Here is a 144,179-nt window from a genome sequence, read left to right as displayed (position 1 = left end):
TAGGGACCATTCTAGCATAAATTATGAAACAACAGTAGATGCCAAGTCTATAGTGACTGGTAATCGCCAATGTGAAGGGTCTTACTTCTGTCACACTTCATTAAGATTTTAAAAAGTTATATTCTTTATAAAAATCGTACAGGATAGTTTATTTCAGCACGCAGAATTTTCAATGAATGAATGGCAATGAATGAATGATGATGATTGCAATTACAGATGATTTATGAACTGTGAGGGCGCTCAAGGCCTGATGACTGTGGAGGGCACTCAGGGTCTGAATGAAAGATACATTTTTCTGGGGGCCTCATCCGTGGGTGCCTGACGGCTATCTGCACGAGGCCGGCTGGAAAAACATGAACAGTTACATGCATCCCAGTGCCGCAGATAGGAAGTGGCTATGGGCCACCTCCCCCCAAAAAGACAAGACCGCCAAACCATGAATGGAAAATAATAATAAATAATTAACGCACCCCACAGTGGCGCCCTGCCAGCTGAGACACGGCCCGTCCCCCAGAGCATGACTGCACCATGGGAGAGAGCCCAGCCTCTCCAACCCGACCATTCACCCTGCAGAAGTAAATACGAATCGCTCAGCACTCAGGTAAGGAAAAACCCCCTACTCACATATTTTACATTTATTAGGGTGACATTTTTTAAGCGGTCAACCCTCGTTTCGGCTTCCCAGCGCTTGACTGAGCAGCCGAAACAAAAAGAAGCTACATGAAAAAATAACACACAGAACTTTAATGCACTTGCTGATGACGTATTGGTTAGGGATGGATTCTCCTTTGCAGAAAAGCAACCAAGTTTACAATTTTCATCTTGTTAGTTCTATTTTATTTATGCTTATGTTACCAGTTTTGAAACCTCTGATTTGTATTCCAATAATAAAACAGAAACAGACACAGTCTTGAAATAATGCTGTCTGGTTATCTTAGTTGGAATTGGCGCTTAAGTTCTCTAGGAACAGTGTGTCTAAAAGAGCTTTTATTTTGAACAGCAATAAGAAATGAAGTGCTAGTGTTTGCATGGTTATGTTCTGTTTGTGTTTTTGGTTTGTTAGTTTGTTTGATTCAATACTGCCTTTACTTTTTATTTTTGTACTACAGTGTCATGTTTGTGTGTGAGGCAAAGCGCCTGGGAAGTGGAGTTCTGAACTCTAATGCTGCTGTGTGTGTGTATCTGTCTATGTCCCTTACATAGTGTTTCTACAGCCTTGTATAGCTTGCATTTCTGGGACTACACTCATTATGGGAAAAGTCGGAAAAGCACATGAACTATTATTCTTGGATTCGGTTTGGGTCGAGTTGGGTAAAATGATAACGGTTTTGGATCAGATCAGGTTTGTTATTTTGGACCCGTGAAGACTATTACTATTGGAAAACTAATTAAGTTATTTTTTATTAGAAGTCTTTATTATGCTTAATGGATTTACATAAATGTATCTTGTTAGAATGTATTTTGACTAGTATCCTTGCTGAACTGATCTATCTAGACTGATGATAAATTCTCCTTTTGTAACTAAGTCTTGCTTGTTTAAACTTGTTGTATCTTCATTCCTGGACTGACATTTCTAATTAACCTATTAAGGTGTCTAAATGCACTGTTTTTAAAAAAGTTCTAAGTAGGAGATATAAAGTCCTACTTAGCAGAATAGAATAGAAGATGTTAATAGAGAAAAACATGAAGGTATGAACCAAAATTTAAACTGAAGATGAATCCATGATACACACTGTTGCCCTGTATTCTTTTGATATACATATGTTTGGACCATTTGCCAAAATCAAGCAGTTGCCGTAATGCCTGGGCAATTGGCGAAGTGCCCAGCTGCAGCGGGCAGATGCTGAATTAGCTTTGAATTTTATGTCATTTCGGCATCTGCCTGGGCAGTTTGTCAAATGCCCACAGCCACCCGGGCTGATGGTGAAGTGTGGCGGAGTGTCCCGCCCCTTTATGTTTATCAGTGTTTTATGTTGTATGTAGTGTGTTAATGTTGGTGTTTATACATGGGATATAAATATGGGTTACAAGCACAAGTGTTTAAAATGCATATTTGTATTTAGGCACGAGGATTGCACAGCACTTTACGTGCAGGTAAAATAATATCTGAGCACGGGGAATTGCACTTTTATTAATTCACGTACAGTTGTACCAAGACTACAACTGAATGATTGATTAGCAATCGAGTCTCAGTACAGCTGCATAAAAACTGCATGTTTTCACGCACGGGGTTGTGTGTTCGTTAGTTAGCTCCCACCTCCGTCGCCATGAGACTACACGCTGCTCCCACCTCCATCACCAGGAGACAACACGTGGCCTCTGCCTCCGCCACCACCATGGGAGGACTGCTTGCAGCTCCCACCTCCACCAGCAGAGGATGAATTGCTGCTGGTTCCGCATCTACCACCGTGGGAGGACTGCTTGGCAGCTCATGTGCCTCTATTAGTGGTACAGTCATTATTGTAGATGTTTGGTAGTTAAGTTAACGGTTTTTGTATTTGTTATATACAGTTGGAAAGTTTAGTTGAGTAATGTTGTTTTGCGGTCTTTCGTTGACCACCTCCACCAGCAGAGGGTGAATTCCTTCATCACTTGATTCTGATTGCAGAAAAATATTTATTCATGTGTTGGTTTTGTTCACATTAGCATCTTGTACACGTAGATATCACCTGTACAGTAATAAACATCTACAAACAATCAATTCAATTGCACAAAACATAAACAATATTGTAAACAACTTTCAAATACAAACTCATTAACAAACAAAACTCCAGAAAGCAACTGAGTAGGAAAAACATACAAAAAAAAAAACACACATCAGAAAGCAACTGCATAAGAAATACATACAAACAAAACACACAGCGAAAACAAACGTGTAGAAAAACACACACAAATAAAACACACACACACAACGTTAAATGCCTGTAAGAAAAAAAATACTACTACTAAAATAATAATTATATATACTGTATATGCGCACCAGGGTTTTGCGCGTGTATTAATTATTTCACAATCGGACTCTTACCTTTGTTTTCGGTAGCAGTCTCCCTGTTTTCGCTTCTTTTTATAGGTCTGGAACATAAGCTGTGATTTGTCGATAGCTGCTGTTTTGTGCCTTCCTACTTTTGTTTCCCAAACAAGCAATATCTGTCTTCGCCCCTTTTGCGGATTGGAAATGGCTATTTTTGGTTTTGGGATAAAGAAAATGCGATATGGAAACTAGCGATATTATTGCATAAACATTCTTTCGCAAGAGCGATCTGGGTTCGATTTGGTCCGGACCTTAATTGTATTCAAAGAATTATCACAGGAATAAGTCCGAGGGCTAAAGGGAAGTTTTGGGATTGGATGGATTCTTCCCTGCAGTCTTACTTGTGGAGATAGAGGCACAGTATCACAGGGTCATGCACCCTAGGGGGCTTCTGTGATTGTTTATTACAAATGTGAGTGTTGTGATTGTAGAAATAAATAATAGTGGGATTGATTTTTAATGGGAAACCTGAAGCTGTGTGTGTAGCAGTCTGTCTGCTGTGTTTACTTGTGGGAACGAGCAGCGTATGTGAGTTTACCAGCTGCAAGTTCCTAATCAGCAGGTGGGCTTGGTGCAGCAGAGCGCCAGGAATAAAAGTCCTGAATGTACAGATCATGGCTGCTGCAAACCATAGGGGTCAGAGTCCTGCTCCTGCCAAAATATCGGTCAGTCTGTGTTGCTGAATAACTGGGTTCAGGAAATGAAGCGACCACCTCTAACAGAGATCGAGCATATATCCAAGGTTGGAGTTGAGTGAACTGCCCGAAAAACAGGGAGATAGTAGATCCCTCCCAGTATAGCAGACAGGTGTGGAAGTGGGACTCCATTTTGTTAGTGGAGTAACGCACACCGTTTCTCATGGAAACTTTATTTTCATAGTTTTTTACATTGTTTGTTTTGGCTTTTGTATGCTGGGCCTTATGTCCTACGTGAGCTACCATTGCTGGTAGCGCCACGTGGGGTGTGTGTGCAAATAAATCTGCATGCCTGCAGGGCGTGTCAATCCCAATCTTCTGTCTTCATCTCCTGTCAACACGCATGCATGTCATCCAGAGAATTCACTCAGTCATTAATTTACAAGTACTCCTGGCATCACGGATAGTAAGACTCATGTTACACACTGTCACCACTGGTTTCGCTATTTCAGTATGGTATATTGGGGGTTTGGTAATGGCTAAAGTGTATTTGTATTTTTTCTACAGTGGAAACAATATCATTTTGTTCTTGTATTATTATTAATAAAGAGTAATGTGTGTTATGCTGCCTAAATGCTATTTTTAACTTCTGATAAAAAATTGTACATAATGCTAAAAGTTGTTCTTTCTTTTTTTTTTTTGGTTTCGTTTTTACATTGGATAACAAGATGTATACAACACAAGAGTTATTACCTCAGCAGAGGTCTGCTGTTATGAGTGGAATTATCAGTATTATACTGTAGGTCTGAAATATTACCAAGGTTGTTAATTCATGGTAGACTATAGCACTATTCAGAATATGGGCATACCGTTTTGTACGTTATCAGACAAGAAACTTTACTGGGAATCATTAAGCAGAAATCAGTTTTATTAAAATGTCTCTAAAAGTGGAATGGAGTTGCTGCTACCATAGATGCTGTGTCTATAGTCTATGCTTATGTTAATGTATCTTACAGATGTCCTTCAAAATAATGTATTACACAGTCAGGTCACATTACTGTACTTTCAGTGTTGAGGTCCCTAGCTGCCAGTTGCAATTATCTATAAAATAACATGCTGTTCCCAGTGGCACACCACAGAGAATCGTTGCACACACCCAAGCATAGCACACAGACATAACCTTGTAAGAGGTGCATTAGATGTATTTACTTTGGGTGCGACAATTCCAAAAAGTATTTAATGGAGATCATGTAGTGTTTGATATGTGGGGAAAATGGCAGCCATAGCAATTGTTTTGCTGCTTTAGAAAATAATTTCTACTAAAAACCTAGCAATCAGGTGAAGTTCTGCTCTGTACTACTGTGGAAGGATGAAACCTTATTTGGAGATGATGATTTGAAAAGTACCTGGAAAAGAAGGTATGATTTTGAATATAGGAATAAAGGCTGATGTGTGATTGTCACAAAGACGGCCGGAGTTGGTGGAGTTTGATGGAGCTGAGCGAATGCTTTCGCTCAGCATTTAATAAATAAACAGAACAGAAAATAAAAAGGTTGTAACAAACAAAAATACAGGACATGGCACATTCGCTAAAACAAAAGAGACAAACAAAACGGACTATACAGACAAACATGGTGAGAAGATATTTAACTTAATACTATTATAATTATCACCTCCGTCTCCTATCCCGTTCTCCACTCACCGAACACACAACCCTGAGTAAGTGAAAAAATGCTGCTTTTATGCAGCTGTACCGAGACTCGACTGCTAATCAATCATTCAATTGGAGTCTCAGTACAACTGCTTGTGAATTAATAAAGTGCCTCCTGCTCACATATTACATTTTACTTGCACGTGAAGTGCTGTGCAATCCTCGTGCCTAAATACAAATATACATTTTAAACACTTGTGTTACACAGACCCGTTTATATCCCTTGTACCAATGACTATACACCAACATTTAACACACCACACGCAACATATAACAGAAAACATACACAGGGGCAGGCACTTCGTCACAGTGATACTCAAGAGTTCAATTAACCAAGCCTTGCGAGATGGTCCAGCAACGTGAGCACCTAGAGTTGAGAAAAAAATATACTCTTTTAAAGGTGACAATGTGCAGAAATAACCAATCATCTGACAAAATAAGCATTAAAACATGGAAAAAGTATTTATTCAACAAATAGAGAAGTAGCAGTTTTGCTGTGGGACTCGATATACTACTAGGTGTATTGCACTGATTAGAATAGGTTTCATTAATACAAATAAAAATTAACACTTTTCAGTATACAGTCTACTGTATTCTGTACATGTACACACTCCGCTGTTCTGTATGCAGTTTTTTATCTGTACTTTATATCTGGAACAATACTGTAAGCAAGTTACTTGCATCTATTGACATGCTTCTTTTTTTTCCCAGAGTGATATTAGGTGGGTAAGAAATCAGTTGTGTGATTGGTGAATATGATTGTTAAGCAAATCAATTATATTATCAGGAGCTCGTCCCCATTGACTCCCATCATATTCCGCCGGGGACATTAAACGGGTTTAACTGTGTGTATATATAGAGGGAAAATGAGATAAACTAATGCATACAGTAGATTGAAAGGCAGATACATGAAATAGATGCATCTAGATAATATCATGCTAAACAAATAAAGTATCTATGTGAACAGAGGTAGAGAATGAATGGCATGAAATTATTAGTTACCTAAACAAGCTCTACCATTTGGTCCTAATGACTGTGGTATTGCTAACAGTGTTGCCTGTGGTGAACAGCAATCTGTGTCTTGTTACATATATTTACTGTGTTTCGTTAACAATTTAATTGCAGTGCATAGCAAATAACTACATAAAAGTACAGATGCAGTCACGTTTCAAAATCTCTGTGACAATGTTTAGCCTTTGGAATAGTGGGGTTGGATGGTTTTAACAAAACAGTTGATATGTTGTGGGTATAAAGGATTGCAGAGAACGAACAAGCCGGCATTGAAAAGTATTGTCTGTGGAATAGGTGTGTAAAACAAAACTATTGTAGCATGGCTGTACAATTTGACGAAGAATGTGTTATGCTCACTAAATGGAAGACTCTATGGCATAAAATTGTTTTTTAACAACTATTCTTTACAATAAGGGTAAACTGCTCCCTGACCTAAATATAACTGGCCCATGGCAACCAGTTAAGACACTCAATGCTGTGCTGCAGTACATTACAAGTGACAAGGAGCCTGCATTTTTCTGAATAAAAAAAGATTTATATGTACTGGATACTCCTGGGTTCATTGCCCTTGTCAATAAAAAAAAACAAAAAAACAGCTGGTGACAGGAGAAGTGATGAGGGAAGTATTCTGTATTGCTGATACAGAGCGACATTGACAGGCAAGGTCAAATGAAAAGCTCTAAATGATGCACTAGACTGCAGGTTTAAAGACTGCTGTGGAACAATCTGTGTATGTAGAGACACTGACCTTGCTTGTCAATACTGCCTGTATCCTGCATTACAGCTATACAATAATCTTTAATCTCCCAGCACATTACTATTATCTTTTCAATTAGACATGGAAGTATTACTAGCAAAGGAGCTGAATAACTCCTAACTGGCGTACTTAGACACAACTAATAGATCAAAGGACATAAACAGATTTGCAGTGTATTACCTATATTTATTTATTACCTAATAAATCAATCTGTGGTTAGTGATCCATGCTTAATACATACCTAATACTAGATCCTAATGATGTTTATTTTGGTGTATAGTTGGATTTTCATGTTAACTTGTAGTCTTTCTGTGTAGTCAAAGTTTACATTGAGTTTTGAAGTGGCCCTACAACGAATGACAGCTGTAATGGTCTCTTGCCTTAGTATTGACTGTGTGTTAAAATAATGAAAGCGTTGTATGCCTAACTTAAGCTAGATGATTCATCAGTTAATTTTAAAAGTGCTATTTTAATTAATCCTGTACAACAAACTCTACCACTTTATTCTGGCATGCATATCTTGCTTTTATCTTTTTTTATTTTTATTTTTTTTTATGTTCTATATGGGGCATTTTAATTAAGTAATTTTGGGGTTTACATTCAGGTAAAATGGTTATTAATGTTATGTATCTATTTGATTTATAGATACTCTACCTGGAATTATATTTTATAGTTTATTCACCTACTATAGAAGCCACTGTTTTTGATAATCATCATATTTGTTAAATATATTTATCAGGTTTCCATGTGTCTGGGAAGGTGATGCAAACAATGTTTCTCTCCATTGTTTATAAGCTAAACTGTGGCAGATCCTCTTATAAAAGTTTATGGTAGAGTACATTTAAAAACATGGTTACAGGTAAGGTTAGGGTAAGAATGGGTAAACATTATAAAGGCTAGAATACCACCATTTTGCTCCTTCACAGACATCTTTCCACTGTGTTTCATTACAAACTGTAACATTAGTATGACAGTCAAATAATCATGAGGAAAAATACACTAGAGGAATTAATAAAGTAGAGGTATTTAGTTCCGGCACATTTGTGATTATTAGACCCCAACATGTTTTGTCCTTAAATGTCAGATGTTGAAGGTACTAGAGGCTAAGTTTATAAGATTTTCAACTAATGCTTGATTAATTCAAGAGCAAATGTCCCTAACGGGTGCAATTAATGATGAACTCATTAGACGTGACGGTGCCCAAGAGGTTTGATTGTAATCCTAGTGTTGCAGTTGCTTGTGCATCTGTCAGTTCCAGTGATTCTATAATTCCAAAAATACAGACACCAAGTTTGGTGAAAAACTGCACCATAATACTGGTTTGTTTATTTAAAACGACCAACATTATTTTTACCCAAACATAATATCTTATAACATTTTGTTACTAGAGAAACAGGTTGTAATAAAACTGTACATTAATAGTTTCCTTTTAAGACCTGGCCTATATATGTGCTTTCAAAGAGTTGTTTTAATTGAGCTGATGGAAACAGGTTTATTTAAAGTTGGATGTGAGAGTGAAAAGATCGTGTCCTCCACCCTTTAGCTATGCCAAAATAATTTGCATTGCTTAAAATCAACAACCAGATTAACAGCATAATTGAGATCCATAAAGCATCTCCAATTAGAAGAGTAAGCCTCTAAGGTCTGAGTGCCACTGCTACACATGTGCCTGTTTACTCATTCCTAACAGAAAAGTTCAATAAACACTATTGGGATATCCTCATAAAAATAGTGTTTGTTTTTTTTTTCTTAAACTAGCTTAACCATTTACAGACCACAGGAAAGGTGGTGTAAGTACAAAAATATGGTACTATTTTAATGGCTGTCCTTGTATCACCATTTCCCCCACAGGACAGAATCATTTCAGTGCCACTGTGATACCACTGAAGATCATGTGGTTAAAGATACAGTATAATTCCAATGTGGGCATTCAATAATTGGATAATATATATTTGTTATAACAAGTTGCGTTGTTTACATGTTTCTCTGCTTCATGAAAAATATGTGTAACAGGTGGTCACGAGAGAAGAGACGCCGTAGCAGATACGTTCCAGCAAAACTACTCTAACAAACCCCCCCACTAATAAATCTACTAGACTATGCCACCCCCAATTATATAGGTGATGGAACCTACAAAACAACAAATGAAGTGCTTGTAATAACCTTGTTAATGATATGGGCTGGCACAGGTTAATTTATTAATGCAAGGGACTTAAGTCAGAGTTAATACAGTGGCAGGAAGCAGTCATAAAACTTATAAAAATATCTTTATTCCCAAGATACATAAATTTATTAAAATATATTGCACTTCCCATTCACTATTAGTGTCTCTTGGACCAATCAAGTTTAGTCATAGAGTACAATTCAATAGATTCACCCACAGTTAATAATAAAATACCACTGAATTGAATTAACCAGCCACAATATGTAAACATCAATTGTTACAAATTAAGCCAATATATGATTACAATCATTAATAAGGAAGTCCAAATTAATCTGATTGGGACACATAAAGCTGGAGGCTGAAGAATGCATGTGATAGAACTGCAATACTATAACATGGACATTAATAATAAATTACCTTGCACAGAAAGAAATAAACAATCAATAACACCTTTACATATCAAAATAGTACATTCAATAAATATATATGTGGAAAGTCAAACAACTACCTCTCCCTATTTCTAATTCAACTTTCTTCCCAATACCCTGAAACAGGATATAAGTGACCAAACATCACTTTAACTAACAAGACTACATTTTCCAATATATAAAACTGCAATTAGATATATAATACCAGCCGACAAGTACTCCCGACAGCATCTGGTGACCAGATAGCTTTTATCCAAATAGGCGGTGAAAATCCAGAGTCCTAATGAGCGCACATACACAAAATGATTACCATTGGACTCAAACAGTCACAAGGACAACCTACAGCCCAAGCAAAATAGAGAAAAATGTTGCTTCACTCCAACAACCGCAAGGACAAAACCACAGTCCAAGCGGAAATACTTAATACAGCTAATTGCTCACTTTAGCCATCCCACGCAACACGAAACAAACAAAAGAAACGTTAGGTTACTTACCGTAACCCTGGTTCCCTGAAAGAGAAGACGACCACCAACCAATACATTTGGGATATGCCTGCCTTAGGTAGGTATTTGCTGAGCATTTTATGTCAGAGCTGTCGATAAGCCCCTCCGTGGAGTGACGTCCTCAGTCCCGCCTGCCGAGGGAATAAGTAGTCCTTCCACAGAGCTCACTTCCTCTTTTGCATCGAACCCACGAATGCGAGTGAGGCGACCTCGCAAAGTTTGGTGGTCTTCTTCTCTTTCAAGGAACCAGGGTTATAGTAAGTGACCTAACGTTCCCTTTCAATTCAAAGATGACCAACAACCAATACTTTTGGGGAAGTATACCGGAGCCGTCGCAAGGGTGCTTGAGTGGACAGCATATGAGGGACGTCTCACTACCGCCAACTAGTGTTGGTGGTGTGCGTGTACAACCTCAAGGACCCTTGTGCTTAATGAAGGCTTAGAGAGAGATCTACCACAGTAAGATGGTAGAACCTGGTGAATGTATTCGGCGTAGCCCAGCTAGCCGCAGCACAAATGCCAGTCAATGAGGCTCCTCTAAGAGAGCCCATAACACAGCCACACCTCTGGTAGAGTGTGCAGCCATCCTCCCAGGTGGGGGTAGGCCAGCATTATTGTATGCAGTCAATACTGTTTCCACAATCCAGTGGGCCAGTCGTTGCTTTGAGAGGGCCTGACCCAGGGTCCTTTCACCATAGCAAACAAAGAGCTGGTCAGACTGAATGCCATAATCACCTTAGGTAGGAATGCAGGGTTCGTGAACAACAATAGCCTTTTTCTATTATCCCAAACGTGCATACAGGAACTGCACACAGACAGAGCCTGTAGCTCACTGACCCGTTTAGCGGAGGTGATGGCCAATAAAAAGGTTGTTTTCATAGAGATTCCGAAATGTTTTTCCAATATTACAACAGCAAGAGAACATTCAAAGAGGAGATTAAATGTCTAAGAAATACAAATGGCAAAATCATAGACAAAGAAAAAAAAAGCAAATATATTAAATGATTACTTTTCACAAGTTTTTACAAAGGAGGATGCCCCACGTGTCAACCTGTTCCTATCCAGTTTTAAAGAACTTTAGCATAACTGAGGCAGAAGTGTTAAAGGGACTAGGAGATCTTAAAATAAACAAATCCCCTGGGTCGGATGAGATCCTCCCAATAGTACTCAAAGAAATGAAAGAAATTATTTACAAACCTCTAACCAAGATCATGCAACTGTCTCTTGACACAATGGTTGTACCGACAGACTGGAAAATTGCAAACGTAATACTGATCCACAAAAAGGGAAACAAAACTGAACCAGGTAACTACAGACCAATAAGCCTGACTTCTATTATATGCAAACTTATGAAAAATATAATAAGATCAAAAATGGAAAATTACCTGCATGGTAACAGTATCCTGATTTTTTTGAGGATGCAACATCGATAATGGATAATTACAAAGCATATGACATGGTTTATTTAAATTTCCAAAAAGCTTTTGACAAAGTCCCGCCTAAAAGATTAATTCTCAAACTGAACGCAGTAGGGATTCAAGGAAACACATGTACATGGATTAGGGAGTGGTTAACATGTAGAAAACAGAAAGTACTGATTAGAGGAGGAACCACAGAATGGAGTGAGGTAACCAGTGGTGTATAACAGGGATCAGTATTAGTTCCTCTGCTATTTCTAATCTATATTAATGATTTAGATTCTGGTATAGTGTGCAAACTTGTTAAATTCGCAGACGACACAAAAATAGGAGGAGTGACAAACACTTTTGCAGCAGGAAAGGTCATTCAAATGATCTAGACAAGATTCAGAACTGGGCAGACACATGGCAAATGACATTTAATAGAGAAAAGTGTAAGGTACTGCACGCAGGAAATAAAAATGTGCATTATAAATATCATAAGGGAGATACTGAAATTAAAGAAGGAATCTATGAAAAAGACTTATGAATTTTTGTTGACTCAGAAATGTCTTCATCTAGACAATGTGGGGAAGCTATAAAAAAGGCCAACAAGATGCTCAGATACATTGCGAAAAGTGTTGAATTTAAATCAAGGGAAGTAATGTTAAAACTGTACAATGCATTAGTAAGACCTCATCTTGAATACTGTGTTCAGTTCTGTTCACCTCGCTACAAAAAGGATATTTTTGCTCTAGAAAGAGTGCAAAGATGAGCGACCAGAATTATTCCAGGTTTAAAAGGCATGTCATATGAAGACAGGCTAAAAGAATTGAATCTATTCAGTCTTGAACAAAGAAGACTACATGGCGACCTAATTCAAGCATTCAAAATTCTAAAAGGTATTGACAATGTCGACCCAAGGGACTTTTTGACCTGAAAAAAGAAACAAGGACCAGGGGTCACAAATGGAGATTAGACAAAGGGGCATTCAGAACAGAAAATAGGAGGCATTTTTTTACACAGAGAATCGTGAGGGTCTAGAATCAACTCCCCAGTAATGTTATTGAAGCTGACACCCTGGGATCCTTCAAGAAGCTGCTTGATGAGATTCTGAGATCAATAAGCTACTAACAACCAAACGTGCAAGATGGGCCGAATGGCCTCCTCTCGTTTGTAAACGTTCTTATGTCCTTATGTTCTTAATAACCCTAGTTTGATGGCTGATGAAGCTGTGACCATTAGACCAGTGCTTGAAACGGGCAGTACTGAGCGGCAAATATTTGAGTACCGCCACTTCTGAATTTAAAACATTTGAGTAGCACTTGGGTGCTTATCACTGACTATCTGCCTGTTTTCTTTTTAAAACTGTCAGCTGCAATTATGTGGCTTTCTAGTTGTTACTTTGTTGTCCCAGCAGCAGCTGCAAGATTTACGTCACAGCAGAGCACAGACTGCAACTCCCAGAGTGCATTACAAAACAACTCCCACTCACAGAATGTATTGCAAACCAAACAGGGAGAGAGAGAAAGAGAGACAGCTGGACAGGATGCCTGAGTAAGAGCTGGATAGGGAGACACACCTTTTCACACTTGCACACCCGAGCCGAGCCAAGCCAAGCCGGAAACAAGCCTAGAAGTTTGTTGTACAGATTTATTAGACGTATTGTACATCATATACAAAGTAGTAGTACATGTAGAAAAAAGAATTAAAGGCAACCGCAGGACAAAAAAAAAAACTTTTGTCTTGTTATGATTTTGCATTTAAATGGTTAAAAAAAATATAAAAGGCATTCAGAGGACATCCAGTAGGACAACACTGATTTAAAAAAAAAAATACACACCCCAACACGAACATTAGTTTCCACAGTCTGCACTATTATCAGCAATGTGTATGCAACAAAGCCTCTGGTAGATTACAAAAGCGATTAATTAAATTTAGGTTAAGTAATTGTTATCTTAGTATTTTATTGTATTTTTATTCTGTATTAATTAAATTATATTCTTTGAAAAAGGCAAGAGAGAACCAGTTCGTTATTATTTTTTATTGTTTTGGTTTAATATAATGTAGCAAGCTAATGATCCTATTGAAATAGGCTACAATATTTTTTTTCATTAACAAGTTTTTGTTGTTCTTTGTTGAAATGAATGTTCAGCTTTCATATGTTTTTGTGTACTACTCAAAAGAACCAGCGCTGTAAGTTTAGAAAAGCAGAATTCAATCACAAAGTGATGTAGGCTGCTGAAAGAAAAAGATTAAACATAGCGCAGTTGTGCAGCGTTTATAGCTGAATTTTCAGAAGTCACACAAACGGGGCAGCACATAGCTACAGTGGAGTGCAGTACCATCAACAGGCAGAGGGCATCGAGGCACCGAGGGCACTGAGCCCCATGCCGCGTGCACCGAGCACCAAGAGCACCAATGCACCGAAGGAACAAAGGCTGAGCTTGCACTGAGGTACTGAAGCACCGGGGGCAACTAATGCAGCAGTGCCTACCCAACCACGTGTAATCAGCCACCTGGTCATCGTACAGCATGTACCAGGGGATACACACAGGCCGAAGCAGCTCTGACATAAAATGCTCAGCGAATACCTACCTAAGGCAGACATATCCCAAAAGTGCTGGTTGGTGGTCGTCTTCGAATTGAAAGGGAATTTCAGGCTGTGCTCCTCCATAAGTTGTGGCTGTGACCTGCTTGCCTGTTTCTGCACATTCCCTCTTCAGCGCAGTTCTTATACGCTGTCAACGCTGTCAGGCTTGATTGAGAGGCGTCACTAAAAGGGAGGGAATGAGAACACACCCAGTAAGCATACGGCAAAACTGTAAACAACCACTATAATAAGTAACATGTGCCAAGTGTTACCTATGCAACTTTAGCAAGTGTGTGTTTTTCACAGCATGAAAATGTGACATTTGTCAAATTAGTGTTTTCAGCAGCGGGAATGTCATTTTATACTTATAATAGACTTTGAAACATGTTCACAGAAAAAAAGAATACCAGTTTTACTGCAGGTTGTATGGGTGCCAATTTCAAATACCATTTACAGCCGATGACATGCTGATGATGATGACAATAGTAATTTACAGCGCCAGAGTCTGTTGATTGTACAGAAGATGGCCAAAGACATTTCAAATAACATCCAAGAGTAGGTTAGGAGAAGTAAAATTCTTTTTTTTTTCTTTTTTGTCAAGGTAGTTAACCAGGTTCCAGAAAGTGGGATGCTATATGTGACAGTGTAGAGACACAGCCCAGGCTGGTTACCAGCAGGAATTAGACCCAGAGACAGAAAACTGCAGTTTTAAAGCGCTGTTGCACACTTTATTAAACAAAACAAACAGGAACAAACAAAACACGGCACAAGGGCCAAAATAAAAGGTTTAAACAAAATACACAAACGTGGGCTTGGCATTCACTACTAAGTTTTGGTGTTCACAAAACACCAATTATGTTGGATACTGAATTGCATATAATAACGTATATATATAATATATATATATTGCCCTATATATATATATATATATATATATATATATATATATATATATATATATATATATATACTCATGTGAAAGTGTCCACTGTTCACACATGTCCAGTACAGTATGTGGAGGGGCACTATATACCCTATGTAGCATAAATATATTGAAAACATACTGTTTTCAAATACAGTCAGTGTTTTTGGCTTTACTCTCCATATTCTGAAATAACACCAATGTAGTTTTGTACCTTTTAAAACCTAGACTATGTATAGTATTTTTAGTTCACTTCTTATAAATACTAATGGAAAAAGGAAAAAGAAAAACATTAGTCCTATAAACCTCAGACTCTTAGCTTAGGTTGACCAATTTTTCTAAGAAGAGATGACAATACTAGGTTATTAAAATGTAGCCGTTTTCTCTCCTCACTAGTAGTTTTACTGATATTTAAATCTGTCCTTCAGAGTCAACTGTGATTGAATCAGCCAGTTTACACATAACTGTAGATAGATGGTGCAAAGTATTCTGTTACGCTTTTAAATGCTGTACGGCTAAATTAGGATGAACTACGTGGAAAAGAGATACAAATCCCTCGAGTTGCTTTTTCAATCTTAACATTTAAGAAAACAAACATGTACTAAATAGCTCATTTCATGCCTTTCTTTACATAAACTGCAGCAATGTAAAATATTATGTTTACTTTTCTGATGTGAAAGGGCTTCAGATTATTATAGGTGAAGGAGTGACAGAGCGACACTGTGCTAAAACTAATAATAATCAGGGGATTTGATTGTTATTCCCTAGCCCTTAATAATTGATGACTCCACTATTTACTCTATTACCTGTATGTTGTAAACATTCATTATACTGATTTTTTTTTTAGATAGGTGAACAGCAGGAAAGTAGTGGAAACTAGTCCTGGAGGGAAATACTGTCAGAATGACTAATGATGGAAATGAATAAAATCTTATAATTACTTTAGAAAAATTACATTCCCACCTTTATCATTCCAATCTGCACTTTAAAAGTTTTTTTTGGTTTTTTTGGGTTTTTTTTTCTAGGTTTATTAAATTCAGCCTTCTGGCTTGTAATACATTCCAAATAAATTCCAGAATTTTTTTAAAATACAAAAGTGTGAACTATTATAAACAAAAACTAAAAATAGGTTTTGTGTTACATTCATGCAAACATTGAAATGTGCTTGCCAACATTCCAGGTAGCTGGAACATCTTTCTAATGATAATTGTCAAAAGTATTTTTTTTTACTCAATATAATTTATAGCATACAGTACAGGGGTTGGACAGCAAATTATAAACACATGTGTTATGCCTTATGTGTTTCTAATTATTTCTTCTGTTGTTTGCAGGACTAATTGTTTAGTTATGCAAACGATATGCTGTATATTTCGTAATATAACAAGCTCACATCTCCCTGTTGCAAGTAAGTTGCTGTGAGGAAACAATCGCTGATTCAAAGCTTCAGTTACAGCCCATGTGATCCAACTATGGATGGCTGAGTAGAATTGGGAATTTTTTTGTATTGTTTTTATAACAAATCCATAAATCTACATGTCCGTAAATGTCTTACTTGGTATAAAACACATACCCCAGAATTGTGAAATATGGACAAAGTACTTAACCTCATTCAAACTTTTACAGAGAACTCTGCACTTATTAGAACTATTACAGAGAATGCTGGACTGGTTTGCTTGTTCAGTTTAAAAGCATGATGAATTAGGTATACTGGTGAGTTACTCAAGAGTGACCGGAATAACTACAAAGTTTAACACCTGTAGGGGAAATCCAGGCACATTTCCCTCAGAGACCATCTGCTGCACACAAACCAATTATGCACACGCTGAATCTATACTGAATGGCTTGGCTCCATCCAGGCATAGAGAATAGAGATGAGAAATAGATCTTAGCCTCTGAATACATTGCATCAAAGTTCCTCCGTTCTGCTGAGTTCAGGAAGGGCAAGATCCTGCTATAAACTTTTTTTTTTTTTTTTTGTAATACATTTTTATGCTTTTAGAAACTGCTGAATTTGCATCACATGGATTGATGGTTATTTGTCATCAAGCAGGGATAGCCCAATTATTCCTGTTCTTACAGGATAAAAACATATGGAATTAATGTGGAATTACATGGAAATGTAATAAAATATGTTGTCAAGATGTTGCTCACAAGGTTAGATCTACGGTAAGTATGTGGTAGCCCCAGTGTAAAAGCAGGAGTGACGCAAAATGACTGAGGTAATACAATTGCTATTCATGCCATGTATTCTAAAGCAACGTTTTGTTTTGAAACTCAAGGCCACATCTTGCTAAATATGACATATTTACCGGGGTGACTTTTCAAATTTTGTTCTGATTGACAGAACAAATACCATATACAGTATTTATGTAGTAACTGATTAATCCAATAAAAATATTAAATGAAAAAATGTTCTAGATTCCTCTTCAAGTTGTTTCTCACTTGCTCTGAGGAGATGAAAATAAATGCATTATTAGTCTGATATTGTACCTGCACAGTTATCGAAAAGAACCCCCCCCCCCCCCCCCCCCCCCCCCCATAAAAAGATGGAGTATTTTGTGTTATAACTACATGCAATGGGCATGTCCTAGTGACTTATGGTCCTATATTTATCGAGGGCATCACAGAATAACAGGTGTTTCCCTTTATTAGTGTGATACATCTTTCGGTTGACATCAGTTTGAACTGCTCTCTGCTATTGTTCTTAAAAGTTGTGGTATCCTCCAGTGATGAGACTGGAAGTGAGTCAGTGAACGTGTTTGAATATTTCAACGGCTGCTCGTACAGTAAGAGCACTTTTTATTTTCTCCCCGGCTCAAGGGAACGGCATTTTTTAATATTTTAACTGAATTTAGCTTAATGCTTTTTAGGGGAATGTGAAGGGCACTCATCCAAATGCAGCTGTGAGAGAGAGAATATTAGAAGCAAACTAAAAGCATAATTCATCAATGTGTCCCTATTAAGGGCTGTTTCAGGAGTGTTCAGACTGTTTGTGATTTATCATAGCATTCTTTCATTTTTCAGATGGCCATTTGACATCCTTTAATGGCATTTTATGTTTAAAAACGATATTTAAATAGGGACACCACAAACCCCAAAAATGTCAAATTTCTCTAATTTTCTCACTTCATACACAATTCTAGTTAAGTGAAATGTATCTTACTCCCACATGGTTGCATGACATGTTTCTATATAGTACACCCTTTATGTTGAAGTAATACTCCTGCAATTAAGAAAAAGGTTCTGTGCAAACCTTCTGGTGACCAAATAAAAAATATGAATTGAAATGACGCTGGTCACAGCCGAGAGAAAGAAATCAGGATTTTAAAATGTCCCCAATTATGAATAGAATAGAAAATGTGCTTGACATATTTGACTGCCCTAAGTAATAATTTTATGACAAACTGCTGCTTATCAAAAAATGTCCTGTTATGTAGTATTAATGTGTGCACATGGCTTACTTCGGGAATAGGTTTTGACACTGTAAGACTGACTGTGTCAATCTTGTGCTTCCTCTGAGAATCAATTAGAAGATAAACAGATCCAAACGTCTTTGCAGTAGGAAAGCCAGCAGCCGTCCCTAGAATTACCTGGGGCAAGGCAAACTGACAATGGAGTCTTGTCCATCTGGGAAATAAAGAAGAAAATGATGCGTGTACTCCTGTACAACTGGATCGCTGTACAAAAGGAATCTGTAGCAGAAACTATCAATATTTAAGACTTAGAGGCACACAATTTTAATTATGCCTCTGGGTTACCTCTTTGTCCCTACAGGATTCCATAAAAAAATGAAAAATAACATAATCGTAATCTGTACATATTTTCGAAATTGCGATGAATCCTTAGGTTTATCTATATAATGTTTTACACTCTGAAGACACCCATGCATTAGTATTTTGATCCTCACTCTGTTTCATCAAACTCTGTTTCCCAGTTGTGGATATCACACCTTAGAATGTTCATCCAACAATGATAATCTGCATTGACAAGGTGGCGTCAAACAAGGGTGTCACAATAAAAATAAATGGTGGAAATTAACAGTAATAACAAACAGTATGTATACATGTACTCCACTGGTGAATTGTGGATAGAATGGCGGCTTGCGGGACAAGGCCAGAGGCTGTGTCAACCCTAATTCCCCAATAATGCACATTTACAAGAACATTATAGCTATTATATAATAGGTTTGTATTTAAGGTTATTAACTTAACATTTTAGTCGAATAGCAGACAGTGAATGCAGTAACAACCTGTATCATACAAATAAGGATGTAATGATTATTTAAGTTATTGCCCCATTCTGAGAAATACAAATATTATACTGCTAAAGGAAAAGTAGCTGTTTCTTTAGAAGGCAGAATGCTGACATCACAATGGTAACCTATTGTAACATGGGCCATGTGTGGCACGTGATGTGTAGATATTTATTTTTGTGTTTTTTTTTTTCCCCCAGTTGCCTGTTTTTTCAGTTCTGAAGAAATACATTTTTATAATTATAAACCTTCTTTGACGTGAGATACAAATGGCAACCAATGTACTGTATATCCTTGTCAGAAATGAGATTATTGGTTTGGAAACTTGTTGAACTGAAAGGTAGGATATCGCACCCCTGGGACCCAAAAGTGAAAGCAAGCCACCCGCACTTAACAAGCAAAAAGAATACGATTTTATTTATTTCAGAACAACTGTTATTTTTTTCCAGCAGAATAACTTCTAGAATGAAAAAATAAAGGGAGTTGAGTTACCACAATATGATTAAGCATATAGGGCAGTTTTTAATAATTTAATAAAAATGTGTCACAATTTTATTCGAGATTTTATTCGAAATATTTATGTGCACAGACTAGCCAATCCGGAAGTAATTTCATTTTCTCTGCATATACATGCTCGCTCACGACACCTCTGAAAGTATTAAGTACAGTGTCATGCTGAATGTTGCATTATTTTGAGTTGTGGTTTAATAATAGTGTAAGTAATCACATGGACAAAATGCAATGAATCACTGACACATGCGCATAGCTCAAAATAATCCCAAGAGTGCTTAATGCAGCATGCAAATAACATTTACTATCTTGTGAGCACGTTCTGAATACACATATCAACTTTGAGATGCTTGATATATATATATATATATAGAGAGAGAGAGAGAGAGAGAGAGAGAGAGAGAGAGAGAGAGAGAGAGTAAGATGGCAGATGGCAGATGGAGGGTCAGATTCCTCCCTGCCTAAAAACATGTGAAAATGTATGTTTTGTTTGATTTAATTGATTTTATTTAATTGTTTTATTGTTAATTATCCCCTGCACCTGGCTATCATTAGAGCCAGGTGCAGGGTATTTAAGGAAAGCAGCCAGTTGGCTCAGGATGGTGTGGCTGTAGAATGAGGAGCTCGAGGTGTTATGGTGAAGTAAAAACCTACGTTTGGTTTTTATAAAAATCTGTTTAGTTTTTATTTTCGGTTGTATGTCAGGTAAACAGCTTAGCTGTCCCGTGCGTCAGTCATGGACCTGCATATGTTTAGTGAGTTCTTTGAGGAAGCTAGGTGTTTGTTTGCTTGTTTGTTTGATTTATTTGTTTTTTTGAATAAAAGGGCGTGAAGGCACTTATAAAAATCAAAGCTTTACTTCTGGGTGACATTATTAACAGGGCATGAACCCAAATAATGGCCAATCTGTTATATATACAGCACATCAATATTTGATATATATGGATTGATATTATATATATATATATATATATATATATATATATATATATATATATATATATATATATATATATATATATCAAGCTGCTTGATTATACATATGGCTTAACGTTTTATATATATATTCTATATATATATATAGTATATATATTATATATATATATATATGCTTGATGCTATGATATACGAACATATGGCTTAACGTTTTGTATATATATACATATATCTATATATATATATATATATAATATTATATATATATATATATATATATATATATATATTATAATATTTGTATTAATATATATGTATTAACTTGGAACAGGCACATTGTTAGTAAGCACAGCGTGGTCCTGATACTTACTTTTGAATTGTATGTAGCCTTACATTCATTTTAACCAAAACACTTAAAATTGTCTTTTTTAAATGAGTAAATAATAAATAAATATACACTGGTATATTATTTTGAATTAGGCTTTCTGTTGGACTACTAAGGGGCTTTCAACTTTACCTCCTAATCTGAAATGAATAATAGGAGTGTTGCGTATAGTATTTGTGAATATTATATTTTTCTGTGTTAAGATTGTTTTTTGGCATGTATCCACCAAAAAGACGGTCCTGTAACTTAATTAGTTGATGCTCGCACTTTTTGAAAACAGGATATAGTTTCCGCTAAGGGATTGGCCAGTGAGAGGAAACCGCGAAGAAACGGGATGTAGAGCACAAGACAGAGAGCACACAGGTTGTGGATTTGTTGTTTTTCTTCATTTGAATGTTTGAAATACATTTGTTACTCGGGTTGTTAGGAAAAGAAAAACGCCAATCAATAGAATAAAATGGTTAACCGGTTAAATAGTACTTTAATGTTTGGTGCTTGCCTACCAGACTAACAATGAATGAATGATTGGAATGTATAGGGTTTGTTGTATCTCAATATAAAACAAACTTGATTGTATTGTGTTTGTATTTTTAGCAGTGTTAGCAACAAAAAGTATGTCTCTGCGAGCCTACCTGAACTATCGCTGGGTGTGGCAAATGGTCAGCTGAGTGTCAGGGGTGTTTGATACTATTAAGCGTAAACTGTGCCAGGCTCCCACTCTTAAAATCATCTGATTTCACCAAGAGATTCATCCTCCACACCGATGCGTCGGATGTGGGTTTGGGTGCGTCTTGTCCCAAAAAGTAGACGGAGTAGAACACCCGTTACTGTATCTCAGCAAAAAGATGCTTCCTTAGAGCGCAACCACTCCGTAGTCGAAAAGGAGTGTTTGGCCATTAAATGGGCTACTCACTCTTTATGATACTACCCACTGGGGCATTCATCTGATCTTGTCACAGACCACACACCACTCAAGTGGGTAAGCACCATGAAGAAAAGACGAATGCGGATTATTTTGCCCGGGAGAGGGGAGTAATGGGAAAGATAGATTCAGCCGAATATTCCTTCGGCTCCACTCTGAGCGGTGGGATATATGACAGAAATACAATTAATCTTTTGTAAATCTCCCTTCCAACTTGTGAGGGCGCTAAGCCGCGACAATAGAGTTCTTTGGACGGGCTGGTCTGACAGTTCTTTCCCAGGGTCGGGAAGTCGGTCAGTCTGGAAGAAGCTAGACTCCATTGCAAGAATGTTTTGACCCAGAAGGGAAACGATGTAGTAGCTGCAGATTGTAGAGACAGCTACACTCGTTTACAGAGGGGTCACATGTGACAGAATAAAAGGGGAAGGAGAATTGCAATCTATTCCTTCACTTGGTTTTTGTTTAAGAGACTAGAAGGACGTGTTTTGTTTGTTTGTGCTTGTTAGCAATTGTCTTGTTTGTAAACCAGTGTAAATAAGTGTGTTTTCTGTTTGGGCTGCAACCCATTGTTGTTGTTGTTGTTGTTATTATTTTTTATTATTATTATTATTATTATTATTATTATTATTAGTATTATTATTATTATGAGTGCATTGCACACGGTGGTGTATTGCCACACATTTATTGTTTTGGTCACCAGACCTGAATTAAAAATAAATAAATAAAAAGCCCTTTTCCAAACCGGATTACAGTTTTCTGTTTGTGTTATTCCTGCACTGCATCACCTCTGCACCTACATTCACTCAGCAGCCACTTTGTCACAGGGAGATTTATTACAGCGACTTATGTCACGGTGTCCAATTTAAAATAAATTATTTTCACATGCGCTCTTTATTTTACACGTGATGTTTAATTTTCTTTTCAGAGTAAAACAGGTTTAAAAGGCAGTGCATGCAGAAGGACATTAGTACTGCATCTCTAGCCAAGCCCCACAATTTGTTCGCTGTATTTTTCACATACCTCTTTACAGACGTGCATACTGATCACTCGTTTTATCACAAAACTCAATAATGTGATCCAAGTCATTATTTTATTACTATATCATCTCAAAAAGCTCTGCAAATGTCCATGATATTCTTTGAGTGCTGGATGCAGAAGCAGCTATCTCCTTTGTTATGTGTTTGTGTTATCTTTGTGATGCAGGGGTTATTGCTCAGATACACCACTTTTTTCTTGGCTTCATTTGGCTCCTATCGGTCTCACTTGGCCATTGAAAGGTTTTCTCTGATTTTTCTGGAGAAAAAAACGACAGAGACCTGTGCTTTACGTCTTTTTGGTGACTGGAAAGAGAAAATTGTAATGTCGGCCCTGGTACATAGGCCCACAAAGGGTTAAAGAATTTAATATATTCAGTTTTGAGCAAAGAAGACTACATGGCATTCAATATTCTAAAAGGTATTGACAATGTCGACCCAAGAGACTTTTTTGATCACCCTGGGACTTTTTGACACCCTGGGATCCATCAAGAAGCTGCTTGATGAGATTCTGGGATCAATAAGCTACTAAAAATCAAACTAGCAAAATGGTCCAAATGGCCTCCTCTCGTTTGTAAACTTTCTTATGTTCTTATAACAAACTTAGTGAAAGCCTTCTTCAGAGATTTTCAGTTTTGTTTTTCAACTTCAGAATTCAGCATTACGTGACAATGTCTAGAAATTGGAATAATGGCAGGATGCTCCATTTCTCCACTGGCTTTTACTATGGTAATGGAAGTAATTATTAGGGCGTCAAAAAGGGAAGTGGGAGGAGAACGCTTGGCTTCTCAAATGCGACTGCCACCAATTAGAGCATACATGGATGACATGACAATTATGACTACAACAGTAGCCTGCACTAATCGGTCATTGGGCAAACTAATCAATAACATTGAACGGGTATGAAAGCAATTCAAGCCCGCTAAGTCAAGGAGCATCTCTATAATTAAAATGTAAAGTAGTGTATAAGAGGTTGTCATTTACGGTGAGGCAATGCCAACAGTATCTGAGAAGTCTGTGAAAAATCTTGGGAGATGGTATGATGGAGACCGGGCAAACTTAAACTCTGGTGTTTTCAGTTTGGTCTACTGCCAAGACTTCTGTGGCCACTTACTGTGTATGAGGTTTCCCTGACAACAGTAGAGAATCAGTTCATACATCGTGAAATGGTTAGAAATTCCATGCTGCCTCAGCAGAGTGGGACTGTATGGTAAAGCGATACTGCAGCTGCCAGTCTCAGCTCTGACCGAGGAGTTTAAGTGTATCAAGGTTAGATTGGAAATGACATTGGTAGAGTCACACGACAAATGTGTGAGGGAGGCCGCACCTGTGTTGGAAACTGGAAGTGGGCAGCAAAGGAAGCTGTGGAAGATGTAAAGGCTGCCCTTCGTATCAGTGATATCATGGGGCAAGTACAGCATGGAAGAGGAGGCCTTAGTCTCAGTTCAGCTCCTCCTTTATGGTACAAAGCAGCCCCAGCTCAATAGAGGAAGCTGGTACTCAACGAGATGCAAAAGCAGGAGGAGAGGATGAGGTGCATAAAGGCAGTTTCCCAGACCAAGCAGGGAAAATGGACGAGATTGGAGAGTGTGGAATGATGCAAGATCAGCTGGAGAGATCTATGGACAATGGAACAGAGCAGGATCATTTTCCTCATCAGATCAACATATGATGTTCTCCCATCACCACAGAACCTAAACCTCTGGGTCATGTCCTTTGTGTTCATCACCTGCAACATTAAGGCACATTTTGACAGGATGTAAGGTGGGTCTTAACCAAGGATGGTTTACTTGGCGTCATGACCAGGTGCTACGATGTTTGGCCTTAGCATTGGAAAACAAGTGCAGCATGACCAACAGGTTGCCACCAATTCCAGCTATATATGACACATGAAGAACAACATTCCTCTGCCCAGGGGAGCAACCACCAAGAAAAGGTATCAAAAGCAAAACCCATCTAGGACAACTGGAAGCTGCTAAACTGGAAAATGCTGGCAGATGTTGGACAACTGATTATTTTCCCACCTGAAATTGCCACCAATAACCTTTGACCTGATATTGTCTTATGGTCTGGACAAGCACGTCTTGTTTACCTGGTAGAGTTAACAGTGCCATGGGAGGATGCTATATGAGGCGTATGAAAGGAAGAAACTTTGGTATGCTCAACAGGCTGCTGAAGTGGAACAGTGAGGATGGAGAGTCGAGGTTTATCCAGTGGAGGTGGGTTGTCGAGGATCTGTGGCACACTCCACAACTCATTTTCTCAGAGACATCGAATTCAGTGGTCAAGAGTTGCGACGCATAGTGAAAAACTTATCTGAACCAGCAGAGGAGAGCAGCAACTGCCTGTGATTGAGACGAAAAAATTCTGGTTGGGGATCTCAAGCATCGTAGAAAGCAAGCAACATAAATGTAAAGGAAGGTAAGTAAGCTGGGCTTAGCTGTGTGGGGGATGGGGGTGATGCTGGGATGCCGTAGTCACTGTCGGTGTTGTAGGCTAGTCGATGAAACACCAAGGATAGAAGATGCCTACTTGAAGACCCCATAGAAGTATTCTACTCAGCTCAGTCCAGATGGTTGTCATGCTGATGTGCTAGGGAGGCCGCACTGTGATTGATCCCTAGAGCCTGCATTACAGCCATTGTGTGTGCTGATGTGCTAGGGGGGGTAAAATAGGCTGATCCTTGGATACAGCTTTACACTTCAGCCATCAACACCAGACAGAAGGATATCTACTCCATCAGATGGAAGGAAACACAGATGGATCACGTTAGTTTACAGTAAAAGAAGCTTTATGTCTTAGTTGGTACTTATCTTAGCGAGAGCTGAGTCCAATATCAGCATGAAGTTCTAACACCTACCCTTATGTAATGGAAATCTTTCCTTTATCTCTTAAAGATACGGAGGTTTTATAATAAGGCATTATGACAAGACGACTTGAACAGAATACTAAACATTGAATGGCTGCTTAACCAAGCTTTTAGCTTCAGCAGTACCCAAAAATTCACATTTGTTTTCTAAAACAAAATAGAAAAAGTGGAGACCTTTCATTACTTTTAGAAAGGAACTGTAATCTTACTTTATTTATTCTGCAACTCTGAAACAAAAATACAACAATAACAACAACTTTGTTCTGCTGAACACCCAGTTTGATGCATCAGCAATCCTGCTTCCATAGAGCCAGGTGTTAATAATGCTTATGATTAGAAATGAGATAGCATCAGCTAATCTATCTATTTCAGAGGATTGGTCTTGGCCACAGGAAACTATGTCAGGCTGCATTGTATTCTCATGGTGTAAACCACATTTCTAATGATACAAATTATATTTATAATAATAATACTAATAGGCATACACTTCAACATAATTGGTTTTGTTTTGTATAGAATCTTTTTTGTTCCACGGCCGTATTTTTCTTTTTGAGTTAAGCGGACAAAGTGAAGTGTTTTTAACCCTGTCATGCATGAAATAACAAAAAAATGCTGGGGGGGAAAAAAGGGTAGTTTTGGACATATAATAAATCTGTATTTTTCACATTGCTTTAAATGGGGAAAAGTGGAATGTTTTCTTTTATTCGTCCCTAAATGAGGTCGCCATGCTTGAAAGGGTTATCAAAAGTGTTGTTGTTTTTTTTTTCAAAATTGAGCTGACAGAGAGCTGGCTTAATATTGAGCTGTAAACAACTTGCAGTGTATTTTGTTTCTGTTTTAATGATTTTTTTCGTGGGGTTACAATAAAATAGGGTAGATGTTAGTCAGCTACAGCCTTTGTCTTTGATAGCTCTGTCTGAAAATGTCAGACAGAACAATAAAATATTTTCCGCTCTCAAGCAAGTCCATACTACACTGTGTTCAGGGTCACCATCCCACTGCAGATCAGTAATGTTGTGGAGTCTTTAATCTTAACAAGCACAGTGATTAAATTACCTTTTCACATCATTAGATGGTGATGACGGGACTGCAGAGCTGGGATGTATTGCCAATGAGTGAAACCTGTCTGTGTACCAGTGAAACATCAATATTTATTTCACGTGAAAACTGTTTCTTCTTCTATTGTGCATGCAGAACTGAACAGCTTTCATACAGATCTTGCCGGTTATACTACCCTCAAGTAAATCACTTAAAAAGATATAGACAATATTAAATATAGTGTAATGCTTTGGTAAGAACAGAAGCGTAAAACTTCTTCAAAAGCAGCAATGGCTTTTATTTGTCATAAAAGCACAGGATACGCAGGTCAGCAAAACTTCTCAGCAAGACATGTTACGCAGGTTACTTCTCCAACTCTTCACCCCCGCTAGCACCAGGCTGCCTCTTTTATATCCCACAACCTTTACAATATTGCAGCATGGTAGGTTAACCCAGACGAATCAGTGGCTGCTATCAGCCCCACTCCCCCCGGCTCCTGCCAGGTGCACATAATGATCCCTGGGAGGCTTTTCCCACGCTTGGTAGGGGTCAGCGCTGGTGCAAGGTTGCACCAATAGCCCAGTATAGGGGAACAGTGTCTGCAACAGGGTAAGTACTCCTGCATGCAGGAAGCACGGCTGCAGAACGTGCAATGCATAGTTCAGTGAAAGGACTGTTCAAACACAGACGCACACACAAAACAAGTCCCAGCGCCAGCCCTTTGTTACACATTTTTTTGCTTAAACATCCATTTAGTGGGAGTACAGTTTTTTTTTTTTTTTTTAATCAACAGTAATTGCTCAATTAATGCTTTATGTGATTATGTAAAGCCCAAAATATTTTTCAGAGGGCTGCAGCTAGTATTTACTTTCAAATAACATAAAAATAACAAGTGACCATTTGGAAGGGAAAAAAACAATATCATATTTTCACAGGAAAGCAAGTATAGTTGTTACACCAGTGCCTACAATGCTGTTTCCATCTTTCATGGACATTATACTGTCTTAATTACACTGAACAAAGACAATACAGTGCATCTGTAACACACTTTTTTTCTTGAATTATTGTTGTATATGTAAGATGAGGATGTGTACAGTATGCTTGAGCAAATGCTGAATACTACAATCAAAACTGAAAAGATCACTGATGTTAATTGTTGCCACAGCATGACATATGGCATAATAACAACATATCGCATGCAGTGTGTCCTAATGCCTTGGTTCATTTGCTTGTATTTTTTTCTGTGTGCTGACTTTGTTAGTGATAATTTAATTTAGATGTTTGTTAATTTATACAAATAGATATTTAAAACAGTACAATGCACATTCTATATCAAAACTGACACATAATATTAATTTAATCCACATCAGTAATTAATTACATAATGTTATTTTTGCTTAAATACAGTATAAGCACAAATGAACCTCACAAATGAGTTTTCATGATATATACAGTGCTCTGTGTTAGTATTGTAATAAATGAGACAGTGTACTGTTTTATGCATGGGTGACTTCGCAACCTCTAGAAAAAGAAAAAAATAGAAGAAAAAGTATATTTGGTTTGATGAGGTCCTATGCTGTACAATTTTCAGGAGTTCATGATTGCAGCATCTTTTTAAATATTGTTTGATTTGAACTGTTCTATGATGTTTTTTAACAGCACCCTAGAACAGTTTTAAGAATAGCAACCTTGATTTTTATGAATGAAAACATACTTTTAAAAACATTTTTTAAATACAGTGGATAACATTTTCAAAGCGTTTCCTCCTATTTAAAAATAAATAAATAAACATCTTGACAGTGCTTAAGAAAGCTTGAAATATATAACTGATTTGCTCAATTTTATTTAAAAAAAATGAACAGGTGCTTTACTTCTTTAAAAAAAAAAAAGAGTTAATTAAAGACTGGGGAACATCTAGTTTCAGACTCTGAGACCCACTTCCACCTGTGTATACTTTGCAAAGAGTGTACCGTCAATTGCCACTTTCATTATTAAGAAACACAGCATTGGTTTGAGAAATGCTTTCCTCATCATACATTCAATATGGATTGCAGCTTGCCTGATCAAAAGTTCTGTTGATTTGTTTGAAAGCTGTTAATGGCGCATAGCTGGTTACTTCAAGATGTTTCGAAGTTGTACAAAGGACAGGCAGGGCTGCTTACCCAAGATGAAAAGCCAGTGCACATTTAAATCTGGACCATATTTTTCTGGCAGGCAATCAAGTGTGAAATTTACAGAACTTGTCATGTACAATTCCAGCTGCAGAAGTGCCAGCTCCTCTCATTTAGACAGCAGAATCCAGATGTTTAGGATTGACTGAGATTTCACAGTCACCACATGAAAAGTTTGAGCAAGGCTACAATCTTTTTTTTGTGTGTGTGTAAAGTATGTCAGTATTTTAGAAACATGAAGAAATAAACATTTACTTGTCTGCAATCAGTCCTAGGATAGAATAGAATAGCCTATGCATCCATATAACTGACAAAGTGCTTAATATCATTTACAAAAACTCCAGTCGTAGTAGCATGTTTCATTTACAATGTAAACACTATCTTTTTTTTTTTTTTTTTTGTGCAGCAGATTGTAATAACATGAGTCCTTTTATATTATTTTCACTGTGTTAACCCTTTAACTGCAATGCGTACACGTCTGTCCTTCCACTCCTGTTGGTTGCCAGTTTTTTCCCCCTTCCTTCACACATTTCTTCCTGATGTCTTATTCCCTGCTAGAATGGAAAGTAACAGATGTTGCCTTATGGGATTGCCACTTGGAAGTACTTGATCAGTGGGCTATGGGTCATAGTTACTGTACAAGGACAATTTTAAGAGGTCTGCATTCATTACAAAGCTTATTTTACAAGGTCGAGAGAATCCCCTGAGGTAATTATCTCATTAGCAACCAAGCGCTGCTGGGGAATATGCATGTCACAGTACTGATATTAAAATAAATAAATTAATTGCCTAAAGTTGTCATTCAGAACTCACTTCCAGCAAGCTTTGTTATTATTATTGACAGATCACCTACATTAAATAGATCTGGCTGTGTCTGTGGGTGGCTTAGTGCACCTATTAGGTGTAAATTATTTTTTGGAACCAATACAAGTTGTACTTCTTATAAATGATTTCCTTAATAACCTTTATTCTTTATTGGAAATTGTTTTAACACTGCTAACGATCTAACATTATTGCCTGCAATTAAAATCCGAACAAAATCCCTCCCAATCTGATACATAATGAAGCTAAATGCTGTTATTTTTTTTATTAAACTCATGTGGCTAAGTCGACAAATATGAACATTTAAAGAAGCATGGCATTCTTTTTCATGTTTCTTGCTAGTCAGAGATTTGCATGCTGAAACTTTTTAGACTCCCTTGTGAATCATTGGTGCTTTGGCATCACTGAAGCATATCTTCTGTCACGCAGATTTCTATTGTTTCATAACTTTACCCACCATTAGTTCCACAGCTGCCTGGTTGACCAAAAGAGATTAAAATTGGGGGCTCAGATCTTTTTTGCCAGAAATCTCTTAACAGAGTAATTCTGTACTCTGAAAGAATGCATTTAATTATATTTATGTGGCTTATACTGTGGACAACTGAGTATACCAAAAAGCCAGAGTGTCTCTAATCTTTATTCTGGTAAGCTGGCAGGAACATGTGCGAATTGTTTTTTTCTGCTCAGAACTTGCATTCTTAGGTATGTGGTAAAGCTTATAGAACATAGTGATTTTTCAAACTGTGCACATACAAAAGTTTCACTTGTCTTGTTTCTGTGGCTCAGAGGGCATCAGATGAACAAAAGACCAGAGGGCTTGTGGAGCTAAAAAATACTTACTGAAACACTATTATGGGATTATGGCAGGGCAGAAAAGGCCTGCGTGTAAACAGGGGGCAGGGCTAATTATGTTGGGGGTTTAATGTATTGTTTTGTGTGTATTGTATGATTTAAATGTATTGGTTTGTGTTAATTTAAAATATGGTGTTTTGTTTATTATCGTACAGTTAAATTTGGTCTGGCAGAGGCAATTGTTAGCAGCTCGACTCTGCCAGACATCTCATCAACATGCGTGGTCGGCACCTGGTAATTATTGATTCATTTAAATGTTAGCTCTGGACTGATTAATTTATTGTTAATCCGGATTTGGTCAGATGTATAAAAACTTGTAGCTTTTGCTGGTCAGGGTGGGTTCAGAGGAGAGAACATGCAAGAGAGAGAGACAGGAGAAAAGTAAACCGAAAGTCAAAATAAATCATTGCTGATCGTGTTGGAAGGACCAGCACAGTACTTATTTGGTGGAGGTATTTTTGTATTGTGTTCGAGACTGTTTTGTTTAAACTTTTATTTTTGCTCTGTGACCGTTGTTTGAATTTTTTTTAATCTTTGAATAAAAAAGCGCACCAGCGCATCAACCTGAAAGTACCTGCCTGTGTGTTTCTCTGTCAGTTTCCTTGTCTTGGGATATTACCATTAAGCTGTCCTGCAACAGGGAAGCATACCCCATGGGAGGGTGCTTACTGTATATGGATTGCTAATGTTTCAGACAATGCCCTATTCATAAAACTTAAGGACTGTTTTAAGGATAGTTTGCTAAGGACTGTTTTTAAACAGCATTTTGATCAATTAAATGAAGTTTGTGGTTCTCAAAACTCTTTTCAGCTTTTTATTCTGTGTTTTTAAACTTGAATTAAAGAGAATGTTACTACTGTATCTTAAGAAAAACAGCCCTCAGAAAAACCTTCCTTGACACTAGAGCTGTGTTCAAAGGTTTGAAGGTCCGTTTGCTAGCCAGGAATTTGAAGGTAGTTTAAAACCTTCAAAGGTTCGTCAGGTTTTTTTTTTTTTCTTGTCCGGTTTGACAATGTGTGAATAATATATATCACACATTAAATGTCACTCACATGCAATAATTGGATCTTTGGATTTATATAATGCATATTACATAAACAAAAGTTGTAGTGTTAAAATCCACTACCAAATTGTTGTATGTAGCAACTCTATGGCACTGCTGCCTTTGTATGGAGCAGGGTATAGTATCCGAAGCAAATATGTACTGAATGTCTAGTGTACAAAACTGAGCACTGTCCGCCCCTCCCTGCTCCAGCTTGTGTTATCCAGAGGCAAACTTTTAATTTCTTCATTCGCCGTCTCGACAGCAAAGCGTTGTAAAGTGCAAGCTGTATTGAAAGAAATGTCTCAAAACCCCTCTGTTGTTCGGGAATTTTTTTGTAAAATGCCCAGGTGACCAAAAAAAAAGTCGAATGTAAACTGTGCAAGTGACTGCTGATGTATCATGGAGGCATAACCAATCTCCGGGGTCAAGTGCAATTAAGGTGTCTGATTCATTTTTTATTTTAGTATTTTTTTTTTCTTTTTGGATATGTTATTATTTCTTGTGCATGCATACATACATGCACGTGACTTTGGCATGATTTAGTTTGGCTTTACTTAATTTTGATCATTTCTGTTTTGAACTCCATGCCACGCCATGCAGCGTGCAAGGTTAGGATACCCTTCACTTAGAAGAATAACAAAGCCACTATTACAGTACATGCGTTTCTAATTTCATTCAGTATGGTCTAATTTAATTAAAGGATTTTGGATAAGCTGTGTTTTTTTTTTGGCTGTGTTTTATGTACTTCCAAGAAATATTGCAGATACAAATAAAAGCAAGAAAAACAAAGAGCCAGTTTCGTCGATGGCATTTTATAAATAATAGTAATTGAACACAACACTTCTTTGCAGATGATATTGACTGAAACCAGCAATATAAAAGTACAAAATGTGGAGGATATGAGATCTTTAAGGCTGATTAGGTTGCAATGTATAAGTCCCTTTCATGTAAAGTATACAGCTCGTGTACAGCTACGGTCCCAAGATGAGTGACGAAGAGGCACATTGGAGTTTGTCCTTCAGCTTTAGAAACAGAATGAGTAGGAAAACGTGTGTTTTTGATTAAACATCAATCTACACATGAGGAATATTTAAGTAGAGTCCATAAAAAAAGCTTTCATCATTTTCAATCATATAAGTACTTTAAATTAGCACCGTAATTAGCATTGGTATTAACAGGCTTGACGTTCACCAAAGCTCTCTGAAGAATCTACCAAGTACCCTACTTAAATGTAGAAGTTGCACCTGCTTTTAACTGAATAACAACTCTGACTAACATCAGTGTCAGGCTGTAGGGCTTAACATAACACATATTGTCAGATAGGCCATCACTGACAATGATGTTGAATTTTAAACTGATAATAATCTTAAGCACTTAAGCTTTAATTTAATATCATCAGCAAGCAAATCTTGTTGACCATCTAGTTTTAAACTGTGGGGAGCCCCAGCCATGAACCCTTCTTGTGACTATGCTACCATACCATGTAGTATCTACCATGTTTTATCAGGTCTAATCATGTGTGCTGTGCCATGCATGTCTGTGATTTACATAGCTTACCTGTGCATTATCATGATTTCACTGTGCTTCTAAACTGCATTACTACACTTTGATTGTACCATGGTATACTGCAGTCACATTTTATAAAGGTGCTCCTGCCATTACCTGCAGAAATTGTGGCTCTGCTATATAATTGGACAGAAATCAAAGGGTTGTTTTTGTAGAGAAGGCCAGAGAATTTCATATTGTTTCTTGTTTTATTTTCCTTTTCCTTTTTTTTTTTTTTTTGTGCCTCAGTGGTTTAGCCTTATAATAATACAACAATGTATCTGAGCAAAATGACAATGTAATCATTCCTATTCTGGAAATTGAACCAAACTAGTCAACTTTTCACTTGGCATGTCAGTCGGGAGTAATTAAGCACCGCTGTGTGGGTGGCAGCTTCCTGCTCTGAAGTCAGTCTGAGATAATTACCATATTAAAGTCAAAACATCATGCTGTACTGATAGATAGATAGATGGAGGGGGAGACTGGGCATCCATTTAATGAGCTGTTATGTTCTGCTTCCTGGATGTCCTGTTGATGCCAATTAAGAATTGGGAATAATAAGCACCCACGAATAGAACTCTGTGGTTGAAAAATATACAGCATTTCAGTGCAGAAAATCTGATTCTAACTGAAAAACTAACAATTACGCATTGTATTATTATAGACCAAAAACAAGAATATATTATTATTACAATTAGTAGTGGTAGTCGTATTAGTATTATTATTAGTAGTCGTATAGTATATATATATATATATATATATATATATATATATATATATATATATATATAAGAAAAAGAACATAAGAAGGTTTACAGAGAAGACGATGCCATTTTGCCCTTCAGTGTTTGTCTGGTTCCTAGAAGCTGACTTCTTTATTTACTAATAGCTATATTTCTCCTTTTTTTATGTTTATATTTTTTTCACTGTGGTTTCATCAATTTCATTTTCTCATTCTCAGTCTCATTCATTTCATTACTGAAATGCTTTTTAAATAGATTCTTAATGGCAATTATCTAATTTACTGAAACACGTATTTAATAAGAGACAATAATCTCTCTGCCTTTGGCTTTCATTGGAATTTCAAATCCTGTTCTCCTGCCCTGACAGGACATGGTACAGTTTCAATAAACAAACATCTGAAAGGATGAAATGTGACAACATTAGCACATATCTTTTGTTAAAATCCGCAAACCTTAAAACATGAAAGCATAATAGCGGTAACTAGAGAACGTATTAAGGGAACTTGACAACCAGAAGGATCAGAGTGAAACGATTCCCGTCGTACAACATCTGCATATTTGCTAGTATGAAATCCTGGACTTTTCTCAGAAATATCTCCTAGTACACTCAATGCTCCATGCAGCTTAATAAATAACCAATACAGGTATTATACAACTGAGCTACTGGATATTCTGGTAGATACGTCATTGCCTGCTGTCAGATATTGGATTTACAGTAACCGAAACAAAAGGTAAAGCACATGAGACACAAATTGGTTATGGTTTTATAACTGAACTGAACAGAATGGCTTATGAATGTAACATGTTCTATAATGCCTGTGGAATGCACTGATGAAGCAATTATAAAGTCATCAGGGATACGATATGCCACATGAGTGTAAATAGTAAGAATGATCCCATGGGCTGTGAGACCACACAATTGATACAACTACAACTGACATCCCCAGAAATCCAAAACAGAGCCATTATATGACATCACATCTCTATCAGCCAATCAAAAAAAACATAGCATTTTAAATCAAGCATATACATTGTGGCCCTAAAATCACTGACACTTGTCTCTGACTCTCAGTACAATCAACTACTTTTGGTTTCTATTTGATATACATACAGTACAGCAGTGTTCCTTATAATAGGGTCATTCAGCCAGTGCATGACTCAACAGTTAAACTGTACACTGGCTATCACTGTATGGTTATGCCACTTTAACCAGCTTTCAGACCTTACATGTTTGAAGGAGCAGTTTGAAGCAAGATTCAGTAACATTTTTAATGAGATGCTGCAATTAACTTAAAATGTGAGTTACTAATATTTCCCTCTACAGTACAGTATTTTAGCCCCAGACATTGCATCAATACTTATTATAGTTTCTTATCCAATGCCTTTACTGTATGCCCTGGTAAACCACAGCAGTCTTTAATAAAGCCATTCAAAATATATTCCCACTTTATCATTAGCTCCCGCATTGACATCTGTTGCCTCACAATCAATTTTATTTAATCAAGTTCCAACATTTACTGTACATTTATTGTTATTCTATTCGGCCACCTAAATCTTTCACTGTATATACTGTAGAAGCCAAGCCTATTTCTACTGTACATTAATAACATTTGTTGACTGGCTGCACTGTTATTCTGATATACATTGTAACCACAACTCAATATCTGATGATGGAAACCTTATTTTCAAAGGTGTGGATCTCGAAAATGAAAAAAGTTTACGCTATACAATAAATCAATAAATCAAATTGCAAGTGCAGTGGATAGTGTAGTATTAGCTACCGAGACAACTTTGAAGACAAACACATATGAGTTTGTAAATATAGAAACCAAGCTACATTTTTATATTGCCCCCAAAAATTCTTATTGTGTTAGAATAAGACACAAGTTTCAACCTCTTTGTTTCTCAAGGTGTTTAATATCAGTCGCTGATTCAAACATATGATTACCAATCGTTCCTATCATTTCCAGTTATTTTGCTCCAATACTGGGATTTATTTAAAGTCATCTTGCACTGCTTTATACTATGTTATTGGGCCATGTGTCCATGATTCTTGGTTCAAGAGAAATCATGTGACACTGTGACCTTTCAACTTAGTTGTCCCCACCTGTTATGTGGTGTCATTTTTAGAACACCGTCTTCTTCCCCTCCTTCACTTGTGCACCAGGGACTTCATTTGGAGGATAATCTTTGCTCCCACAGCTCTCTGACGTCTATCAGAATGCTAAATCTCAGTTAGGGCACTCATCAAGTACTTTAGAATTGAATTAACAGATTATGGGCATGATTATTCCTTTTTTAATTCTAGCATTGTCAGTTGAAGCTGTCTTATGTAAACGACCGTGTGCAGTCCATCTGATTGTGGCAACTTTAAAATTAGACCTTTTTATTTAATAAAAAAAACCTGCATCCAATACATGAAAACTGTGTGGCTCTAAAACACAAGGGGAGATATTAACAACTGCTTCATCTTCTGAATTATATTACAGAACTAGAAATTAGGATCTTTACAAATAAGACAATATATGGTATGATTTAGTCACATAATATAAATCAATTGAAATAATGTAATAATAAGTATGGTTACAATGTATATGATGTGTATATAATCATCAATTAATCAATCAATTAATCAATCAACAAGCGCCTTTCATGGTGGACCACCATCACAAAGTGCTTTTATAAGATGCAGCAACAGCAAGAAAATCGATAATACTTTAAAAACAGAGAAATGCATAATACATGCTATACAGTAAAAAAAAATGCATAATACATCAAATACAGTGGAAAGTGCATAATATAACACCCCATATACCTGAGCTATCATGTTAAATAACATAGTTTACAGAGATTCATTTTTAGGCATGTTGAAGTCAGACAAAAAAGTATATTAAAGTAATACATCCTAGTCTTCCTATCAAAAACGTTCCTTCTGTTCTCAAAAATGAACTTGTTATTGAGTTTAGACCCACTTATAAGAAGGGGCATCTTGTTAGTGACAGCAGCATGGTTACAGTTGTATAGTGAAATATGCTTCTTCGGTGAATGTTCATAGTAGTACGTTCCTCTCCAAAGTGTAGCACACTTTGCAGCATTCTTGTTGGTATAGCAGGCTTGTTGGTTTTCTAGTCTGTTTACATTCTGTTACATCTGCACTGTGTTTACATGAAGCTTCATGCCCCGTCCTTTAAGCCTTCTTGTAACTTTGTGCAGGGAAACGTGACCTGCAAGCTCTGCTGTAAATCAGAGACGCAAAACAGAAATGTAACAAAGAGTTGTTTGTACTGATAACACTTTACCAAACAAGAAATACATACAGAACCGATCATTTTAACTGATAATTTCTTACATATTCAAAAACCTCTAATGTATGTTTTATTTGATTGTGAATTGGTGCTTCTGCTAAGATTGTTATTTACTAGGCTTTCTAATGCCTTTTGAAAACACTCCTAAATGCTGACTTGGGTTTTTCCAGTGGTTGAACAAAGACATTAGTCATCTAAGCAGAAACAGCTATTGAAAATTAGACCAAACATTAATAATATTGAACAGTTTTAAAAAAGAAAGTTTTCAGAAAATGCCCTTTAATACAAAGCATGCATTTTGTATTTATTTATTTTTTAAGTCATTATACCATTTGAGTCATTATACCTTTAATAAGGCTGCATTCACCTGGGACAGTTAAACTAAAATATGCCTTGGCTTACAGTTTTCAAACTGTGTGAGACCAAGGCAGCAGATGGTAATCTGACTTGTCCAAGGTCACTTGGCACTGTAGGTTACTGTCTCTGGCTTTTAAACTCCTCCTCACTCCCGGTCCTCGGCTGTAATAACTAGGCCACACTGCCTGCTCTTCAGTCAACTTTTTTTTTTTCAAAAAACTATCACAAATAATTCTCAATCTACATCAGTTCATTCAGTCTTTTAATAGCCTGTTCACCTTGTTCTGGAATAAGGGACCTTCTGATGTTGTTTTTCTTTATATAGGATTCAAATTATGTTCAATTTTAGGAGCCTAAGCATTCTAGAGTCAGGCTTGTGATCCATGAATGAAACTTTTTATGTATGACTGAATACGAATGGCAGGGTTTCAGGAAAAGCTCAAAGCACATCCCCTAGTTTCTTAGGAGAATACAAATAAAAAAAAACGTCATGGAGATTGGGCAGACGTCCCTGATTTGGAAATGGATGTCGTAACCCTTGAGGATTCCATTAAAATCTCTTTTAAAATAATATGTAGCAGCATACAAACATATAGTGTTACCATCTAGAGAAAAAATAAATATAAAAATGCCATTTTCAGTATATTGAGGCATGTTCAATGCGTTACCTGAACAAACGCTGTACAGTAACTATGAGACACCATTTTGTAGCAGGAGAAGTTGTCCTTTATTTCTTAAAGTAGAGTGACATCTAAAGGCTTCCATCTGTTTTGAGTATACTGGACTGAATGTCTTATTCAAGGACATGTCATATTTCTTTATATATATATTAAAAAAGATAAGGTCATTTTTGCAATTTATTGTCCCAAGTAGCCTTCAAAAAAAAAAGATCAAATAATGATTCTAATAACAAGCTTCAAGGGCCCTTTAGGACAACTGACATTTTTATCCTGGTATAAAAACATAGAAAATGTATCTTTAGGTAAATTGTCAAAAATCATTCAATAAGGCTGTATTGTAAAAGTTCACTGAAACCAAAAATATAATGCAAGTATAGCATATAAAATGCAATAATATAGTGCACATAATTTCACATTAGGAACATAAAACAATGTTTCTATAATGTAACATGATATGGTCTCTGTGTTGGTTTGAATAAATGAATACATTTTTAAAAATAGCTAATAAGAGACCCTGGGTATAAATATCTGTATCTGCACACCAGGCACCTTTGTAGTATTGCAAAGAATATTATGTGTTTGATATTCTACTGAGGAAATGCCTCAGATATTGTTTGGCACTAAATAGAAAAGCACCTGCTGGCTTTGTGCACTTATTCTGAAAAGGTTTATTGAATTTTTTAGATTTATTAAACTGCGTGGGGCTGACTGTTTTGATTGAAACCACACTTAGCAACACCAATGAATTTCAGAAATTAATTTATCCCTAATGGGACAGTCAATGCAGCTTGTATTTCTTTTTATTATTATTATTATTATTATAGTAGTAGTAGTAGTAGTAGTAGTATTAATAATAATAATAATAATAATAATAATAATAATAATAATAATAATAATAATATGATGTCTTATTGTGCCTATAATACAGGCAATGTCTCTAATAACTTCCAACAGAATGTATATAATACATTATTTAAACCTGTATTCCAATCATGTCTATTGTGATACTAAACTATGATTATATGGTATATGTTTACTAAATACGTGTGCCTTCTGGGCACTCAACTTCATTAGCAAGCAAAAATGTACATTGTAGTTTTAGTCCCTTGAAACCTGCTTGTTATTATGTAATTCTAGGCTCCAAATATTGCATGACTGCTAATCCTGCCACAGTATGAATGTGTTTCTTATTAATGTCATAATAATAATAATAATAATAATAATAATAATAATAATAATAATATTTCCAAACATTATTGTATTTTTATGTTTCCCATACATTGTGCCATTCTACTGTGTTTGAACAAATTGGAAGTCATTTTTTTCAAGCAACAGTATTGTTCTGTGAAAAAAATCTGCTACAGAAATTACATAATGCTTTCAAACAAACAATAAAATGGACTAAACGAGTCCTGGAAAACAATGTGTCTTTGAAGTAGCATGTATTTCCACAATAAAGGTATTTTCTCATATTCATGCTTTTTCCATCACAGAATAAATAATGGAATTAGTGCCAGGGCAGATCCTATATCAGATGTTTCTTGTTCTTTTTCTGCCTGCATTCTTGCTGCTTGCTTGGTATCAAGCACACAACCAGGACGTGAAGCAGTGAAACAATCAACACAGACAGGCCCTGTCAGCAGGTCTTAATCAAGGGGATTAAAGCAATACGTAATGTTGGATCCATGTTAATAACACGAGTGGTGAAAAAAGTAAACAGTGTTGCAGATACACATCTTTGAACTTCAATTACTCTTTGTGAACATTTTCTAATTGTCAACACTTACAAATATATCTTTGGGAAAAAAAAAAAAACACTGTTGAATGCTTTTCTGACATGTGCTGTTATTCATGAGCTGGTAGATAGAGGGAGGTGAAAAAGTAAGTAGACTCTTGCCAGTCACAATGGGCAAGACAGCAGATCTGATAGATCTAAGTTGTGGTGGTGGTGGTGGCAGTAGAGTGACCACCTGTCCCTAAATGTAAAGATCAAATCCCAGTCCCGGGCTTAATGCCTCTGGGACAGCATGTGTCCCGAGTCCATAGATACGGTGCAGTCCTACAGTTTAGTGATACAGTCAAACCATAGCATATCTGCCCCTGCCTCATTATTTTGCAATAACTGACAATCGCTCACTCACCAGTTAAAACAATAAACAATAACAGGCGCGATCTTTCACATGGTACGCACAAATAACCACAGCGACATATCTCATCTCATTCGATAACGACTCTGCGTCAACATACTGTAAAGTGTTTCAGTCAGAGTGCTGCATTTCAGTTCTTTCCTGAGTTTCCCCTTTTAAAAATGAATTGGCACGGAACAGCAACTACAGTAACAGTCAAATAGTCCACACCAATAAAAGCTTGAAATGAACCTATTTGAAATACAGACTTAAAGGAAAAACTAGCTGGAAAATATTTTATGTTGGTTCCATTTCTAATCATGAAATCATTTTACTCTCACAATCACTACAATTAATCATTACCCCCCACCCCCTCGTGGGAAACAGTAATAAATAAATAAATAAATAAATAAATAATGTAAATAGTGTGTCCCATTTTTGCATTTTGAAAAGGTGGCCATCCTAGGTGCCAGGGATTTCAGAATGTACATGTCAAAGGCTTTTTTCATGAGAAGCCTCTTAGACTTAATTCCACATTGTCCTGGATGCTGGTCCTACACCTTATTGACTGTCATGGTAGGTGTTTCACATACTTGGCCCAGCCCTTGCATACAGTACATATATCTATGCTTATTTGATGCAGTTTTTTGGGGGGTTTTTCCCCTCAGGGTTATCAAAAACATTTTCAGCAAGTTGCGGGCTGATAGGATCTGAATTATACAAATATATTATTTTACGCATTTAGGAAGGATCTGTTCCTAGAGAAAGCCTTTTCTAAGGTATTTTCTATGGCCTTAAATGTGATATGAGCTTTCTGTAAGACCACAGCTTTGTTAGGAGAAAAAAGTGCTTTAGTCTGTAAAGACTTTATGGGTAGATCCATTTTATTTATAGTGGGGCAAATCCAGTTGCATTTTAAAGCTAACATGACCAAAACTAACATTATATTAATGTTTAAAAAAATATTCAGCCTAAATAATTCAAAATTAATGCTAATTAAATATTTTTTGACAAATGTTTTTCATACTGAAGTTTTTTGGTTTATTTTTCGGTGTCATTTGTTTTAATCTAAATGTTGTTTAATCTAAAATGGATAGATTTGATATACATCTTTTATTACATTTCTAGCATTTTAGTATTTTTTATACAGAAACTGACACACACCTATAAAACCTTACACTGTTAAACTGAAAACAATGTAACAGACAAAAAATGAATAACAGAACATTTAGTTCCAATATGAAACATTCTTCAGATTATGTGATTGAAATCCATTAAACACAACATCATACAATTTGTTGTATGTGTACACTGCCTTACACTGCATGTGAAAATGTAACATTTAAAAAGAAAAGGCTTCAAGCGAACAACAATAAACATGTCTATTGAATGGAGATAATACAATGTATTCATGTTTTTAAGTAAAGCATCCATCACTTGAATATGTTTTAAGATGCATTTGTCTGGCACATACACGTACTGTCTGTAGTGTATCCATTACATGGGAATTGTTCCAATATGCACATCCCAGGGTATTGATGTTACCATCTACAAATATGAGATCAAATTAAAAACAAGCCACAATAGTTTAAAAGGGCGAAAATTAAATATACGTCTGTCTTGCTTCCAGGACCGTCTGACTGCTTTTTGATATATGTGCACTATGTGTTCCAAATCAATACTGCCAGACAGTCTGTCTGGGGAGGAGATATAGATTGTTTATTAAATTATTTTGGATCTATAAAAATTCTTACAATGAAAAAAAAATCACCAGGGTGCTTAATAATACACAAATGGTGAGCACACATTAAATCACAGAAGGGTTATTGTTTTTCAAGGATTCGTAATTCGCCTGTGTTTTCAATAGTGTCAGTCCTACTGTGTAGTTGTGTCAGAAGCCAGAATATAGATGCAGTATTGTAAGGTCAACAGCATTCAGGACAAAAGGAGTTTCGTGAATTCAAACACAACTTAAATGGTATCAGGATCAAAATAAAGCTTTTATTGTTAGGTTATTAGGAAACAATTTCATAACAGGATACAGGGGAAAAATAATTTAAAAATGCAACAATAAATGTAGTTGTAGCTGTTGTAGTCCAAGTGTCCTGTGTAGCAGAACTAGTTAAGAAAGGCAGTGGCCTTCCTGATAAATCTACCGCTGCATCCTAAAATTGCCTCCACGTAGACTTGGCCAGAGATGTGATGAATCTGACCACAAAGAAGAATCCTCTAACTTTTCTTAGCTGAGATCCAGAAATGGAACACTTGTCATGACACAGCAGACTGACCAGTGGTCACTGCAGTCATCGTGCTGTCAAATGAAATTCTTGGAAATAAAAACGACGGTTATTCGTTAAAAATTCAAACTTTAAGTGCCATTTATCAGCCTACAGTATTGTAAGGGGTTCTAATGCTTACTATTGAACCCTTGAGTCTAGTTCAAAGGTATTGGTACCTAGGAGTTGTAGATAATATAATGGTCAGATAAGATAATGGTCAGATTGAATACAAGATTTCAGGGGAAAATGGCAGAACTATTAATTTCAAACTATTCTCCCATACGGAAATCAAATATAATTTTTATATATTTTTATGAATGGGAAGCATGTTAAATATATGAATAATATTTTTATAAACTTACCATATATTTTCAACCTGTAAAAAAAATATATGGCTCACAGATTAAATTATATTTAAAATATACTCCAAATGCACCAGATATATTATATATATATATATATATTACCAATTCATTTTATTTAACTGACAAAAAATATATTTTACAATATATTGTTATAAATATATATTTGCAACAAACTTTACCATACATTTAAAATATATTATGTTTTTTGCTTTACGTTTTTGCCTTAAGCATTCGTCATACATTTTAAAAAACTGTATTTATGGATGCTATTACGATATATATATATAGATATATATATATATATATATATATATATAATATATATATATATGTATGGTTGTTGTAAACAAATGGTATAAAACCTTTGGAACTGAATAAAAATGCATTAAGAATGTATTCCTGACTACGATATACATTACTAATATGTAAGGTAACTAACCTTGTAATTGATTTTTGTAAAAAAACATTAATAACTATATAATATACATTATATAAATTATATATTTAATTGTATTTGACAACATGTATGTACCTTTTTAGTTAATATTTTATTTTGAAATTGAATAATATTATTATTATTATTATTATTATTATTATTATTATTATATATGTATTTGTCATATATAAATATTGCCTGAGCGGACTCATGTAAATTAGTTGCTTGCGGAGGACATTGGGGGTTGGGATTTTTTGTGTGGAAACTGGGATTATTTATTGATTATTGTAAATATTTGATTACTGTTTTTTGTGATAATTGTTCAAGTTATTGTTTTACATGTGTATTGTTCATTTGGGGGTATTTCTTTAAAGAGTGGGGAGGTGCATCTGGGTATATTTGTGTTAGTGAGCAGTGAGTCACTGCTGTTGGCAATCTCTGCCAAATAAATACAATATTTCCAATGTATACATCATGTATTTTTCTCATATGCATTTTATATATCTCAATATATTTACTTTATATTTTAAAAGCATTCATGATATAGCTAACATATGTACACATTCATATAGTTTAAATACAAAAAACATATATTTACCATATATCTCACATATTTAGAAAAGGGGTCAATTTTGGTGTATGAAAAAATGTATAAAATATCTTGATAAGAATGATGTTGGGAAAATATAAGAGTCATACATTTCATATTATATATTAAAATATATATTTTGTTCTGTATGGGCTAGAAGTTCCTTTTTTAAGCAAACTTTTGACAAACAAGAACTATATTTCACATTGAGAAAACAGCATGTGCTGTATGAAAAATAAAGTGTTTCTGCTTCCTTCATAAAAATAACAAGGCAAACGCAGAATCATACATTATATATAGAATCTTACATTTCCACCAGAATATTTTAAAACCGAACGAACAGCTAAGGAAGAGATTTGCTTTAAAGGGTAAATCCCTGAACTCACTGGCTCACTAATTTTAGTAGAGCTTAGCAGCTCACTAAGATCTCCACAAGCTCTCACTCCACTGCCCTCAGCATCACAACGTCTTAACAAAGGAAGTGGATTAAAGACAGCCTCTTTAAGACTCAGTCAGGCTGACGCCATGGTTTTCATGCTTGTCACAAATGCTAGAAAATATTTATCAAGTTTATACAAGGGGAAAAAAATACAGACTGGTCCAATTTTATCTAATTACATTTTTTTTCCAAATTTGATATATTTGATGCCAATTTACAAGTTACAAATGTATCCAAGGCAGTATAATTATTGCCACCATTTGTTTAAATACGTAAACTGATATAATGGTGTGGAAAATAGTCTATTCTTTGTTTATTGTGTACTGACAAGGACTTCAGTGTACAGTCAAATTGTCATTTTGATATCCTGCAGAACTAGTTTATATTGAATTAAACACTGGAGTTGACATTTAATTAATCCAAGATATGTACAGTCTTGAAGACATTTTGTTTTGTAAAATCAGCTTTATTATTATTATTATTATTATTATTATTATTATTATTATTATTAGTATTTACTCCTGTCTTTCTGAAAGGGTTTTTAAATCTAAAGCCATACAAAGTGTTATATTTCAGGATATTTTAATTCAGAATTGCCAAGTTGTTTGTTTCTAATTTAGATAACATTATGATGTAATGTTCTCCTTTCAATAAAATATCAGTTAACAAATTAAAGGCTGGAGTAAACATTTGTGACCCTATATGCTTAGATCACTGGTATGAATGAGATGTTACTGTTTTTTTTTGTTTGTTTTGTTTTGTTTTTGTTTTGTTTTTTTTACAGTATGATGATTTGATATGTTAGATTTAAACATAATACCCGAAAACATAACTAAAATATATTTATCTTGATAATGTATATTTTTCACAGATTTTCCTTTTTTTGGTTTTATGTAATCAGAAATTAAAATTGTACAATGAGGTTATGCTTTAACTTCTTAAACCATAGTTTTCTGCTTTCTTGTTGAATCATAATGTTTTCTGAATCTGTAGTGACCCCTAGGGGTCAATTATGAAGTGTTTTTTTTTTTTGTTTTTTTTTTTTTTCTGAATAGTTTTAGTTGATGTCAACAATGATTAATAAAACAACTGATTGTTGGGGAAAAATGTATTGCTTTCTCAAAATATTACAGGTAATATAACTTGAGCTTAAATCAATTGCTCTTAGTATTGTGCAGTTGTACTGGACAAGACTGCATGGGCGATTTTGCATTATTAAATTGTGATGAAACATTTAAGAATGAACTCTATTTCTGAGCATTTTGTGCTTTTAATTATTGAAGAGACTGTTTCAAAGGCAGTACAGGTATTTAGTTAGTATTGTTTTGAAACAAGAAGACAATAGAATTGACATTTTGGACCTTTTATTATGCCACACAGATTTGCATTAATTCCCTTCTATAATTCCCAGTTTGTATCTATTTTTTAAAAAGCTGCAATAAGTGTAAATGTTACAGTAAAATATGATTAATTGCTGATGGTTTACTGCAGTCTTCCAAAGTTTGATCTTCTGTGCACTCAACTTCATTACATGGCAGACTGCGTTTTGATTCCAGTTTGTTTACACTCCCATAAGAGAATTGGACATAAGTTTTTTCCACTTCAACCTGCTTGCCCCTGTACCACTCTGTTATTCAGAAAACATGATTTTGCTACAAAGTGCAGTAATAGAAGGTTATAAAATGCAGCTTCTATTTTTTTTTTTTTTTTTTTTCAAATTGCACTGGTATTATTTTACAGGAAGCATGCTTTTAGACTTTTCCTTTCAAAACAGAAATAGAATGTAAAAACAAGTTTAATATGTCTTTCTGAAACGTGATTAGACAGTGCTTCTTTAAATTAGTTCATTTTTGGACAGCATCAAATCAGACTTTAACAAACTAACCATCAATTAAGTGAAAAACTGTGGTACAATATCACGTGTACGTGTTTTCCTGGTATTTTTTGTAAACAATTGCTTGAATTCAAGAAAATATGGAGTGAATGGGCCTATGTTTATAACAGAACAGCTTGTGTACTTCCCCAGTCTCCTGGTTTCAAAATGGTCATTATTAACAGGTTTTAGAAGAATACAGAGATTATGTATTTTGTTGCATCTGTCAGAGTGGTTTACAAGGTATCAGAATTGTCACTTTTTGTTCAGAGCTATATAATGCATCTTGACTTTGAGGTAGGACAGATTGATATTCATATCACAATTCGAGAATCATAGCTTCCCATTTTGGCAAAAGCCAAAGTCAGAAAGAGGTCGCACACAGAATGAGTTTGTCATTTTTCATGCTTCCTGATCACTTGGTCCAATTCATACTGCCAGTTGGAAGGTTTAGCAGATTCTTCTCATTTCTCTTTGCCAGTTCCTACTATTCAAATGTGATAACCAGCCCTATTATGCTATAATTGTGTTTGTTTTTTTTTTTAATTCCAGTGAGTTGATAATACAGTTTGACATTAACGAAAGTGTTCCAGTTCCTGACTTCTTTAACAACAGTCTATGACAATTGATACATTTTTTTATTTAAATCGATTCCAGTAAGACAGATAGACTGTCTCCCTAATTTTAATTTATCAGTCTTTGTATTCTGAAGCATATTTTTAAGTATATAGCACTGGAACCCAGGTGCTAGGTTCAGAATCCCTAAAGCAAAACGTCAATATATACAGGGACAAATAAAGAACAATAAACACACCTGCCGCATGTAACACCTTTTTGTGTAAATGGGCTTTTTTTTTTTTTTTGTAGTCCTAAATAAATACCTGTATTCAGTATTATTAAAAAAAGCATGTGCCTCTTGGACTAAACAGATCTGACAGACTTTGATTGAAGTCTGTAAGAAGTTGCTTGGCGGACAGGTGTCCCTACACACTGTTGATGCAGTTATAACAGGTGTTTCAATTTGCTTTTCCCAAACTCTGTACATATTGTTGTGATAGTGAGGTGACTGGCAGCAGCAGATTCATATTTTAGCTTTTTTACCTGACTTAATACAAACTTTGAACTAGTAAGAGAAAGAAAAAACGAAAACGAATATATTTGGTGTTATCTATAACAAATGCATTGATATTTGACTTCCATGCCAGCATCTTTCACTTGTGTTTCTGGTTTTCACACAGTGTGCCAACTGATGACAGCAATCTTTTTAATCTGAGAATCGCAAAGCGGGAGAATCAGGATTCAATTTGAAAATGTAGTTGGTATGGTTTGTGTTCCATATGTAATGCATGTAACAAAAAACACAACCTTTTTGCTTCTAATAGATACGATACAATGAAGCTCGTGAATAATAAGGGAGACAAAGTATATCCACTGCCTTGAGCTTACTTGCTGGGTTGGGTTGTCAAAGCTTTTTAATCCAGAGCATTATTAGCATGGAAAGAAAAGTACATTTCCAAAAACTATGAGAAGCACAGCCATGAGAAGTCCAGTCGACAAACCTCGCTGAAGAAGGCACTAATCAAAACATTTGTCTGCTTGACTTAGTCTTTTATAGTTATATTTTAGAATTCTGAATGAGCATTTTGACATTGTTAATAAAACTTATGATGAACGAATTCAGACTGTGGCATTTAGTAAAAGGCTTTGTCCTACCGTGTCAAACCAATGTAGTTAACACTGTCCACCATTCTGTTCATTTTTACCCAAATGACCTCTGCCCTTTTTATTGCTTTTAGATGAGGTTGCCAAAGTTCATAATTTAACAGAAGAAAAAAAAAAACAAGAAATTAAAAATGCACTTTCTGTCTGAGAGAGATACTGGCAGACTGATTGATATCTGGAACCATAAACAAATATATGTTTGATTGATAACTGTACATACACATGTGCTGGTAAAGAAAATGTGCCAATAATTTGAAAGCCACATGTGGTTTTATTATACTGTAGTATACTGAATACTGTCAACCCCCTTCTAAATAACGTATATGTAATGAGTTCATTGAAGGGCCATTTGGAGTGTTGCAGGAGATCATATTCACATGCAAAAAAAAGAAGAAATCCCAACTGAAAAATCCCCATTGTGATGAAATACTGAAGGTAGATGTATTGATAGGGGCTACTTTGAATTGAGTCACAAGCTTATGTAAGTAATGCTACCAAGGTAAAGCTCACGTTCACAAAGAATGATTCATTTCCTACAGCCTCCTCATTTCAAAACCAAAATGGACTTTAATATATTTCTTAAAAAAAAAAGTACATAGAGGCTGGGCAGCAATTAAACATTGCACCAAAACTTTATTTCAATATCCTACCCTGTTTTATTCAGTGGTTTAAAGTGTTATGTTGTATTATTTTCGGGGATTCACATTTTAGGCCAACAAACAGATACTAACCTTAGTTTGCTTACCAAATGCCTAATCAAACTGAAGAAATCCAGCATTGTACATTGCAAAGGAAATCACAAATGACTCACTTTTGATACATTCAATGCATTTTGTTAATTGTATTTTAAATGATGTGCAGCAGATGTGAGATTTACATCTGACACTGAGGCAGTGTAATCTAATCACTGAAACATGCCAACAAACAGCAACCGCTCAATTAATAGCATGCCCGAATAATGTTTTACTGTCACAGCAGTCATGTGTTTCAATATTAGTATGAAACTGTCGTTGCTCAGTATAGGCCTGCAGCATGCACATATCTTTTAAAGTGCTTAAGGCAAATTAAAACAGTTATTTTAGGAAGCACATCTGAAAGCATTAGAATGCAGAGTGGTCTTATGAGACTGCATTAGGCAATGTAATTACAGAGCTGAAATGGTGTGTGAAAAGAGAGCACGATCAAGGCTTCAATTGAGGCCATTTATATATGTGTGTTGTCAAATTTATAAGGTAAAAAAAATTAAAAAAACAATATGGTAATATGTTTACCCTGTTCAGTACAGGGGCATGGAGGTGCTGGAAAATATGCATTGAGTGGGTAAAAAAAAATGCTCTTAGTTTCTTTGGGACTTATTATTCTCACCTGCTTTAATGAGCAACAAGACAGGTTGATTTATGTAGGCGATACTAGAGCACCACCTTCTGGTTATTGCCTGGCACTGCACTTGTACAAACTATTGTATCTGCAAAATAAAATATTTGTATACTGGCCTTTACACGCTAGCGAGTAACATTTTTTAAACCAAAATTGAGCCATTTTATAAGCACAGTAACACAAGATGTATTATCTGCTCTTCATTAGGTAATAATTTGGTTGAGAAAACTACAAATGCATTATAAATATCTTCTTTTTTGTTTTAAATGAGCATAGGCCTATTTGCTCTTTCTAAACAGTACATAAAAAATAATTTATCTTTTTGGATATTTTTAAATGGGGGAATTGATAATACAGTCTTGTTTTCAAGAGTACATTTGCAGGAAAGTACATTCAAGACTTATTATGAGTATATGGATTGCGTAGTTAATCAAGTTTTTTTGTTTTGTTTTGTTTTGTTTTTTGTGTGTGTGAAGTTTATGAAAACAAGAATAGATGCATGTGAGAAAAAAAGCAGGAGGAACATAGTCAATGGGATTAGATGATCTTTGCCCTGTCTCTAAAGCCTATAGTTAAGGCGTCTTAAGGTATTTTAAGTTTGCCTTCAGTGTTTTTTGCTCTATTGTCAATGCAACCCATGAGGACTGTCAGGCTTATAATCATTGATCACTTAGAATTGCTTTTTTCAGTTGCAATAGGTTTTCAAAAGAATTAAAGAAAACATGCAATACAGTAAGTACCCAGCTATTTTTGCTGCTTTGTGGAGCAGATGCCTGGTTTTGTTTGCTTGGAAGCCTGTGGATCTCTTACATTGTTTAATTTGGAAGGAATTTGTGGAAATGTACACTGTGTGGCAGCTCTTTTTGACACGCTTAAACCAGCTCAAATTCTCATTGCTTCCTTTTGTTTTCTTCTGCTTGGGAATGGCCAGGTGTGTCTATTTACAGAATTTCAGTTCCTTTCATGACACAAGGTATTCTTTGCACTACATTTCCAAAGTTGAAATATGAGCATGGGATATTAGAAGGGCCAATTCAATTTAAAATTAGAATGGAGTTCATCATTAGCATTAACCAATATAATCCCCTGTCTTCCAGATGAACCTAAAGCATTGAGATGGTACAGATTTAGATCCCATTTTAACGTACAGTCAAATACGAAGCATTTTCCTAAGTCGCTTCTTGGGTTGAATTAAATTAGCTTGGTCTAATCCAATTAACTATATCCAGGGTGAAATAATACACCACATGCAAAACATCACAGAAATACAGCATTGGCCTGACGCAAAATCCTTTGCTAAACTTTTCAACCACACAGCACAATGTGGTATGAGGTCGCTTTGGCCTGTCTGGATTCTTTTCATTGAAGATTCAAGTCCCAATACAAGCGCTTTGGCCCTGTCTTCATCAGCACTCCTGTCTGCCATGACTGCCTTCTTGTAAAACGAAATGGAATTCAACATTGATCTCAACACTGTCATTATTTAAGCCAATAAAAGGAAGGGAAACCAGTATGTGTGAGTCTCCTAATTGTTTTGGGGTCTTTAAAAGAAAGCTGCATTCCAGGCAGGGTCTTATTTTATTTAAACAGTGGCTGTTTTTTTTGTTTTTTTTCAAAGGATTTTGACTATTCTGTCGAGTAAATCCATTTGTTCAAGAAGAAACAGCAGTCGTTGCTTGGATTAACCAAACCTAAAATACGTGGTCTTTGTAGAAGGCATCCCCACAGCTTTCATCACATTGTATCAGCTTAATGCTGCAATACTAAACCCATTTGCAGCTTTTTTCGGGGCTTTGATTATTTTCAACATTTTCACCAACTGCACAGCCTCATGCCACTCTGTGACAGTTTAACAGCTTCCTGTATCATCCAGGCCCCCTGGGAATGGTAAGCAGAGTTTACATTCAGAGCTTCCTAAGAGGTATAATACTACACAAACTTTATAATCCTGCCTGGCAATTGCATGTCATCTACCCCCAATAACCTGGTAAACCAGTCACTTTTAATATGCTTTTAAGAAGCAAGACAAGGCCATTTGATTAAGCAAACCAGGGCTTGAAAAAGTCATCAAATTACTGTATAATAGTTAATAGACCACAACAGCAGTAACAAATAATACTCAGATCTAAGCTTAGTCATGTTTTTAAATAGAGAAGGCTTATATTTTGTATATGTAAGGACCACTTTATATACCATGGGCTAGATTAACTCTTACAATTTCTCCATTACAGAAAAATAATGTTAATCTAGCAAAAGGATGATGATCTGTAAAATGGTAATTTTGCCTACAAGTGACAACCAAAGATGAAAATTTGTCCTACTTTACATCCATTTTTAATGTGAGCACCGTCTTTAATCAATACCATATATGAAGTTAAAAGCAGAGTTTACATTAAACGAATTGATGCAATTTAGGAAAATGTGCCTAAAAATTTGCAAAACTGCACTACCGTACATGGAAAAAATAAGAATGTGTTCGGTTTTTTTTTGCAAATATACCATATGTCAGTTCCATCAAAGGTAAAACAACTTCCATAGTAAACATTTCATTTGTGGTTGTCACTTACAGGCAAAATCCCAGTCTTATAGACCCTGTCCTTTTAAATAAATAACCCAGTAAGATACAGTATGCTAATCTAACAGGAAAAACAGCATGTTGGTTGTTAGTTTAGTTCTGTAACCAAATTAGTTTTTCCCTTTTATAAGTGCTAACTCTGCAATGGCTTCAATACTTGAGTCTGAGTTTGCAGTTCTGCTGTTTTCCATTAGATTAGCATACTTTTTTGCTGTCAGTCAAAACGAGATTGAACTCCCTTTTAAGTTGCACAGTCCAAATATCGCTCCTTATTGCAGTGCTCGGGTTACAAGATGTATTCCAAGATTCAATAACACTGGTCTACTTGTCTTTGTTGGACTGTAAAACAAGGTTAACCTTGCATGGAACAGGATAGCTGTGCCAAATCAGGCTTTGTCTGGCATCATGCATGCTACGGAAGCAATGGGGGGAAGTATACAAGGCTGTGTTTGTAAACTTGCTACAAGTAATCTAATTCTACTGTATTTTATTACGTAAGTCAAGTAATGAAGTTAGCCATACAAGATTATTGCCTTTCTCTGCTGACCGTCTGGATTCCTTTGGGAAAACTTCATCATCATGGACTACATATAAACACTCCTCTTTTTAATTTAAACCTTCACTCTTAGGGGTCGCTCTTGAGAAAATAAATGTTGTTTATATGTAGCATAATAGTGTCCTTGGAGGATATTACAAGTCCTTATTAATCTGTTTGACTCAGATAACGGATGTAATTGGTTAAAAGCTGGTTGTTAACTGCCAGTAAGGACCAACTCATAAAAACAGCACAGCTGCATTTCAACCCACTATCAGGGTGATCTGCACCGTGCATCTACGGGGGGAATTATTAGATGTGTATATTAGAGCCTCTTTCATTTATAGCTGCTTTCTAATGGAATTTAAAGCTTTGAAGATAGTCATTGTTTTTATTTTTAAATAGGTCAGAGGTTCAGATTCTTTCCCCTAAACTTTGTGTGACCCCCCCCCCACTGAGAGAGGATCATCATCCATGGGTAAATAACGAGTTAATAATAGCAATAATCCCCTCGAGTAAAGTTGGTTAGAAGAAGTTATTCCCTGTGGAGTTTTGCAACAAAGACAACAGATTAGTTTTATTATGCTAGGAGTCCTGCTGTTTATTAAACCCCAACACACCGTTCATCCAATTAAGCATAAAAACACTGAATTACTTGTTCAAGTAAGTATTAAATGAAGTCATGGGGATGATGGAGGGGGTCCAGAAGGTCCTTAATACCAACTCATGTTAATAAACCCATTTGGTACAGTACAAAACGAGATAAGTAGATACAGACATTTTCCAAAGGTTATATAGGAGTTTCATTATTACAAAAAACATGTTAGTAATATTTCCCAAATTGTATATTGTATTATATATAATGAAAATACACTTCAAATTTACATGTGAAAAAAAATATGTTTTTTTAATCAACAAATAACAATACACCTTTGCAGAAAACGTGTGTAACCCATGTTAATGCATTGAATGTAATAACCTGTGCTAACACCACAATGAATCCCCAGCAAGATTATCACTTGAAATGATTTATTTGCTTTCTTTAACATGTCTTTAACAAAAATGACTGGAAATATTTCTGCTAACGATAGCTCTGTCCAGGACAAGAAGAGGACGCTTCACATGTCTGTTGTTATTTTTATATTTATTTATGTTTGCAGTACAGTATTTTGTTTGATAATTCACTAATGGGGAAAATAGAAAGTCTTTAAAGAGGGTGGACATAAAAAACGAAATATTCTACAACTGAGCGTTTTTTCAGGTAAGCATTTAAATATAGAAACATGTATCATAACTAGTGAAAATGATAGATTTTGAATGTGACAATGTTATTTTGTCTGCTTTAATCAATATAATAATCATGAAATATATTGAAACACCAATGCAGTGAAATAAGCCATTTTTTACAGTGAAAAATACAGCCCTACCTATCGTGCACTGGTAGGTTCTTGCTTGTTTATTAATTGCCAGTTTACACTTAGAAGTTTGCACAGTCATTAACTGCTGACACCAAGAGTTAAGTTAAGAGTTCAGGTATCAAGTAATCTTTTGTTTGGCTTAGAGAATGAAATAATAATGCAACAGAAAGATGAAGTGCCATATTTACAGAGAAGAGAAGGCCAACAACCTGCAGTCTGATATTGGAAACTGGATTAGAGAGGGGTATATTTTCTGGTTGCACAACAGAAATAAACTGTTTGAAACCACCGCTGTGTTCATCAGAGGGTAGTACTGAGGATTGATTCCCAGGATGCCCTGGTGAGGGAAGTTGATAAGAGGAAATACGTTAAAGCAATCTTAATTTTAAACAATACTGTTAACCACATTTACAGTTGTACAGTAGTGGCTTATCCAATGAGGCAATGCCTTTTAAAAAAAAGGTCACAGATGACAGTAATCAGGAATGTATTTGAAGATTATTTGCATTGAAACAAATAGTTGTATTTATGAAGTATTTACGGTGTTCAAGCATACCTTAGCAATGTCAGGCAAAGCAGAATTTGACTCAGGGAGAGAGTCGTGGTTTCCCAGGGTCTCTTATTACAATAGACCAGCGAAGGAAAGAGACAGGAACTTCCAGAAGTGCCAGCTGAATCACTGAACTGGATTAATGGTTGTTAAAGAAAAGCAAAGAGGGGGGTTCTCCAAAATCTTGTAATGTATTTTTTTTTGTATTTATTAAAAACTTTGCAACTTTTGCATTAAGACAGGCAAACAGCCCACACCTCATTTGAAAAAATAACAGATAAAATATTGCTGTAATGTGTATACCTAACAATTCTTACACTTCCCCATGTCTATATTAAAAATGAGGGCCTCATCTGTCGAAAAGGTTACGAGCCACGCTGCCATTGATTGGTGTCTGTCTCCTTGTGGCAGGGTGGAAGCCCAGCAGCTGTAAATAGTGTGGTTTGTTGTAAACAGTATTGTTTCATTATTGTGAATTTAGGTTTGGCAAGAATGGGGTTAATTCCATCCCTGCCAGAATTCATGTGGGGAATGAGGCTGGGGCCTTGATTGAATAATTGATGGTCAATCCAGCCCTGCTATATATAGGGAGCGGAAGCTTTGTTTGTGGGCTGAGTTTGGAGATAAGACAGCCTAAAAGGGAATATTGTTTCTGGTGTTTTGTTGAACTTATTTTGTTCCCTTCTTTTGGTTTGTTGTTTTGTGAATAAACGTGCGCCCCCATGCTAATTGCAGATCTCTGTCTCTAAGTCTCCTTCCTGCAGGTAACCAGCAATGTTATCCATTCAAAATCCTACTGTACATTTGTTTACAGTAATGCATTCTGGAGTCTCTGCTAAAACATCCCAGGTTAATATTGCCCAAATGTAGTTTTAGTTGTTGGAGCACAACATTTTTTTGCTTTGAAACCTTCTTGACACTGTCAGTCTAGAAGCTGCTGTATAGAACAGGCACCATGTGTATAATGTGCATGACTATGGTAACATCCCTGCACACCTTGTAAATACATTTGCATTATACGGTACACTCCTACTTACTATGGCAGCAGTAGAACATTTTGAAAGTCGACTACAAGCTTTGTTAAAGAAAAATAACCATGTGTTGATTTTGTATAAAAAGCAGCACACCGTTTTAATTCGTACAGTGGATGGTAATTGCTTCTCATCAACTTCAGTCTCCAATTAATTTCATGAGTATTCCTCTCCTTTCTCAAATGCACAAACCCGCTGCATTGAATTAATCCATTCCCAACAACAACATAGAAGGGTTGTTGCTAGGGAGCTGACATAACTGCCTTGTGGCTCTGGTTAGTGCATTGCTGACACAAGTGAACACCTCGTTGGCTAAAACAAAAAACGCTTCAGTAAGTAGATATTTAATTTGCTTTATGTTATTGTGCAATACGTGTATATATGATAACAGTACAATATTAATGCTTTGTTTTGTATATTGTTGTTTGTACAAAATAAAACGAACAGTAATGCTAAGTGCCTATGTATATTCCAGCTAAGGCATGCGCAGTTAGACAATAAAAATGGGGAGCTAACTCCAGGACCATGATATATCCGAATCCGCAGTATAGCGAGGGGTGATTATAGCGACAGGTGGGTGTATATAGAAATACATTTTTTATGGGCAAAATATGCCTGAAATCCTTTACAGTCCTAAATTCACAAGAGGCCGAACTATGGAAGAATGTAGCAACACAAACAAATTATATAAATACAATAACATGAAAGTGAAGTGCGTTTAAGGGTGCTAATGCAAGTTATGGTGCAGTTCCTTCAATCATAATCTTACAATACCACGTTAATTAAGGTGTCAGTATCTTATTCCACTATTCATGTCATAGAACTCCCCTTCCAAGGAATTCAGAATAGAAACTGTAACTTTCTTTAATTACTTTATTCATCAGTATACATCCTCTTTGCTTGTTACCTTATTGACAGTGACAATAGACATCTGTGCTGACATGTTCTCATTAATTAAATATAATATAACCCTAGAGTATAAATGCACGTGGTTGGAATTAAGATATGAGGGAATACTGTAGCTCAAGAAAAAGGAAAAAGAAAGAAAAACATGGGCTAAGTTTGTGACCATAGCAAAATGGAGCAACTGCATTGTGTTGTCTGCTATAACCTGATAATAAAATGGGTTTTAGATTTCAGAGGCTGAGTCAAGTCGCTTTGTCCTGTGAAGTACACAGCTGTCTGTCTGACAATTTCAATTCACACAATTTTATTTATTTTTCTTGGGGCCTAATTTATGTGACAGACTGTCAACTGGTACAACAAAAAACAAAAACAACATATGGGTGACTAACATTGCTGCTACTGAGATGTCTTTCATTTAGAATGTCTGTACATTTTAGCTCATGCTTATAGTTTATTATAGTAGTATAGACTAGAAGACTATATAGAAGACTGTCCTATAGACCAGCTCTGACAGAATGCTTTCCCGCTTGCTTTAAGCAATCACTTGTGAACAAATAATTAAAATAAAATAAAAAATACACGGAACGTAGATTAATCAAACACAGGGATTCCTCCCTTATAAACCAGGGTTAAAAGCAATAGAACCTAAGAGCTTGTTAGCAGTTCCAAGTTGAATGTTAGCCTACCTGGACAAATACTTCACTTTCGAAAAGAGGTCTCAAAGTCCAGCAGGATTTATTTTGAGAAAGGATGAGTTCAATTAAAAAGAGAGTGTGCCCTTTTAGAGCAGAGCAAACGATATTGATGTAGAATGCATTTTCTACATTATATTTGGAAATTTAAACATTAGGGTTGCCAACTTTCCATTTTTGCAAAACCGGACAGCACCCCACCCACCCCCCACCCTGAAACACACATACACACGCGCACACACACACACGCACACACGCACACACAGAGTCTGTTAGAAATGATTATGGGGATTTAAAATTTAATTGCAACCAGTAATGACAAAATATTTATATCAATCAACACCGACAAGTACTCTGGAACAAATCCCGCAAAGGAGTGAAATGATAAATAAAGCACAATATCTTTCAGTGCAGTTCTTTTTTCTTCATTGGCGTTCCTTGTGTGACAGTGATATACACTTATGACATGAGATACATGTTTTATTCAAATACGTCTTTATAAAGTTAATTAAATATATATTAGCAATATATACTGTATTATCAACTGACTTTGATTCTTTTTTTTTTTAAAGAACAGAAAGTTGACAGACTGTTACAGAACCAGTTGGCTTGCTGCACAACGCATACACCTTTGCAGCAATTTGCTGAAAATAATTGAATGGCAGCATTTATTAAATTATGTACCTATCAAAGCTGAAATTGTGCTGCTCGTCATGGTGACATAAATTTGTCCAGCTCTTTTTTTGTTTTAGCAACAGCAATTGATAACTAAAGGCACAGCAGTCTGTCACAAATTTGCACCACTGGCACAGAGCCAGTGGTTGCCTTTCGGCAATGTTGGCACTGAGGCCCAAATTTATAACTACAAAAAACAGGCCACAAAAAAGCCACGTAATGTGCGTGTTCAGTACTGCCGCACTCATCGTCAAAATAACACCCTACAGTGCCGTGAAAAAGTATTTGCCCCCTGTCTGATTTTCTGCATTTTTGCATATTTTTCACATTGAATGTTATCAGATCTTCAACCAAAATCTAATATTAGATAAAAGCAACCCTGAGTGAACAGATAACACAAAAATTTGATACTTATTTCATTTATTTATTTTAAAAAGTTATGCAACACCCAATGCCTGTGTGAAAAAGTATTCGCTTCCTTAGACTCAGTAACTGGTTATGCCACCTTTAGCAGCAATAACTGCAACCAAACACTTCCTGTAGTTATTGATCAGTCTCGTACAACGCCATGGAGGAATTTTGACTCACTCCTTCATGCAGAACTGCTTAAACTCAGTGACATTTGGGAGTTTTCGAGCATAAACTGCTCGTTTCAGGTCCTGTCACAACACTTAATGGGGTTTATGTCTGGACTTTGACTAGGCCATTCCAAAACTTAATTTTTTCAACCATTCTGATGTAGACTTGCTTGTTTGTTTCAGATCATTTTCTTGCTGCATGACCCAGCTGCGCTTTAGCTTCATCTCATGGACAGATGGCCTGACATTCTCCTGTAGAATTCTTTGATACAGAGCAGAATTCATGGTTCCTTCAATGATGGCAAGTCATCCAGGTCCTGATGCAGCAAATCATCCCCAAATCATGACACTACCACCACGCTTGACCGTTGGTATGAGGTTCTTACCGTGGAATGCAGTGTTTGGTTTTCACCAGACATAGCAGGGCCAATGTTGGCCAAAAAGTTCCACTTTTGACTCATCTGTGCATAGAAAATTGTTCCTGAACTCTTGAGGATCATCCAGGTGCTTTTTGGCAAACTTGAGACGAGCATTCATGTTCTTCTTAGTAAGCAGTGGTTTCCGCCTTGCTACTCTACCATAAAACCAATTTTTGCCGTGTCTTTCTCATGGTGGAGTCATGAACACTGACTTAGCCGAGGCAAGAGACGTCTGCAGATCCTTAGATGTTGTTCTAGGGTTCTTTGTGACTCCCAGGACAATTTTATATCTTGCTCTTGGAGAGATTTTGTCAGGACGTCCACTCCTGGGAAGATTCACTACTGTCACAAACTTTCTTCATTTGAAAAATATGGCTCTGACTGGTTTTGTGGAGTCCCAGAGCCTTAGAAATGGCTTTGTAACCCTTTCCAGACTGATAGGCATCAACAACTCTTTTTCCAGAGGTCTTCAGGAATTTCTTTTGATCGTGGCATGATGTGCCTCTAGAATCTGTGCGCTGACAACTTCAGATGGTAAGGGCCAAAGATAGTCAGATTTATATTGGGCAGGGCTGGCCCAAATCAGGCCTGATTGTTAACCAAAGTATTCAAACAGCTGACCCTAACTATCCCTTTAATTGGGTTGAGTTAACTAGGGGGGGCAATAACTTTTTCACACCTGAAGATTGCATTTTTGATTACCTTGCACACCAAATAAATGAAAGAAGCAACAAACTTTGGTGTCATTTTTTTTCTCTTAGACTCCCTCTATATACTACAACAACCCACAAAAAGATCTGACCAAATTCAACGTGAAAAATGCAGAAAATCAGACAGGGGGCAAATACTTTTTCAAGGCACTGTATTTTAAAGACTAATTAGGTGAAGCAATTAGTGGTGGAGAATTACATACCTCCCACAACAAATAACAGGTTTGGGTCAACCCTGCTACACATTCCAAACAAAAATGAATGGCAAACAAAGACCTCAGCCTGGCACTAGCCATGGTGATGAGGATGCTCGGAAGTGAAAACTGAAATTTACCAATATGGGAGTGGAGATTTTGGTACAAGAAGTACTTGTAACATGAATATGTGTTACATCACCAGGACAAAGGAATAAAATATGAAATGTGTGGCGGGTTCTTAATAAACAAATGTACCACTTCAGAATTTGTAGTCTAGGTTGCTTATACATTATGACGCATCATCCAGTTACTGTGCTTCACATATTAGTTCAACTTCTTATTACGTATAGAATAATTCCAGGCGTATAGAATTTTCAAACTTCAGAAACACTAAGTTTTATTTATTTACATCCATGCAGTCAAACAGGTGGAAAATCCTTCCATTGTACATCAATATGTTCAGCAACAATAATTCCATACAGCTTTATACGAACATTCTTCAGTTTAACTACGTCTTCTCTTCTTAAATCCTTATGCAGCTACAACTCTGTTTCTTATGCATGTCTGTATTTCTGATTCTATGTATGATTTTAAAGCATATATGTATGGTCTATATGGTCCTAAAACTGTATTTGCTCTAGCTACAAACTTTAGCTGTGTCATCTGTCCATTGTCCTTTTTTTACTGTTTTCTTTCAAACTCTAATTTACCCTTATGGAACAAACATATATTTTTAATGTATGGTAGAAAAGTATGATCCTTATACTTTTCATACATAGAAATTGGCCCCTTTTTTATATATTTAAAATATATGGTATATATATAAAATATATTTTAGTCTGTAATCCATATATTTCCAGAAGAGTGAGGGGAATAAGTAATGCAAAAAAAACAACAAAAATAGGTTTGCAGTTTGCAAGACGGCACATGATCTAGCCTAGCCAATCCAATAGGGTACCTTTGACCAACAAATATATTCCAGCTATAGACTGCTACAGGAGAATTGGGCTCGGATTATTCCTGATGTCCTTGCTTGTCTAGTGGCATCAGCCCGCTATGGCACTTCAAATAATTGATATATGTAATCAGGATAGTACTGTTGAAAAAAAAAAAAAAAAGAGCCAGTTATATCCTGCTCTTTGTGGTTCTGTTTCTTCATTTTGTTGCTGGAGTTTTCAACAATACAGTATACATTAAAATCAAAACATTACAAGTAGCATTTTACAACACACTCATTATAAATATGGGTATTGGTTAACATATTGTATGGCATGAAATACATTTTGACAGGGCTGCTTAAGCAAACAAGTCTTTGTTTTGTTCTTTCTCAATTACATCCATGTTTTTTTTTGTTAATGCCATATAGTGTTTCCAATTAACCACACTGTCAGATTTAGGGTCTTCAACCTAATCAGTGAATTATTTTAAATACTACTGCGCCTGGTACAGTATTAGAGTTAGTTCAGTCCAGTTTTACATGTGTTTAACTGCAAACTTGAACTTAAGTATAGTTGAGTCGAGAGGCTACAGTAGGTTCGTGGTGCGGACCTCCCTGTGTAGTGAAAGTAGCATATGGCCAAGCTACTGTCAGACACCTTTTGTGTGTTAACAGCATTTTTGTAGTGTTTCATTGTGAATGTTTTAAAGAAACAACACCACTCTGAGTAGCACCATTGCTGGTAGCTCGTGGTGGTGCATGGTATTGCAGCCGAGTGTTATTTATTAATTTTTTTCTGGGAAATAAATAAAAACCTGGACACTGGTGCCAGTGTAAACAACAATCCCTTTTTGTCTCTCACTCATTTGCAGAGGATTCCCACACCACTATAACATATGCCCCATAGAATAACATTAGTCCAATAAATGCAGAAGATTCTTGAACTGGGCATTGTTTTACTGTTGGCATAATTATCTATTCAGATTCTGGTGAACAAAATCTAGGTCAAAAATTCCCAGGGCTGGTTTTACAGAAGCTGTTTTCCAGTGTTGGACTATTTTACTGTACTTTAGGTAAGGCAAAAGATCAGTGCTAATCGGGGTCTGGGAAACCAGCCATCAACGTCTACGCACCTTCTCCTTTTAGTCTCCTCGCAGTCTTCCCTGGAGGCGTGGGTTTGCATCCCACATCTGACAAATCTTTTAGGAGGCTGTGTGGACCAGAGGTTAGAGAAAAGGGCTTGTAACCGGTTCAAATCCCAGCTCAGCCATTGACTCATTGTGTGACCCTGAGCAAGTCACTTAACCTCCTTGTGCTCTGTCTTTCGGGTGAGACGTTGTTGTAAATGACTCTGCAGCTGATGCATAGTTCACACACCCTAGTCTCTGTAAGTCACCTTGGATAAAGGCATCTGCTAAATAAACAAATAATAATTATTTATTTCTTGTACTGCATCAGATCCCCCACTGTTAGACTCATGCACATTAGATTACAATGCCCTCCTTCAGGAGCACTCTTAATATGTACTCAGTTTCACCATCATTATAGTATACTGAGAAATTGTACATTCAGTACCGTCAGTGCAAGTTAAACTCTCTTTTCAAACCAAGAAAAAACATGTTTGCATTTTATGAAAAGCTGTGGCTAACATGTTCTTGCTCAGACTAGGTATATGCTCAGGGGATGTTAATATCTTTACACATGAAATATGCAGTGCCGAGCGATAATTAGAGATGACATGTGCTTGCACTGATTGCCTTAATCACCTGGGAAGTTCACTTTCAATAGAGTAAAGGAGGATAAATAGTTCTGGCCTACTTAAAAGATGTAAAAAAAGTTTTCATTGTTTGTTTTAATAGGATCAGCTGAATATCATGTGGAAAACAGAGGCAGAACTTGTAACATGTAGAATGATAATACACAGTTGTTCCAGTTTGCCCACCTGGGTTACAACATAAGTAACGGGGCTGTTCTACTTTGTCATCCTAGCTTTACTGTATCTCTTTCTATCACTGGTTGAATGTTTCCCTTAGGATTCCTTCGTAAAGATCTGTCAATACTGAAGATGATGCTAAGCTTGTGCAAATACTGCTAACTCCATTAGGATGTGTACGTTTTGTTTCATGAAGAGGAAATGTGTTTCTGTCTCAGTAAGATGATGATCCTTCAATTTTTTTGGTTTAAGTCAAAATGGGCCCGGCTTACTTCCTTAAGATTAAATAACAGAATCTATGTATGATGCAGCAGGCTTGGTGCTGGAGATCACAACTCTGAAAAAAAAAATACAAAAAAAAAAAAAAAAAAGCAACTATATTAATTGATTACTTTTCACAAGTTTTTACAGAGGACGTTACGGACAACATGCCCCACATGTCAACCTGTTCCTGTCCAGTTTTAAATAACTTTAGCATAACCAAGGCAGAAGTGTTAAAGGGACTAGGAGCTCTTAAAATAAACAAATCCTCTGGGCCAAATGAGATCCTCCCAATAGTACTCAAAGAAATGAAAGAAGTTATTTACAAACCGCTAACCAAGATCATGCAACAGTCTTTTGACACAGGGGTTGTATCGACAGACTGGAGAATTGCAAACACAATACCGATCCACAAAAAGGGAAACAAAACCAAACCAGGTAATTCAGACCAATAAGCCTGACTTATATTATATGCAAACTTATGCAAACTATAATAAGATCCAAAATGGAAAATTACCTATATGGTAACAGTATCCTGGGAGACAGTCGACATGGTTTTAGGAAAGGGAGATCGTGTCTAACTAACCTGCTTGATTTTTTTGAGGATGCAACATCGATAATAGATAATTGCAAAGCATATGACATGGTTTATTTAGATTTCCAGAAAGCTTTTGACAAAGTCCTGCATAAAAGATGAATTCTCAAACTGAACACAGCAGGGATTCAAGGAAATGCATGTACATGGATTAGGGAGTGGTTAACATGTAGACAACAGAAAGTACTGATTAGAGGAGAAACCTCAAAATGGAGCAAGGTAACCAGTGGAGTAACACAGGGATCAGTATTAGTTCCTCTGCTATTTCTAATCTACATTAATGACTTAGATTCTGGTATAGTAAGCAAACTTGTTAAATTTAAAATAAAATAGGAGGAGTGGCAAACACTGTTGCAGCAACAAAGGTCATTCAAAATGATCTAGACAAGATTCAGAACCTGCAGACACATGGCAAATGACATTTAATAGAGAAAAGTGTAAGGTACTGCACATAGGCGATAGAAGTGTGGGGATACTGAAATTGAAGAAGGAATCTATGAAAAAGACCTAGGAGTTTATGTTGACTCAGATATATTGTGAAAAGTGTTGAATTTAAATCAAGGGAAGTAATGTTAAAACTGTACAATGTAAGACCTCATCTAAAATATTGTGTTCAGTTCTGGTCACCTCACTACAAAAAGGATATTGCTGCTCTAGAAAGAATGCAAAGAACAGCGACCAGTTTTATTACAAGGCATGTCATATGCAGACAGGCTAAAATAATTGTTATAAGTTATAACAGTTATAAAACAAAATGTTTTCCTGTTTTCATTTAAGACCTGTTATTAGGTCTTCTGTAATTTTCTTGAACAATTTGCTGGTAATGGAAATCTGCACACATACCTCATGCTGTGGAAAATGGATGAAGACATGTTTTCACCTGCCAGGCTGAAATCTGAGATGGAGGGTTAGAGTTCTGAGTATACAGTATATGTATAATCTGTCAGCCGGTTCACACGTTCTCGGTTGCATCTATGCAGTGTGGATTCTAATATTTTCTTACATCTGAGACAATTAAAGAAGTGTTATTAGGTCAATAAGTGTTATAGGAGTTCATTAAGGTGATCATTTTGAAATAGATACCAAAAGAAAATCTTTAAAATAGTATTTTTATCCATGCATACTACCGTTATAGTTTAGTTATGCATAAGTTACATAATACATGAACATGTTATTGTTACTGTCATTTACCCATGCAAATGTTAATTGCCCAAATTAAAGTCTGAAAAATATCCATACATTTTGTTAATTCAGGTTAACATTGAAAAAGCCTGGCATTTGCTTAACAAAGACACATGCCTTTTCCCTTCAGGTTACACTTAAGATCTTTCACTGACTCTTGGTATTAATAAAACACACAAAGGGTACCAAAGAATGTGTGATTTGGAACAATGTGCTTCATCCAGGCATTCTGGCAATAGTTTGAAATGAATGCACGACAGATTCCAAATTGAGATCTGGTTTAAAAAAATAAATAAATAAATAAATAAACACACTCTCTCTAGCGTTGAATATGAAAACATTATTTAGAAAGCTATTTAACGCTACAATTGTCATCGCTTATGGCATAACATTTTGTATCTAGCCCATGTTATTATTTTTAGTGGGCACCTGTTACTTTGTGCCTTGACCTCCTTGGGGAAATATTGCTAGCAGTGAAGAGATTCTTCCAACTGATGCTCCCCATTAACTGTGTCTGCAGCCTGTATTTTTAGAAGCAACCTCTGGCATACAAGAGCAAACAACTTAAGCACATGTACTAGTATTAATATAAATGACATGCAATGGAACACAGAAAATGTCTGAAAAGGTGGGATGAAAACTTACCACTGAGTGTTCTAAAAGTGATTAACTTGAATGATTTTACCAGTACTGGGGAACGCACACTGCTCTTTCCCAGAACTGAAATCTCACCAACTGTCACAATATTTCTGCCATCTATGATGAAGGTGGGTCTCTGGAGTTCATAGAAAAGTACCTGAATGGTCTTGACTGCAGTGTCAAAATGAAATGGGAATAAAGTTCATTTTTCAGTGGTTATAATGGTGTCAAATAAAACAGGAAACTAATTCACTAAAGGAATAAAAGCACCACTGTAGCAAAACACATTTCACTCAGTTCAGCAAGGGTGAATGAATGAGCCACACTGCATTTACAGGCACATTCGCTCACCAGTGACCAGGATATCAGATACAGGGAAATGATAAAACTAGGTCAATTCTAAATGTTTTTCAAAGTGTAGGATTTTTAAAACAACAACAACATGAATTAACTTGAGATCATGGAAACCACAAATAAAAATGTGTAAATCAAAATTGCTTGGGCTCTATATCTTGCCATTTTGTGGCTGCAAGTGAAAAGATAAGAACATTCAATGGTTTTCAACCCTTAAAAAAAAAGGAACATGATTTTCTCTTTGAAAAATATTTTCAAATCTGTAAAATTGTCGTTGGTGAAAACAAACAAAAAAAGAAACTCAAGAGAAATTGAGTTGTATGTTTAAGCATTTATTCAAATGTAAACTGAAAACTCTTCAGAATGGGTAAGGTAGTGTTCTAAAATACATATGCAAGCAAAATCACATATATTTGGCCTCTTCGTAACAAAATGACATATTTGGGGCCTTAGTTAAAGACATATGTTGCACAAAGTTGTTTGTTATTTTACTTAAAACATAAGTTAAATACTGCTGCCCTTTGACTCCTTATTAACACCAATAAATATAAGAACAATGCAATGGAAGTTAATGGTAAAGACAGCTGGGAGTTTAAGGAGGTCAGTATTTAGGTCCTCTAAAACTATGCCTGTGGGCACAAATGTGTCTGAACTGTAATCTGTAATACCCTGCAATACTGATGTGGAATTCAGGTCATCAAGTCAATCTCTGCCTTTGTGCCATTTGATAAATCTGTAATGTAATATTATTTAAATTGACATTTTGGAAAAGGAAGTTGAAAGGAAGGTGAAATATCAAGAGAGAAACAATGACCGAGCCCTGTACCCCATGAGAAATGCAAATGTGCACCCACTGAGGAGCTCTGGTTTAGAACATTACAATAGACCCATGCATCTGAATAACTTCTGTTTTAAAAACTCCTTTATGTTATAGTCAGGTATTTTAACCATCTATAACCTTTGTAAAATATTCTAACAAAAATCCAACTGATAGTAAATATAAAACAAAGTCACCCATATTCTTTTTATATACAAATAATAATAATAATAATAATAATAATAATAATAATAATAATAATAATAATAATAATAATAACACTATGTAACACAATTTTTGTTCCTGGGTAGTAAGTGTTATTTCCTAATTGCTTATGCCTCAAAAGTATAGAAAATGGCTATTATTCCACACAAACTTTGCTTTTGTGACCAGGGCAGTGACATTATTTCCAATGGGAAAACAGGCAAATGTGTGTCGTTTCGTCAATACAGTATAATCGTAAATCTCGAAAAACTACTCACTTCTAAATCTCGAAAAACTACTCGCTTCTAAATCTTTTGTAGTCATTTTTGTATTACTTTAGTATGAATACATGTTAATTTGGATTCATATGTTGTTTTTTTCTGACTTTATGTGAACGAAAAGACACACATTTGCCCGTTTTCCCATTGGAAATAGTGATATTTTGAAATATCACTGTCCTGGTCACAAAAGCAAAGTTTGTGGGGAATAATAGCCGTTTTCTATACTTTTGAGGCATAAGCAATTAGGAAATAACACTTACTACCCAGGAACAACAAAAAAAAAAAAAATTTGTTACACGGTGTAATCATTGTAGCATTTTGCAATAAGAATGAAATACTCTGCAGTCTATAAGGGTTATAGGACACTATGCTGTGTTTGTAAGAAGCGAGTTACTTTACCTTTTCCGGTATTATCCTTATTGCAGCTATATATTTTTCAGCATCATCTCAATTGTTTTTCAAACACCATGGGTGATAGATCAGCTGGGGAATAAAGCTGGGAACATTTCACTTGTGCCAGGAGAAAGAGGATTTGTCTTACTGGCATAGAGAAATGAATGGCTATTGTGGTAACTGAAAATGAGTTGCAGGAGGGAGCATGATCTGGATACACTATGATGTTCACAAGACACACCCTCGTTATCCTGAGAAATGTTTTTGGTTGTATTCCCCCAGCTGCTTCAAGACGCATGATGTGAATAAAAAGATCAAAACAATTAAGATTATGTTGACAAATATATTGCCAGGATACAGCACAGGAAAAGTAATGACTGCATAGTGTTCAGTTTGAAACTGGCACTTTATTTCATTACATGCTGTACAAGACAATCTCGAAAAGCCTACAACAGAACCTACTCTGTGTATAAAACAAAGCACTTCAGATAAAATAGGACATGTTTTTGTGGTACAAAATACATTTGTTCAATAACCTACTTTCGCTCTCAAAATTGGAATTGTAAAAAAAATCATATTACCTTAAAATGACAAATACATGTATTAAAAAAAGCCTTTCAACTTACTTAAATGTGTGTGGGGGGGGGGGAAGGTTTACTGAATCAAGCACTTATCCCGAAAGCAACATTCTGTCCAACTGACAGGTTTGCTGTACATGAAAAGATCTGTGCAGCTTGTAATAACATCCAGGAAATTTTGCAGCTTGCTGCAATAATTAAAGTACTTCAAAAGCTGCGGTATATATTTCTTAAATAAGAATTATTTTTGTTTTCTTAAACGTTTCGCACTCTTAACCTTCAACCAGTTTGCAATTAACTTTTACTGTAACAAAACAATATGACAGTGCTTTGTTTTCTGTTGGCTTTGTTCCCAATGTAACATAAAGCAGACATGACAGTGTAGGATGTCACCACTGTATATGGCAAATACAATAAATAAACAGAGGACCTTGGTAGTACAAAGTGCTGCATAGCCCTCTGTTTATACTGTAAGCATTGATGCAATTTTGGCTTTTTGTTTTTCACTCCTATTGAAAGCTAAATGTACATTTAATATTTCTCTTGCTTGCAGATATGTCTCTGAGTGCATTTATTTATTCATATTGAGAGAACCCATCTTAAAAGGCACAACCTGTTTGGGTTCCTACTGTACATACAGGGACAACACTTTTTGAGACTGGAATGGAACTCTGTTAAAGAATCTCTCATGCCAAATCTCAAATCTTTCAAACCAACCCTAAAATGTTTGAAGTAACAAAAAAAAAAAAAAAGCTCTGTATACTTGAATAAGCACTACAATCTTTTTTGTTTGTTTGTTTGTTTGCATTTGCCACAAATAGCAAAAATAAGCATTTTCGCAAGCGATTACTTGATATCTCATTCTGTCTAAATTTCACTGAAGCATTCTTGTGTTCACTGGTGAAACAATATTTTTTACATCTTAAAATAAATTAGTTTTTTTTCATTACAGTACTATGACACTGTACAGCGAGCAAATATGATACAGCAGATATATTTTAACTCGGCTTCAAAGATTTCTTTTCAAATGGATTAGGATTATTTATAAAGCATTGCAACCTTTCCATTTGATTAGAACTGGCCCACCCTTGTAGAGAGCAGGCTGCGGGATCGAGGCATTCCTGAAGGGGTGCGGTTGAAGCTTGAAGGCGGTGACTTCATGATGAACTGGGATGTGACTGGCCACAGATACCTAAAGCATTGGAAAGGAAGAATAAGAAATTAGATTCTATCTCATAATGTGGGAACTGCAAACCTCACAACACTGCCACCCTCAAACCGCAGGTTTTTTTTTTTTTTGCTGTTAAATCATTTTAAAAGGACTGAGAGCCAAACATTTCATATTTATTTTGAAAAAGTCTTACTTTTTTATTTGCAGAAATGAATTTGTCTTGCCACATTTGTACGTTTCCTATTTGTATCGAATCATGTGTAGACCCACTTGTGCATTTTTCCTACTTTTAAATTATTCTTTGATACAAGTGCCATCTTCTAATCTTTATCACATCTTATAACATACAGAAGTTCTTTAAAGATGGTGCTCACACTTAAAATCTGGAGGCAAAGTAGGAAACACTACCTTAAAAAAACTGCAAAAATTACACAAATTGGTGTGCATAGATTATATTTATGATGAAACAGCTTCCATAGTATTGATTTTATTTTTTGGCCGTCACTTGTAGGCAACATTCCCATATTACATCCCCTTGTCTTCTGCAACACAAAGCACCTGTTAAAACCCTTTGGCTAAAAATACTACATATCAAACTCTTGTGAGCAGATACAATTCAAACGATAGAACCAGCTCTACACTATGTGCATTATGCTTTACTATACTGTATGCCAGTCATAAATTAGTGTTCAGCCAAACTGAGTTCAGTGTTTCTCTTCTGAATTCACTTAGATAGCATTGAATAAACATTAAATTAATTTCCTTTTGTTTGTTGTTTTTTTTTTAGCTAAAGCTAATTAGATTGTGCCCTGGGTTTGAGCATTTCACATATTTTGGTTGAGTAAACCCCTGTCATGCCTTTTGTTTACAATAAAGAAACCCTCTCTTTGTTAGTAAGCTTTGAAGAACAAAGACCAATGTTGTTTCATAAAATATTATTTTTCTACCTGGTGAAAATAATATGGACTGCTGTAGATTAATTGAAGATATGTTAATTTTGGAATATTTAAACAGAAATCTTATTTACCTAGTTATGTGCAAGTAATTTTCGACAGTACCAACTAAACCTAGTAGCTTTGGTAACGCTTTATATTGTGTGGCATAAATTAATATTAACTAGATATGGAATTGCATATTAAATTAATGTTAAATTAATATTTAATAAATATGCAATAGCTGGCTTCTTGCTAAATGTTAACCAAATGTTGAGTGAAAATGTAATTGCATATCACATCCATTTATATTATGTTTTGTTACCCTTGAAAATATGCAATCATTTCCCACTGTTTACATGTTTTGAATTGAAAATACGGTTAATTTGACTTAAATGTTAATGGAAAGCAACAAGGAATAATTGAACGTAAATTTAATATCAATTGCATATCTATTTATACCACACAACATAAAGTATTAACATAGCTTCTTCTAATATTTAGTTTGGTTTTAGTTTTAGTTAACCTAAATTTGACCTGATGGAAAGGTGTGCCTTTGGTAAGGTCTATTTCTTAAAATGTGAAGTTCAGCTTTTAAATGATATTAAATACTTCAGTGAGTTCAAACACAAAAATGTATTTTTGGAATTATTTCAAATCACACTTTTAAAAGTTCCCACTGTTCATTGCATCTCCTACAAATAATAAAAATGTGTTACACTGTTGGAAACATAAACTAGTTCATTCAAAACTAGCTGACGGTCAATTAGGTGAAATAGCACAGTGGATTTGCTGACTGGTTCATTTTATGAATCCTTACTGTGAATTAGCAGATTTAACAAATTAACAGGATCAACGGGTGGAGTTATAGGAATGTTTTAAAATGCCAGTGGGGGAGAGAGAGAAGGGTTTTTTTTTTTTTTTTTTTAATCTGTTTTTACTTGCATAAATCTTTCCTAGGCATGCAACAACATGTGTAATTAGCATGTGTATTGGTGTGTCAATCATGGTCTGTAGTAAAAATAAAGATTGAACAGCCTCTCCCTCCTTTGTCTCTCTCATTCTTTAAGATATTCCTTTGACATCTAATTTGATTTTCAATTCTTGTTTGGTCAAAAAAAGCAGTTGTCAGCAAGCTTGCGGGGATACATACCAATGCCAAGACCTCTGTGTCTAATTGTCTAAGCTGCAGCTCTGGGCATAATTTGGAATAAGTTACAGCAATGTTAAAAAAAAAAAAAAAAAAACTAATTAAAAAAACAAAACAATTAAGGTGCCTACAGAGTGTTAAATTTAAAAAAAAATAAAGGTCAGAAACAGAATCCATGTTATTTTGAATGCATGAATAAGGCCTTTTTGGCTTATGTGTGGCATATTGGGCGGGTCTGACATTACCATATATGGGCTAATAGTTAAAACATGTACGAAAGGCTGCCTTTCATATTGTCAACCCTATTTAAGTGTGTAGTTTTCCTTATAATTTTTTGCATAATAGATGCCTATGTTATCAGTATAACTACCGAATCTGTGATATTTTCAAGCAGCAGGAACACAGCAAGTTTTGCAAATAGCTGGGCTTTAAAGCAAGATAGCCCAGCCGACAGTGTTAAAATATTTATGCAGCATGCTTGTTATCGTACATGCACATAAGATTTAAATAGTGTTAGACTGTGTGTTTACCCCATTTGGGCAGGTGCAGCTGTGAATACAGCACTGATTATTTGTTAAAAAATGCTACAGGACATAAAGATGCAAATCCAGAGCAGTGACAATCTGAGAAGTGTGTTTAAAACCCAGGGGGTTTATTATCAGTAGTGGAAACCTTTACAATATCGATACTACACAAAATTGTCAGCAACTCATAATGTATGGCATATGAAAATGTTGGCTTTTGAGGCTGGTTTGTAAGCGCACTATTTATAACATATATGGCATACCGAATTGGCATTACTTGGATAAATCAGTGAAGTTTATCATAATATTCTTTACATATTTTCTTCTATGAACAGGTTCTATTGAAGGTAAATATCTTGATCTTTCATTATTCTACAGTAGGATCCACATGACAGCACGTGGCTAGGGTCCAATATTTACTAATTGCTGGGTTTAAAAAAAAAAAAAAAAAGAAAGAAACCTTGGCAGCTGATAGAAATTGTTCAGTCCGTTTCAGTTTTGCTCCCTGCCTATGTGAAAACTAGCTTAAAACTAAAACATGAATAATGATCTGAATCTAATACAATATGATTTCCGGGGGTGTACTCTTGTAAGAACCCTCTAATTAAATTGTCTATGGAAGTAGCTGGACCTTCCATTATAAAGGTTTGTACCTCTTAACAGAATACCAAGAACACTTAAAAGATGTGTGCTTGTGAGGGAGGATGAACAATCAGCCACTTCAGTTCAGAAGTTCAGGCACATGCCAATGCAGTAATGAATCACGGGAACAGGGGTTGTGAGCAAGAAGGACTATATGAGACAGTACTCCCAAAACCAATTTTAGTGGTATAATCAAGTTTGACTTCCAGTGAGGAAAAAGCATGCACAGTTAATGAAAAAATAACAAAGTTCAGCTTCTACTCTGTTTAGAAAGTGGGTCATCTCTGGCAATGCATTCATGAAGTGCCTTACAAAGAAGAGCTGCATTTTTTGTATGCATCACATGGCAATTGTCAAGTACACTGAGACTGAGGGTAACGAGAGAAATGAGGAGACATTATTGTTCAGGGAGCCCACAGGCAGAATGGGAGATTGGGAGATAACTATAATCTTTAGCAAGCTAAATCATGTGTAGCCTCCCGCAGCATGTCATATCACAGGCAAACAAAGAGGTAGTGAAAGGATGTGCAGTGTGCATTCAGTCTTACGAAACTGTGGACGGGAAGGGGGATTTCAAAATACAACCAAGATGCTTATTAAACCTACTTCGAAGAATGAGGGGGTCGATGGTCACACAGCAGTCCCTTGTGAAACAACCACTTCTTGAACCAATTGTGACCTTCACCATATTCAGTAGATTTGAGAGGTGATGCAAATAAGAACATGTACTGTAAATCCTCTGCTAGCCAATGTTAAATAAGTGTTCCATATGTTTTTGATGTGATGTGATGTGATTAACATAAGTCTTGCCATTCACAACACTTGTATGGATTTTGACATACAGTTGATTACAGTAACTTGTATTTAAGTCTTTCACATTTCTAATAGTTATTTGATGTGGAATTCGAAGGCAGCAAGGAGTCAGTAGGAAGGTCAAAGAAATACTGTAAAAAAAAGGCATTCCATTCCTATGAGGTGGCGCACAATTGGCAGAGCGCTGCCCCAGGGGAAGGAGGGCTAGGTCGGCCAGGGTGTCCTCGGCTCACCACACACCAGCAACCCCTGTGGTCTGGCTGGGCGCCTGTGGGCTTGCCTGTACGCTGCCCAGAGCTGCATTGTCCTCCAACGCTGTAGCTCTGGGTGGCTGCATGGTGAGTCTGCAGTGTGTAAAGATGCGGGTGGCTAACGGCACATGCTTTGGAGGACAGCTTGTGTTCGTCTTCACCCCTCCCGTTAGCACAGGGGTGGTGGGGGCGAGCTGAGCCTAAAAATAACTGGACAACTGGACTAAATTGGGGAGAAAATAATAATAATAAAAAAATAATAATTGCCGACAACTAAATAAAAAAAAAAAAGGTACACGGTTCATTTGGGTTGTTCCATGCCCATACAATGACTCGACTGAGAGAAGCATCAAATAGAATTGTGTACGAACTGTGAAGCCAATATCTCAAGGCATTTAGTTTCGATCACAAGTCAAGCAAACAAATCACATGACCTCGGAACGGCAGCCATCTTAGATTAGATGTGAAGGCCAAGATCGCCATAGCTTAATGCCAGCCCTCCTTTGTATTACAAATGGCATTCAAAGCATATTCTAGTGTCTGCATAGGGATCACACTCACAACCACCTCCATATCCTAACATGCCTATGTGTTAAAGAATACAGCAGAGTTGGTTTTTTAACAGTACTGTAAAACGTTTGTTGGTTTTAATGGGAGCAACAAACACGCAACTGTTGGAGAATATAAGTGCACAATTATGTTAAATAGCTGTACGACGATGATCAGTCGTGGTAGTAAAACTCAGGATTGTACTAGCAGTTCACTTCCATCTTTCACTTACCAGAAAACTTTTTTTGCCAGATAGCCCAACAGTAAATTACAAATAGTTATCTGCTTCATATACTTCTGTTAAATCAACAAATAAATAATGTACTAGTGTTGTGCTAAAACGAAAGCCTGATTTTATAGTGCATGGTTACGAAAAGAAATAAAAAGAAAACTGTGATTGACGTTTACCTTGTGTCATCCCATTCTGGACTGAGCCCGGTTAACGAGCCCCTGGAATCTGCTACAAACTTATAAACCACTAAAAGGCAGTCTCTGCAAAGCTGTACTAGCCTCTGGCAGCACTGGAGTTCCTGAGGGGTGACCATCTCTGTGCTTTTGTTGAAAATGGTTTCCCACGAGGACCTGTTGTCATAGAAACAAAACAACATTTGTGTTTGTGGTTGTGATCAGAACTAAATTACGACAGTAAAATGAATCAACGAAATGTCAGCTTTACAAGCTGCTTTTTTAAAACACCTATTTCCCTGGGATAGCTATAATACTAGAGTTATACTTGTCTGTGGTCACACCTCGATAGGTAGTCTATAGTGTACTGTAAAATCATTACAACCTACCCTGATGTGACCAATTATTTATATTGTTTTTATTTGCTGACAGCAGTAATTTAACTAAAGACTTGGGTATAAAGTGTGAATTAAAAATCACAAAGGCAGACAGAAACAAAAACACAAACATACAAGACATTCCTTTATAGTAGACATAAAAACTCACCTTCTTTGGAGCTATTAAAATAAGTAACATACGGCTTATAGATCCTCAGACACTTGTATACAGATCAGTTGAAGCCAAACCCTCAGCTGAAGCAGTGTAAGCCCATTACAGCATCAGTAAATTGTGTTCAGTGGCACAGGTGCTAGAAACTAAAAGCTGGAGCTGGAGCATTTCAAACTCAAGATAGGTGGTGTTGTGCTTAAAAATCCCCCAAGTCCCCAGCTAAGCAAAACATCCAAACATAGCTGCACACTTGCAGTTTCATTAAGTTATGACTGTAATGAAGTGAACAGTTAGGTGTCTTGCTGTGAGCTGTTAAAGGATACAGTAGTCAAGAAAGTTACTGCTACTATAAATCAAAGAGCGTTATATATGGAAATACACAGTAACATTTCTGTTTAAGGACTGTCACCACTATTTTATTTATTTTTTTGGGTTCAAATGTTTATTGGGGAGAACACAAAAACATAATTTTAAATACGAATTTTAAATACGAAGTTTACATTCAATAATTCCCCACATTCCCCCCCCCCCCCCCCCCCCCCCCAAAACCCCCCCCCACAAAGGACTTCCCTAACTAATATCAGTCAGATAAAATTGAAGAAGGAATAATCAAAGATCTAATGGAGTCACAGTCCTCTCCCCAGCGCAATGGACCCGAGAAGTAGAAAGGTGAGGGTCCATTGACGGTAGGGGAGGGAATGAGGCGGTTGCCAATGAAGAGCTATTACTTTTCTCGCTTCTGTGAGACCAGCCAACCAAATCTGTTTCTGCTGCAATGATAGATCAAGGGATGAGTCATCATTCACTAATAATATCTTAACAGAGCAAGGGATATTCTTCTCAAGAACAGTGGACAAAGCTGAAGAGACCCGATCCCAAAACACAGCCACAACAGAACATTCCCAAACCATATGTCAAAAGGAGCCAGTGGTATCTAGGGGACAGTATGCACATGCAGTGGTAGAGAGAAGTTTTATTTGGTAGAGTCTATGAGGAGTTAAGTAAGTTCTATGAAGACAATTAAAATGAATCAGCTGATGGTTTGGATTTTTGGAAGCAGAGCTTAGATTATCCCAAATAGTTTCCCAGCAGATTTCTTCATTTTCAATAGATAAATCCCTATTCCAGACAGCGTTATCCACCAAAGGTTTATACATGTCATGTAGTGCATGTGAAGGCAAATCTGTCCCCCTGGGAACCCCATTGGCACGCATTGCACAACGAAGTCGAAGATAAAAGAAGAAAGAGGTACCTGGCAAGTCGTATTGCAATTGTAAATCTTGGAATGTGCGAAGCTGTTTATCTTTGCAAATATCTGCAAAAGTATGTATCCCTTTGTCTCTCCATTGTGGAAATAAAAAGGGGGAACTGCCTGACAAGAGAGCTAAATAATGAAGAATAGGAGTATGAGAATCATTTGGATTGGTGTTTAATATGCTTTTCCAATAAGCGCCAGATTGTAATTAAATGAGAGATTACAGGGCCAAAACGAAGTTTACATTGCTTCAGAGGAACAACAGAGTTTAGTAAGTCTTGGCGTCTATATGGATATACTAGGTTTTCCTTTAACGGTCGCCATAAAACTGGAACATTAGGATCAAGCCAAACAGTAATTGGGCGAAGCACAAATGACCACAAATAGTATGTAAAGTTTGGTAAAGACAAACCCCCAGCGGATTTCTCATACTGAAAAGTAGACCACTTGAGATGCAGATGCTTCCACTCCATACGAATTTAGAAATCACAGAGTGCAAGTGATTCCAATATCCAGAAGGGGAAGCGAGAGGTAGCATAGAGCTAAAGAAATTAATGATTGGTAGTATTCATTTTTATTATGGAGATGCAGGCTTGACCTGTTTAAATATCTTATTAAAATGACCTGTTTAAATATCTTATTAAAAAAGGGTTAGTGGACTGCAAGGAGGGGAGAATGTCTACCCCAAGTATTTAAAATGTTCAACCACCGGAATGTCTACACCAGTGGTGCACAGCTCAGGTCATGGAGGGCCGGTGTCCCTCCTGGTTTTTGTTCTAACCATACCCTAAATTAGTTAATTGGACCAATTAAGCTTTTAATAAGGTCCAATAAAGTACTTTAGGGTGCAGTTGGAATAAAAACCTGTAGGGACACTGGCCCCCGAGCACCGAGTTGTGCACCACTTGTCTAAAGCTATACATCTATAAATTATATAAAAATTATATAAAAACAATGTTATAGAAGAAAAAAAATAGTGTTGACTAAAATATTTTGTTCCCATTGATAATAACTGTCATCTACCGACAGTAACTACAACTCTGAAGAATCCCCATAGAACTGCACGGTTTCAAATAATTCATAGATGTGTGTATTAGTCGTTATAAACCCCCAAATCTTGTATTGAAATAATGCCCCTCTAGAGTCATTTCAATGTAAACAGAAATCAGGTGAGGTGTCAGGTGTTGGTAAACTTTCAATATCCACATATTATTCAAAAGCCTATGCTGGGAATGGGGTTCCGAATTGTCCACTTATGCAAGCAGCTTCAAATGTTTTAATGTTGCAATTAATGTTCCCTTGCTCTTTTATAGTGTTTGCAGTATTTCTGAATGACCCTGTTGCATCAATAATTTTCTTTTTCCAATTATTTATTTCTCTAAATATGCTTAATTCTGTGATTGGAATGAGGGGTACTTGGGGCTCTCCAAACATGCTTAACGCTAGGTAATGTGAGATTTAGAGAACATGTACAATAAATCAATAACCCAGAACCATTTCATATTACTGCAGTGCAAACAACACAAAACAGTGGCAGAGTGTAACAATGAACCACCCAGCTGCTTATCCCGTGACTTCCACGTGGAGCGCAAGTCCAAATATGTCACTCCCGTGAGAATAGCGTGGCAGGGGGTTATATGTGCATCTGCAAAGTTTATTTGACGTGCTACACTAAATCAATAAGCAGCATATATGGTACTATAGTCTGCAGTTTTGTTTTTCGCTGGCAGGTGGCAGCAGTCGCTAAGAAATATGCTTGACAGACCGGCCCATCCATAGATGAGCAGTTAAAAATGGCGGCCGCATTTGCCTACTACAGCGAATGAGATGAGGGCACTTATTTCTTTGTTGATGTTACAAGGGGTTGTAAGGAACTGATTTATTCTGCTGATGAAGTACACTTCACACATAACAATGCATATAACTGCGATACACACACGTACCCAAAACTGTGGAAGATAGAAAGTAAGTTTACCACATCAATGATATGGTGTGTTATGTGGTAAACTTACTTTCTAATCATCCTGTATATCATGCAAGTTTTCTGATATATATGTACTAGATAAAGATGTTAGCTTTGATGAGAGTTTGACACACAAAAAAAATTCTAAAAAGTGATATGACTGCACAATGACTTTTTGTTGCACTGTTACTCTAATGCTGCTTATTGGGAAAAAAATTGATTTATATTGTTATAATGCTACAATTGTAAACAAATTGTTATTTTGTTATTTCAGTTGAAATAATATATTTCCATTTTTTATAACAATAAAAAAAAATATTTTTTAAAAATAAGGCGTATTTATTTTTATTTTTTTTAAACTGTCCAAATTGCTTATTTGGAGGGCTAAGATTAAAAAATCTGCAAAAAAAAAAAAAAAAAGCCAATTTTTGACATGGAAATTGCCAAAATAAATGGGCAGCTAGGTGGTTAAAATGAAATTTGAAGCTACAGTATTATTTTTTTTCATTTTCCCAGGGGCACACAACATCATTGCAAAGTTACAAATAGACTCTATAAACTGCCCTGTATACACTGTAGATGTGTCAAAGGATACGTTTTCTAACGTGGTTAATATTTTTTTTTAATATATTTATACAGGACTCGCAGTGTGCTGTGATTGTGTCCAAAATCTAATATTTCTTGACCTGTATCAGACCTACCCCGAATTGGAGAAGCAGTTCCAAAGCCCTTGTCCATGGCTCCAGAGTAGGCGATTGAAAACACGACTAAAAAGGCGGTATATATGTAAACTGTCAACGTCAGGCTCCTTCCAGATCCTCTGCACAGCAGAGCGGAGATTTGTTCTAACTATGTCCAAAACCTAGTGGAATAGAATATTCAAAAACAAAACTAAGCATTTCTTGCAGGTGTCTGTCGACAAAACAACATCCATGAACAGCTGTCTCCCAATTCATTAAAATGCAGTGTGGGAATACAAGTTTTAAAACACATTGGTAAGGTCACACCTTCACAGAATGCAGTTCTAGACAAATTAGTAACAATTATGCTAACTCAGCAGAAAAAATTACAGATGACAATGGGGAAAGAGATATAATTATAAAAGTACACAATACTCACACCAAGGATATTCATTGCAGCAAATGTCAGTTTGATGCAAACAGTATGAAAAGTTCTTGCACAATAGATTTTTTTAAAACTTGGGGGCCTTAGGTCTTTGCATTCTTTCCCCTATTAGGAATGTCTGAAATGTTTTGTTCTACAAAGATGACAAATTTAATGATGTTCCATGAGTGAGAGAGTGAACGTTTTCAGACAGCAGCTAGCCCAGCATCATATATTAATCATTGTAGTGTGAAGGATGGTACAAATCTACCACATGCCTGGAGGTTCATTTTGACTGGCACCTACATTTTTTAAAGAAGTGGCAATAGCCACCAAACTATGAGCCACAGTGCCTGAGATGTTTGCTTTTAATGGACATCTCAATGTCATTTCAGCTCCCCTTTAAATACTGTTACTATAGTTTGTAAAGCAGATGAGGATGGTTTAATAAATAGACAGCACCCTATTGTTTACCGTAGATGCACATTGTAGACCAAACAACATCACCATTTAGACCAAAAATCCTGGCATGTATACATTTAAGTCATTTAAGCAACATATTGACTGAATCAACATTTGAACTGAAGTGGCTCGATTGAAAAAATATATATTTGCAGATATCAGATTGATTACTTGAGAATATGCCGTTTAGGCTCATAATAATATAATTCATTATTTAGTTATGTTTACTAAAATATCCAGTACTGAACGAATTGGGGTCTGGTTAGCTGATTTTCTGTATAATTGACCCACACCCTAAAACAAACAAGGAGGTTTCTAGCAGCTAATTAGATAAACATTCCTTTATGCAACTTTGTAGGTGTTTAATGGATTCTCAATAAATACAATCCCTCGAAGCTTTTGTTTTATTTGCCAATGAAAGTGCCTGCTCTCTTACCTTCCTTTGTTTTGTAGAATCTAACTTCACAAGCCAGTAGGAGGCCACTTTTGGTTTATGATATTTCCAGTTATCCAGTATCTGAAAGTAGGACAATAGACTACTATGAAAATGAATACATGCATGGACCAGTCAGTAATATGTTGTATCATAATTTCTAATTCAGAAACAAGTGTTGATAAAGTGATTATAGTACATGCATTTGCACATTTCCTATGTGGTAATAATATCAACGTGAAACACCTTTTTTCTTTTCTTTTGGGCGCCGTATGAAGTACATGTATATAAGATATAAGAGTGTGAATACCGTGGTATTACTTTTGCACCCAATAGATGAAATTCAACATTTGCAACAAGTTCAAAAGCAACAAAGAACTAGCATTTGAATTGCAAACCAGTTGTATTTGTTTTCTTCATTTGAACATCAGTCGCTGTTAGAAAGCTTGTTTGTTAAATGAAACATTATCCAGCATAACATAAAAGTTTAATTAAAATGCAAAGTAGTCCAAATCCCATTTACTGAGTCTCCATCTTCTAAAACTTAAGCAATCTGCACACTGCAGAGACATTATACTCACCACTATACTCACCAACAACAACCAGACTGATGCTTAAAAGCTAAACAAAAAATCATGTTCAATTAGAGCAGTGATTGAACAGAGATTTGCGAGTTTATATATATATATATATATATATATATATATATATATATATATATATATATATATATAGCAGTCTGCATTGTCTGGTGCTGATCAGGTCTGCAAAAGCTGTTTTCTAAAAAGTGGTAGTTCGTTTTAGGAGAATATTATAAATGTTTAATAAGCATACTTTTGTTTCTTTTTTCTTTCGCTTAAATTGATTAGACAAACGTGGATTTGATTTTGCAGTTTAAATACTGTGTATACAGTAATCTTATAACATGAATAAAACAATCGCTTATTAAGTGTGTTATTTTTTTCCCTCTAAAACTGAATTTTCTAAATAACAAGACGAAAACGTTACGAACGTTATTTCGAACTCTCTTGAAGTTTAATGTTTGGGTCATTATCCTTCTAAACTGCTTAACACCTTGCAAATGAGGCCACAGTGTCAATTGGTTAACTTCCTGCATCAATAATAAATACATAAATAAATACATTTTAACACCCTGCATTTAACTGCTAATTGCAGATTGAGCAGCATATTTCAAATCTTTTCTGGAAAGGTGCATTTGCAATTTGAGTACTGTATATCGCTTTACTCAAAGACCAAATAAGCTGTCCCTTCTTTTGCGTTTTGTTCTTTGTTTGTTTAATATTTTCCATTTCGCAATTTGAGCATAAATACTTTGCTCAAACACCAAAATAACCTATCATTTATCTAACTTTTACAATTTGTCAGGGCTCAAATTGCAAAATGGTTATTTTTGTTGGTCATTGACCGAATCCTGACTATATTACAGTAAATGTAGTTTATGGTTTGTGATATATATAGTTGGCGGTTAAAACAACTGTAGCCATCAAAACAGTTTATACCAGTATATTGCACAAACACCTCATATTCCAGTTATGTACAGTTATATATCTGATGTGTTTTTTTGCACTGTTATTGTTTTAAATAATGCCAGCAGTGTTTAATGGCTGAATTATTTTAGCCTGTATGCAATGATCTTCGTAGTGAGTTGTCTTGACTCAGTAGATACTTGTTACTGGCTGAAAGGCCACAGGTTCAAATACAGTACAAATCAAAAAAAGACCATGGGTGCTGAAGCACTATCTGTCAGAAAATGTGAGACAATGTTTTACATTTAGGTTACCTGATTAGGCATTGAAAAATGACAGTACCTTGCACATGTGAGGGTAGAATGAAGCTTCTAATATATATTGGCCAACTGAACTACTTTGGCTGGTATTTTATTATATTATTATCTTATATAGACCAGTAATGAAATGTGCTTTATATAATGAAAGCAGCTGTACAAGATTAAGATTGACATTGTGCAATCTTATGGTCAAGCATAAGAAAGAAAAGGGTCCACTTTAAGCAGCCCCTGGTTTAGACTAACCTATTTTGCTGAGCAAGAGTTTCACAAGTAATTAACATGCTAAACCCCTCCTGCAGGTGCCTTTAGGTGACTGTTCCTTAATACTTAATACAAACCAGCTTTTTAAATCTCTGATTTATTCAATTACAGCAGGCCCAATCTGTATTTTAAAAAGCAGTGACAGTTGGTGACTATTAGCAGGCTGCAAAGTATAATGAACACGTGCCATCATTACTCTACATTCAAAGGAGCTTTTAGCTAGAAGACGTGGGAATTTGAATCCCAAATTGTGTCCATTTAGTCTGATTTGCCAGAATAAACTCAAGTTTAAAGAACCTCCATTTGCAACTGTTCTAAAATGTGTGTGTGCTGTTGCTTATTTGTTGTGTTTAATTGTTTTTATTGATTTTTTGTAGTTACTTTTTTTGCCTGGGAAAGAGCTTTGAATGGAGAAGCGCAAGGGAAATTCAAAGCTCTGTCAACATTTACAGAGTTTTGAATGAGGAAGTGCAAGGGAACTTCGAAGCTCCGTCAACATCTAAAGTCGACAGGCTTTTCAAAACAGTTTAAAGCACTGTCCAAGGTCACCCAGAAAAAAACAAATGAGCAACGGCACTCAGAGCTTCTCAGAACGATTTCAAATATCATTAAAAGCTAAGGCAAGGTAAAACTGTTATTGTCATTTGAAGCTACTTGCTCTTTAAGCTACAACATATTGATACAGCAGATTTCACACACAGGTAAATATGAGCCAAACTAAATGTCTGAGTATACAGAAAAACTGTCTGTACACTTGCTTTGGTGCCACTAATAGAGAAAGAACTACATAATGAAGAAATATGAGCCATTGAAAGCAGACATGACATTAAACTATTTCATAACACACTGCTAGTTTTCCCTTCTGGCTGTACATTTAATACCACCTTAGGGCAGAGACACATGCTTTGTTGAAGGCCACATGCAATATGAGTCTGCAAGGTCACAAACTAGCACTGTGCTATTTACGTGTGATTGATTAACATTAGTTTTAAAACATCTTCTAAAGATTTTCTAAAGACCAATCATGAGCATCTGAAAAAATAAAACCTGTTATAAAACCTGTTAACTTAACTGCCTCTACCACATTTTTTTTTTTTTTTAATTTTAATTACTGAGTGTTACTTTTAACTGCTATAACTGCCTCATAAATATTTTGTGTTGGCCAGTGTATGAAATTGAGGGAACCAACCAGGATATTTGCATTTTTTTTTAATACTAATTTAGAGTGCCCAATTACGCCTAGTTTTGCTCCCTCACCACAGCGATCCACCACAGTTCAGAACTACTGAAGGTCAGTGGTGTTCCTCGATCCCACGACCAACCCAATTGTCTTTTAGACCCAGAAGTTCATGAGTGGATGTTGGCACACCCCTGACTTTACCAACCACTTGAGGACCATGAAATATTTATTTTTAATCTGCATTTTTTTCAAAAGTATACAAAACCATCAATAGACAGCCTGAGAAAGTTTTAGCTCGAAAATAAATCTGACTATGACTATTGGTGCCCAGAGATCCTAAAGTGAGATCCAAACACTCACATCATCCAGCATCAGCTCTGCCTCCTCCTCTGTTTTTCCTGGGAACCGAATTCTCATTTCATTCAGAGCAGCCAGAGTCTGCCTTGTCATTGCTGCCTCCTGTTCTTTTGTTCTGAGGTTGAGCAAAGATTCTCCCTAGAAAAATAAAAACAATTGAAGATAAAAAAAAGCTCCCTGTTTGCATAAAATAGGTCACTCACATTTTTTATTTATAATCCGTTTCATATCATTTTATTCAAATGAAAAATAAGAGCCCAGTAAATAAAGTGTCCTTAGAATCATTCAGGTTGGAGATCAGATACAGTAGCCCCTTAATTCATAAGGTATATAAGGTATATTAAATCATTTTGTAAAGGGTTCATTTTATTTTTTTAAATCTCTCTAATATTTGTATTAATTTCAGGTGTCATACAACAATCATCATGTCAGTTAATTAAATGTACAGGGAAAGCATATAGCATAAACATTTAAAATTAGCCATAATCTGCAAAGATTAATAAGAAGTAATATACAGTACAAGGTTCTAAAATACTTATTTTTTCTCTTGCCATTTTAGCACAGCTGGTATAAATACAATTGTACAGCAAGTATGTCTGGCAAAAACCTGCGCACCTGAAATTAATGCAATACAGAATAAAATCCACATTATACTGCGCTTAGCAAAGAAAGCTGTTTTCAAACTTGCCACTGCAGAGTGAATGGTGCCCAGGCTGGTGCTGTGGGGCACTCGGTTGACTGAGCCGCTGCGATTCAGAGAGTGGGAGCGGGTGACAGTGGTTCGAAGCACGGGAGCGGATGGTTTTGACGACACAGCCCTCTGCTCATTAGTTGGTGACTGTGCAGTTACAGAGGATATAGAGCGGGGACATGATATAGAGCGTCTGATTGGGGCAGAAAGTGACGGAGATGCTGAGGGGCCAGCTTTGGTTGGCTTGATTGGAGATTTCGAATTGATCCTGCCTGTAAGAAGAACAGACAGCATCAAGTTGAAGTGATACTAAATAGACACCTGAAAGCACACCTGTTAAAGCGTTGCAGTAGTGCACATGTCACTTTAATTTACAGTGTAAACTCTAATGAAGCGCTATAAAAAAAAGCATGTGCTTTATCCTCAAGCTTTTTTATTTAACACTTTTGCTTGTGTTCTCCTCCATCCAGTATTTTACCATGTTTCTGAAAAATAGTGGATGGCATTTTCTGATAGCAAATTTGGAGTGATTGCCTGTACTCCAGTGACATAACAGGATTATAACCCAGCAATCTGCCCACCCTGTCTACATCTGGTCTTGTCACAAAGAGCTTCAGTCTCTGGCAACTCTGTCCTCTCTCCTTCCATTAGCTCAAATAGCATTTCCAATATATCATAAGAAAATTATGATAAAACCAGATGTTAACTAAAGAGACTGAATCCCAGACACATACATAACCAGTTAGGCTGCACAATTATAGGTTGTTAGGATCTTTTCCACCCCATCCAGAACTAGCCTGAGAAGTACAAATGACCTGTAATTCATCATGAAATCCTGATTTCTGATTATACAGCAAAATAACCAGATAAAATGGCTTCTGATGGCCCTTGGTTTTCTCCTGTCAGCTGCCATTACAATAAAGCAGTGTCTATTCTGTTGAGAAAAAACTTTAAAAACCTACTGTCACACAATGTGTTTGGCAGCGCCAACCCCAGTGAAAGAATATGAAAATATTTCAATTGTTTTCAATAAAATGGTTTGCATCGCATGGCCTCTAACCTGCCCCAGTCAAGAATATGCGCACTCTCCTGTTTGTTTCCACCTGGCAATAGATATCAGTTTACACAACTGTAGAGGTCAATTCAATCAGGACTTCTATAGAAAGAATAATGACTGAATTCACCCACCCAAGTGGGACTGCATGAATACAAAATAAATTGGTTTAAAGAATTAATACGGATGGAAGGATATAGTAACTTGAAAAGTAATGGTCTTACTTGAACGCTCAAGGGAGTGGTACTTGTTTTCTTCTAGGTTGTATGAAACCTTCTTCTCTTTCGTCTCCAAGAGATCTTCCTTTTCATCTTCCTCTTCTGATGCCGAAGTGCTGCAGCTGTTGCAGCTGGTGTTGCTGCTGTCATCTCTTTGTTTCTTTGGCGTCTGGGTGCTTTCAGGCATCGAAGACAATGGCTGAAACAATGGAATTAAAGACACAATATATCAGAAACGGTGGGGGATAACGTTATAGAATGCACAAGGGGATTTTGAAGCAATATTTTGATTTAATCATCACATCGCTGATGAGGTATTCATTCAATCCAGATAAGTATAGCACCACATTCACCCGCATATTGAACCCATAATTCCTCCAACAGGAACATATTCATGACAGTATTACAGGATATAATTCTGTTATTCATTTTTACTTGTGGTTCACTGATCCAAAAAAGCATTCATGCCTACTTGGAAACTCGTTGTCTTTCTGAATAGGAGAATCCACCCATTAATCAATAACATAATCATCAGCCCTATAAAAGCCTCGTCTGTCTACACCCTCTTGTCGTTTGTTATTGTTTGACCCCCTCCTCCACTGCCTCCACCTTGCAGCAGCCTTGTTTAGGGGGTAGGTGGCCTGAGGACACTTGTCCTGCCCACCGGCATTAGTTAGTTAGTTTAAATCTTTTTTTTTTTTTGATATCACATATTCTGCCATCTTAGGGGCGGCTAACGAGCTCCTATGGACAAGGCCATAGACCAAAAGTTGTCATATTGTATATCTGTATGGGAAAGGTTCCTTTAAATCGATAAATGATCATTCTACATCAATTGTGGATTCTCATTTCTGAAATGTGAAACAAAGCTTTATTTTCTTCAAACAATAGGTTTAAAAATTATTTCAAGTCTCTCCTTCAGACACGGAAAAATGTGCTGAGAAAACATTAATCCACTGTGTTTAAATCACTTCAGTGTTTCAAATTTTCCAGTCTTCATAATACACCCACGGGAGTTGGTAAACAACTTTATAGAGTAATGCCCAGCAAAAGTCAGGTTAGTGAAATCCACTCAAACACTACAGAGTTGAAAGTGACAAGCACAAATGAGTCTGAGTAAAGCAATCACGATGGAGCAAGTACTCATCTTTTAAGAGGTTTAATATGCTTGAGAACTGCCTAGACTGCATTATTGTTGCAGTTAATTTTTTTTTCCCAGTTGAACATTTCTAGGATATAAAAATGAAATTGTTTCACAGAGATGTCCCTGTGGCAGAGCGATAGCTCTGCTTGTAAATATTGTGGTGTTTGTGTGTGTTTTTGTGGTGGTTGGCAGGGATGGGGTTAATTCCTGTCCCTGCCAAAAATGTGATAATGTGGCTGCTTCTTAATTGAATAATTAGTGATAATTGGGAGCAGCCATATCCTATAAAAAGGAGAGCTCAGGGCTCCAGTAGGGGGAGATTACCAAGGAGCTGGAACCAGAGAGGAAAGGTACGATGGTTCTGATCCACTTCTAAGCAATAAATGTTGGGTTTTTTTTTGGACTGGAAACAACTTGGCTGTCTGGTATAGCTTAGACCTGCAACAGTTTAGTTAGTACTCCTGGAAGGAGTTATGTTTTTGGTTATTTTTGTTTTGGTGTTTTAAAAAAAAAAAAAACTTGCAGGCCTGCCCTGTCGAAAGCCTACCTGTGCTTATGTGGAGTACGGTTCCTTTTACACAAGACCAGTGAAGATGATCTTGCATGTGGCAAGCTCAACACAGGCTTGTCACATACAGGACCGCTTTCACTTGTCTTTTGTGCAAAATGAACAGTACTCCACACAAGCACAGGCAGGTTTTCAAGAGGGCAGGCCTGCAAGTTTTTTTTTTTTTTTTTTTTTTTTTTTTTTTTTTTGAAGTTTTAAAATAAACACTAAAGTACTAACTAAATTGTTGCAGGTCTAAGCTATACTGGGCAGCTAAGCTGTTTCCTGGTATAAAAAAAAAAAAAAAAAATTTAGTGGATTACAAACACTACCTTTCCTCTCTGGTTTTGCTGCCTAATGGAGCCCTGTGCTCTCTGTTTATAGATGTGGCTTCTCCCAATTATCACTAATTATTCAATTAAGAAGCAGCCACATTCTCACATGTTTCTGCCAGGGACAGGAATTAACCCCATTCCTGCCAACCACCACAAAAACACACACAAACACCACAATATTTACAGGCAGAGCTCTTGCTCTGCCACAGTCCCTTAGCTTCAGGATTTTTATTTTTTTATTTTTTAGACAGTCAAGCGAGTGGAATGGACAAACACACACAAAACAACATACCTTAGGCCCTCTTTGCCTCGTTGACTTTCCCATGAGTTTTTCATCATCGAGCTCGCACTGTTCCAGAAGGTCTAAAATATCTTCTTCCTGTGATTGTGAATGTGACAAGATATGTTTCAGCGCGCACTGGAAATTATTCAGTAAGCACATTTTCAACTGCTTTATTTTTCTTATTTTATCTTAAAGGATTTTTATATACCACGCATCAAAAGAAATGTATCACTATTTAAAAAAAATAAATAAATAAATAAGGTATATAAATGATGGACATTGATGAAATGTTTTTTTGGTTTCTTTTTAATCACTTGATCATTCATCCTTGACCATGACACACTTGAGTGACTATGACTGAAGCATGTGCACTTAATCACCTAATTAGTGAGACAGTTGATTGGACACTGGATATGGAGTGATTTCAGCTGTTTAATTGCATGCTTGAATAAAAGCAATAAAGAAAATCACAGGAAAAAAAAAAAACAATATGCCACATCTGTCAAGAGAGCAGTGCCTTCATGCAATCGGCATGTTGGAGGCTGGACTACGGCAACGTACTGTGGCTCACCGTCATGGGTGCTCACAGCCAAACAATTTCAATGACAGGCCACGAACTGGGAGACCGGACAAGAGTCACAACACCGGCCCAAGTTCAACAGATAATTTTGCAGCATCTTAGTCATGTCAACTGTTAATCAGCACAATAAAAATTCACTGCACCTGCTCTAAAACAGTTTGTCATGTTTTGATCACATCTAGTGAATTTTATCCAAATATAAGTGATGTTTCTTTTGATGCTCAAAAATAAATGATAAGATTCTTTTGATGCTCAGTATGTTTTAGCCTTCATTTTTGCGATTGTCTGTTTCAATACTGACGTTTTTATCTTATGTATGCTGAGTTTTTTGTAGTAAATATTGGATTCACTGGCAATGTCTTGTGAATGGTTGAATTGTTCTTTAATGACATCAAACAATTGTAAAAGGCACCTTGTTCTAGGGCCCCTACATAAAGGCTTTGTGAAGATAGTGCCCGCAAAAACAAACCCTATTGAAAGCGTGCTGGCTATTGGTATGTAACCTAAAAATATAAATATCCAACAAAACAACCACACAGACACACATAAACACGCACACACACACAGTAATACTGTATTTTCTTCAGGTGTACTTTATAAAACTTTATATACTCTGCATTCAATAAATCGTGGGTCTTAATGTATTCACAAAGACAGGGATGACAAACGTGTGGCTGAGTTTGCAGAACTGACTTTTTTTAAACAGAAACAATGTGTTTTTCATGGGCGCACGTTAAGCAATGAGCTGAGTCATCATTCGAATACCTGCCTTCATTCGTTTCAGTGGGTTATTCATTTCCTTTTGAAGTGAAGCTGCTCTCCCAGCAAGGAAGGTCTGAAAAGCAGTAGAAAGGAGGCTTTCATACTTTTCCAGAAGCTGCTTGTCATCTGGAGGGTAGATGCGTCTTTTGAAGAAAAAGAAAAAAAAGACACAGTTTACATTTAGAATTCATATGCTTATTTTTTTTTTCAGCAACAAAAAAAGAAAACTTCTAAATAACCCAGGAGGTGCCAGATTTTAGTCAGCAGAAACGTTATGAATCAACAACATTTCCTCTTGTGTCACTGCACGCTGTTCCCTGACAGCCTTGAGAAGGTCTACATTTGTTTGACCTACTCTAATAACCATCTGATACGCTTCTAAAAAATTATTTGAACCCCGATAAAAGAGCACATACATGCATATGAACATGAAATCTGTAATAGGGATTTAATGTTGAGCATGTGAGTGGAGTGGGCCACCTCTGTATTATACATTATATAAAAGTACCAGCTCTTCAGAGTAGGGATTATTATATTCATATAGAGTTAGTACATGCTTGAAGGCTACATAATTGGTGTCTGTTTGCAATCAATTGCTTGTTTCCAAGCAGATCCTCCTCCAATACCAGGAATAATCTCATTGAGGGTCTCAGGGCATTAGGGAGTCTGGATCAATAGCTAGGCTGTTCTTTGACCATGGGCTCTTTATGTATTAATGTTAAGAAGACTGCATTAACTAAACCATTAAAAGATTATTCGATTACAATCAATGTTAAGAATATGCATTTCGTCTACGGCATGCACAGTATAGCAACTGCATCAGAAATGTATTAATGACATGTATTCACCTGGCCAGTTCAAATAGAAGCCTTATCCAAATGTCAAGGCATGCTTTCAAAATGGTATGAAGGTGGGGGGCTATTTTTTCAACTGTAAAGTATAACAAATTGATCTGTTCTCTCAAGTAAAAACTTTATTAGAAATGCCAGCGACTGATCAGAGTACAGCAGCTTTTATTGGCAAAGCTGGCATGTTTATTTGCAAAGCTGTGTAAAGGGAAACAATCTTTGAGAGAAATAGGCCACCGAAAAACAGTGTTATTACCCAGAGTGACTTAAATTGATGTTTCAGCTGGTTGGGATCTGTCATTACATCTTTTCACAGCTATTCAGCCTAAGGATGGGGGAAATCCACGAAGCCAGCACCCAGGTAATACAAAACTTGACATGAACAACCCAGGAATTTAATTAAATCACTCAGACTGGTATTTTGGTTTTCTAGTTGTGTGACTTTATCAGGTGTTTTTTCTCTTTTAAGAAAAACATGGTTGCAATAAAGCTTTGGAGTAAGAGAGGGCTTTGTGAATTTCCCCCAGTGTGGTTGTACAATAATTAGACTTTAACAAAGGATAGTAGATACTCACTGGACAAACCATTACTGTGTTTAAAAACTGAGTACCTGTAATTCCCTAGATGTCTGTTTTCATACTCCTCTCTTGACAACTGCTTGCGCACTTGGGCCAGTCTTTCTTTCTGAAAATAGAGAAAAATGATCAGCGTGTAGAGAGTAATGTTAAAGTGATTATACCCACCAGGACAACCTAGGCTTATGTTTGTACATTTTGTGTCTCTTACTCACTTTATTGTACAAGAGGTACACTTTTGCAGTTCAGGATAAAGAATAACAAAAGCTAAGCTGAGATAAATTTACTCATTCTAAATTGAACAAAGAGAATTATATTCAGGAATGGTCTGACACAAAACATTTTTACCATATTTGGTATCTGCAGCTCGTTATGCCCGCTCTCTGTTTGTAAGTCTTGGAGATATGCCTGTGTACCACCAACATCCGAGAAGCACTGAACACAGTAATGAGCGTCTTTTTTACTGAAGAATGTACGCTACAGTTTTGTGGAGCAAAAAAAAAAAAAATGTCCATGGGAATTATCCCTTTGTAGAACTGAACTGATTATCCTAGAAGAATAAAATGCCTATAATTAGCTATCTTCCTGGTTGTGCACAAAGCAGAAAACATAGGATGAAGTTAGATTATGCAACAGCTTTAGTCTGGCCCCTGGAATGCCAAACTAAAGCTACTTTATACGCCACCCTAAAAGGTTCAGTTCTGCCTGCCTTCTGTTTACTTCAGGAAACTCATACCAGTTCCTCTCTTCTTCGCTCCAGTGTGTGGCGCTGCTTCTCCCACTCTGAGGAACACGGTGACAGCCTCTTCACGGAGCCCCGTCCATAAAGCCTTTTCTGTGCCTCAGCTTTCTGCTGGGCTAAATTTCTCTTTTTATCACTGGCTCTAAAACAGGCAGCAAGAACACAAACAGATAACCGTTTGTAAACAATTCCAACAGATGAAAAGCTGAAGCAGGTCCCACGTGTGAAGTTTAAACATAACACACACACAATTTCAATTAAAAAAATTCTATCTGGTATCATACCAGACTCTCAGTTTGCAAGCCTACACTTTAGATAGTCTGTTATGCTTGTACTTCCTGGGTCATTTCACCTCATCAGTGTCTCTGAGGTCAAAGAATCTCTCTGGCTGCAAAGTATGTGCTTCATTTAAATGAAACAGACGGTTGGTTAAGAAGCAGGAAAGAAGACATTGGAGGGGTTAAACAGAATATCACATTTCTGAGGTGAAATCACTGAAGTAAACACTTTGAAAACATTCCCCTCGTGTACAGTAAATGATAATTTGCAACTAGGGAAGGGGGTTTTATAGTTTAAAAACCCTTTCTTATCTGTCTGTTATCAATCCACACAACTGGGCAACACTATGCAATATGTTTGCTGAATGAATTCTTTTGATAATGAGAAGCCCAAACTGTAATGAGACAAGGAGGCATTGAGAAGTACCTGATGTTTAGCAGCCTCAGGGCATTGAGGAGAACTCCCTTCTTCACATCGTAATCGATCTTCTGGTCCGTGCCAAAACTTGGAGCACGATTAATCTAGAATAAAATAAAAATAGAAATGTGTGCTGTACATTATAATTATCTTAATAGGAAAGATTGGTATTGTAATACTGTAATACAAACAATCACTTTATATAGCATGTTTGTACCACAAGAACAACACCTACCTCTCACCTACACCTAATACATGAAGAATGTCAGTAACACTTTAGTTTAGGGACCCCATTATAAGTGGTTCCACTATATATGTAATAATACAAAATAACATTCTTATATACTATGTAGTAGTTAAAAAAAAAAAAAATACCATTCATTTTTACTATTTGAAATCATAGTTTATAACTGTTGCATGTTTATAGTTGTGTATCACCAAATGTTTACTGTATCTACCGAACAAAAACAGATTAGCACATTTGATTCAGTATGAAATAATTGCGGACAAATGCAGGTAAATTCTCTGGGTTTAGGTCAAGCACAACTGATCGATTTGTTTATTTAGACCAAAAGAAGGCAGGGACAGGTGGAAGTTACTGAGGTCTAGCAGCTCACCATTTTGTTTGCTCCAGCAGTACAATGCTAAACAAATCAAAGTCCTGCCATTGCAAGCGTTGATCTCCCTGCCTCTCCCCAATCAAACCACTTTTTTTTGTAACACCTAGTTGTTTTTCTTCTTTCAGCCTGCCTTAATACCAACAAGGGGCAACACCCATTACTGACTGCAAGTGTGACTCTCCGAAAACACCACTCGCAGTAAACAGAGCTACTTCAGAGCTGAAGTTTTGAGTTTCATCATCAAAATGAATACGTTCATCTGTTATCTACTGCAATAAAGAACACATTTCATAGTCAGCTTAAAAAAAAAAAAAAAAACACCAAAGTGAGGTATATTAATATATTGTCATTAAAGTGTCAACAATGATTAATTTGAGTTCAACACTGATCCGGGGTGGGTGGGGGAGGATGGTTGCTCATCTGGCCCATCATTCAAGTTTAAATAGGACACTGGAAGGTACGGAAGAATCTGATGTGAATTCAGGGATGTGCTGAACCTAGCAACATCCACAATGGTGCACTGAGTCACAGTACTCCAGGAGGTATTGAATTAATCTTAGAACAGCTGCTTTATGTGTTTCCTTTACTGTACTTAATGTATTATGCATTGTTTTTGCAATTGCATCTTGTAAAGCGCTTTGTGATGGTGGTCCACTATGAAAGGCGGTATATAAAATAAAGATTGATCGATTGATTGATTGATTATAACCCCACAGGCACTTGTAAGTCCTAACCCGTTCATGAGAAAGTGACACTTCATTGTCGACCCTGTCAACAAATCTCCAAATGAAATGTTAAAAGCGCCAGAGAATCCTGCAGCGATGCTGCCACCTTCCTTCCAATTACAGCACAGTCATTTCATCTGGGACTGGAACAGAAACCTCTGCCCTGTTTCAGCAGAGCACTGATAATATCCCTTGTCACCTATTATGGCCACAAATTATCAATGATGTATGAAACACACAGGCTTTGTATCACAGTTGTTGTATGAGCAGCATGACAGTAGACAGAAAATGACAACAGTTCCAATTTGTATCTATATCACAGGCGCAGGGAAAGATTGGCTGAGTGCAATCTGTCATTGGCTAGAGTGGAATGGAAACTAGCATGTCAGGGAGAGGCATGCCACTTGGTTGGTAATAGATAAAAGCAAAACTGACAATTTTTTTTTGTTCCAGATTGACAAGGAACTGTCAAACTTGACAAATTGAGTACAGAACAGTAACACAACTTAGCTAACCTTTATCGGGTGGCAGAATACCTTAAAGTGTTTATCTGAAGTTCAGCCATTAATAGAGATGTATTAATTTATCATACACATATGACTATAATTTCTATTCAAACTTATTTTCTATACGAGGCATATTCGCTCATCTGCTTCATTTCCGGAATATAGCATTATTATTATGGAGTTAAGGATGCATAATTGTACTTACTGCTATATAAGAACCAGGATAAGTATATTGAGATGTGAATCGCATTTATGCATATCCAGCAAGGCACTTTAAATTTATTATTTGGTGTATTTCTGTGGTACCCAGCATGTGGTGGATGTTTTCCATGAAAACAAGGTTAACTGCAGGATCAACTATTTTAAATGTAAAAAACAACCTGATCAAACAGTAGGATATCTGAAAATAAGCATAGAAATAGGAATTACTATGAACAATAATAATAGTATTTGAGTATGAGACTGGACCATGAAATGCAACACGCTTTTGGTTTACATAACAAAAACTGGTAGTGAAAGTTGTGTTTGTGGAACACTGATAATCTCTTTCTGTACAGATTCAGTTACATGTTGACCTACTTTACGACTATAGTGGCTCCCATTATGCTGAAACCCACACTAACTGAACCAAACCGAAAATAACCGCCAGACTGCTAAATCCTCCCCTTTTATATGTGTGCCATTCATTTTGTGATGTCCATTTAATGTCTAATTTCAATGGCTTCTAATGGCACAATATACTACATACTACAAAACCCAACAGTGTCTTTTAATACAGAGTTTCATTGGCCCTTGCGATGTTTGTTCTGAAGTTGTACAGTAAGCACTTGCAACAGGATTACAGTGTATTTCTATCTCAGTTAGATGAAGATTTTGCAATGTACCAAACTGGCTCTGGTCTACCCCCTCCAGGCATTCCACGCTTGGAACGCGCACTTCCAAAATGCAGAACGCTACAGTGCAATGACGGAATGATGACATCACAAATCTAGAAAGAGAATGTTCCAATCTGGGTGCCAAAAGTCATTGTACACGTAGCCAACGTCACGTGATGCAAAACAACAGACTGAAGAGTGAAGTTGTTGTACAGATGGTGCTCATATTAAAACATTTCAATTCAAAAGTAAGTGGATCTACATAGGATGTGATATACATGGTAGTTCCATTAAAAATGAAACAACGTACATTGTCAATATCTCATCTTATAATGCCAGTATCTTACACTGTAGACACTTCTGAAGAAAACAAAGAGGCAGCAGATATCAGGAGTTATGCAATAACTACTGTATGTTGAATGAATTGCACCAGCGCTTTTAGAAAGCTAGCACACAGATGGTCAATTTAATTGACCCAAGTTTGGGGAATGCCCACACATACATACTCGTGGTACAAAAACTGACAACTAGAATTATTCTTTTTTGCTAAATATCATTTTAATAACAAAAGAAATCTGAATTCATGTTTATAAAGGAATAGGACCCTTCAAAAGCAATTAAGAAAAAGTGCACCAGACTGTAGCTAATATTGTTGCTCTGTGTAATCCTGGTTACACTTAAGTGTCTGTCTCATTTTTCAGTGTGATTTGTTGCACTGTCAATTTGTCAACCTGAAAAGAATTAAACTGGCAGCATACCAAACATTTTCTCATTGAGGAAGGGAAGCCAGTCTTGAGACTAATGAACCCCAGAAGCCTTTAAAACTCTGTAGTGATTTCCTTAAGTGTCACTAGTTGGGGCTTAAAGGGTTTGCCAACAAAGAAGTATTTATTAATACTAAAGATGAAAGTTTTGTTTTAAATTATATCTAAACCTACAGCTCTAAAACAACAATACACAAATACCTGGATAATACATTGATTACCATTTCATATGATTATCAAGGCTCCTACTGTCACTGTGTTTTAATTATAGATATATTGTTTAAAAGAAACCTGCATAGCAATATTTTCTAGAACCACTTGTTCCTCGCAGGCAGTAGGACTCCTGTTATACAATCCAGATCTCCAACTGTATTAACCATTTGGTTTCAATTTACTTTAAAATAACGATCTCCATTATTTTGCTTAAAGCTGTAACATAAGGCAGCACAACTGGCTTGTTTACAGATGAAATGATATATTTCAGGAAAGAAAATGAAGGTGGGTGGGGAGAGGCAAGGAAACACTACAGCAGGTATATTTATTAACCTCTATGACAGTAGGGCAAGAAAATTCAATTTGGGGACTAAAGTCATACATGAATGGATTAGTTACTGGATAAACAGATGGATTCACTTAATGCTGTACGATGTCGTATATCACAAGTCCTGCTATGTGTAGTCCTATCCACTGTAAACACAGGTTACCTACTAATAAACACATCATTAGAAATGTAACAGATTACTCCAGTATGTTTGTAGTTTTATTATGCTTTTCCCATGGTTATACTATGTATTTACCATAGTTTACTGTGGCATCCTGTATTTATTAATATGCTTTGCCATAGCTTCCTATTCTTTACCATCCTTTATTACACTTTGCTATGCTTTTACTATGGTCAACTTCTATAAGGGTAATTCATGTGAAGGGCAGTGCCTTTACAATGCAGTTTAGTTTTCCTCAGTATTGTAGCGTCTAAAGAAAGAGTGGTTTGCTTCATATAGAACATAAATCCTGTCTCCATTTCTATATCTGACATCAAGCATTTCAGTTTTGTTTCCAATTACCTTATGTTTTCTTTCCTGAAAATAAGTTAAAAGACAACATGAAAGTTACTCCTGATACATGTGCATTCTGAAGTTTTGTTGACATACAGCTGTGGCCACAGTTGCTGACTGTTTGTATTTTTTTTTTATATATATTTTTTTTTTAAATGACACCATATGTCATCAACATTGAGAAACTTACAGGGAAAAACACATGACTGAGTACAATAGAGCTACAAGTTCCAATTTCAGTCATCAATCTTTTTTTTACATTCATTGTGGCGAATTTCCATGCAGGAATTCAATACTCTTCTCTTTGTATATCCTGTGAAGGCTGCTGTCGGGCTTCGATCCTTGGGGCTTGAAGTCAGCCTTTCAGTGAGTCAGCTGACAGGTTAACCCGGCAAAATGAAACCCTCAGACTCACTACAGTATACTGAGAAAGCCATCAAAATGCTATCTGGACCCTAATAGCTAACAGGACCGTATCCAGAAAGCTTTTGAAAAATTATTCAGCAGCACCCAAATGGTTTGGTCACACAACAATCTAGTAGTTGTTCTCTGGTCCTTTCTGTAATATTGAGACCCAAATTGAACACAGTATTCATACAACCTTATCATCTTATCATTAGTTCATTTACACCTTTTACTATAAATGCAAGCATTCTGTTCTCTTTTTTGATTGCCTCCCCACAATGCCTTAATCCTGACAATGGTGAGTCTACAACAGTACAACATATCTTTTTTTGTTGCCAGATGGTTCCAGTTCTGTACCACTCCTGCACGAAAATAAGGGTTTCTAAACTATAAATGTATGCTCAGTCCGTGAAGACAACTTTGCTGTGTACATCTTTAGATCTGCCACTGAAATGAATCCATGTTTTGTATAAACTTTCCATGTGCATTGTTTTTGACAGTTGTGGTACATTAAATGCTGTTATCTTCCTTATATATTGGAATGAAGCCCTTTTAAATGAGCGTGAAACACAACTATGGTTTTCAAGTTGTTCTTGAATTCCGTGTAAAACAGAGATCCGTTGAAAGCTAGTATTTCACACTTAAAGATTGAACAGAACTATATCAAGGGAGGTGCTGCCATCTTGAGGCAAAATACAGAACAGCAGCATTTCAGTTGCTAAACAGATGCCGTTTTTCATGTGTACCAGTATTTGCCTTTTTAATACTTACCAGCAGGCACAAGCACAGTCTGTAAAATAATGCAAAGAAGCACACAGAGTATGTACAATTTCTTAAACAAATGAATTCAAAACAAGTACGTACTGTAAAAAATAAACATCCTTCCCAGTCACAACTACCATGAAAAAGTAGATCCCCATGATTTACATTCAAGTGGGACAGAGATACAGGTTCATCCATAAGAACTCCAAACTGAATAACTTGTGCTAAGGAAAGTCCTAACCAAGTTCCATAACAATTGGATATATATTCCTATCCATAGTTTGGTGACATTCTTCCCCAGTGAGTTATATTGAACCGTTCCAAAGTAGTCTATAGTTATTGAAAAAAAGACTGCACACTCACTGAAAAAACAACTTAGATAATTACTGGTTTGGATCATTTCTACTTGTTTATAGTTTGCTTTGTGTTTCTGTTAGGAAAGAATAAATACATTCATCTTGAAACAATTGTGGTAAATTGCTCTCAGAGTATGGCTGGAAGCAGTCTCTGCACACTGTTTTACCAGTCCCTAAGCATGTCTGACCCCTTCTCATTAGGTGCCAATCATTCCAACACAGGCCCTGAGGACTGAGCAATTAGGGAGTCGCTTCTAATGTGAAAGCTTCAATAGATACAAACAGCTGTGGGTCATTCTCAACTAAACTAATACAAAGAACTCGCAGGAATGTCAAAAAGTATGGTATGAAAAGTCTTTTTTTTTTAAATACATATCGTAAGACCTATTCACAACCTTAACAAAAGGACTGTTTTAAGAAATGGTTTTGTTGAGGACTATCGTTTAAAACATTAATAAAATACTGTTTGCACCTTTTTCAGCTGTTTTAGAAAGGGTTTATTAGTTTATTCACATTTTTTCAAAGCACTGTTTAACCCTACAGAATGGTAATAAACACAAATATAACTGAACACTTTTAGCTTTGTTTCTTGTTCCATAAACCAGGGCTGTCAAACAATTTTTTTCATTTTATTTCAGGCAATATTGAAATTTGGTATGTCATTTGTTTTTTTAAATACGTTTGAATGTGTTTAGAGGAACACTAACCTTTGCTAGCTGCCAACATGTACTGGAACAAACAAACATCCTCTGCCTCACTGTAATATCTATCCAAAGTGTTGATGGTAACATTACATTTTTTAATTGCTGTGATATAAGAGGGGACTGCACAAAAAAAATCTAATATAAGATCAAACTTCCTTCCCATCCGCGCTTGTATTTGGAGCCCTAGCCTTAGAGCCAGATAACATTGTCTTGGGCTCAGATACCTCTGTTCTAAATGCAAAAAGGACTTAGAAATGTTTATTCTTGACTTCTGCATACAATTATACAGTATAGGTCAAATATCTTTTGTATTCTAGTAATGAATCAGGCAGAGTCATCTGGGGACTACGAGGAGTGTGTGAGGAATTAAGCAATGATCCAATTAAATGTACATAAACACTCCATCTAACCAGGAGCTTTTCAAAAACCCAAACGATGCACATGTAACTCGAAAGTACTCTGCACACAGTACTGCATCCACTTTGTGGGTCAGCCGAGTCCAGGCTAAGAGATCTGGGGCTCAGGCTTTCAATAGCCGTAACTGAAGCTGTTCAGTTTAAAAAAAAAATAAATAAATTTAACTGTAGTTCTGGTGTACTTGCTACTTCTGACTTATGTTCTCAGCATTATTTTCTGTTGCTGTTTATATTCCACGTCTCAAGATTCTAAATGATGTCAGAATCTGAGGCAGGAGTTATTTATAGTGAAAAGCCATGGGAGCAATACTGAAATGACACTGAAATGTAAGGCAACTATAAAAGCAAACAGCCCAAACTAACATTTTTTTTATTATTTTAAATGCTGACTAAAGTAGCACAGCAAGTGGAATAAGTACAGTATGTTATCCTGTTTTAACTTTAAAAAAATCTTACCTCAAGCAGCCAAGGTTTCAATTTTCGGTCCAATATTATGTCGAAACCTAGGATCTCAAAGCAGACACTGTCACTTCCAGGTGGCTGTCCAGGTCGACACATACGATACGCATGAAGAACATGAGGCTCTGCTACAATCAGCGTCTTCACCACTAGCTCCTGTTTCAAAGCAGTAAACGTTGAATTAAAAAAATAAACTACAAAAAAAAAAAAAAAACATGCAAGTCTCTGCACTTTTAGTCTCTGGTCTCCATGTCAGTATACAACTATACAGAGGCAATATTTTAATTTAAATAACTGCTGGACCATTTTATTAAAGTTAGTTTTATTTTTAGGTAGAGGCTATTCTTTTTGGAGGTGTACATAACATATGTTGCCATGTTTCAAGTCTAATAAAAATGTATAATAAACACTTTACATACTTTGTCATTTAGCTTTTTAATGAGAAACAAAATTCAGTTTTCAACATGACTGAGTTTTGGGCCAACAGAGGTTTCGTTGGTGGTGACATATTGTGGTCATGCTTCAATATATATACCATATGTAAACTGTAAAATCTTTTTTGAAATTTTTTTGATTTGTCAAGTCTCAGAAAGCCTTTGTACTTAGCTTAGAAAACTGTAGCAATGAAACAGATTCACTGATATTTTGATAGTGCCATAGTGTCCTGATCACCAAGCAAGCTGCTATTTAAGGTCCCCCAGATTTCCTGTGTGACAGCCAGTTACAACACATTCCGGTGGCTGAGGGGCAGGCATTGACAGGCATGTACTGACCACAGGGGAGTCTCTAGCTATTCTAGCCATGACCTCAGATTAGATGACTTTCCTGATACTACACATTTTCTGCATGGTCCCGGACACATTTACCAGTCGCTTATTGTAAATGACTTCTTATAATACAAATTGCCCTAGTTCAAAGAGCTGAGTGTAAAGCATAACGGTAAATGTATTAACTGGCATCCAAATTAGCGCCTCTGTTCTGTATTTTAGTGCAGTTTTGGGACTACTGATCCTGTATTTCGAGTACTTCCAAAATAAGTTATACGTAGTCTACCATTCACAAAACCTTAACTTGTATTTAAAGCCTATTTTGATTAACTGAATACAACTTTGGACTCAGTTAAACATTTAGTGATTGATAAAAACTGGTTGAGTGTTTAAATAAATAAAGTAACTTTTCCATTTATAGATATAAATATAAAAACTTGCTGTCATCTTTGAGGCATACTCACAGAGACATCCCCCCAGAATTGGGACACATCATAATCGTTGATTCGTAGAAATTCTGTGAACCAGCTGATGGAACGCTTGCTGCCTTTGTCTGCCGTTTCATCTCGCTCAAAGTTCTCATTGTGCTTATTCACAGAATAGTTGGTCAGATGCATGTACAGCTGGCTCTGAGTGAAAAAAAGGGTTTAAGCAATAACTAAGCAGTCTATAAACCAGCTTTTACTTTACTATTACAAACTTACATAGTGCTTTTATAAAACATCACTTACTACAAAAACGAAGCAAAGCTTATCTGTAAATCTGACCTTTATTACATTATTTTACACACGCAGCTACTGGCATCTATTTAAACATTCTAAACAGTGGCGGATATAAATCAAGTCGGCTTTAATCCCACAACTGTTGATCTAGTATCCTCCTTATTAACATCACTAAATACAAAAAAATACCCCAGAAAATAATCTGTGATATCAGGGTTTAAAAGAGTATTCCAATCATTAAAATACAGCCCACAGTATTTACATAAACCACAGCATTCCCAGTAATAACAATGTTCAAGCCTGCGTCAGCCAATGAGATTTTTGGTAAGAGATTACGTAACCCATTAAAGTATTATCTACCTTCAAGGCCCTTGGGGATCTTGGGGCAGCTAATCTTCAAGACCTGCTGGTTCCCTATCTTCCCACACATTCCCTGAGACTACAGAATGCTGATCTACTGGGTTTTTCAAAACTTTGGTAAACGGATTTCTGCATTTCATCTGGATTATATTGTGCAATTGGGTTTTTCAAAACATCAAAATGCGATCATGATTACTGTGATCCAGATTTCGTTTGGTAATCCGATCGCACTTTAATCACGATTAAATGTTGAAATGGGGTTTTTCAGAATTTAAAAGAGGAGATCACGATTACTTTGATCCAGAATACCAGGATAATTGTGATCATTCAGCAGAGGTGGATTTAGCTTTTAAATGATCATAGAACAGTGAGATTTTGTTTGAATTGTCATAGCAATCACACGCTATGTGTCAAAATCGAGTGTTTTGTATCCTTGCAAGCAAAAAGGAAAAGACGTATTTAGTCGTACAGCTTTAATAATAATAATTCTAAAAAAACTGAAGCATACGCCTTCACATACGCCTCCTTAAAGCTCGTCTGAGATGCTGGACTACCGACCGTCGAGGAAGACGACAAAGATGTCTAAAAACAAATACTTTTTTCAAAAGTTTTATTTTTATTCAATTTAGAAATTAGATGTTTAATTTCTCTTAGGCATAAATAAAATAAGTGTTTGCATGTGTTATATGTGCACTAACATTAAAAGTGAAGTGTGATTTCTTATAAAAATATAAAATAACATAAATGAAGTTGTGCATTACTCATTATTACCACAATCTTATTTATTTTGTTAAAATTAGGCTATATCAAATAATGGCCTCTTAAAAAACAAAACACAAATACACTATTAAGAACTAGCCCACTTAAAAAAAAAAAATGCATTTCGTGATTGTTATCTGGATAAATGTAATCCAGCAGTGACATTTTCTGAAAAAACAGATCAAAATGATCCAGATAAAAGTAATTTCGATCATAAAATATAGGATTACAAAATGCAGATCACTGTTACCCAGATTAAAAGTTTTGAAAAGCCGGCCCCCCGGGGTTCCAAAAAGCCGAATAGAATTGGCTGGGGCAAACGCTTTCTGTTTCAGTTTCTATGCCCCCCCATCAAAGGTATTCAGAACCCACTTGATATCAGGAAAGTCAGCACCATTATATTTTTCAAATCTAGATTAAAAGCTTTTTCATGCAGTACTTTTATATCTTTAGTATTTTTGCTAATTACAAAACATGTAATTTGTAATTTACAGTTGCTAGGCCAGATTTTACCACAAGCTCATTAGGGATCTTTTAAACGGCCCTGGGATGCCTTAGCATTAAAAGCGCCACTAATACCATTTCATGGGGTGGCTTTGTGTTTTATAAAAATGTTTGGTTTTTTTTGTTCCTCTGTTTTTAAAAACTCCAGTAAAAATATACATATAGTCTGGTATATTTATACATATATCATATATATATATATTATATATATATATATATATATATATATATATATATATATATATATATATAAAATAAACCGCTCACTACAGTGGATCTCTTCTTACCTATATGGAACAAAAGCAGATGTTTAATTCAGTAGGCCCCGCACTTACTGAATTCATACTCTTTTCTCATCTGCTCTTTCCTATTGTTATGCAGGGCATTACTGACACTTCATTAATCTTGTGTTAAGCCTCTCATCACTCTCAAGTGTCAGTAAGCAAGTAAAATAATCTACTTTGAGAAGTTAACACCATACCAGACAGCCCTCGGGAAGAATGAGACATCTGGCTTGGATTTTCCTTACCAAGTTGGTATCGCTCGGTGGATGGTACTTCTCAGTGCCCATTCTCACAAGCCCATCATTGTATAAGAAGATGCGTAATGGGTCACATGACGTGACCAGTATGTAAATCCTCAAGTCAAACTTGTATCCCTCCATAAGAAACGGCTTATCGAGGTATTCCTGGACTATGAAATGGTCCTGAACTGGAAGCTTCTCACAGTTTCTTATTAACGAGATCCTGTATGAAAAATAAATCATATACATGATATCATAAAATGATAACATTTATAAAATAACACATAAATCATGAAATGATAACACATTTAGACATTGATAAAGACTTATTGTTGAATCGTTTGTCTTCGATTTTACTAGGTTTATTTTTCACTACTTTGAAAAGCAAGGAAAAGAAATTGTGGTGGTGTAAGGCAGCGGTACCTCAAAAAGAAATGGTTGAACTAGCAGTAAATTACCACAGATGATTGATGAGACATACTTATCCTTCAAATGTATTGTGATCAGGTAACTGAATCCCACATTTACCTTCTTAAAGTGGCTCTGCCTGAGTTGCTGTCTCCATTCCCCACACTTTAACTAGCCTCCATGTCTACAATTACCCTTACAACTCCAAACAATAACTTGTAAGCTTCAACTGCTTTTCTAATTGAACATAAATTACTTATGAGCATGAAACCTAATACTTGGAACTGAGTTTTTCAAATATGCTCAAGACAACTGTTTTAGATGGTAATAATAACTATCACAGGGGATTTGTAAATCCCAGCTGAAGATATTTAAATGTCACTCCTATGAAACCCAATACTAAACCTATTACATACTGACCTCAAATGGATTCTCTGTTCATTCATAGTTATTATGATTACAGACTTTTCTAGTGTAATTTTCATTTTAAAATCAACATTATGGCTGTCATATATTTTAATCTTGGTATATTATTTTTCTAATCTGTCAACAGCCATAATATAGCAATACACTGTAATTTATTTAGGCTTAAAGGCTATAGTGGGTATTCTGACTGTAGTTTGTATTTAGTGTTTTTTGACTTCAGAAAAAAAAAATGCTAATATGGGCTAAGAGTAAAAACATACTTGCTTATAAACTCTAAACTATGCTCACAAAATGGGGTACACAGAATGAATATGTACAGTATGTAAATCAATGGAGGCTTCTTAGACGAAGCAAGGGAGGCAAATCCTCCTCAACTTTTCAAAGAAAAAAAGGGGGGAAAATATATAATAGCATTATAACATAATAATCTTCAATAAAATAATTATTAAAAAAAAATACATTTTAACCCTAGATTCAACAATCCTAAATTAACATCAATTCTAGCTGTTGAGAGATGCACTTAGAGCACTAGCATTGGGAGACAGGGTTTGGAGGAGAGGTTTTTTTTGTTTGTTTTTTTTATGAGGGGGTGGCTCTGCCTCCATGGTAAACTCCTATCTCCCATTAAATACAGTAGTAGCAGATCACTTGATCTGAGCATTGATTTTAATTGGAAGAACCACCCACATCCTCCCGCCCCCTGCTGAAACACTACTGCAATGCACTGAGTATGCGTTAATTTATGAGAGTTGATTGAAATTGTATCGTTTTGTTTCGCATCGCATCAGCGGTAAGAAACACAATATATTTTGTTATTGTTTTATTTTGGTGCATGGCCTTGTGTAATTTTCAGTAACTGTGCTCACATGGTCAAAGTATAGCTTTATAAGGTGCTCTGCATGGAGTGCAGGATGTGCCCTATAGCCTGGACGTCGGCAGTTTGAATCCAGGCTATTCCACTGCCGACCGTGGACAGGAGTTCCCAGGGGGCGGCACACAATTGGCCGAACACCGCCCCGGGGGGGGGGGGGGGGGGGTTGTCAGCCAGGGTGTCCTCAGCTCAGCGCGCACCAGCAACCCCTGTGGTCTGGCTGGGCGCCTGTGGGCTTGCCTGTAAGTTGCCCAGGGCTGCGTTGTCCTCCGACACTGTAGCTCTAATGGCACACGCTTCAGAGAACAGCGTGTGCTCGTCTTCTCCCTCCAAAGTATGCGCAGGGGTTACGGTTAGGGTTAGGATAGGGTAGCAGTGAGCTGAGCCTAAAAATAACTGGCTATTACAAATTGGGGAGAAAATAATAAAAGCAACTGCCGACCACTAAATTTAATATTAAAAAAAAAAAAAAAAAAAGTATAGCTTTATTGATTTAAACAATCTCGACTGGGCTATAAAGCATCACAGCAAGCCGAGAAACGATGTCGGTTGTGAAGTTAAACTAACTTCTGGGGCAGTTTTTTTTTTTTTTTTTTTTTTTTTTAAATACTAAAAAATACTAGGTATTCACCAAAGAGGGGAATTCTCCATCTGTGTCTTCTTTCTCTCTGTCACCGCTGTCAGTCATACAGACGACACTGTAGGAGTAGCGGGAACAATTTTTTTTTTATATATATAAATCATTAAAGCAATTTTTTAAAATTCAAAATTACAATAAATTTTTAATTATAATTACTTTTTCTGTTTTTTTATTTCTTTTGGGAGGAAGCTTTCCATCAGCCACCTTTGCTTCAAGATACAGCTGAGTAATGTACCTTGCTCCAGAACTAAAGTTTGTCTGAATTGCTTCTTTTATATTAAATAGATATGTTTCAAATGCACAGATCGGTATCTAATTATTTTGTTGGCCATTTAATAAGTTTAACAAATTAAGTCGATAGGGTGTGCTTGATTTTGCTCTGACTTAATCTTTAAAAGAACCTTACCATTGTTGGTATTGTTGGTCTGCGGTGCAAGGGTGCCCCCTTGTGCCTTAAATAAAAATTGGACGCCAGTCTCAAATAAACTTTCTGACTCACGTGTGTTCATTGATCCCCACACCCTCCCACAGTATGTATTTAACTTTTAAAATCTGACTGAATATATTACCAATTGATCTATGTATGTAATGATAATCTTTATCATAATGATTACAAACATGAAATGGACTGACTATATGTGTCCTTCCCTTGGCTTGATACTTGAAAATCTCACAAACAAGCCTACTACTGTACCTCTGCAATCTACTCAATAAACCACATAATTTCCAAAGTGTCACACCAAGACCAATGTCCTTTATGTTTTAGATTTAGCCATTTTTCACTGTATGTGACAGCCAGGAACAGATGTTTAATAGGTTTTTTTTTTTTTCTGACCTACCCATGACCCATTGCGCCATTGGCTGGCTTCACAATAAATGTCTTCTGCTTGCGTTTCTTTCGCAGCTCCTTCACGTAGTTCTGGAACTGGGTGTACTCGGCAGGAAAGATCCATGTTTTGGGAATGAAGCCATATTCTTGTGACTGGCTCTTTATCATTCTGCAGATACAAGAATGGGCACCAAAGCATAGGTACATAAACATAATATAAAAACCCAGAAACTCTATCCAAAATAAGTGTATGATTTATGGTATGCAGTACACACTTTCATTTTAAAAGGCTGTGGGAAGGAATGTAACGTATAGGCTATTTGACTGACTTTACTGTCAGTTTCAGTAACAATGGGAAAGACAGTCGAACTGGTATTGAGAGCAGATGATCAGATGGTAGCTTATGCATCGAATATGACAAGCATTACTTGTATTTAGCAGAGAAGCAATAATTAATAGTTTTCAATTTTTGTTTTGAGCCTCAATTAAACATTTATTGATTGATTAATCACCCTGTTGTCCTACCTTTCTTTACACATATCTGCTTTGTAATGGAAAGTGTCAGAATCTGATGTCTTCTTGCTTTTTAATAATAAATCTAACAGTTTTCTGATGACTGTATGTAAGGGTCATTCTGGAGAACAGATTTTGCTGCTAATACCAACCCTGACAGAATTGAGGAATGCTTGCATACCTTCAATAACAATTTAAACCCCTGAATGTTTATAGCATTGTTTTGTGTTAAGTTAAAGAAAATACTTACTTGGCCATGTTTCTTGCTAGGCAGTCTTTGCGGCAGATTTCTCCCATTCCCGGAAAATGGTTAATTCTCTGTATTACAAGAAAAGATATGAATATAGCTGCACTTACCTTGCTGAAATGTTATTACGGGAAATGAAATGTTTTTGTACCCCCTTACAGTCAAATGTCGGGCCAATTAGAGCTTAAAATAAAAGGTGAACACAAGACCTTTCTTAACCCTCATTTAGTTTACCACATCTTTTTAATTAAAAATAAAAAAAAAAGATAAATCTCAGCATTGTGGGTGTATCGTAATTGGTTCTGCATCACAGCTACTGCAATTTTACACCGTGATAGATGAGTGAATTGCTGTGGAATTATTTGTTTCTTTGAGAAAATGAGGCAAAACAGGTCTATAATTAGGCTATTGCGGAAGGCAGTTTGACAGCAAATCCTGCAGAGGAAAGCATGGATAAACCCAGCGTGTGTGTCCCACAGAAGGCATGTTCCTCAAACAAAATAAACAAAATGTACTGGGTGATTGAGAAAGAATGCACTACATGATTAATGACCTGGCAGATGGTAATTCTTTGCTGCCAGTTAGCTAGGTCCTGAATGTCATGTGTGCTGTTGGCATATTTAATCCCAATTTTACCTTGTAATTCGGCAATGTTCTGATTTTTTTTTTTTTATTATTATTATTTAATGTACAATACTCAGGTTGCCCCAGGTGGCCAACAAGTCTGGTGTTTGAGGAGGCCACTCTACAGGGCCTCAGTGAACAGTGGTCTGGGTATGAGTTGTCTAATTAGGCATCAATAATGTTCAACTATTTTGGGATGCACATAAATCACACAGAGAAACACATTTATAAAGGTGACTGAACACAAAAATAAATTACTGTTGCTCTAAAAGCAGTGGTTCTCAAACTTTTTTGTTTGTGTACCACCTGATTTTTTTTTTTTTTTTTTTTTTTTTTTTTTTTTAAATCGGCGGACCACACAACAACAGCGTAGGTGGCTGAAAAATAAGCACATAAAAAAAAAAATTACTATAATACTTACAAATAACCATAGGCTTACCTTTCTTTGTTTCAAAGCAATGAATAGGCCTGTTTCTCTGAGCAAAGTTATTTTAAAATTGGAGTTTTAAAGAACGGTTCTAGATTAAGTTTCGTTAACACGAATTTACCGAGAGAAGAAAAAAAATTGGACTGTTATTTTTAAATTGATAATTACAGCAGAAGTTGATTTGTGTGAATTAATAATCTGTGAAGTTAAAATACACCCATGAGATACCAGCACAGTTGGAGCTATGAATCTCGAGCTATAATCTTTATTTATAAAACAGGATGTTTGGATGCTGCACGCTCATTGGCTGTTGAGAATTGATTACCATGCTTGGCAGAATAAATTCTTGCAGACGCACACTTCAATTAATACATTATCAATACACAACACAGAAAACTTGCAATAAACACAGTTAAAAATGAGTCAACAACTTAATGAAAGGGCAGCTGGTGTTTTTATTGATTTGATGAAACCGACTTAAACAGTTTATCTTGAAAATCTAAAAGATCTGCTATGGTAATTCTATGCTTGGTGCATAAATCAGCTGGTCAGGAGTACTCAGTTTTGTTATATTAGCCTCCATGGTGGTCTCAATCGCTCCGTAAACAGTGCTGACATAAACCGCAATGATAGCCAGTGTTAGTGACCAAGCATTCAAAAATGCCAATCATTAATTTTTATATTAGCTTCTCCAGGTCTGTGGTAGTAATGCGTGGATAATTAACTTTGTCTTTACCTCTTTTTCTGTATCTGTTCATTATCAACAAAAACACATGATTGACATTTTTAAATGCTTGGTCACTACCAAGGTTAACATTGCGGATTATGTCAGAGACCAGCGCGGAGGCTTCATTCATTTGAATTAATTACATTAAAACGGAAACGTTGAAAACCTCGTTTGATGTTTCCAACAAATAGAACTTTGTTTGAGGGACTATTTTTTCTTGAAAGCGTAAGGATATATCTTTATTATTATTGTATCTGTTTTATAAGTGGGATAACACTCCAGAGGTTGTGCGTTTTGTTGCATTAACAGACAGATGTATGTTAATGCAACACAACACACACCGTGTCGTGAGTTACTTTACAAGCTGCTGTACAGAGTACACGCGAGCGCAATACACAAAAACTCCCCAATAACTGATACAGGCACTCCAAAACTCTAGATGACAGAGTTTAGACATTTTTTTTTTTTTACTTGGAGATATTCTCTATGTGTGCATTGTCTTCCTGCATCTGTAGCTGAGTTTTTAAGGTCTCAAACTTTAGGTTTGCTTTTGGGTTTGCAATGGGATCTATAAACTATGCTGCTGTGTAACCTTTCCAAAGACTGAGAACCACTGCACTAAAGAACATAAAACCATGAGGTGCTTCACAATCCACCTAAGACAGAATCTTTGCTGGGAATTCAGACTACTCTGCAGCACAGTCAGTTATTTCACTAGTCACTCGTTATTAATAACTCAAAGCACAAAGTAAGAGGGAGTTGAAACATGCAAGTAACATACAGAAAATGAAATGTCTATAGCCGTTATTTTCAGTTTTTCCCTTATATTTTACACAGGGTGGCTGAGAAGCAATTTGCCAGCTGAAGTGACCCAACACTGACAGCTAGGAGGAGCTATATTTGTGCTGACAATGCTTTTCTCAATGAAAATAGACAGAATCCAAATGTGGCATACAAGCTTGAGTTTCACAGTTGATTATATATATTAGCTGTCCCTAAGGTTCACAATCAGGTCTGACTTTCAAAGTAAAGGATTATTTTACAAACAGCTGGGACTTAACTATCCATTACTGCAACCAGACAAAAAAACACACACTACTTACAGTGAAAAGGAGAGCCATTTCATTTTCCTATTGACAAAGAGGGTCTTGGAACTAAGAGCATCCCTTACAGGGAAATAACACAAGCTTTAATAGAAGAATTAACTAAATGAATGCGGTCTCATTTTTAGACAACGGTTCATATTACATTCTGAGAACTGGGTTCGACTCATGTCCTGTCCTAATAGAGTTTAACCAGAAGAGACTGACAATTCAGCTTATTGATTCCAGCAAGGGCAGAAGCAATAGCGTGACAGCACAGTCTGCAACTAAAGGAATCTGGGGTCTCAAAAAGTGAATCAAAAGAGAAAACAAACTTGTGCCTCTAATCCCTTACACTGATTGAGTTAAATTTTTTTTTTTTTTTTAAATTACCAGGTAAAACTGATTGCAGAGCTATTTTCATTGCTGTCCCTTCATTTTCATGCAGTAACAATCACATATGGATATGGGTGGTTGCAGGTGAAGGCTGCTGCCTTGTTTTACACTCACAAGCTCCAATCAGAGAGCTTAACGGAACCTGTAACTTCAAATGCACTGACGGTCAGCAGAGCAGGCAAAAGAAGGAAAGAAAACTACTGTCCCTATTTATACAGGGTCAAACTTAAGAGGGACATGGCAATTAGTATTGCCAGTTCTGTACAGTATTACAGAGTGCGGTGGATTTAGAGGGGAAAAAAGGTAGGACGCTTTTTTTTTCTTGGATCAAAGGCTGAAAATTAAAGCCACTTTGGATTTCATTTGATTTTATTATTTCTATGCATAGGTTAAAACTGTGTGTAAAGTACACTGCTGCTAGCCAAAATGTACACTTGACTTAGTCTTAGTATTATTATTTTTTAAGCCATGAATGTATTTACACATAGGATACATTATTTTATTACATTAGTTTTTTTTTCCTTATATTATTAGAAATTGTTCAAATAAAATTACAAACCAAAATACTTTATTTGTAGTGTAATTTTGATCTGCTGTAACCTTACTTTTTTAAATTTTTTGGAATTCCTGTAAATATAAAAATGATTATTGCAATTGTTTTTCTTGAGATCAAAGAATACTAAAAATTCAGCAGTTCCTAGAAGTTGTCTAAAATCAGGAGGGGCAAAAGCCCACAGTTGTTCTGCTGCCTGCCTCTGGAACTCCGTCCCAAGTTATATCAAGAATGCTGGCACAGTCACGTTTAAAAACATATTTGTTTGAGTTAGCTTATTTTTAATTTTATTATTATTATTATTATTAATTAGTTTTTTTGTTATTTTCTCCCCAATTTAGTAGCGTCCAATTATTTTGTTTAGCTCAGCTCACCGCTACCATCCCTGCACTGACTCGGGAAGGGTGAAGACGAACACACCCTGTCCTCCGAAGCGTGTGCCGTTAGCTGTCCACTTTTTTTACACACTGCTGACTCACCATCTAGCCACCTGGAGCTACAGCGCTGTTGGACAAAGCAGCCCAGGACAACTTAGTCGCTGGTGCACGATGAGCCGAGGACACCCTGGCCAACCTAGGCCTCCCTCTCCCAAGGCAGCGCTCAGCCAATTGTGCGCCACCTCCTGGGAGCTCCTGTCCTTGGTAGGCAAAGGAATAGCCTGCACTCGAATCCTGCAGTCTACACCTTATTTTTGAGCTGGATTGATTTCCCAATGGCTTTCCTTTCTTTTCTTTTTTTCTTTTTATTCTGAAGGGCCCTGGAAGGCTCTGCATGAAGAGCGCTATATAAAAGCAAACTGTATTGTATTTTGTATAGAGAAAAAGGATTTTGAGAAACCCCAAACTTAATGCTCAACACATTTCCTTAAACGGGTGATAGTGTGACAGCCTGGTCTAAATGAAATATAACTGCAATTATTGCAGGAGGAAATACAAATAGAAATGCATGTAATGTACCTGATAGTTCCTGAGCTCAGCGATTTTCTCATGCTGTACCGCGGAGTCGTTCCAGATGAGATTAGCTGTGTCATCTTCATCTCGGGTTTTCATAAACACCATCTCATCTATGACTACACGAACTGCACACAAGAAAAACAAGCACAAACACATTTGACCTAATACCACTAATTGTTAAGTGTTTCTGCATGTGCAGGTTATAAAATTAGTAACAATTAACACAATAGATCATGCTGCTATACAGATGCTTAGAATAAGCTGAAGGGGTTAGTGGCAGTCTGTTCCTCCCAACATGCTGGGAAAACCAGAAACGTCATAGAAATTTGATTTCAAGGCTTGTAAGCTTGTGACTACTGAAAATTAGGTACTAGGTGTTCGTCTCAAAAATGCATTGAGCGTAACTGGCAACAAACGAGAAAACATGGACTGGGAAATGACAGCCACAATTGCGACTGTTTAAAACATGCTTTCAAAAGTTCTTAACAAATTGATGCAGTTTTAAGTGTCGCAATTGCCCGCAGATTTAGTACATTCATTATAATATTTTTGATCCCTCATTTGCATCTCCAACGTGTTTTTGGGAATTTCTTACACATTCGTTTAAGGCTAAAGCACAAATAAGAACTGCGACTGCAAAGCATTCGTTAAAATAATGCTAACAGCGTTGTGTTTGTTTAGTACATTTCACGCTACACTTCCCACTGGTTTGCAACGATTGCGACAGACGCAACACTTTAGTACATCTGCCCCTAAATCTTTTGAACCAGCACAACTGGCTGAAAACCAGTAGTTATGGCCAGCATATATACCTGTCATTGCTGGGACCTCATGGGGTTTCCAACATTTGTCTTGAAATTAGGACTTCTATTTTTGAGGTATTTAAACTGCAAAATTGAGTATTTTGTAACCTCAAATATGAAATATGAGCAAATGTTAAATTCAAAACATCTAGTTTTGTGTTTTATATACAAAGTTGTCCTTTATTTTTAGTCCAGTAACAAAATTCACATCATATTTGTACTCTGTTCTGGTTCCTAGTTTCTATACTCAGTAATATATACCAGTGTCTTATTTTTATATTAATTACACTCATTTTTTTTGCAATTTTAAAACAGCAGAAACTTATACTATGATTCCAGTTGGTGGAATCTTTTTGTGACTGCCACTGAATGTCAGATAATTGGAAACTTTGGACTGCAAAATCATTGCAAATGTGTTGCACTTTCATTAGCTACAGAGGTCTCTCTCAAATATGCAGTTTAAAAACAAGCACCTGTTATAGCACACATGGGGTTTAATTTAAAACATGATAGCTGGTACTACTTTAGGTTAAAGGAAGCTCTCCGTTAATGTGCCTTATTCTTGGGTTATCTGTTTGCACGTGCACACTTTATTTGGGTCATTTTACCTCAGCATTGTCTTCTGGGTTAAAGCATGTTACAGGCTAATATCATATCATTCAACAGGGGAGGCAGTTGATTGGTTATTGACAGGAAAGAAGCCAGTGAAGGGGGGCTAAAAGTATGACTGGTAAACAGACATTTCTTTAGCCTAGTGTAGTACCAGATATCATGTTTTGAAATTAAATACATGTTTGTTATAGCATGTGTTTCTTTCAAACTGCACATCTGAGACCTATAAAATTAATAGAGGAATGCTGTATAACTATTTTGTTAGGTACCTTTACTATAGAGTCAAAAATAGCAACCTTAAACAACTGGTTAACATGAACTACTGCTTACCTATTTCATATTTTGTTCCAGCCACATTTGCAGATATAGTGCCTTTCTTCTTCTTTTTCTTCTTCTGTCTCACTTTTCTTTTGCTTTGATATGGGGAGTCAGACTGCAGCAGGGATGTCCCGTGATCTTCTGAAAAAAATAATTTGTGGTCATTACTTCTTTTCTTGTTTTTAACTAGCGTACAATACCTGGACGCATTACTGGTTAACAAACAGCCAAGGTGTAAGAAATACAATACTGGTACATTATAGATAACAGCACCTTAATTAACTGGCAGACAAGAACACAGCAGTATACAGGCAATGTATCACTGTAGTATTGGCACAGCTCTTGAACTTACAGCACTAGATTCAATGACCTCAGTATTGTGCTTTATGAATGCATATGACTAAATTAGTAATAACCTTATTTTGTCAAGAAAGTATAATAGAGGTACATCACGTACCACGTACCGCACACACACACACACACACACACACACACACACACACACACACACACACACACACACACCACACACACACACTCACACCATATTGGTAAAGGCCTCATAAAGTGAATAATGTATTATATAACTGATGATAATGAGAAAACGCTAATCAGCTGCAACTGATTAGCTTAAAGAATAAAAAGGCCACAGTTTGAGTCTTCTGTTGGTTGGGTTGGACTTTTTGTGTGAATACAGGAAAAGAGGCAAAATAAATAAAACTGGTAAATGGCTTAGCTGTCTGATAAAGTTAAACTTGGGAAAATTTTAGTTAGCGCTCCAGAGAGGAGCTAGGGTTAGTTAGCGCTCCAGAGAGGAGCTAGGTTTTGTTGTATTTATTTTGTTTGGCTATAATCAGAAATAAACACACAGGCACTGTCCTGTTTCAATTTTGTGAGTGCTTGTCACAAGGAGATGGGGCTGGTGAGAGCAGACACCTGGAACAGTATGTAAAAATATATATATATATATATATATATATATATATATATATATATATATATATAGATATATATATATATATATATATATATATATATATATATATATTGCTATGGGACAAATGCAGCCAAGAAACCAAAAGAATGCAAATTAATTTTCAAACTTGGCACTTTGGAACCTCTTAGAATTAACCTTCTACTTGGAAGTCATCATGTCATTGTCCTCTGGCACGTCACTTTTGAAAGACAACTTGTTTATAACTGCAGCTTCTTTACACACTGCTTTTTCTATACAGCAGAAGGACTTGTACTCTGAAATGTCCTGATATAATATTTTATTTGTATCAATTCACATTTGCGTACCTACGTTAACTTATTTTTTTAGACAGACAATTTTTTTTTTATTTTTAAAAGAACTTTATTAAAAATATATATTTTAATTAATTTACAAATTCAAGACAATTCAGTATTTTCATTAGACAACCAAATACAATTATTCAATTTAAGGAATATAATTATATATATATATATATATATATATATATATATATATATATATATATATATATATATATATATATATATATATACATATACATATATATATATATATATATATAGACATCGTTTGAATCTCTAAGAAGGAGGGCGTCAGTGACGAAAGCACTATGAACCATATTCCTAGTAGTTCTGGTTAAAATAAATAAATAGATAAATAAATAAAGTAGTGCTGGATAGTTTAAGTGCCGCGAGACTATTCTCTCACACGTGGCTCTCGGCCACTATCTTTAAGGATTATAGAAACTCCGTACACTGCAGTAAATAAACCGTTTTGAAAAAAGACGATAATAAATCTATCTAGGTGTTTTGCAAGTAGTGACTTTCGCTTTAACTCTTAAAACTCAGCCCCATTCATTTTAGCCTCTTCCACATTTAATTTTCCTTGCCAAAATGTGGCTGGAAGTTCCTTAATGTTTTTAAAGTGTTTTATTTTCACACAGTCTATACAGATCTTTCTTATTAATTTCACTAAAGTGGATCATAGTGATCCCCAAATTGTAAAAGCAGTACAGCTGATCTAACCTGTAACTCAAACTCTGGGGGCTCTAACGCTAGGCTGACAGTACCTGGATGGATGGATGGATGGATAGATTTACTGAAAAGCTACAATACCACTTCCATGCTAGTTCAAAATGTCTGCTTCAGCACTTACCTGCATCATTAGGAAAAGAGGGCATTGCACACTTTGAAGATTTGATGACACTGTCTGAATTTTCTGCCAGGCTCTCTGGATTCTGGGCAGGCATTCACAGATCTTTTTATCTTAATTGCTTTCTAACACCATTGCGGCAGGCAGAATCTCCAGGCTCTAGAAGGGAGAATAATGTTGCTGTTTATATGGAAAATAAAATACACATACACAGTGGTGTAGGGTTACATTATATCCAAGCATCGCAGGTTAAAGCTGAATATTAAAGCTGAATCCACACTGCAGAGTTAAAAGATTGCTTCAGGCTACTTAAAGCAATCTGTTCATTTGGGATGAATATTTGATCTGTGCTCCCAAGAGATTGCAACACCAATCTGATGTGCGCAGTTTCACAGAAATGAGCCAGTCATATTTTTTTCTGACTGCAGAGCTGTAAAATATGAGCACATGTACAATGGAGCACTAATATTAACCTCTACATTGTTTTCATGTGCAGACTTGTGCAGTGGTTACCACTCCAATCTACCTCACCACTACCTCCACTGTGTTTCAGCCTCTTGGGATCTCATTCTACTGCATGTTCCATCAGTCACAAAGGTATCCGCTACTGTGCAGTTTTTTAAATCAATTTACTTAAACCGTGGACCTCTTGCCAATTTCACAGTTTCTACACCTTGTAGTCTTATCTACTATCCACTTAGTATGGTTTCTTAGCATTTATCATGCATTTTACTGTGCTAGGATTTTTTCTATGCTTTTACAAAGGTGTAATTTTTAAAGATCATATATATATATATATATATATATATATATATATATATATATATATATATATATATATATATATATATATTATATATATATATATAGATAGATAGATAGATAGAAAAAAAGAAAGATTGCTTTACTGTGAGGGTTATGAATCCTCAAAAGGTTTGTAAAGGTTATTTTCTACCACTGCCTAAAAAGATTACCTGTTTCTGTTCTATTACCATAACCAACGAATACTGTTGTTTTCCCACTATTGTAGAGGTATATTTACAGTAGTAGCATAGTGTCTCACAGTCATCTTTAATTTTACATTCACTTTTACATTATTACTGTTGCACATTCTAAGAAAAAATAAAACGGGTATCTATCTGCCCTAATTAGAGAAACATTGATTTCTGAATGTGCTTGAAAGGCAAAAACATTCTTAAACTATTTAGATGTTTTGCTTCTGAAATATAACTTAAAATACAATATTGGAATTGTATCGAAGGTTATCTGCTTTGGTTAAGCATTAGGCCTTGTAGTTTTGTAATACAGCACTGTGCTTTTATCTTTCAGCAGCTGTCAACTCCTGAAGATCCAGGGTACTGTATCTTCTGCTTACTTTCACCTCCACTATATAATTACAGTTTGGATGTGGTAACACTGGAGTTCCACTGTCAGTAACACTTAATATTCACTGTGGTTAATTAAACTCTTCACACTCCATCACCGTGTAAAATGGCCCTTGCTGATGTGTTTGGTGAAAAGCGGTTCTAGACACAATTCCAGTCAGAATTCCCCCAGCTGAAGGGCCAGAGAATGCGTTCTCTGTAATCTTACATCCACTGCATCACATTGTAAAATGAGACCGCCGCTGGTGCTATACAAGTAAAAGCAAATTAAAATAGGCTATTTTAACAAGGCTCACAAAATTCACCTCATCGTGTACACAGTAGCTATATGAATTTAAGCTTACCACAGCATATAAAACTAACACATCAAAAGCAGTCCCCTGCTGACAGAGCTGTGTGATTTGTACCCATTATTTAAATGAGGTCACAATTAGAATAAAAGATGAGTCATCTTGTAGTGTAAATACTAGAAGCTGACAGGGCTGGAGTTGATGGCACCTAAGTATCCCAGAAGTGACATTTTATTCTGCAGTCAATGTTAAAAACAATTGAAGAGAAGGAATTTGTAGAAGTAACCCACTGCTCTGTGGACAAGGGCTGGACAAAATCTAGAAATACAGCAAGTAAAAGAAAGATACTGTGATATATAGTAATTAGCATTCTGTAGTGAAAGCTACATCTCCCAAATGCAAGTCATTTGGATCATGATGAAAATGACCACAGGTTGGACTGTTTATCTCAACTGTTATACTGAACATACTGGCCACTCCAATAACACAGGCTACAAATAAATAAATAAATAAATAGATAGATTTAAAAAAATCACCACAAGGGGGCCTCTGTTCATTTGGCTTTGTGTCACCCCGCAGATAGCTCTGTAGTTTGTGAAGCTGCATTGTGAAAAGTTACTACAAATTGCAACAAAAAAATATATATAAAACAATGGTTGCTGCTAGTGAAACACCAGCACTGCAGGTGGCTACTAGTCTAACTTGCAAGATGTAATTATTCTGACAGAAGCTTTTAAATTAAGGGTTGTTTTTCTTGTTTGTTTTTTATTTTAAATTTATTTATTTTATTATTATTTGAATGCCTAGTTGCCAAAACATTAATGTGTTCACATTTTCTGGATACAATTCTAAATTTTGAGTACGGTACTATAGTCCACAGTTTCATCCTATTACTAAAAGAGAAGAAAAAAAAAAAAAAAAAAAGTGTTACTGATTTTTCTACATTTTGTCCACAAGGTGGCATTTGAAACACTCTAACAGTCTCAGTGTTTGTTTTGGAAAATACACATTTTAATTAACCCTTTCAACATATGTGAATGCTTGGTCTTTAGATTCTACAGTGCAGAGGATTGTTATTGTGTAGGGGTGCCCTGAGGTTAAGGGTCGCTGTTGTTCTTTGACATGTGTGGTGCTGTGGGACTTCCACCAGGCAGTTTTACATCTCACCTCAGAGTGGCACCGCTCCCACTCACAATGTATTGCTTTGCTGGTAGCAAAGACCACGTCTTCGATTAACTCTGGCACGAGATTCAACCTTTGCCTTTTAAATTCAGTGAAGACTCCTGTCTTTTTAACAACTGGACTTTTAAAAACATTTCAAAAGGGAACAATGGATGAAGTACAGTACAAGTGTACTGAGATTGTTTGTACTGTAAAACAATTTCAATGTAAGTTATTGAAGGATTCCAAGACAATTCGTACCCATTGTTTTTAATCTTATTGTTCCTGCAGTCTAAACGCCTGTATCTTAAAGTCTAAAGCAGCAGTTATAAAATGTCTCGCAATTAAAGTTGAACAGAAAATATTGTACTATCTTCAGATTATTATGTGTTTAATTATGTGATAATTATGTATTAGTGCAAATGTGTTCAATATTTCAGCCTCGATGTCTCACTTTCATATGAAATATACTAAATTATTTAAAACCTGTCTAAAGCTCTTCAGAAGATATACTACACTGTCGCAAAATGAATGCACATCCATCCCTCAACTTGCTGAGCAGATGGATAAAAATATATTGTGTTAGTGCTAATAACTCAACAAAACTGTTACTTGCAGAGTTTATTTTCTTCCATGGAAAGACTGAAACCCTGATATTCCCAGTTTAAACAAGGTATAGTGTGCCAGAAATATAAACACCCGTACCAATCCAATCAACAGGACCACATCGGAAAATGAATCAAGAAAAAATAGGTCTGTACAGCACATACAGAGAAAGTAAGTTATCGCATAACTCGTATTAAGTTTACCACAGTAACTTTGCATTTGCACTTACTGTATCATAATTTACCATGGTTTGCCATGTCTTTTAATATGATTTACCATACCTCTCTGTGCTTGAATGCTTACCTAAGCTTCACCGTGCTTTATTACACTTTGCTATGATTTTACTCTGGAAAAATTTTATAAGGGAACAAATGCCTATATTGACAGTATTGTACAGTAGAACCACCCATGTACAAACACCCCTTAAAACCAGAAACAAAGCCTCTTAGAAAGACGTAAAGATGCCACGCTGTGAATTTCATTCCTTTTATCAGTTAAACAGTCTTGTCTGATTTCTTTTTATTCTTTACATTTATGATGCATACCAGTTTATAAAACAGTACAGACACATTCAACCTTTGAAAATATTTAGATATCGGTCTTATGAACACCCTTCATTCTCTATGCTTATAAAACTAAGGCTCTACTGTATGGTGTTGTATGTGGTATAACTTTTGTATCCAATAAAAAAAGAAAAAGAAAAATTACAAAAGTATGTACAAATACCTGGATATATGAGATGCATCCCAAGCAGGGATTACAGCTGCTAGTAGGTAACATTCCCTGAAGCAGAGTTGCCCCTTGAGCAGAATTTCATTTGCCGAAAAGCCTGGCTGCTGCATATTTTAAATGGTATACTTTTCTCACAGCTGCTGCCTGCCCATTGGCCAAACACAATGAGCTGCTCCATTGTCTAAAGCGCTTGAAACCCTGTAATATTGTACTATTATTATTATTATTATTATTATTATTATTATTATTATTATTCTTTATTTCTCATCCAAGAGAAGGGATCAGATGTACCAGTATTCTCTCCAAAACTGGAGCTGTAAAGTAGGGTCACTTAAGGGTATTCTCTGGGTAATGTAAAAAATAGATTCAGAGCTGGGTAAAAATATCTGAGACAAGGTTATTTTCACTTAATTCATAACTCCAATAACATTTTGAGCACAGATAACATATAACGAAAGCCTTTGAGCATTGAGAACTATGAATGACCTTATTTTTTTTTTACAGTACTTAAATTGTTTTTAATCTGGTATGCTCTGGTAGAAGCAGGTGTGGATTGTCTTGTGCAGTAAAGAATAGTGCACAAGTAACTCAAACTGACTGCATACAGTAGCCTATAAATAGAGTAGCACATTGAGAGATAGAAGCTGCCATGATTAGCAAAAGAGACAGCAGGGTAAATCATTAACGACTGTGAGAAATTGTAATCCTTTATAAATAACTGATAACACCGTCCTTACATTTTCTATTTCGTAAACCTTGTGTCAGCTGTAGCTGCAGTGACGTTCCAATGGTAAACTAGAGATGGAATCAGCGGACTGTGAAATGAGTCTGGTAGCAATTCTACAGCTGACAATTTTATTTATATTATTAAAAAAACACAGTACACTGGTGCATGAGTTACAATTAGTCTACTGCTTAATTTGATAAATTACAACCACCAGAAAGATAATGCTAACTAATGGTTGTTTTGTAGTGCTAGGCTAATGTACCATAGTCTCTAAAAATCTACAGTGTTTGGGATATGCTTATGTTTACATAGAGTATATAGTTATTAGAAAAGATTATGTTTTGTTCAGAAATCAATCAGAAAAAGTCAATGAAACTGAGCCAGTAATAGGAAGCAGATCAGATCCCATCCAATCCTTGGACTCGCTGTTTGAGACTGCCGGCCAATAAGCAGGAAGAACACAAGGCTCATGTGTCTTCTTCCCATGCCATTGCAGGGTAAAGGCTAGTTCATTCACACACACCCCCACCCCCACCGCCCTTCACCTTTTACAGCTATACACATAAAGCACTAGCAAATCAAACCATTCTATTATACTGCTTGCTTTTTAGTGTCCTGAACAGAATCTAAAAAGTCAAGTCAGTCTAACTGAATTCAGTATCAAGTGCTACAGTGACAGTCTATTTAAAATGCAGTGACTAAGCGGGGACAAAGAAGCCTTTTGTCTTTTCATTATTTAGCCACTGCAGTATGAACAGACAGAAAAGTCAAGGCTTTTCTGTTATTAAATTGTATTCACGGCTCTACCATAATTTAACTACTGTAAGCTTTTACTAAAGGCAAAGTTGGTGCTGAAGCTGGGCATTACATTTCATAATGTGATTGGACACAAACACTCTACCTGTGCATACACATGTACTGTACAAATTATGCAACTTCAATTAGAAAATCATAAATGAACAGTTAATAAAATCCTTGAAAATACAAAAATTAACCAGGGTTGGTGAACCATTTACTATACAGTAACAAACAGCAGTTGTTCAGAAACATAGTGTCTAAACCTTAACAAATAAGTAAAATAGTTTAGAACTGTGTTTTTACTTGGCAGCTGGCAGCAGTAGTGAATGAAGCTGAGTTCTCAACATGTGCAGCTTCAGAATCCATGGAGGAGGCCTAGGGCCCATGTCTTAAGCCTCCATTTTTTTGGCCCAGAATCAAACCAAGATCAACAGCATCCAAGGCTGCTGTGCCAACTACTATACCGGTAGGCCAAAGCAGTAATAGGCTTGTACTCCTTGTCGGATAAAACCCTTTTGCTTTATCAAATGTTGCTGCTACACATTTAATGCCTGGAATCTACATACGTAGTAATGCTGAACTGAACATTGTACTGCAATAGTACTCTTTCTATGGGAGGGGATAGAGGCAGGGTTATAAAATTGGTAATGTATTACAATGAAGTAGAGTAACATACTGAAGCTACTTTTGTGAACACAGGATGACCAAAACAATTTAAATAAATAAAAACATTAAAATCAAATCAATAAATCCCTATAATTTTATTTGTGCAATACCACACTTCAACAGCAATATGAGGTTCACCGCTGTAACTATAAGACTCACCCCAGGATTTTGTTTACTTGGGGAGGAATCGTTGCTCCATTTCCTGAATCCCACCAATGCTCCAAATACTGAAGAGAAAAAAGATACTACTGTATCCCAACATCTCACAGTACCTTCAAGTGTTACTGAACAGATTGTAGGGTTTAAAACACAGCACACTACTTTCCATAGCTTCCTGCTTTGTTATACGTATTCCTGTCTTTTTCAACATTATTATATTTTATTAACAGATCCCTGGTCGTTAATTGGTTTTCAGTAGTTATTTTCGTGTTACACATCTGTTTATGCATCTGGTCTTCCCATCAAAATGTCTTCTGAATTTAAAACATCGCCTTGTTGAATTCAGCCTGTTCACTCAGAAACATTTCATTGGCTCCTGACCCCTCTCACAAAGTTCAGCATTTTGATTGCTCTAACCACTATACTGTGCAGCTTGAGTGTCCTTGTCCCGAATGTTGTAGCTACACATGAAAGCAAATATAAAGCAAAAGGGAATAAGCTTTTTTTTTTTATTTTATGTCAAATTAAATTTATCACAGACAACCAATATCTTTACTTTGTCTGCCTGAGTCAGTGTCCACTGTAGTCCTTGCTAATTGACTACTTAAGAACAATTACCCTATGTAACACAATTTTTGTTCCTGGGTAGTAAGTGTTATTTAGATATTTAGAAGTGAGTAGTTTTTCGAGATTTACGATTATACTGTAATTTACAGTATAATCGTAAATCTCGAAAAACTACTCACTTCTAAATCTTTTGTAGTCATTTTTGTATTACTTTAGTATAAATACATGTTAATTTGGATTCATATGTTGTTTTTTTCTGACTTTATGTGAACGAAAAGACACAAAAGCGCCCGTTTTCTCATTGGAAATAGTGATATTTTGAAATATCACTGTCCTGGTCACAAAAGCAAAGTTTGTGGGGAATAATAGCCATTTTCTATACTTTTGAGGCATAAGCAATTAGGAAATAACACTTACTACCCAGGAACAAAAAAAAAAAATTTTTTTAAATTTTTAAACGGTGTTATCAGCATCAGTGGCAGTCTACCGTAAGATGGCCCCATTTTGTATGGTAAAGCCAATACATGTCATTTCGAGCCAAGGTTATAATTTGAAAAATTCTCGGTTCCTCACTGCTAACTTTTTACAGGTCAAGATAAGAGTGCGAATGCTATATGTGGATAGGTTATTATGTAAATGGCACGTTCACTTTTCTGCATATACACCATACATATTCACCGTGCAAGGAGAAACTACGTTGATCAAAAAAGTAAACAGCAACCTATGAGAAGTCTGCGACAACTTAAAAAGCTCATTGGTTAGGATCTCTTCAAACTCTCTGGATTTCTTGGTACTCGGGATAGTAGTTTGAGAGTGTCTAACGAACCTTGAGCCCATCATGAAACACAAACGGAGTGTAAGTATATAAGTTCCTTTCATTACAGGTGCCCAAAGTATGTCACGGGTCATGATCTTATACCTGTTTGTTTGGTAAACAAACAAGGGTCTGTATGTAACATACAAAAAAAAATGTCACCTTTAGTGGAACTATCATAGGGTACTGTGACAGGAGCAGAGGTGCTAGACACTGGAGACCAGGGGTGTCAGGCTGAAATGCCAGTCTGGCACAACTGTATTCGTTATACGATGGACACCATAAACATATTCCAGATCAAGGAGGATATTTTCTTTTTTTTTTTTTTTTTTTTTTTTTTAAACAGGAGCAAATGTAATTTAACAGGACAGAGAAAGTGTCTTGGTTTAAACTTAATAACTGCCCCACTCAGCAAGTACTTCTCTTTCCCTCACCATACTTGTTTACAGCGTTCCCCAAGTACCTGCACAGCATGCTTCACCATGGCAACTGTTCAGTTTTAGTTTTCTTTTCACTATATTTGCAGAATTTAACTTATCTATTGAAACATTCTTATCTTTTCCTACTTTGCATCCATTTCTTTTAATGGGAGCACCAGCCTTAAACAATTTCAGTCTTCACTATGTTGTTTACGGTAGCATCATAAGACGTGATAAACATTAAAAGATGATATTAACAAAATGGATGCCAAGTAGAAACAACTACATGAAATAGAGAAAACTACACAAGTAAGCTACACAGAATTCAATATACATGGACAACATAATGTGGTAATAGAGGTTCATTTCTGCAATACTGTATACCCCAAGTTGCATTCAAGATTAAACAACTTCCATAGTAAATATTTAATCCTTCGTCGTCACAACGGGGGGAAATTCCCCATCTTATAGATCCTTTTTGGAATATTTTTCCTTTTCTGAAATAGCTGTACTGATGAGAAAAAAAGATCAGCGAGCTTACAACATTTTTTTTCTTTATAAGCTTAATCAGTATTACTGCTTCCAATGGTACCTGGAAGATAGATTGATACAAGTTCAATCAATACTATAACTTTTTCTCAGCTTTTGCTCTATAATTGCATCACCTAGGATAGCCCAGTAATCAATGGAAAGTGAATTGAAAACTTTAAGTCAGTGGCATCCCAGCTCCAGGCTGCTTTTATTCTACAACCCGGTTGTGAAGTGATATTTATTTTCTCAGAACGTGGTAAAGCCACATTACACAGGTAGTCAGTAGAGACCTGGGCCAGTCTTAGAGCCGACAGTCTCCCCCTTGTAAAGCTGACAATCCAATTAAGCAAGGAGGTATTTATGTTTTTTAAACATACAGTACAAAACATAATTAAGTTTCTTTAGAAGAGCACCAGTTTAAAATCCACATACAGTAAGTAGACTATTTTTCCCATTACCCTTGTCGTATGAATACTAAGGGAATCCTAGATTCAAACTAACAGCTACATACAGCAATTTCCTGCAGTAACATATTACACTATATAATGTCGTTCTCAGGGTCTACTATTTTCTGCCATACTTTTCTTCTGAAATCGAACCTTGTTAGCTTAAAGTGGTTACAGTGAATGCTCAGCTGCAGGCACTCAGACTAAACTGACCTGCCCCACTATAACCTACATCAGCAGGAGGCTATACAGTACACGTGGACCTGCATGGGAGCATAGTACCGGTGAACTCTGAATGGAATTCAAACTTGAGTAACATTGAAATTAGAAAGGTAATTTAACGTTATGATGAATATAAAGACATACTAAATGTTAAGCAGAACAACTCAGTGACTAGTAAGAAAAGGCAAGATACTTGGAGTTGGAAAGGAGTTATTTTTTTAACTCTGGACTGCAGTTCAATGTAAAACATCTACTGTTGACTTTCTCTGATGGATGCAGTAACGTGAACATTTGCACTGACCATGTATCCTTGTTTTGAATTATTTACAGGTTATTGACTAAACAAAGTAACTTGACTTAGATTCATCTAACGTCAGTACTTGATGGCTAGTTGTAATTAGTAATGTTAAACTATTGTAATGTTGGAATGTATTTTCTATTGTTTTGACCAGGTTACAATAGTTATACTATTAAGATTTTGTTATACACATTATTTGTTAGAATTAAACAGATGTGGAACATTTAGGTTGCTGTATGATAGGTGTTATTTTATTCTGAATACATGACAGCAAAAATTATTATTTGGTGGTTTACACAATATTATGCTACTGTGGCTTTAATTGGAAGAGATACGCACTGTGACATTTCTGCTCATTGAGAAAACTCGTGTTGGAAATTGTACACTATGTCAACCCGGCTAAACGTTAACGGCTTACACTGTTATGCTGTCTGCTTGTGTACACGCATTTGCCTTTTACTCTTGGTAGCGTAAGGGACCAGAGTTCGGGTAATCGAATACACAAAATTTGTAGGCCCTGTGTATTCAAATAGGAAACTATTCAAAATTCCCATTCCTAATCCTAATAATAAACACTATGAAAATAATATTCATAATACAAAATAATAGCAATCCTATACAGAGAGTTGTCGCTTGTGTAGCCTCTCCCAAGTCAATACCAATCTTGCTGAGTGATACCAACGAGTGCTGAAAGATTGTGAAAGGCATTTTTGACCTAAACACAGCAGATCCGAAATTAAAAAGTTAGACAATTCGATCGCGTATCTGGATATCCATCGGGACATCTTACTCTCAGACTGGATATGATGTAAACGAAATGTTGAATTCACAACAAAGTTGCTGTTTTTTCTGCAAGTTTGGTAAACTAATGCCAAACAAAACAGAACGTTATTTTTTTTTTCACTGTTATAATGAAGCCAGATGTGGCCACACTAACTGTTCGTCTTCATTTTTTTTCCCATATTTTCCTTATGATTTATTGATTTCAGCACATTCCGTACGGCATATTGGTCGCTTAGTTGTAGAAAACCCGATTTGTAAAAGATTTGCCATGTCGCGGGAACGAGTACCACCAACACAGCACCTCAGTATGTAGTCTCAGAGTCTGACCGCAACAAATATGACGTGCGGCGGGAAAGTTAGGATTAGTTCATAGTTATGTTTATAATTTAATTTTCAGATTTTTGGCACACTAGCCCATTTTCCTGGATTCATGAAACAGAAGCCATGTGCACTATATATATTATAGTAGTTTAAAAAAAAAACAGCCCAGTCGAGCTTGTGGAGAGGCGAGGCGGCGCAGTAGGCGTGCAGAGCCCGTTCCGCTAAAACAAACTTGAAAACTCACGTTCCCACGTGCAATTCTGATTATTTTTTTCCAATTTTGTAGGCAGCCAACAGGCCAGGCGTCTCGTCGTGTCAAAAAAGGCAGCCGCCGCCCGGCTGAAAAAAAAACAGATCTGCCCATCTTGCAGATACTAGAGTGCCTTTAACAATAATGATTAATTGTGCTGCAAGCAGACTAGATCACTTGCGCATTGCTGGGTGAAAAAAACTAAAATATTGGAACAGTGTCAGCTGTTACGTCTTGACACAACACTTAACCAATCACAACTTAAGGGACAGGTTTTCTGTGCTAAGCAAATCAGAGGCTGAAACGCTAAAAATGACTGCTAAAAAGATAACCGATTATTTTCAAAGCAAAAATAGTGACAATGAACGCAGGGTTTTCAAAATAAGCAATCCACCACCTAATACTGTATTTGCATGGGCTACAGTGGAAATCAAAAGTATTTACCCCCCTGGACTTTTCCACATTTTATTGTGTTACAACATGGAATCAAAATGGATTTAATTATGAGTTTTTGCCACTGATCAACACAAAAAAAAGTCCATAATGTCAAAGTGAAAAATAAAATCTACAAATTGTTCTAAATTAATTACAAATATAAGACAGAAAATAACTGATTGCATAAGTATTCACCCCCTTTGCTATGACACACCTAAATAAGCTCTGGTGCAACCAATTGTCTTTAGAAGTCACATAATTAGTTGAATGGAGTCCACCTGTGTGCAATTAAGGTGTTTCACATGATTTCAGGTTAAATACACTTGACTCTGGGAGGTCCCACAGTTGGTTAGTACATTTCCTAACAAAAACTACATAATGAAGACAAAAGCACGTTCAAAGCAAATCTGGAATAAGGTTCTTCAAAAGCACCAATCAGGGGTAGGATATAAGAACATTTCCAAGGCACTGAATATACCCCGGAGCACAGTAAAGTCAATTTTTAAAAAATGGAGAGCATACGGCACAACTGTGAATCTGTCTAGAACAGGCCGTCCTCAAAAACTGAGTATCCAGGCGAGAAGAGCACTAGTCAGGGAGGCCACCAAGAGGCCTATGGCAACTCTAAAGGAGTTACAGTGTTCCACGGCTGAGCTTGGAGACTCTATACATACAGCAACAATAGCCCGGGTGCGTCACAAAACTGGCCTTTATGGGAAAATGGCAAAAATAAAGCCACTGTTGGAAAAAACTCACATCAGTTTGCCATAAGGCATGTGGGAGACTCTGAGACCAAGTGGAAGATTCTATGGTCTGATGAGACCAAAATAGAGCTTTTTGGCCTCAACGCTAAGCGCTATGTTTGGAGCAAGCCTAACACCACACATCATCCTGAGAACACCATCCCTACCGTGAAGCATGGTGATGGCAGCATCATGCTATGGGGATGCTTCTCTGCATCAGGGCCTGAAAAGCTTGTGAAGATAGAGGGCAAAATGGATGCAGCAAAGTACAGAGAAATCCTGGAGGAAAACCTGCTGAAGTCTGCAAGAGACCTGGGTCTTGGCAGAAGATTCATCTTCCAGCAGGACAATGACCTCAAACATACAGCCAAAGCCACACTGGAGTGGCTTAAAAACAAAAAGGTCAATGTCCTGCTGTGGCCCAGTCAAAGCCTGGACCTCAATCCAATTGAGAATATGTGGAAAGAGTTGAAAATTGCTGTTCACCAAAGGTCCCCATCCAAATTGACAGAGCTTGTGCAATTTTTCAAAGAAGAATGGGCAAAAATTGCAGTGTCCAGATGTGCAAAGCTGGTACAGACTTATCCAAATAGACCTCTACCAAATATTGACTCAAGGGGGTGAATACTTATGCAATCAATTATTTGCTGTTTTGTATTTGTAATTAATTTAGAACATTTTTTTGTAGATTTTATTTTTCACTTTGACATTATGGACTTTGTGTTGATCAGTGGCAAAAACACCTAATTAAATCCATTTTGATTCCATGATGTAACAATAAAATGTGGAAAAGTCCAAGGGGGGGTGAACATTTTTGAGAGCCACTGTAATTTATTAAAAACATATTAAGATTATTTTTGGGTATTATCATTCAGTCCATGTGTTGTTGTATTATTGTACTGTAAGATGATATATAGTACATAATAGCTATAAAAATGCACCAAAATAAAAAAAATCTAAAAAGTTCTCTTATCGTGATATCGTAAAAATATGTACCCAGGTGCTTGTGAGAGATATTGGGGGTTCCTGTATAGAGGCTGTACGCCTTTAGAAGAAAGGCGTGCTGGGATATCAGCTGAACTTCTCAGCTGATATACAAATGCTTAAGTGCAGAGGTCCTGGATTACTACACTCATGTTTCATGCAACAGTCATGGTGAACAAACGTGTGCAAGTACTGTTGTGTAAAAAAAAAAAAAAAAAAAAAAAAAAAAATGGTTGAAATGAACAGTTGCATTAAAAAAATGTAGAACAGCGAAAAACTAAAACAGACGTGCATTAGCAAAATGCCCTGAAAACTTAACAAAGAAAACTATTTAAATTAAGCAATAAGCTTAATAATTAAGCTAAAAAGGAAGTGAAAAGGAATTTTTTTTTTTTTTTTGTGTGTATGTGTGTGTGAACTACAATAAACCAACATTATCTTTCCCCAGTGAAATTTACCATAACAAAAAACAGTAATGAAAAAAATGTAGAATATAAAAAAGTGCAAGCAGATATAGACAACTAAACAAAAAACACTGTTCAAATTCTTTGTTGTATTATATATTTAAGGTAAGGCAAGTTTATTTTTCCATTAAAAGTGCTCCCTGCTATAATGTTCTGCCGCCTGGCTGTACAGAATTCCTGGGGAGATCCCTGTAAATTTACACACACACACACACACACACACACTAAAAACAAGTGCACAGATGGGGGAGGCTATTGTAATAGAGCAATTCTGCCATGCGGTTGGTGCCGAGCCGCAAGCCGATACGGCGCCATAACCCCAACACCTTGGACCAAGCCGTGAAACTGGCAGAGGATTTTTAGGATTCTCTGGTGTCAGCACAGTCCAGGCTACTCACTGCTCCAGCCCAATGGAGCATCCGAGCCCCACCTCATCTCCCTGCTCCACCACCCCCACCACCAGGACTTACTAGACCTACTAGAGCACTGGCCCCAATGGGCGACTTCCCCTCCATGGAGACCAAGGTTGGCTACACCCACCCTGCTGCAATACCAGCAGCGGGACAGACCATTAACCACTGTTCCCTACCTGTTTTAGGTGTCACCAGCCGGGTCATCAGGCCAGGTCATGCCCATCTGCGATGGAGTGTGACATGGCCGTATGTAATCTGGCATCTGAAGCGGGTATGCGAGGGAAAAATGGTCGGGAGGGGCCTTGTATTATTAATGTGATTTTGAGAAATGTGAAAACCCATGCATTAGTGGACACAGGGTGTGGTCAGACCTTAATAAGAGCATCTCTCTTGTGCAGTGTGTTGTGGCAGCCACAAGGTCAGGTGGCAATCTCCTGTATCCATGGATACCCGGCAACATACCCCACAGTCAATGCATATTTATCGGTCGGTCCGATAAAATGTCACCTGGTAGTTGGGGTGGCGGAAAGGCTACCACATCCAGTTATTCTGGGTCGAGACAGGCCAAACTATAAAGATTTGGTGAAATTAATGGCAGTCCCAACCGTACACGTAAATCTGGCAGAAAAGCCGAAAATGACTGGTAATGTATAATATAGAGAAGGTTGCGGAAATGGGAGGAAGCATTAATAAGACAAGGCTGGAGGCTGGTGGGAGCCTGCTATAACGGCGACAAACGCCAGTCAAAGGGGGTCAGAACTCAGTGTGACCGAGAGGGCAAGGTTACTGGGCCATCAAGGGCAGATGTTACTCCCGCCCCTCTCAATATACCGGACATGTGGCACTCAAGCGCGGACATAGTGTGGGTCCAAAATAACAACCCCTCACTAGTGCACACTTGGGGACAGGTCCGGTCTATTGAAGGTAAGGATGTTGAAGGCTCTGGGGCGCTAGTATTTCCACATCTGATTATCAAGGGGCAATTACTGTATAGGGTAAACCTTGTCACGGGCACAGGACAGCCTGTAACACCATTTTTGGTAACCCTGTCTTGTCAGTTGGATATCCCCCGGAGCACAGTAAAGTCATGAGGATACACGATATCCCTTTTGCGGGGCACCTCGGAGCTGACAAGACAAGGGAGCAGATCGATTTTATTGGGTAGGGTAAATATGTAGCTACATGCCCAGACTGCCAGCAAGTAGCGCCGGGTCGAGTGTGCCCCGCCCCTTTGGTCCCACTGCCGACTATTTCCACCCCCTCTGAATGCATCGCAATGGACATAGTCAGCCTTTTGCATATATTAGTGGTGGTAGATTATGCAATGTGATACCCAGAGGCAGTTCCACTGAGGTCCACTAGTGCTGCTGCCATAGCCACAGAACTAGTGCAGATTATGGCAAGAGTAGGGCTCCCCAAGGAGATATTGATTGATCATGGAATAAATTTATTGTCAAACACGTTGAAGCAAGTATATAAAATACTAAAAATACGTCCCATCAGAATGTCTGTTCATCGTCCACAGTGAGATGGTTTGGTGGAACAATTTAATCAGACCCTGAAGGCGATTCTGAGACTACTTGTAAATCAAGAACAAAAACATTGGGCATTGCTTCTTCCCTACCTCCTTTTTGCAGTGAGAGGTGTCGCAGAGTTCAAAGGTGTTCTCTCCCTTTGTATGGCCGACAGCCTTGCGGCATTCTCCATCTGTTGAGAGAGAGGGATGGGAGGAGCACAAAGGCTCGCCCACAAATGTAGTGCAGCATGTGCTCCTGCTTAGAGATCGCCAAGATTTGGCGGTCGTTTGGCCCAGGACAATCTCAAACCAGCTCAGCACCGGCTACAGCAGCATTACAATCAAAATGCATTAATCTGAACCTTTCGACCTGGAGAAAAGGTAATGCTGCTGCTTCCCTCATCGGAATCAAAACTATTGTTTTCAGCAAGTTTTATTCAACTTTATGTAAGCAAATGTGTTCATTCTATAAGGTGAGGCAAATCCTTTGGCCATAGCTGTAGTTTATGAAAAAGAAACAGCTTCAGAGGCTACAGAACTAACCCAAGTAACAGAACATAACTTTTTTTGCACATGTTTGTTTTATCATCGTTTCTGAGATGGGCTACCACAGAGATTCAGGGAACACATCAGTGAGTAGAATCAGCATTCACCTGCTACAGTAAATAACACACAGCATATCAACAAGGAACATTAGCGCTTCGAAATAACATCCTACTGTACAGATGATATCTATCAATTCTGAAATGTAGTACAGTAAATACCATTGCTCATTAGTACAATTCAATTTTGGACAAAATGTAATACCTGTTGTACCGATATTGGTTTAGTTTGTAATAAACATATTTTTGACCTGAAACTAATGGTGGTCTGTGAAATATATATATACCCATATATATATATATATATATATATATATATATATATATATATACACACACATCATGTTTTCAGCCTGACCTACTATAATGAATCTTGGAAGACTAGCAATACACCAATTTGTATGTTTTACTAATGATGTACAGAATGTGCTGCGTTTCAGTACAAGGGCTAATTATTAAAATGATTAACAGCAGATTTGGTTGAAATTTGTCTGACTATTCTGCTCCATTCACAGTATTTTACAAACTCCCTGCAGAGGTTGGTTGCTCTGCCATACAAATCCAGCAACAGTACAACCGAAAAGAGCTTCTCGTAGCAATATGCACAAATATATATATATATATATATATATATATATATATATATATATATATATATATATATATATATATATATATATGTATACACACACACACACACACACACACACATATATATATATATATATATATATATATATATATATATATATATATATATATATATCATTATCCAGTTACAGGAAGAAACAGTTACATGTCAGAGTTCACAGTGCTACCCAAACAGCAAAAGTGTAAAAAATAACGCAGCAATGTCACTTAGTCTCTGCATGAAATTGCATTGAGCATATGACTTTTCTGAAATACCCACAGGAGGCAGAAATCTGAGGACTTGAGACTATATGCAGAGTCACTGACTGATGACACTTTTAACCAAATAAGAACACAGTCAGCAATTCACACACAGTAATGCTTTAAATATGTCATAGTGTTTATTTAAAGTGGTATGCTGTTAAAAATGGTCAAGTCAAGTTCCTGCCAGGGAAACTGTGCTCCAGTTTTCATAGATTTGGAGTAGTTCTGTTTTATGCAATGCTGCCCAAGAGATTTCTGTCACAAGGTCACTTGCTCACAAATTTTGACAACCTTCAATTATAACCACTGATGGTCGACAGACTAGTTAAGATTTTACATTGTCTGAGTTGAAAGCAGCTGTTGTGTTATAGGCACAAATGTACTGGTGTTCAGTAGATTTTGTTCCATCACCTTTTACATAATGATTTTTGAGGGGTGTAATTCTCTAACTCAAGAAATTCTGCCAGGTCTGTATGTAAGCACTCCTATCCTAACCTGTAGCGTGGTCAGAGTCAAAAAGGGTTGAAGTCAGAGACTGTACTGTCACGGAATGGAGGGAAGGGGGATATGGATTACCAGCAATGTCTGACAGACATGGGTGGGACAGAGAAGAAAGGCAATTGTCTTTGGTGTGAGGGGTGGAGGGCAGGAAATTGCACAGAATAGAACAGTCCAATTAGCTGAAGGCTTGTTTAGATTATTGTTGGAGTATTGTTCATTTTTAGAATTTTTCTGGTGTGAAAGTTCGTATTTGGGTTTTGGGAATATGAATGCAAAAATGTTTAATATTGGGTCAGCAAATCATTATGTGGTAATGATGCATCCAAGGTGAGATTTGGAAGTGAAAGTTACAAGAATATATAATACAGTATTGTGCAGACGTTCCTGGTTGTGATCAAACAGAGGAGAGCAGACAACTCTGGAAGTCATGCTGATCTTAGTGTGCGAGTTGGGTATCAATCAGTAGTCCTAGATCACTCAAGTTGTTGACAGCTTTCATGTTTTACTTGCATTGGCTTAGGATGCTCAAGTAAGGTGTGTGTCCTGTTTGTATTGTGTAACACTGTCAGGGGCCTTGTGGTTATAAGTTGGGTTCCTTGCTGAACATTTACAAGGGTCAGCATTTCACAGAAACATTCAATGCAACAGCATGGTAATTTGCTAACTGAGAACGAGTTGCAGGAGTAAACGGCTGGCTTCCTCTCCTCTGGAAAAGTCACCAGAAGAAGCTGTAAAACTCTTGAAAGTGTCATACTGTAGCTCATTATACTTTTAAACTAGAACACAAAACATTCTGCAGAGGCTTTGGGAAATATGATATTGGTTTCAATGGCAAGTTTGAAGAGTGGGCATAGACTGTGGTCTTTTTATTCCTAATAGTATCCAAGGTTTTTTTTTTTTTTTTTTTTTTTTTTTTTTTTTTAATGTGTTTAAATGTGGAAATACTATGTTATGCATGCTTTCAGTATACTGTTGTATTTCCTATTTGAATCAATCTACATTGCAAAGTGGGCCACTAAGAAAGGGAGCAGTAAAAACCTACAACCACAAAACAGTTTTATTATCATATTACTGCATATAGGAACCAAATCATCACTACAATAGTTTGTATAAACTCTGTACTAGAGTGGGAACAATAATGTATTACTGTGATGTTATTGATAGTTGTGTTTCTGAGTCATCTAAAGCTAATAAAAAAAAAATCCCGGCGCCATTGCTACAAAGATGTTCCTTTGTCTTCCTGTAAGACAACCAATGTGTTCATAAAGTGATGCAAGTGCCATTAAATATTTGTACTTTAATAACTTTCATTTTACAGTTGCCTTGTCTAATAAATACGGTGTGGCTTTTTTCCTCAAAGAAAACACATTAACAAATAATGTTTTTCATGCACTTAGATTCTTTTAAAGGGCTATAAGAATTGGAAAAACGACAGTATAACAACCTGATCAAGTTAGTATTTCGAAACAATTACAGTACAATGCAGTCTTTGCAAATAAACAAGAAAGGGATGCTTCAGTTAAATCACTTTTCTATAGATGCTACAGTACAGTCTCTTTTCATTGTACTTGATTTCCCTTGGCAGCAAGTCAAAGATAAACTGAATACAGCAGATTAGTTAGGCAGTTGGCTGAGGTGCTAATTTTATATATATTTCTTTTTACATCCATATATATATATATATATATATATATATATATATATATATATATTATATATATATATATATATATATATATATATATTATATATATCTTACATTTTTATAATCGCCCACCCCCAGAAAAAAAAAAAAAAAAAAAAAAAAAAAAAAGAATGTAAAAAAAACAGCATCTTTCTGAACCTTTACAATTGTCTATTTCAAATTATCTGCACCCCCACCCCCACAGCAAGTCCCATCTGTTTGTGATCCATAAAGTAGTAATCAAAACAGTATTGAGTTTCCTAAGAAATTACACAAATCTATATAGTACAATAGCCCACCGAGTTCCAGCAGCATCACCTAAGCAAGCGTACAGTAAATATTGTAATGGTAAGATTTTTCATTTTGTTCATAATTTCACCCATGGAACATGAAATACATCTTTTAAAAAAAAAAAAAAAAAAAAAAAAGCGCATCGCGTTTTTCTCAATCACTTTCGCTCTATGTCAACGAATAGCTGTATCACAGTTCAAGTGGCCATCCCATCAGTCGAGCACTGGTTATACTGAGTGGCCCTTGTTTTGTACATCTGCCACTGTAGGCCCTCAGTAAGGCCAGATATCCTTGCTTACAAATCAGAAAATCAAACAGCACGCATTTAACGTTTAGCGTTTTACTTGACCCAATCCATATCAGATATTATGGGGGTTGTTTTTTTTTTTTTGTTTTTTTTGTTGTTTTGTTTTTTTTTTGTTTTTTTATGTGCATTGTTTGTTTTCTTTTGTTATTTTCCTTTAGTTGCAAATGACTGTGTAGACGCAATATACATTATTTTTTAAAGAATGTCACGATCATAAAAGAACCACAGCTGCTTTAATGTAGTGACCTTTGGTAAATATTTTGAAGCTTAATGATAATCTCCTAATATTGTAAATGCTTGTTATACAGTATGAACTGGAAAATGCAGTGATTGGTTTGGTGTAAATAAAAAATCAAAACGTAATTTACTGAAGAACGTAAAGAGGAGGCGCACTATGCAATACTTAAAATAACTGGACAACACAAATTATATACACCTAAAGGTAAAGCTAATAATGTCAAGTCTATACAGTATATAAGATATGTCTGCATCCCGGAAATACAGCAGTACCTGCTTTGTGTGCCAAGCAGTGATGCTGAGTGAATCCATGCAAACACTAACATTGCGATAGCTAGAGCATTAGCTGGGTTGATAATAATAATAATAATAATAATAATAATAATAATAATAATAATAATAATAATAATAACCTTATGAAAATTGTCATATTGTGGGTCACGCGGAAAGGCACTGCGTTGAAATGTATGGTTTATTGTTAATGATTAGCGTTTCACGAACAAAACATTGTACTAACATAACCAAATAAACGTGAAATGCAGATGATTGGTCAATTTCCACGTAATTTCAATTTCCACTTGAAGCTGAGTTTCTTTAAAATCACAACATTTGTATACATACTACATAGCTAAAACATAGATCTCCGTTTACAAAAAAAAAATTAACATTTAAAAAATAATGAGTTACCTGTTATTATCCAGTATTTGTTTTACAGCTTTCCTTGGTTAAATCCAGCAATGCCGATCTCTTTTATAAATGTTACAGGGTACGTTATTTCATTTATTTTTTTAATGCAGCTGATGGTGACATAGACATTCCTCCAATCAACCTTCCTGCTGGGTTCTTTTCGTTGTACAGACATGTGAATGTTAGGACTTTGAGAGTGGGCTTGAACCATTCTCAAAAAAGGGGTGTTCGTAATTGTAATGTTTGTTTTATATTCGAAGAAAAGCAGTTGCATCCTAAAAAAAATCATATTATTAAATATATCACTTATTTGTTTTGTGAAGAACAATTTAGTACAAAAAGTAACCATTAATGTAGCTTATATGTATTTGTTTTAGGGACTTTTCAACCCCGGCTTTTGTTATCACGGTTGCTGTTTCCAGTGCAAACAGCAGACTTAGCAACACTCTCGTTTACCAGCACGGTTGGTTATACCATGGACGTAAGGCACTCAGTCGTGACAGATGACGCCCTATATAACCCTCATATTTAGGTGTTTATTGTTTCCTGCCATTAGGAACTTTTCTAAACATTGCTTTACAGTTCTTACACTGTCCTTCTATCTGTGTTTTATGGTCATCTTGAACTGTTGAGTGAGCTGTCCAAGGTTATAAAAATAGCTGCTGCACTTTCTCAGCGACATGAATACTTTGTGATTAAGTTACTGTAATAAAAATAACTAAATTGCCCTTGGCCAATATTAATACAGTAGGTTGACTGGACTTTTTGATTTCTATTTCTAATATATTAGCAGCACTACGCCAGCATAATAATTATAGCTATTGATTAAACTAGCATTTGTTCTCTGTTTCAGAGATATATGTTTTGAGGTTATGAATTAAATAAAAGGATACACATTCATGTCATGAACTGGAACAGAGAAAAAATTATTAATTATTATTTAACTAATACAGAAATATAGGCACGTTAAATGACATTAAAACCTGTAAGAACATGTGTAAAGTAGGCAAATATATTTGTAAAGATAAAAATGAAATCGCAAATAGACAAGATGAATATTAAGAAACCTGCCATGCAAAACTAGCAGCCTTGTTTATGTTTATTTTGAAAACACTGTAACAAAATAAAACATAGGAGACAAGTACAGCATTGTGTAAAATAATACAGAACCACATATTGAACATAAGAAACACAATAATAAACTAACCCAATAGTTAAACATTTTACTAAAAATTCACATAACATGCAATATCTACAATTTGTAGTTTTAGAAGAAATACAATTAGATAATGTACAATACAGAAGAATAAAGGTAAATAAATGGATACAAAGAGTTTTAAATAGAAAGGAATTGTAGATTGTTACATAAGAACATAAAAACATAAGAAAGTTTACAAACGAGAGGAGGCTATACGGTCTATCTTGCTTGTTTGGTTGTTAGCAGCTTATTGATCCCAGAATCTCATCAAGTAGCTTCTTGAAGGATCCCAGGGTGTCAGCTTCAGTAACATTACTGGGATGGTTCCAGACCCTCACAATTCTCTGTGTAAAAAATGCTATTTTCTGTTTTGAATGCCATTTTTAACCCTTGGTCCTTGTTTCTTTTTTCAGGTCAAAAAAGTCCCTTGGGTCAACATTGTCAATACATTTTAGAATTTTGAATGCTTGAATCAGGTCGCCACGTAAAATTCTTTGTTCGAGACTGAATAGATTAAATTCTTTTAGCCTGTCTGCATATGAAATGCCTTTTAAACCCGGAATAATTCTGGTCACTCTTCTTTGCACTCTTTCTAGAGCAGCGATATCCTTTTTGTAGCGAGGTGACCAGAACTGAACACAATATTCAAGATGAGGTCTTACTAATGCATTGTACAGTTTTAACATTACTTCCCTTGATTTAAATTCAACACTTTTCACAATATATCCAAGCATCTTGTTGGCCTTTTTTTATTGCTTTCCCACATTGTCTAGATGAAGTCTTTTTCATAGATTCCTTCTTTAATTTCAGTATCTCTCATATGATATTTATAATGCACATTTTTATTTCCTGTGTGCAGTACCTTACACTTTTCTCTATTAAATGTCATTTGCCATGCGCCTGCCCAGTTCTGAATCTTGTCTAGATCATTTTGAATGAACTTTGCTGCTGCAACAGTGTTTGCCTTATTTATGTGTCATCTGTAAATGTAACTAGTTTGCTTACTATAACAGAATGTAAATCATTAATGTAGATTAGGAATAGTAGAGGACCTAATACTGATTCCAGTGTTACTCCACTGGTTACCTCAATCCATTTTGAGGTTTCTCCTCTAATCAGTACTTTCTGTTTTTTACATGTTAACCACTCCCTAATCCATGTACTTGTGTTCTCTTGAATCCCTACTGCGTTCAGTTTGAGAATTAATCTTTTATGCGGGACTCTGTCAAAAGCTTTCTGGAAAACTAAATAAACCATATCATGTGCTTTTCAATTATCCGTTATTAATGTTGCATCCTCAAAAAAATCAAGCAGGTTAGGTAGACACGATCTCCCTTTCCTAAAACCATGTTGACTGTCCAGGATACTGTTACCATATAGGTAATTTTCCATTTTGGATCTTATTATAGTTTCCATAAGTTTGCATATAATAGAAGTCAGGCTTATTGGTTGTTGTTACCTGGTTCGGTTTTGTCTCCCTTGTTGTGGCTCGGTATTACGTTTGCAATTTTCCAGTCTGTTCGTACAACCCCTGTGTCAAGAGACTGTTGCATGATCTTGGTTAGCGGTTTGCAAATAACTTCTTTCATTTCTTTGAGTACTATTGGGAGGATCTCATCTGGCCCAGGGAATTTGTTTATTTTAAGATCTCCTAGTCCTTTTAACACTTCTGCCTTGGTTATGCTAAAGTTATTTAAAACTGGACAGGAACAGGTTGACATGTTTGGTATGTTGTTCGTATCCTCCTTTGTAAAAACTTATCATTTAATGTAATCATGTAAATTTAGTCATTTAATGTAAAAAGTAATCATTTAATATATTTGCAATTTTTTTTTTCTTCGTCTATGATTTTGCCATTTTGATCTCTTAGACATTTAACCTCCTCTTTGAATGTTCTCTTGCTGTTGTAATATTGGAAAAACATTTTGGAATTGGTTTTAGCCCCCTTAGCAATGTTCATTTCTATTTCTCTCTTGGCCTTTCTAACTTCCTTTTTGACTTGCGTTTGCAGTTCCATGTACTCTTTCTGTGTACTTTGTTTTTGGTCCCTTTTTAATGCTCTGTAAAGTGCCTTTTTTCTCAGATTTTTTTTTTTTTTAATTGATCTATTAAACCATTTTGGCAATTTAGTTTTAGATTTAGATTTGTCCACTTTTGGGATGTAATTGTTTTGCGCCTCTAGTACTACATTTTTAAAAAACGGCCATCCTTTTTCTATGGATGTTTTCTCTAATTAACTCCAATCTACTTCTGTTAGTCTCTGTTTCATACCTTCATAGTTTGCCTTTCCAAAATTGTAAACCTTAGCTTTAGTCATTACTTTTTGGATTTTAAAAATCACTTCAAATGAGACGATGATGTGGTCTGAGTTTGCTAGTGGTTCTCTGACCTCTGTTTTTGTTATTCTGTCTTCGTTATTGGAAAATATTTCTTATGTATAGCGCTACCCCTCTGCCTCTTCTGTCCTACCTGTCTTTCATATACACTGTATACCCACAAATATTATATTCGTCCCCACCACTGTCAGACAACCAAGTTTCTGTAACACCTATCACATCATAGTTACTTGTTAGTGCAGTAGCTTCAAGTTCTAAAATTTTGTTTATGATACTTCTAGCATTTAGATAAATACATTTAATGGCTGTCTTACCTGAGTTGTTGCCCTTGTTTTGATGCGGTCTCCCTTCTGTTTTTTTGTTGATTTCTTCCCCCTTCCTTTCTAGTTTAAATTATTCTGAACCTGCTCGAGGATCTTTTCTCCAAGTAGATTGGTTCCCTTTTTATTTAAATACAGTCCGTGCAGTCTATATAGATAGTCCTTGTTGTAGAATGTGGTCCAATGATCAAGACAGGTGAAGCCTTCCTGTGTGCACCACATCTTCAGCCATGTGTTTAGATTAATTATTTCCAGCTGTCCATATGGTCCTTTGCAAGGTGTCGGCAGTATCTCAGAAAATACCACAGTTTTGGTCTTGTCTTTTAATTTCCTTCCTAGCTCTCTGAATTTGTTCTGCAGGGATTTTGGTCTCTCTCTTCCAATGTTGTTTGTACCAATGTACATCATTTACAATGTAACAAATTTCATAAAAAAAACAAATTGATAGATTTAAATAGAAATAAGTGAGTGTAGTTTCCATGGCATCAAACGCCTATAAGTACCTCCACTGTTCCCTTGACAAAGATATGTTAAACATATCAAAACGTTGGCTATCTATTGTAACGGAGGCTGGCAGCAGGATTTGTTGTTGTCTGCACCAGGAGACCACAGCCAGCGCTGTGACAAGTGTAATAGAAATGTAATAGAAAATAGGATTGGCTTGACATGGAAAAGTACTGGCTTCTTGCACTCCTATAATCTTGCTTGCATAACCTTGTATGCTTTGCTTAAGATAAAGTTTTGCCTACACTGCAGCTGCAGCTGTGACAATGGATAATAGGATGAGCCAGACGTGTTTCTTTGCACATACACACAAAACAGCCATTCTGTTATCTGCTTGCTTAGCTATATGCCACATATGCATAGTTATAAATTGTTTCCCTTATATGCTAATATCTGAATCAACATTGGCTAACCCTCTGCCTTGCTGACAGTTTTAAGGTATATAAGAAACTGAACTAACTCTGTATGTTGGAACACTACTCGATGATTGTCTAGCACCCTCTGTGTTGAGAGCATTTTCAGTTTGCAAACTTAAGAAATAAAGGCCTGTGTGTTTGGAACTCGCAGTCTCTCTTCCTTTTATTAGAGTTTCCACGAATTTCCACGACACGAGTGTTCAGCATGAAACGGACCTGTGGGTCGGTCCCACACCCCATTACAGCAGTTTCCAGTTGGGGGCCCCATGGAGCGCATGGGGCTGGGGGTTGACATCCTAGGCCCCTTCCCTTGCTCTGATCGGGGGAACAGATTCATCCTTATGACCATGGACTACTTCACTTGACTTTGACTCGCTTGGGAAAATAAAATTGTTAATAAAAGAGCCATCTGTTTTGGATGATAGAAGTTATATGCTTGGCTTCTTACTGCTGCCACAATTAGGCACTCTGGAAGCTCTTGGAATTGAAATTCTATTCTGAAGTCTTCATGACAACATGAACTGCAGCTTGCAACTGAACTTTTCTTTTGAAAGACAACTTGTTTAGAAAAAACAGCTTGTTTACAGCACTGCTTTTTCCATCCAGCTGAAGAAGGACTTGTAGTCTGAAATATGCTGATATAATCACATTTTTGTATATCTACATTAGCCTTTTTTCTTTTTGAGTACAAAGCAGATGTGTGATGATACTGTAAATATGTAGTGAATCTTAAAAAAGTAATAAATAAATAATGGTTTTAGAAAGTTATTTAATTGTACATACTTATATCTATATTCATGATTGGAATATGAGCTATATACATATTTTATTGGAAGTTTTATAGGAAAAAGTGTATAATACAAACAGACATTTCCTGCACTTTTCTTGAAAACGGTCACACAGTCACACAATGGCCAACTGTTAATTTTTCCCAGGTATGATTTAAGAAAAGCGCTTAATTCCTTATTCCAGGAATTTTATTAATGTTTAAATTACCTATATTAATATTTTTAGTGGCTCCACTTTTAGTTTGCTTGCATTTTGATTCCTGGTATTCTTTTAACGTCACACTATAGGGTAGGGCTGTCCTCTAGGTTTGTACACAGGTAGGGTCCCCAAAAACCCTTTGTCCTAGACAGTGTCAACATGGCCCTACATGTTTAAGTGGTATTGTAATAGCAAATGGACTGGTCTTAGTTTACAAGAAAGCATGGTGGACTTCAATAAATGCAGTTCACTATACCGTAGAGGAGAATGTTGCTCTCTAGTGCCTGCCTTCTTAGACATGTCAAAGAAAATGTTTTTTTTATTTTTTTTATTTTCATTATTTTTTTTTACATACTACTATACCTTTAACCGTTTGGTTATCTGCATTGATCCTGAACAACAGCAAACCTATGCACTCTAGGGAATCAAAGGGTTCAATACATGTTTAAAAAAAATACTGTGCTGACATTGAAATAGCAATACTGTGAAGTTTCGTGTTTCTCATGTGACTGGGTTAGAGAAAGTAATGTAACAATTTGTTACATTACTTGTCATGATTTCTGTGGATGTTAATAATTATTAGAAGTGTTGTAATTGAATTTGACCATGCAACATTTCATAATAGTGTGACATGCTCTCCGCACCTTCACAGAATTTTTGAACAATTCATTTTAATGTGAACCCTCTGGAGCTCGCACACCAACCTTTAAAAAGCGTCATTAACTCAAGTGTTGGTTGATATGTATGTAATGATTAACCTGTTAGATGCAAATATAACTAACAAATATATTTTTCAAACGCCATTTCTACAAATGTTGCAGCATAGTATGTTCATGTAATAGTAAAGCGAAATCCCCTTCTATTTTTATGGGAATGTGTTTTTTGGCCATACATAACAAATAGTATTATTCAAATATCTTTTCAGCTACATCCAGAAAAGTATAACAATGACATTTGCTATGAATAGTTACTGTATGTATCTAAAATTATCACCTGTATTTGTGTTTGCCTAACATTATAACATTGTATAATCGTATTTGCATTTATAGCCTACATTT

At 36.3% G+C, this 144,179-nt stretch overlaps 1 protein-coding gene across 4 annotated transcripts; it reads right to left on the bottom strand.

Annotated features, from left to right (window-relative positions):
* Positions 1–67,547: 67,547 nt before the first annotated feature.
* LOC121331093 (tubulin polyglutamylase TTLL7-like) lies at positions 67,548–137,517 on the bottom strand. Of its 4 annotated transcripts, none has more exons than XM_041278260.1 (21): positions 137,361–137,517; positions 116,431–116,586; positions 114,291–114,419; positions 112,549–112,670; positions 107,787–107,854; positions 107,034–107,192; positions 103,856–104,072; positions 101,446–101,610; positions 100,212–100,370; positions 92,577–92,671; positions 91,866–92,013; positions 91,165–91,238; positions 89,714–89,849; positions 88,374–88,460; positions 86,062–86,254; positions 84,781–85,055; positions 84,096–84,230; positions 80,491–80,571; positions 79,190–79,350; positions 74,725–74,898; positions 67,548–69,476 (listed from the first exon to the last, which is right to left on the bottom strand). In XM_041278260.1, exons 2-21 carry the CDS (start codon positions 116,522–116,524, stop codon positions 69,356–69,358), a joined length of 2,793 nt encoding a protein of 930 aa, XP_041134194.1. In that variant the 5' UTR covers positions 116,525–116,586; positions 137,361–137,517; the 3' UTR covers positions 67,548–69,355. The 4 variants fall into 4 exon arrangements, with proteins under 4 accessions (XP_041134194.1, XP_041134197.1, XP_041134195.1 ...); XM_041278263.1 differs by having other exon boundaries at positions 114,291–114,416; XM_041278261.1 differs by lacking the exon at positions 137,361–137,517 and adding an exon at positions 132,266–132,316.
* Between the last annotated feature and the right edge of the window lie 6,662 nt (positions 137,518–144,179).

Source organism: Polyodon spathula, chromosome 18 (assembly GCF_017654505.1).
Source record: "Polyodon spathula isolate WHYD16114869_AA chromosome 18, ASM1765450v1, whole genome shotgun sequence".
In the NCBI taxonomy this organism is placed as follows: Eukaryota; Metazoa; Chordata; class Actinopteri; order Acipenseriformes; family Polyodontidae; genus Polyodon; species Polyodon spathula.
Note: the sequence above shows the minus strand (reverse complement) of the source record. Positions and strands in the feature narration are given on the sequence as shown.

Excerpts from the sequence above, each read along its gene's own strand:
- LOC121331093 (XM_041278260.1), bottom strand. The coding sequence starts at position 116,524 with ATGCCTGCCCAGAATCCAGAGAGCCTGGCAGAAAATTCAGACAGTGTC. Across the intron at positions 86,255-88,373 it reads CGAGGCAAAGAGGGCCTAAG|CCATTGTCTTCGATGCCTGA; the intron begins GTATGTTGTTTT and ends CCATTGTTTCAG. Across the intron at positions 85,056-86,061 it reads CCACTCCCTTGAGCGTTCAA|GCAGGATCAATTCGAAATCT; the intron begins GTAAGACCATTA and ends TTCTTCTTACAG.